This window comes from Pongo pygmaeus, chromosome 7, assembly GCF_028885625.2.
Source record: "Pongo pygmaeus isolate AG05252 chromosome 7, NHGRI_mPonPyg2-v2.0_pri, whole genome shotgun sequence".
NCBI lineage: Eukaryota > Metazoa > Chordata > Mammalia > Primates > Hominidae > Pongo > Pongo pygmaeus.
This window is the reverse complement of record NC_072380.2, coordinates 131729323-131873501: the sequence shown is the minus strand read 5'-3', so window position 1 is coordinate 131873501 and position 144179 is coordinate 131729323. Positions and strand designations below refer to the sequence as shown.

The following is a 144179-nucleotide window of genomic DNA, read 5'->3' as shown; positions in this document are numbered from 1 at the left end:
GCCCCAAATTGAAAACAACCCAGATATCTATCAGAAGGTGAACAGATAAACAAACTGTGATACTACTTAGCAAGGTAAACTACTGATACACATAACTAAATGGATATCTCTCCAAAAACTAATGCTGATCAAAACAAGCAGGACAGAAGAGTACATTCTGGGTGGTGTCATTTGTATAAAGTACTAGAGCAGGCAAAATGAATCCGAGGTGCTAGAAATCAAAACAGGGTTTTCCGTAGGTTGGAGATATTGATTGGAAAGGGGCATGAGGAAAGTTGCCGGGCAAATAAAACTACTCTATATCTTGACAAGCATGGTAGATACGCAGATTGAACACTGGCCAAAGATCATTGAACTGCATTCCTAAAATAGGTATATTTTAATGTATATTAATCTAACCTCATAACCTCAATAAGCAAATAAAAATTATAACACAAACTAAGTACACAGCATTATTCTAGTTTTATTTTAACAAGGTCACTTAATAAATAGGGCAATCACATAAATGTCAGGTCTATAAGAGTGTAATTTTTGATAACCTATTTTCTCATTTTATATTTATTTTATATCTGTACATTATATTATTTATTACATTAAATTATATTAAATTTACTTATTTATACCATGCAGTTTATATTTATATATTTTATTATATATATAATTTCTATATGATATAATATATATTTACTGTATTAATATATTACTTATACACTTGTTTTATTATATTTATATATTTATCCAAATAATGTTTTATTGGAATTGAAAAATAATTTATCATTATAAAAGCTGTTCAATAATTAAGATCATACAGTTATGAATGTCTTGAAGAAATCAAGCCTTGACCTCAGGAAGCATGGCAGAGCTCTGTAGATGTTGGTGATTTCTAGGGTTCCTCACCTTAGTTTTCTGTTTATTACACTCCATACATACTTAGCCACATTTAATAACCCTCGTCCTCCCACCACCACTACCTGGAGCTACAACTCTCACTATCTTTTTCCATGGAACTAATCCCTCTCTTGGGATTTACTCTTTCATATCTATCTGCGTCCTGGGTATCTCCAACTGAATGGCAGGTGTCTCAAACTCAAAAATTTCTTACTGGAAATAATTAATAAACCACTTCCCAAAATCTTTGTGCATTTTTTTACGACGCACAGTTGCTCACCGCTTACACCAAAGAGGTAAGGATTGGCCTCGTTTCCCCCTTTACCATCACTGTACATCTACAGGATGTGAAGTTCCAGCAGTTCAGTCTCCCAAATAGCTGTCACACGTGGCCCCAGGTGGGCCTCTTATTAGCTCAAGCCCCACCAATGTCAGTCATCTGCTGCCTTATTTCTGTGCCTCCTCCTCAACCTCTACAATATTTGAATTTGGGCCAGCTACTGATGTGTCCTTATCAAATGCAACTTAGCTTCCAAAAAAGGGTAAGGAGCAGTGAAACAGCGTGGGTACTAGAATCAGATGGGTACCATCTATGTTGAGATGACACTCTCTGCTTTGATGTGTAAGCTTGGATAGCTTATTAACTTCCACTTCCTCATCTATACAAGGAGGAAATGATAACACATCATTAAAGTGCGTTAGGAATCTTAAATTAGATGGTCAATGAAAAGTGCTCCACCTGGTACCTGGTTTATTTGAAGAGACCAAGAAATTATATTGATTCATTTTATATAAAAAGAAACTTACTATATATTATATCAATATACATATGTATCTATAATTATATTTAATACCTCAATGTCATTTTCTCTTCAAGATGGCATGCAAAGCTGTCACTGCCAGCTATCGCCATTATTTGGCTTGTGGGTTAGTCACCTTCAGAACTTGATTTCCATTTTATATCAAGAGATACTGAGTTTTCATTTCATAAAGGGTAATGGATAGATCCGCCGTGCTTTACCTTTTCCTGTGATAGAATCTTCTATTTTCCATCTGCTATTCCTAATTTTAGCTCGATTCTGTGAAATTCTTTAGCCTATCTGAAATCTTGGAATAAGAGCAACTTGCCATTTTCTGCTAAGTCATTTCTGTCCATTCTACACAATACAAAAAGCGTATCTGAAGTTAAAAGAATTACTCACTAGTGACATACACTGTAGTGTATATACTACAGAGCCACACCCAATTAAACTTCCTTGTCTTCCTGTAACAGGTGATACAACCTAATTTCTGACTGAATGGTCTGTACTAATGTGTATTTAACAACTTCTGGCCAGGAATTCCTGTTCCTCCTTCCTTTTCTGTAGTCATATGAGGAGATGTTTAAACTATAAAGGTGACATTGCTTTCCATTTATTTTATAGTACCTATAGAATTAGGCTGCTTCCAGCCTGGCATGGTGGCTCACGCCTGTAATCCCAGCACTTTGGGAGGTCAAGGCCGGAGGATCACTTGAGGTCAGGAGTTCAAGACCAGCCGGGCCAACATGGTGAAACCCTGTCTCTACTAATAATACAAAAAGTAGCTAGGCATGGTGGTGCATGCCTGTAATCCCAGCTACTCGGGAGGCTGAGGCAGGAGAATTGCTTGAACCTGGGAAGCAGAGGTTGCAGTGATGCGGTGAATGAGATTGCCCCACTGCTCTCCAGCCTGGGTGACAGACTGAAACTGTGTCTCAAAAAAAAAAAAAAAAAAAAAAAAAAGAAAGAAAAGAAAAGAATTAGGCTGTTTTCTTCTCTGTAAAATGTGGATAAAATTGTATTTACCTACTAGAGCATTGTGAAACTTAAATAAATTAATATATGTAAAGCACATAGTTCCTGACACATATTTAGGACTCAATAAATTTTTATCTATATTATTTTATTTATTGCCATTATTATTACTATTGCATTCTCAGCATTCAAACTCTATAACAATGTCGATATGGCATCAAAATGAGCACATGCACACATATATTTATATCCATATTTATACATACATAACACATATAAAATATACAGGGATTTTAATTTCTTTTGATATAGTTTTAATTTCCCATACACGTAGCTGTTTCTTATTATATTTTTAACAAATGAAGGCACTTCTACACTGCTTCACCTATTCAGTTTTATTCCATCTAACTAATACTTGTTGAGTTGACCATTATGTGTTAGACACTTTTGTGTTGTGTTGAGCATAAAGTGTCAGACAGTATTAATACTCCCTGCCCTCATGGGGCGTAGAGTCTAGTAGAGAACACAGATATTAAACTAGAGATAACAAGTTAGATTAATGTTATGCTTGGGAAAATATTTGTTACTACAGGAAAGTACAACTGTCATCTTTTATTAGTTTCTAGGCAATAATGCAGTTAATTATTTAATAATTCATTTTGATAACAGTTTCTCAGACTATATAGCCTAACCACATAAACTTTTGCACTTCTTGCCTTAGTTGTTTTAAAAATAGAACCATTTGATCATTGGACTTTTTGTGGTAATCAGATATCTAATAGCTTGGAATAACAGAATGAAGATTTTGAATCCAGTTATTCACAAAATCAGAATGTACAGAGTTAAGGAAGAGAACATAGGCACAAATTTGCCATCATTTAAAAATGCACTGGAGTTGTCAGTGCACTTGGTGAATGAATACATGAATTAATGAGCAGATTAGAAGTTTAATTCTGAATGTAAAACACTGAAATATATTAAATTTTAGATTTATCAAAGATTGACTTTATAACCTTTGCCAAGTCATATTTTATCTTTTTTATGAGGGTTTTGGTCTTTTAAAGCAGAAAATAATTAGAAGTGAAACTGTACTTCAGAGTTTACAAACTACATCAATTATTCTGAATGAAAGGAAGTAATAAATGTAAAAAATAATATTACAAAATTTTATACATTTCAGTTTTATTTGACATTTTAAGTAGCTGTAATGCCAAATATTACAGAAATAAACAAGCCTTAGATATCATAATGTATATTGCATTCTTCAAAGGAACTGTAATACTCTTCGGGGCACAGACTTTCTTATTGACCTATTTATTTTAATGACTCTATAAATATCTTTGGAAGTAATTAAGTGTTTTTGTTTATAATTGATTGAATAGCTAATGAAGAATTTTTTCCTAATACATCTATTTTTATATCCACGCATATATTCATCTATTTAGCCGGTTTTGAGTTTGTCCAAGGCTGACATCATTCTTTCAAACAGCCTTTTTTGAGTATCTTCTTTCTATGTGCAATGCTAGGCTAGATGTGGCAAAAGAGATGAAGATACACAAGGCTGGTTTCTGGCTTCAAGTGAGTCATGATTATTATCTAAAGGAAATTCTCTAAATATCGTAAATTGTGTTAGTCATATGTTTGCTCCAAGGCACTAAATTTTTATGGCTGAAACATCTTAGTCCATGTAATTTGGAAGTACTATAGAATATAATATGGGCCAACATTTTTCAAAGTAATTTTAAATCTTTACATTGAAATTCTTTTATAGTTGAAATTTCAGAATTTAAATATTAGTACTGTATTCATCTAAAATTTCTATATTGAAGTCTTTTTCTTTATTTTTATCATTCTCAGTCTCCTTGCTACATCATCAAGTATATAAATGTAGGTATAACTTTCTATTATTAAATCGTAAACAACTCTTTTTCTTCTTCATACTATATACTTTATACCTTACACTGTATATGTATATGTGTATAGCATGTATGCATATGTATTATATATAAGCACTTATGAAATAGTATATACTTCAACATCAAACATGAGGCTGCCTCTGTATGCAGGGCAAAGCGTGATACACAAAAATGACTAAGAGCTAACGAGAGAGAGAGAGAAAATTAGATTTTCTGAGGATCTAAAATAGCTGGCAAATAGCACTGCTTAGAAAGCCGACAAACTTTACCACAGGTGGCTTTAACTTTTTACTCATTGACTCCAGTTTATATGCAATGCCTCTTGGCAAATAAGGGCACCAAAATGTTGTAACCAGCCATTGAGGCATTCAAGCAATAACAGGAAGAGATAAATGACAACTCAACAGGAAGAAAGCAAAAAGAAAAAAAGGATATTAAAATTCAGACGCAAAATTCTGAAAGCGTAGATACCCGGGATCAGTGGAAAACTCCAAATGCTTTGTAAGTCCTCAGGGCTTTCTCATTTTATAATATGATACGATAATTCATATTCATAATAATCATGTCGCCAAAAATGTTTTTCTATTTGATATAGTATTTTGGAGAAGTGAGTGCAATGTAATTCAGTTTATTAAATTTTCCTCCAAAACTATTTAAGAATTTGGTCACTGAATAGGGAAATTTCCATCAATCCAGACATCTTTCTGTGAAATGCTTTATTTTCTAATAACTTTGGATGTATAAGGCAGTCACTCACTTTTCCCGGGGTCTAACCCTGTGCATTTATTTCTTTCTGGATCTTCTCTGTTTAACTTGTCTTCTCTTCATAATGAAACTTCCTTAAATGCAGTGTGGTATGAATATAGCAAAAGTATGAATATAGAGAAAGATTTTTCTTTACTATGTAGTGGGGTATCACATTAACATTGCCATACTTTGTCATCTTTAGCAATAACATTCTTAGAAATTCTTACCACAAATGTATTTTCAAAGTTACTCCACATCTAAGAATATGAGTGTATCATAAAATTGTCTCCTTTCAGTGGACAATTCCATTTACTCACTTAAGATTTTTTTGTTAATGCATCCAATTTCCCAGAAAGACTCTTTATAACATTTCCTGGCTGTTGATATCATCGGTCCTTTTGGAATCCTGAAATTTAAAAGCATATGACTTTATAAGTCTTAAAAAAAAGTTACTGTTTGTTTTTCATCTATTTTAATGATTTAGGCAATCACCAAGATTGATCGTAATTTGGTTTTCAATCTAGATTTAGAGGCTTATTGCTTATGGCTTTTAATTTTCTTTGTTTCTAATTCTTTTTTGTTTTCTTCCCTATAATTTACATTAATTTGCTCTTCTTTTGTTAACCTCAGTTTTTCTTCCCCACAGAATGCAGTCTTGGAGGAATGTCCATCAGGGTTTCCTGGCCTTCTTAAGCTAAGAGATGTCTAAAGCCCCAAAAGCTGAAGTCTAAACTAGCATAAAAGAGTCATACAAGGGCCAGGCGCAGTGGCTCATGCCTGTAATCCCAGCACTTTGGGAAGCTGAGGTGAGCGAATCACGAGGTTAGGAGTTCGAGACCAGCCTGGCCAACATGGTGAAACCCTGTCTCTAATGAAAATACAGAAAGTTAGTTGGGCTTAGTGGCAGGCACCTGTAATCCCAGCTACTCGGGAGTCTGAGGCAGGACAACCACTTGAACCCAGGAGGCGGAGGTTGCAGTGAGCTGAGATCAGACCACTGTTCTCCAGCCCAGGTGACAGAGTGAGACTCTGTCTCAAAAAAAAAAAAAAAAAAAAGTCATAAAGGAATGCAGAAGATTCTAGATTTTATACTATACATCCGAGAAAGGAATGGTAATAAAGTTATTTTTTTCTTTATGCACTAAATTACGAGCCTATCTTTCTGAGCTATTCCTACACTCTCCTACTGCAGATGGCTTCCACTGTGCATGAAGGAAGAGTGTCTACGACAGCTCCAGTTTCCATCACCTTTATTGTTCATAATCCCAGAGGAGGAAAGATACATAATCTCTTCTGTCATCCATATATTAAACCTTCCAAGAAAACGATTGGCCATGTGCTTGAGTAGCACCCTCATTCTTGAACCAATCACAGTGGTTGGTGAAAATAGTTTATCTGATGGGCCAGCCTAGAGCATGTCCCTGCCCATGAAAAAGAGAGGCAGAACAACGGGTTTGCAGCCTCATCACAGCCACGTGGAAGAACATGTGTTGAATGAGAAAAATCAATGTCCATTGTAAGGAATAGGCCAGGGCACTATCTGAGTGTAGACCTGGCTTTAAATAATAAAAACAGAAATTCTACTTTTAAAATGTGTGTACTTGTGCCAAATGCCCATTGCCTAGACATGTAAATTTGCGCTAAATGTCGTTCTTTTCTAAATGGAACGTGATAAATTGTCACCCTGAATGTAGACTAACTTTTTATAAAATGTAAGTCTTTTGATAGTGACTAACAATGACAACTAACAACATATAAACAAGGTACATGAAAATGAAGACCTCATAAGAGCAGAAACATGTTAACAGTAGTGAAATCTATTTTAAAATCCATTAGAAAAGCTTCAATAGGTACCAGTAATGAGTTTTAAAGCACCTAGGTCAGAAACATTAAACAAGCTGCTAGGTTGCCCCGCAAGATCCGTTAATCATTTATGTTGCCTGCAAAACTGGTCTGTTAAAATGGATTGAGCATGCAGTAGAGGAGGTGCTGACCTGTGAAATGTTCAGACATGAGGACCACACAGATATTAACCACCAGTGACAGCTCTGATAAGAAGCTGAAGACTGTTCATACTAGAGGAAGAAAAAAATTAGGAAAAATGACTGAGTAATCTGGCCAGATAAATGTTTCTCTACTTAACCGTTTTTTCTTTGTACCAAGCAAAAACAGCCAGGTGCTCCACACAAAACACCACTAGAAGCACTCTTCCCAGCCCTTTAAATCGGATTTGCTGGTTTCGCCAACATGCGTCATCATTTGGTAAACCACCATGACCATCGCACTGGATACTGACATCGCAGGATACCACACCTGTGGTATGCCTGCAGGCTTCAGCTATCGCTCATTGATGCATGTGCTAAGGGTCAAATGCGTATGATCTCGAACCTCTTTATGCCAGTTCACGTATGCCTATAATAAAATAATTAAATATTAATAAAGCAAAGTTATATTTATCATAAAAGTGTTGTTTCTGTGAAAGTTAAGTTGGATCCATTGTAAAATCTTGATAAATATCATTTTCAAAAAAATGCTGTGGAATTAGGTAAGTTCACCACTTACTTAAGGTGGTCACGCTAGCTGTCTTCCTTACCATCTCAGAGACTTTCCACTCCACTTTTTACCCTGTATATCTTCTGATCTTCCCCTCAACTTCACCTTTCTCCTTTTCCTGCTCTCTTCTGTTATTCAGGAGGCCGAACTATAAAAATTAACTCACCAGTAGACTCCCTTGCTATCAGGTTCTGACTTGTTTTGGCCAATGAGGAACAATGGCAGGAGACTAAAGGAAGGGATGTTTTGAATGTTTATTGCCTGACTCCCTCCCAGTGGGGTCACAATGGGCTGGCTGTACCCGTGACCAAAGTTCTTATTTTCCGTCAGGTAGCATCCTTTCTCTGGCTTCCAGTAATTGCCCTCGTCTTTTCTTTTCAGGCCTATAAGTGTTAATGGTGCTCAATTTTTACCAGGTCTAGTGCTCTAGTGCACTACATAATCTCTGTGTTTCTTTATACTTTGTCTATCCATGTTTTTGCTTCTAGCACCCTTCCGCCTCATCTTATTTTTGAGATGGCATCTTGCTCTGTCACCCAAGCTGGTATGCAGTGCCATGATCTCGGCTCACTGCAACCTCTGCCTCCCGGATTCAAGCGATTCTCCTGCCTCAGCCTCCCAAGTAGCTGGGATTATAGGCACCAGCCACCATGCCTGGCTAATTTTTGTATTTTTAGTAGAGACGAGGTTTCACCATGTTGGCCAGGCTGGCCTCGAACTCCTGACCTCAGGTGATCCACCCGCCTTGGCCTCCCAAAGTGCTGGGGTTACAGGCATCAACAACCATGCTCGGCCTAGTCCCTCTTTTAAACTTGCCATGACTTACTCATTTTGAGTCTATCAGCTGCTCCTACCTGCAACCTCACTGACTTAGCGAAGGAGTTGAACGTGTATCTGCTGTCATGAGACAGCCCTGGATGCCTGTATTGACTCTATCATTTCCTATTCTAAGTGGAGGATGTAGAGCATCTAAGGTAACTTATCAAACTCTGATTTTTTATTCATAAAAATATGGATAATAATAAATTTGACTCCACAAGCATACAATCTGTTCCTACCGCTATAGGAAGAATGAATTATTTATAGCTTTTTTTTTGCTTAGTTCAGTGTCTGGCACATACTAAGCACTTATTAAATTTTGGTGAATGAATAAATTAATTTGTGAATGAATGACAATATTTTCTTATACAGATGCACTTCCTGGCAAATGTTTCAGTCAGTGATTCGATCATTCCTCTATGGCATTTAGGAAAAATTTTCCTTAGGCAAGAACCAGATTTGCCCTACGTTGAGAACTTTCATTAATGTCTCTTCCCATTGGGTAAGCTCAAACTCTAAAATAAATCGTGTAAAATTTAAATGAGCTAAAATAAAATGGTGCATAATGAGTCATGAAGATACACATTACTTTGGCTTTAGAGCCATGTGGGCTAAAATTAAAATATATATATATTTTTACATATATAAATATATACAAATATATATACTTGAATTAACTTTGTGTGTGTGTGTGTATGTATATATATATATCTATATATATATATATATCTATATATATATATATATCTGACTTCCTAGTTAAGGTTAATACAAATATATATATTTGTGTGTGTATTTATAACACACACAAATATGTATGTGTTATATATACACATTTGTAAAATATATATACATATATAAAATACATAAAAATATTTATCAGAGATAAATATAGAAGAAATATATTTCTCTGATAAATACCAGAGAAAAATAGAGAAGAATAAGCCAAGCAGAGTTGAAAGGGAATCGAGAGAGTACAGAAATTGGAGTTAGTTTTGCTGTTAGAAGATGGCAAATAGTTAAAACTGAGATGTTACAAGACATTGAAGAAAAGGTCTAATAAAACCTCTCAGTTGAATAAAGTGATTTGGGGCAAAGATTGGATGAAGAATGTAGACTTCCCACCTACAGTTCCAGAGAGTCTCAAAGAAATAGCCACTGACTTGAGAAAGAGGGGACCGGGGATGAAAGTGGGGTGGGGCGGGAGGCACTGAGCATGCATGCAACACGCAGGGTCTGAGAAGTCTTCCTATCCAATAACTTTGTGAGTGGTTGCTGGTACACGGAGCCAAAATTTAGGATCCAAAATCTACTTTTTTTTTTTTTTTTTTTTTTTTGAGAGAGTCTCGCTCTGTCACCCAGGCTGGAGTGCAATGGAGTGATCTTGGCTCACTGCAACCTCTGCCTCCCAGGTTTAAGCGATTCTCCTGCCTCAGCCTCCCAGGTAGCTGGGATTACAGGCACCCACCACCATGCCTGGCTAATTTTTGTATTTTTAGTAGAGACGGGGTCTCACCATGTTGGCCAGGCTGGTCTCGAACTCCTGACCTCAGGTGATCCACCTGCCTCAGCTTCCCAAACTGCTGGGATTACAGGCACCAGCCACTGTGCCCAGCCTGAAGCCTGCTAATTTTTGAAGAGATTACATTGCTAAAGAAACCACAACTCTGGTCTAAAAAATCCTTTGATTTCATGAGATCTAAAACAATCCTTAGGTGCCAAACCTTTGAAGAAAAAGAGCTAGGCTTCAAAGGCTATTACAGCTCCAGAAGAAGACATGGTCTCTAACATCCACACCAGCTGTGGCCAAGGAGAATAAAGGACAAGGAGGAACTTCCATGTACACAGAACCAGGGGCAGCAGAGAACACTGGTCAAAGGCATTCCTCCCAGGCAGCACAGTAATGATGGCAAGACAGCAGTGTACAAGAGCACACATGCACTTATTCTGGCAGCCTGAACAACCTTGTGTTCTCAAATTGGCTAATGGCACTGCACTGTCAAATTGCCAGGTATAGTGTCTCACTTTAACAAAAATATCTTGCTTTAAATAATAAACACAAGCCTTTTTTCAACTCAAAAATGTCAACTTGATAAAAAATAAATAGACAATAAGATCACTATGGACATTATAACAATTTGAAATACCTCATGGAAGTGTCTTCTTGAAAAATTGTAATTTGTAGTCTCTCATTTGGGAAATTCCAGTAATTGTCAAGACACTCAAGGAAACTGAAATTTCAGTGAATATGAAAATGATCATGAGTCAATAGGATTGATTTTTAGCCAGCGATTATATCTTCATGTTCTTACCTGTGTTTGGTTTCTGTGTGATCCACTAAACACAGCCTTGTTTATTGGATTGAGATATTCAGACCAGTGTGCCTGGGAGGTTCAAAGCAAAGGAAAGCATGGCCTGTCTTTCTCTACCACCAGATTTACTTAAAGGCCAGATGGACACATTATTTTATATTAAAATAAACACACTATAATGTGGAATAGATTGAAACATTTAGATAAATTTTTAAGATGAGATATGAAACTGCAAATAAATTTATTTTTGCAGCATTGACATACTTCAGCTTCCCTGGGCTGAATCACTTGGCAAGAACAAGTTTGCATGCCTAAGTTAACTGTGAAACTGGGAGGTGAGAGAGAACAGAAGGAAAAAAGAAGTGTAGGAGGAATTTTACAATTAAACAAGATGCATATTGGTGCCTTATGATATTTATATCCAAGATCCCACTGATCTTAGGCCACTGGGTAGAAGAACAAGATTGAGGCCTAGGACTTGTAAGACTTAATGCTCCAAGTAATTGTGATGTACCATATTACCTGGGCAGGATGAAGGTAGAGTAATGGCACACCTTTGCCCATTGTGTTTTTTCATTTATTTTCCTTTCTTCCATTCAGCCATTCAGTTCAATTCAAAGTCAACATAATTCAGAATACTAGTATTCCATTCAAAGACATATCAATGTTTAGATACATGAATAGGTAGGTAGATAGATAGATGGAAAAGAGAGAAAAAGAGACACAGAGAAAAGAGAGCAATTCCATGAGTTAATGGAATCTTTACTCACCCCTTATCTTACCCCTACTCCTGCCACACAAAACCAAGACCCAGCACAAGACCAAGTGTAGCACAAGACCAAGATGGAGCAACTTGGGGACGATCACAGGAAATTTTGTCACAGCCAGCAAGGGACACTGTATTTATCCCTGGAACTGGTAAAGTGGGAGGATGAGAGTTTGGAATTGCAGGTGATCATCATTCCCATTATGGGATGAGGGACTACAGAAAAGAGCCAAACAAAGACAACAAGAACTTAGAGAAGGCAGAGTCCTTCAGGCCCTGCATCAAGATGCACTCCAATCCCACTGCAGTCCTGTGTTTCCCAGTTTCCTTTCCTGCTTCCATTAGTCTGAGTTGGGTTTCTGTCTCTTGCCACTAAAAAATTCTGGAGCTGCTGTACTATAGGAGAGCAACAAGCTTAGAAATGGTGGTGCAGAGGGAAAGGGGAAACTTGTTTCTAGAGTAACCATTACCTGTGCAAATGACCTTTTCCTTGACTGAACTGACAGTGACTGAAAATAAAATGTCGAGTCATGCCTCATGTGTAGCGATCTGATTAAAACTTAAATAAATCTACAACAACCAACTTACTGGTAGTTCTTTTTGGATAGCATAAAATATAATTGCATAAATATCCACTTTGCAAGCATGATGCCTGTGGTGCCAAAGAATGTCAGGGTATTGTTGCTGGAAATGTTTCAAAAATGGTTTTCAAAGATAAGGATTGGCAATTACAGGAGTGTCCTCAGAGACCTGAGATGCTAAGATGTGGACTGCACTCTTGAATTAACATCTGGCACTGTTTGCCTTAGCAATTTAGAGAGTTCCTAAAGTTAGAAATCCTATCTTAGACCTTTGTGTAGCTGTCAAAACCAGCCCTGCAGACTCATCAGCTCTCCTTTCACCTGTAAATAAACCTATTTACTTGCAGGTATTTTATAAAAAGTCCCTACAACCAACTCTATTGTCTTAGAGAACTTCTCCTGGCTCTACCCTCTATTTCTCATTAAAAATCGCCTGTTCAATGCTGGGTTCATGTTGCATTGCATAACATCTGGTTTCTACTATTCTCAGCTTTTTACTCTTGACACTTTGTTAGGACTGTATTCTACTTGCTGTTTTTTTGAGACAGTCTCACTCCATCACCCAGGCTACAGTGCAACGGTGCCATCTTGGCTCACTGCAATCTCCGCCTCCAGGGTTCAAGCAATGCTTGTGCCTCAGCCTCCTGAGTAGCTGGGATTACAGGCACTTGCCACCATTCCTGGCTTTTTGTGTTTTTTGTTATTTTAGTAGAGACAGGGTTTTGCCATGTTGGCCAGGCTGGTCTCAAACTCCTGACCTCAAGTAATCTGCCCACCTCAGCCTCCCAAAGTAGTGGGATTACAGGTGTGAGCCACCATGCCTGGCCTACTTGCTGTTTTTGAACCTTTTCCAGTTTATCTTACCCTGGTCTCCAGAATCCCTCCATCAGCCTTCATTTGCTGAAGAAGTGAGTTCAGTCCCTTTCTTTGTGCTATATATATTTGTTTGCTCCTCTAATTCCATGTCTATCTGGCTTCACCATGTTCAGAGCCTCAGGAGTCTGAATTTTATAGACAACAACAACTGGATGTGTTACCCACTGGTTTCCTGCTGGGATTGACCAATGGGAAGCACTTGTAGGAGAACAAAGGAACAGTAGGAGATGCAAGTGAGCTGATGACCCCTTGGCTTCCCTCCGTGACTGGCAGCATGTTGTTTTCCCACCTCCTAGGCCACAGTTCCTCTCAGGGAGCTCTTGTATGTGGCTCTCTGCAGGTTTGGTAAACGGTCCTCACATCGGCCCTACAGTCTCTGCTGTAACTGCTCTGCATGTTTATTACCCCTTGATGGTTTCCCTTAACCTTGGCTACACCTTTGTAAAAAATTCCCTTTGCCACTCTTCTCAATTACTCCATTTACTGTGCCATCTTTCCCATCCGGATGCTGACTAAAGTATCCCTGTTCCCTGATTGGTACATTGCACATTATAGGACCGGTAGACACCAAGAGACTTTGAGTTCTATTCATGGGTTCATCATTTATAAGCTGGTTATAGGGCAAATATGTATTCATTACTTATTACATCCTGGACACTTTGCCTTGGACTTCGTGCTACAATGATGAATGTGGCATAATCCCTGTCTTCAACAGAAAATACAATGAAAGAAACATATACAGCTTCACTGAGAGAGATCCCCGAGGGACTTCAGGAAGCTGAGATATGTGAACTGTATTTTATCAAATGAACGAAAAGTTAGTCAGCAGATACTATGGTCTGAATGTCTATGTCAGCTCAAAATCCATATTTTGAAATCCTAACCCCCAATGTGAAGGCATTAGAAGGTGAGGCCCTTGGGAGGTGACTAGGTTACCAGGAAGAACCAGCATGAATGGAGGCTGAGGCAGGAGAATGGCGTGAACCCGGGAGGCAGTGAGCCGAGATCGCGCCACTGAGCTCCAGCTTGGGCGACAGAGCGGTATTCTGTCTCAAAAAACAAAACAAAAAAAAACCTCAAAGAGCTCCTTTTTTCTCACACCTCCTGCCATGTGTAGACACAGTTAGAAGACAGCTCTCTTTAAAACAGCAACTGGGCCCTCACCAGACACCGAATCTTCTGGCTCCTGGGTCTTGGAATTCTCACCCTCCAGAACTGTGAGAGCTAAATTTCTGTTGTTTGTAAGCCATATAGTCTCTGCTACTTGTTATAGAAGCCTGAATGGACTATGACAGCAAGCAACAGGGAACAATACATAAAGGAGGCAACACACACAAATCAGAGAGACAAACCTGTATAGAAACTGCTAGTACATGTGTCTATTTGCAGGTATGTCCCTGGAAGGAAGTAGCAAATGGCAGGAGGTGAAAATGCAAGCAAAGGCCATATTACAAAGAATGCATATTTATTTATCAAATATCTAGGTTTCACAGCATGTCATATTGTGAATTTGTGGCTTTAATCTGCAGGACTACAAGACTAAGAGCTAGGATTGGAGGCAATACTTCCGTGACTGTATAACTGCAAAAGTTAGAAAACTGATTGGCATCATGAAGTCCTATTCTATTCTAAAAATTAGATAAAAGCAGCACATCCTATTATTTGCAAGTAACAAGGATGTGCTAAAGTAGTAGCAAGAGAGGAAAATAGCACTCATTTAAAACTGATGCAGAGTAACTTCTTTAGTCTAGAATAATATTTCTTTCTACAGCAGAGGGACATGAATGCTTTTAGAATCCCAGACAAAGGACTTGAGGTCCTCACCACTGTGGACCCCTGAGATGATGCTTCCCTCCAGCAACATTCTCAATGTCCTTTAAGAAGACTCCATGCTCTCCATCTTCCCATCACACTCCCTCTCAAGATAATATCACTCCAGCCCAGGGGACCGGAATGTGTCATCTTCCCCCTCTCTGTCAGAGCAGTTGTTTCTCAAGGTTCTTACTAGGAGCTTTATCATGTTTGACTTTAAGTGTTTTCAACCAAATCCCCATGGAACACTCTATCTCTATTAGAATCATTTTCTTTATGTGAGTGTATATTTTTCCTTGCCTTCTGAGGGATAGAAATAAGAATAGTCTTCAAAATTCTTGAAATGTCTATTTGTTTCTTTTGAAGAATGGATGAAATGTTTCTAAGTTGCAAACATATTCATAACCAATGGAGGTGTTGTGTAACAGTAATGTTTTTATAGTCTTTTTCTTCCCCACACATCCAGGAATAGACGTGTTGTACATACAGATGACAAGCTTATAAAAGTTGAGTTTTGAGAAGTCACATAGAACACATGTAGCAAAGCCATAGCAGAAACTCTGGACCTTCCAAATATGCCCATGATCATAGGGTGAAACAGAGAAGTGCAGTGATTAGGAATGCAAGCACTGGACTGGACTGCTGCATTGAATTCTCAGCAGGGTGGCCTGAGGGATGTTATTCAGTGTCTGTGCCTCAATTTCCTTATAGGTAAATTGAAGATAATTATAGTATGTGTCACAGACTAAAACACGTGAAATGCTTAGCACAATGCTCAAATTACAGCATTATATTTATAACAATAATAGTTATGACTATCTTCTGACTCACATGCCCAGCCACCATTCTTGGTCTTGCTGCTTTAACTCTCCTTTATGAGCAAGCTTCTTGAAAATCTTTTCTATGTACACTATCCCTACTTCTTTCAGCCCATTTCCTCTCCAAGCCTATTCTACTTTGTTTTTGTTTTCCATTCTGGTACTGACAAACAAACACAATAGATAGTTTGTGGGTTTTTTTGGTATTTTTTTTGAGATGGAGTCTCACTTTGTCGCCCAGGTGAGAGTGCAGTGGCACAATCTCAGCTCACTGCAACCTCTGCCTCCTGGATTCAAGCAATTCTCCTGCCTCAGCCTCCTGAGTAGGCGGGATTCCAGGCATGCGACACCACACCCGGCTACTTTTCGTATTTTTAGTAGAGACGGAGTTTCCATGTTGGCCAGGCTGGTCTTGAACTCCTGACATCAGGTGATCCTCCCGCCTCAGCCTCCCAAAGTGCTGGGATTACAGGCATGAGCCACCACACTGGTCCCCAATAGATACTTTTTAATTGCTGTTTTTACTTGAACTTTCAGAGACATTCAATACAGTTGTCTGTTTCTTTGTTTTCAAACATTTCTGATTCTATTACTACTTCTCTGACCACTCTTTATCGGTTTTCCTTAAGAGACTCTCCTTGTTCCTTCTCCCCAACCCTCAAATATTAGGATAATTTGTATCTCAGTCCTGGGATATCTGCTCTTCTCACTCAACATCTTTACCCCAAGCAACTTCACCCATTTCTGTAGTGTTAAATCCCATCTATATGTCCATCATTGCTATGGTACTCTGTGGCCAGGACTGCCCCAGGGAAGAGCTTAAAAGAACATAAATGAGAAATGTCCAGGTTTTATGACAAGAGTCTCAGATAAATTGAGATTGCAAAATTGCTGGCACAGAAGAATTTCAAATCTTGGAACCTGGTCTTTTGGACACATAGGATATGCCTTTGTTGAGTTGCAAAATTATTGCCTTATATAGCAGCATAAGTTGTTTCTGACAAGGCCTTTTAAAAAGGAGATTTTCATGTGGCTGTTGGCTGCATAAATGTCTTCTTTTGAGAAGTGTCTGTTCATATCCTTCGCTCACTTTTTGATGGGGTTGTTGTTTGTTTTTTTCTTGCAAGTTTGTTTGAGTTCTTTGTAGATTCTGGATATTAGCCCTTTGTCAGATGAGTAGATTACAAAAATTTTCTCCCATTCTGTAGGTTGCCTGTTCACTCTGATGGTAGTTTCTTTTGCTGTGCAGAAGCTCTTTAGTTTAATTAGATCCCATTTATCAATTTTGGCTTTTGTTGCCCATGCCTATGTCTTGAATGGTATTGCCTAGGTTTTCTTCTAGGGTTTTTATGGTTTTAGGTCTAACATTTAAGTCTTTAATCCATCTTGAATTAATTTTTGTATAAGGTGTAAGGAAGGGATCCAGTTTCAGCTTTCTATATATGACAAGCCAGTTTCCCCAGCACCATTTATGAAAAAATGCTCATCATTACTTGTCATCAAAGAAATGCAAATCAAAACCACAATGAGATACCATCTCACACCAGTTAGAATGGCGATCATTAAAAAGTCAGGAAACAACAGATGCTGGAGAGGATGTGGAGAAATAGGAACACTTTTACGCTGTTGGTGGGACTGTAAACTAGTTCAACCATTGTGGAAGTCAGTGTGGCGATTCCTCAAGGATCTAGAACTAGAAATACCATTTGACCCAGCATCCCATTACTGGGTATATAACCAAAGGATTATAAATCATGCTGCTATAAAGACACATGCACACTTATGTTTATTGCAGCACTATTCACAATAGCAAAGACTTGGAACCAAGCCAAATGTCCATCAATGATAGACTGGATTAAGAAAATGTGGCACATATACACCATGGAATACTATGCAGCCATAAAAAATGATGAGTTCATGTCCTTTGTAGGGGCATGGATGAAGCTGGAAACCATCATTCTCAGCAAACTATCACAAGGACAAAAAACCAAACACTGCATGTTCTCACTCATATGTGGGAATTGAACAATGAGAACACTTGGACACAGGAAGGGGAACATCACACTCCAGGGCCTGTCGTAGGGTGGGGGGATAGGGGAGGGATAGCATTAGGAGATAAACCTAATGTAAATGATGAGTTAATGGGTGCATCACACCAACATGGTACATGTATACATATGTAACAAACCTGCACATTGTGCACATGTACCCTAGAACCGAAAGTATAATAAAAAACAAATAAAATAAATAAAAATAAATAAAAATAAAAAGGAGAAGATTTGATTGTTCAGGGCTTCTCAGATGTGGTGCACCTCTCACCCCATATGAGGTTGCTGAGTATTACCACTGTCTCGAGTGAATTCTATTGAAGAATAGCAGGGAAACTTGCTCAGATGTATAATTTGGTAGGTATCACTGTTGAGTAATTAATAAAATATCTATGAGTCTTGTGTCTTTGAATTCATCTCTGATTTCTTTGATCTAGGTCTGAGACATTTTTTGCGTGTGAGCTCGATAGTAAAAATGATTGAATAGCTTATGTGAGAGGAGAGGAAACAAGGCTAACACAGCACTCTTCTCATGTCAGAGTGCACTAATGTTAAGCTTGGTACATGATGGTAAAATAATCAAAGACTTATTAGGCACATTCAGTTATTGAGGGAAAAAGGGGAATTTATCCTGAGGGATCCTAAAGGAGGCAGATTAAAGACTAACCCTTTCTTATTGCCCCAGAATGGTTGGAGGGCAGAAAGGCAGGACACTAAGAAAGAAAAAGCAGAAGCAGACAGCAGTAGCCCAGGTATTCCTGGAGTAAATCAATAAATCAAAGTGGTGGTAGTACATGGAATTGCTGATCACCAGGGCAATGGGGGCCTTGGGCAGAAAATACAATGTCCTCCACCATCTTTAAGAAAGATGTAACTGAATAAACATAATATTTCTGAGGAAAGCCCTGGAAGATCTTGGATACAGTATATGATCAAATATGTCAACAGCTTAAAGATTTGATTCCCTGAGGCTTCTAAAATTAGTGGGTGCCCCAGGTTCTTCTTCTTTCAATGAATAGAGTATGTTTCACATTATCCTTTGACACAACCAGCAGTTTCAGCTTAGGTCTTCTAGTAGGAGAATAATGTGAAGCATCTGAGACTGAAATAGACAGTATACCTGCTTTCTTCCAGGAAAAATATCTCCAGCAGCTGAGTGATATGGTTTGGCTCTTTGTCTCCACCCAAATCTCATGTTGAGCTGTAATCCTTAATGTTGCAGTGTGGGGTGACCTGGTGGGGATTGGTCATGGAGGTGGATTTCCCCCTTGCTGTTCTCATGACAGTCAGTGAGTCTCATGAGAACTGGTTGTTTATAATTGCATACCACTTCCCCTTTCACTCTCTCTTTCCCACTCCACCATGTGAAGAAGGTGCTTGCTTCCCCTTCACCCTTCTGCCATGATTGTAAGTTTTCTGAGGCCTCCCCAACCATCTTTTCTGTATAGCTGTGGAACTGCTGTACAGGAAGATTAAGCATCTTTTCTTCACAAATTACTCAGTCTCACATAGTTTTTTTTTTCTTTCAGTGTCAGAATGGACTAATACAGAGAATTGGTACCAGATAAGGGGAGCATTGCTATAAAGATCTCTGAAAATGTAGAAGCAACTTCGGAATTGAGTAATGGGCAGAGGCTGGAACAGTTTGGAGGGATCAGAAGAAGATAGCAAAATGAGGGAAAGTTTGGAACTTCCTAGAGACTTGTTGAATGGTTGTGATCAAAATGCTGATAGTGATATGGACAATGAAGTCTCAGCTGAGGAGGTCTTAGATGCAGATGAGGAACTTATTGGGAACTGGAGCAAAGGTCACTTTTGCTGTGCTTTAGCAAAGAGACTGGTGGCATTCTGCCTCTGCTCTAGAGATCTGTGAAACTTTGAACTTTAGGGAGATAATTTAGCGTATCTGGTGAAAGAATGTATCTTGGCTAAAATGGGCCAAGGTATAGCTCAGGCCACTGCTTCAGAGGGTGCAGGCCCCAAGCCTTGGCAGCTTCCACATGGTTTTGGGCCTGTAGGTGTGCAGAAGGTGAGAGTTGAGTTTTGGGGGCCTATTCCTAGATTTCAGAGGATTTATAGAAATGCCTGGATGTCCAGGCAGAAATCTGCACAGGGGTGGAGCCCTTGTGGAGAACTTCTACTAAGGCACTGCAGAGGGGAAAAGTGGGGTTGGAGCCCCAACACAGAGTCCTCACTAGGGCACTGCCTAGTGGAGCTCTGAGAAGAGGGCCACCATCCTCCAGAACACAGAATGGTAGATTCACTGATAGCTTGTACTATGTACCTGGAAAAGCCACAGGAACTTAACACCAGCCTGTGAAAGTAGCTGCAAGGCCTGTACCCTGCAGAAACACAGAGGTGGAGTCTTGGGAGCTCACTCCTTGCATCAGCATGACCTGAATGTGAGACATGGAGTCGAAGGAGATTATTTTGGAGCTTTAAGATTTAATGACTGCCCTGCTGGGTTTTGGACTCACATGGGGCCTGTAACCCCTTTGTTTTGGTCAATTTCTCCTTTTTGGAATGGTAGCATTTACCCAATGCTTATACCTGCATTGTATCTTGGCAGTAACTAACCTGATTTTGATTTTACAGGCTCATAGGCAGAAGGGAGTTGCATTGTTTCAGATAAGACTTTGGACTTGGACTTTTGAGTTAATGCTGGAATTAGTTAAGATTCTGGCAGATTGTTGGGAAGGCATGATTGGTTTTGAAATGTGAGAAGAACATGAGATTTGGGAGGGGCCAGGGGCAGAATGATATGGCTTGGCTCTGTGTCCCCACCCAAATCTCATGTTGAACTGTAATCCCTAATGTTGGGGAAGGGACCTAGTGGGAGGTGATTGGATGATGGGGACAGATTTCCTTGCTGCTGTTCCCATGATAGTGAGGGAGTTCTCAGGAGATCTGATTGTTTAAAAGTATATGTCACTTCCCCTTTTTCTTACTCTCTCCTGCTGCACCATGTGAAGACGGTGCTTGCTTCCCCTTTGCTCTCCTGCTATGATTGTTAAGTTTCCTGAAGCTTCCCCAACCATGCTTCCTATAAAGCCTATAAAACTGTGAGTCAATTTAACCTCTTTGCTTCATAAATTATCCAGTCTCAGGTAGTTCTTTATAGCAGTGTAAGAGTGAGCTGATACACTGGGACACCAGTTAAAACAGCACTTTGTCCAGTTTTGGTGAATTGAGGTAGGATTTATTGAGCTTCATGGGAAGGAGATTCAGTAGATTAAAGGTTCCCTCCAAGATCCACTAGAATAAGGGCACATAAACCTAAATGAGAATGAGTTAACTTTTAGTGATCTAAGCACAAAACAGATGAATTTGCCTTTTATGCTTGATTATTGGATGCCAAAGGAAAAAGCCATGTTAAGAGTAAAGAAACTGTGAATCTATAATCCCAACGGGTATGTGGTAATTACACTTCTGCAAAATGTGAGGATATTCTTTAACAACTATGGCTCATAATTCTTAGGAATTAAGGTACCAGACAGATTGTTATTGCAGGTATGTTTCAGAATCCCAGCATGCAAATTTAGAAGTGATTGCAAGCAATTTAAACATAAATATTTTCAGTGAAACAAATTTTGCATACCAGAGCCCAGATATTAAGTATATTCCTGTCCATTTGTAACTGAGAATTTGTGGTAGTAAAAAAGGCACATCCTTTTCCTCATATATGATTTCACCTTGCAAATATCTAGATAATTCATAGGGGCATGAAAAGGTGAGGCCAGAATATTAGTACACATTGAGCTATTGAATTTTCTGAAATATAAGGATAGAGGAAACTTATAACAAAACATTTTTGAAGAGAAGCAGTTGTATAATGCCCCATCCCACCCCTGATGAGATAGATGATCTAAGGAAACAAGTGGTAAAGTATTTTCTCTTCTGCACTTTCAAATATGAAGACACAACCCTATTTATTTACTCCTTGATGTCCTTTACTTACTCTTCTTATAAAATCTCTCTATGCTGAAGGATTTAGGGTTAGGAAACCCAGAAGGAATATTTTTCAGCCTTTTTCAGAAACTGTCCCTTTTTGATATTTCATTCTAGTGTCTCAAATGCATTTTTAAAATATATCAACTTATTTCCTTTTTTATGTCAAATATAGAGATCAAAACTGGCAATAGCTACTTGTGTTTTTAAATTTTGTTCTTTTAGTCTTAAGGTCCTTTAGGTATTTTTCCCCAAAGTTTAGAGAAAAAACAATGTACTTCTTCTGTGAAAAAGAAAGTATAGTGTCTGAAAGTTCCATACAATAATCCTTCATCAATCACACAGTTTACATCCCTGAAAAGGGACTGACCAAAGTCAGCAAAATCAAAGATCATACAAAACAGAGAATTTAGGGAAAAGTATTTTTAAACATAAACATTTCCAGAAAGTATCCACTTCTAAAACACATCTATTTCTCCTGGTAAGCTTTCTCTAGAATCACCTTCTCTGAGTTTATTCAGGAAATAGCCATGTGAAGTTGTCATCTACTAGGGAAGGGTCAATCAAAATTTTATAGTTATGTAGACAACACTTCTTAGTAAAAATATTCACCTAGACCTTGTTGGATTTAAATGGAATGTGTTTTGAAGTTATATCTCCCCTTAATTCATTTGATCAAGACTTCAAAAGTGCTTCTGTACCTTCCTGGATTTTTTACACATCATAACAGGGGTTATGAGTACCATTTCTAAGCCTAGCATTCCATCAACACATCAATAGGTGGATTGAATTGTAGACAGTTAGCATCTCCAACACCTCTCCCAAAGGGCTGTCAACTAGATTTACACAAAGAGGAAGGATTAACATTGATAAATTAATCAGTTTAGTGGTTCTAAAGTAAAAAAATGTTTTGCATTTCTCTGATGGCCAGTGATGATGAGCATTTTTCATGTGTCTTTTGGCTGCATAAATGTCTTCTTTTGAGAAGTGTCTCTTCATATCCTTTGCCCACTTTTTGATGGGGTTGTTTGTTTTTTTCTTGTAAATTTGTTTGAGTTCATTGTAGATTCTGGATATTAGCCCTTTTTCAGATGAGTAGCTTAAAGTATAATAATAATAATAATAATAATAATAATAATAATAATAATAATAAAAAGAAAATCCCCCCACCAAAAAAAATGTATGTCAAAGTGCTATATAGCTTTAAAATTGTATAAACACCCATTAGTCTGCATTAGCTCCCAGCTGCAGTCATCAACATGGTGATTAATTTGGAATTGCTGTGCTCACATTTTAATGCATTATAAAATGGCTGACTCACTTCTCCCTTTCTCCCTACCCCTCCTTATTTCATTATGAAAGTGATAATCTATGCCAAATCTGAGTTTCACTGAATGTCAAGTGTAGATCACTAGGGAAAACTAAGGCAAAAGAACATTTGCCACTTGCCAACGCTCATTCATGCACAACCACAAGGATGCATTCTATCTTGTGAGGAAATGGTGTGGGTATTTACAATGACATGGGAACACCTTGTTCACATCATAATGAGTAAGCCAAAATGGGCATGTTAATGTATTTGAACAGATGTGTCAATGTTATTCTTCAAGAAAGGGCAATGCAGTTCTACAATTTTTTTTTGCCTAATTTCTTTCAGCATATTTTTGAGAGCTATGATGCTGCAACATAACATACGTATAAAAATAGGATAGATTTATATAATCCTGACAATTGAATCTTGAGCCTCAATGCCATGATATTCAGTGAATCTGAAGGCTAAAGATCTGATCTGTCTTCTTCTCTGTTGTGTCTCTACCACTTATCAGGGTGCTGCCTAAAGCATATCAGATACTCCATAAACATTTTTTGATGAATTAATGAGTTAACAAACTCTACTATTCATCTAAGCTATAGCCTTTCTAATTGTTCACCGTGTAGGCGTCATGCATTTGAGCTCCGATTTTGACTTCATTCTCCCACTGGCACTGGGGCCCTGCTCTGAACCTTCTCAAGGGTGCCTTACCATCCATCTCCCTTTTAAAGACTTCCTCCTCTGGAGTTGAACCCTGTCTACCATGCACCACCTCCTAATAGACTAGTTATGTTTGAGATGTTGCAGTTGGCTTTGAATACAATTCATTCTCCACATTTGTCTCTTTTGTGTTTCACCAACAAAATTTAAACGTATTGAGCACGGATCATATGATCTAGGTCTTGAGGTTTGTGTAGTCCTATTTATTCACCTTTGTGTCTACAGTAAGGATAGTTATTCCCTTTCCTATTTGTCTTTTCTTTACGACTCTGCTCTTGGTGTCCAGCTTGTGTCAGCACCAGACTTCCCAGAGTTATAAACAGCAGAAGAAAAGGAAGGGACAATGGGTGGAAATCAGAGAAAGGTATATTTTAGGTCACTATAAGAAAAAACTTTTAAATAGGCTTACCAGATTACCAAAAATGTTCAAATATGAACTGCATGACTATGTATTAGGGAAACAGCAAAATAAAGTCTTATGTTCATAAAAAGGTCCATATGTACAATATCTGTGGCCAGTGGCTCCTTCAATCCCACGTGAAAAGACATGTCAGATGTCCCCTCAACACATGAATTTTAAAGGATTTGGCTATATTATGAAGGCCTTACAACCTCAAGGAGACACAAGTTAATGATTTCATTTTTTTTTTTTTGGTCCATCCATGCAACAGAACTTTATTTGTCAATAGACAGGGATGAAGCTACAATGGACATTACAACATGGATGAACCTCCGAAGCATTACATTATGTTAAAGAAGCCAACCATAAAAGGCCGCAGAGTATATGATTTCACTAAGAGGGAATGTGCAGAAAAAGGCACATCTGTAGAGTCAGAAAGCAGATTGGTGGTTGCCCATTTTCAAGTAGAAAACAGTTAATTTCATGTGATCACCATAGGTTCAGATAAATTGCATCCTATAAAAAGGCATAGATAGTTTTAGAATCAATCATATCCAGTGATGGACTTCAGGTCTAATTCTAACAAGCAGTACAATTTTTGGCAAATTTATTCACCTTTCCACACACAAAAATTTTATCTATAAATAAGTATAAAAAATTTATCGTGCTGTACACACACACACTTAGTATATACATGTATATGTTGTATGTATAGTATATATATGATAGACATATATTCACATAGGTAATTTTTCATATATGTTAAAATGTTTTCTTTTCAACATGAATTTGGCAGTAGATGTAGTTGGTAGTAATGGCTAAGTTTTTTTTGCATTCATATAACTTATTTTGCTGGTACTCCGTTAAATACCTCCTTACATTGTATCTTTTATTCATCACATTATGTGGGGAAGAACTATGTAGATTAGAAAAACAAAGTTTAGAGCACTTAAGATATTCTCCTAATATGACTAGTAAGAAGCACAGTTTGTGTGACCTTCAGGCAGTTGCGATATCAGATCTAGATTTTTAATTTCTAAGTGACGCTGTCAAACCAGTACTACCCTGGAAGGAATCATACTGTCATTTTCCTATCATTGATAATACCTGAGAAAATTTAGTCTCAATATGTTGATGCTGTGAGTGATGTTGTTTAGTTTACTTTTACCATTCCACAAGTATCTTGTTGCCTCAAAGGATACAATCCAAAGACCTGGAAATTGTTTGATTAAGGACAATTAGAGCAGCTCATATTTGGGTAACACAGATCTAAGCAGGATGAAATGCATTGTTTAAAATGCCAGCAGTGTTTGTGAGTGAGTTGTCCAAAGTGCAATCAGCGTTTGCTATATCTTTCTATAACAAGGGTGTACAACTTTCTACTGTGTTTGAGCAGTGACTCACTTCTCTAGTAAATTCTTTTATGAGGAAAATAATTACGTGCTTATTTTTACTTGGGGCAAATCTTGATTTTTTTTTTATTATACTTTAAGTTCTGAGACACATGTGGAGAATGTATAGGTTTGTTACTTAGGTATACATGTGCCATGGTGGTTTGCTGAACCCATCAACCTGTCATCTACATTAGGTGTTTCTCCTAATGTTATCCCTCCCCTAGCCCCCCACCCACCTGAGAGGCCCAGTGTGTGATGTTCCCCTCCCTGTGTCCATGTGTTCTCATTGTTGAACTCCCACTTATGAGTGAGATCATGCAGTGTTTGGTTTTCTGTTCCTGTGTTAGTTTGCTGAGAATGATGGTTTCCAGCTTCATCCAAGTCTCTGCAAAAGACAAGAACTCATCCTTTTTTATAGCTGCATAGTATTCCAAGATGTATATGTGGCACATTTTCTTTATCCAGTCTATCATTGATGGGCATTTGGGTTGGTTCCAAGTCTTTGCTATTGTGAAAAGTGCTGCAATAAACATACATTTTCATGTGTCTTTATAGTAGAATGATTTATAATCCTTTGGGTATATACCCAGTAATGGGATTGCTGGGTCAAATGGTATTTCTGGTTCTAGATCCTTGAGGAATCGCCACACTGTCTTCCACAATGGTTGAACTAATTTACACTCCCACTGACAGTGTAAAAGCATTCCTATTTCTCCATATCCTCTCCAGCATCTGTTGTTTCCTGACTTTTTAATGACTGCCAATGTAACTGGCGTGAGATGTTATCTCATTGTGGTTTGATTTGCATTTCTCTAATGACCAGTGATGATGAGCTTTTTTTCATATGTCTGTTGACCACATAAATGTCTTCTTTTAGGAAGTGTCTATTCATATCACCCACTTATTGATGGGGTTTTTCTCTTGTAAATTTAAGTTCCTTGTACATTCTGGATATTAGCCCTTTGTCAGATTGCAAAAAATTTCTCCCATCCTGTAGGTTGCCTGTTCACTCTAATCATAGTTCCTTTTGCTGTGCAGAAGCTCTTTAGTTTAATTAGACCCCATTGGTTAATTCTGGCTTTTGTTACCATTACTTTTGGTGTTTTAGTCATGAAGTCTTTGCCCATGCCTATGTCTTGAATGGTATTGCCTAGGTTTTCTTCTAGGGTTTTTATGGTTTTAGGTCTTACATGTAAGTCTTTAATCCATCTTGAGTTAATTTTTGTATAAGGTGTAAAAAAGGGGTCCAATTTCATTTTTCTGCATACGGCTAACCAGTTTTCCCAACAAATTTTTAAAATAGGAAATCCTTTCCCCATTGCTCATTTCTGTCAGGTTTGTCAAAGATCAGATGGTTGTAGTTGTGTAGCATTATTTCTGAGGCCTCTGTTCTGTTCCATTAGTCTATATATCTGTTTTGGTACCAATACCATGCTGTTTTGGTTACTGAAGACTTGTAGTATAGTTTGAATTCAGGTAACGTGATGCCTCCAGCTTTGTCCTTTTTGCTTAGGATTGTCTTGGCTATACGGGCTATTTTTTGGTTCCATATGAAATTTAAAGTAGTTTTTTTCTAATTCTGTGAAGAAAGTCAGTGGTAGCTTGATGGGAATAGCATTGAATCTATAAATTACTTTGGGCAGTATGGCCATTTTCACGATATAGATTCTTCCTATACATGAGCATGGAATGTTTTTCCATTTGTTTGTGTCCTCTCTGATTTCCTTGAACCATGGTTTGCAGTTCTTGAAGAGGTCCTTCACATCCCTTGTAAGTTGGATTCTTAGGTATTTTATTCTCTTTGTGGCAGTTGTGAATGGAAGTTCACTCATGATTTGGCTCTCTGTCTATTATTGGTGTATTGGAATGCTTGTGATTTTTGCACATTGATTTTGTATCCTGAGACTGCTGAAGTTGTTTATCAGCTTAAGGAGATTTTGGGCTGAGACCATGGGGTTTTCTAAATATACAATTATGTCATCTGCAAACAGAGACAATTTGAGGTCCTCTCTTCCTATTTGAATGCCCTTTATTTCTTTCTTTTGCTTGATTGCTCTGGCCGGAACTTCCAATACTATGTTGAATAGGAGTGGTGAGAGAGGGCATCCTTGTCTTGTGCCCATTTTCAAAGGGAATGGTTCTAGCTTTTGCCTATTCAGTATGATATTGGCTGTGAGTTTGTCATAAATAGTTTTATTATTTTGAGAAATGTTCTATCACTAAATAATTTATTGAGAGTTTTTAGCATAAAGGGGTGTTGAATTTTATCAAAGGCCTTTTCTGCATCTATTGAGATAATCATGTGGTTTTTGTCATTGGTTCTGTTTATGTGATGGATTATGTTTATTGGTTTGCGTATTTTGAACTAGCCTTGCATCCCAGGGATGACACTGACTTGATCATGGTGGATAAGCTTTCTGATATGCTGCTGGATTCGGTTTGCCAATATTGTATTGAGGATATTCACATCAATGTTCATTAAGGATATTGGCCTGAAATTTTTGTTGTTGTTGTTTCTCTGCCAGGTTTTGGTATCAGGATGATGCTGGCCTCATAAAATGAGTTAGGAAGGAGTCCCTCTTTTTATATTGTTTGGAATAGTTTCTGAAGGAATGGCATCAGCTCCTTTTTGTACCTCTGGTAGAATTCGGCTATGAATCTGTCTAGTCTTGGGCTTTTTTTGGTTGGTAGGCTATTAGTTACTGCCTCAATTTCAGAACTTGTTATCAGATATAATAGACATTTACAGAACTCTCCACCCCAAATCAACACAATATACATTCTTCTCAGCACCACATTGCACTTACTCTAAAATTGACCACATAATTGGAAGTAAAACACTCCTCAACAAATGCAAACTAATGGAAATCAGAACAAACAGTCTCTCAGACCACAGCGCAATCAAGTTAGAACTCAGGGTTAACAAACTCACTCAAAACCACACAACTACACGGAAACTGAACAAACTGCTCCTGAATGACTGACTACTGGATGAATAACAAAATTAAGGCAGAAATAAATAAGTTCTTTGAAACCAATGAGAACAAAGACAAAACGTACCAGAATCTCTGGGACACAGCTAAAGCAGTGTTTAGAGGCAAAATTATAGCACTAAATGCCAACAGGAGAAAGCAGGAAAGATCTAATATCAACACCCTAACATCAAAATTAAAAGAACTAGAGAAGCAAGAGCAAGCAAATTCAAAAGCTAGCAGAAGACAAGAAATAACTATGATCAGAGCAGAACTGAAGGAGATAGAGACATGAAAAACCCATCAAAAAGTCCAGGAATCGAGGAGCTGGTATTTTGAAAAGATTAACAAAATTGATTTTTATATATCTGTTTTGATTGCCCTATATCTCTAGTTATCTGCAGAATTGTGCTGTGGCTGCCGTAAGTCACCTCCTCAACACTAATGCCTAGGTGACATTTGTGAATTGAAAAACAAAACAGTGAATGCTAAATTTGTAAGGCAAGTTGCTGTATCCAGCATCTCTGTTAATTAATCCTTATTTTTAACTTTGGAATGTAGTACAGATAAGTTGTTTGAGCCCCTGCTATCACAAGGCCATTGTGGATGAACTTCCATTCAATACATGAGCAATGCACAGAAATTGGAGAAGACACTGCATTGGCAGTTTCAATCAGCAGGCTAATGTCATTTCTTTTATATGTGAGCTGATTTTGGCAAATTGCTTAGCTTCCTTGGGCCTCAGTATTATCATTGGGAAGTGGCAGTAAAAATGACTGTTTTTCGTCCTTCACAGAGTTTATCAGAATCAAATGAAAAATGATACGTGAAGGCATTTTTTAAAGCACAACATGCTTCACAAATTTGAGTTTTTATAGTAATTTTAATTAAGTGTGTGGTATCTTCAAAATTTCTTTCAGGCAAGGTTGCAGGATATACCTTATTTGTTGAAGTTCTGTTATCTTCTCTTGGAAGCATCACAGAAAATATGAGTCATTGAGAGAAATATTATTATAACATTCACAGTAAGTAATAAATACTCATACTTTGGGGGCTTAGAACAAATCAGAACATGGATCCTTAACATGAAGCTGCCTGTAGGCAACATTTGCTGCATGTCTTTCCTTCCTCTCTTCTTACATATGAGCTTTATTTTCCTACAGGTGTTTCTAGGTTTACATTCCTCATGATCTGGGATGGCTTTCTATCCAAGGATACTGGCTTTTGATGTCCTGGCTTTGTAATTTTTATTAAGCTTTTCTGCCTTTAAAATATCATGTGCTATCATCTCAAAAGAGTTTAACTAGTAACCTGATAAATGTCAAACATATAACAAATTCCTATTATTAAGCTGAATTGAACAAGGTATTAACGGGATATCTTGACTTTGATGTCATCATATCCTAATGACATTCTATTTGGTTAGAACCTTCTGAACCTTCCTCCAGACATAAGAATGAAATGATCACAATTTTAGCTAGAAGACTTTTGACCTCAAATCTTTAATTTTAATTAATTTTTAACCCATTTAAAATTTGGGTTAAAAATTAATTAGTTGCCAACATATTAAAATATGAGCTTATGTTACAAAGTCCCAGCTTTCTGACTTCTCTTGAAATATCAGCATATGTAGCAAGATTGGGTCCTCCCTAGCACCAGCAGCAGCCACTGAGGAGCAGCTGGCTCCTTTGGAAGGGCAAGCTGTGCTCAGTGCACTAGGGTCCCCACCTGTTCCACTTCATTTAGATGTGTCATCTGCCTGGCCCCTGTAGGATCTGAGTTTATGGCCCTTGCTGAACCCACAGAAATAACCTAATTAAGTCCTATCTCATAACCGGTTAGTCGCGGGTGAAATCATGAACAGATGGTTTAAGGTGAACATATGTTGTTGATCTGTTTCTCTTATTTCATTAACCATTTTGCCAGCATTTGAAACAGTCTAATCATATGTCAGAAACCATAACTGGAGTAGAAGTCTATAGGGTGATAATCTAGAGTATCTTTGAACTGTTTATTTTTAAATTCCAAGTGAAAGCTGCTTTGAGGTTTGATCTACAGTTCAAGGTAGAATTTTACCAGCTCAGTAAATGTGAGTTCTAAGCATGTTCCAAATTCTGTACCTCACACATTTCTGTGATGTCAGAGTATTAGAAGGGACATCTCCAGTAGGATTTCTATGACATATATTTATGAAGAGTAAAAGGCCTCCCATGAAATGTCACCATTAGTGATATGTTAGAGGCAAGGAGGAGGGAGCCTGGAGATGATGTTGGTAGTAGCACTTTGAAGCTTCCAGAATTTTCTTAAGGCTTCACAAACTCCTTCCCCCTTTCCCTATGCCTTAGGTGAATAAAATTGATGCAGGTAAACCTAAGATAAATAAAAATGAAGTTAAGTTAATAGCAGTGGGCAATTTAGCAAGAGAACTATAACCAATATTGTTTGTGAACAATTCCCCATTTTTTTGCTTTTGATTTCACCATTTTTCTTAAATCAAAGTGTGACTATATAGGGGCCTGAGATTAAGGTGTGAGCCTACAGAAAGGGGTTCAAAGCACCTATTTGGTATATGTTAGTGAAATCAATAGATCAGAAGCACAAAAAGAGTATCATTCCACATGGTCTGAAACAAGACACAAAGCTAGAAGTCCCCCATATAAAGGTTTGGGGTTAAAGCATTTCTATGTCTGTGCCAACAAGGAGAACTTCCAAGTATAGCCATGGCCATAGGGTGTGACTGGTAAAAGATCTGGGCATCTTGGATTCAAAGATCTTATCATTGCTCACAGAAAGCCCTTGTACATGTCTGGCTTTGGGCCAGGGCAGGTTAGCCTAATCATCAACAACCTTCCTAATCATCACCAGTAAACTGGGCAATTATCCACTGGGATAGACACAGAGTGCTCTAGGGAGAGATGGTAGAGCAAATACCAAGAGAACAACTCATCTGACATATAGACAACCAACTATCTTGTGCACAATTAGTAATTAAAATTCTCTCTCAAGACCCGTGTAACCTGGCGAGTTATTGGGCCAATAACATATCATGTGTGAAAATATGAAAATCATCACAAAAGAGCATGATGATGGAGGCTCCATACCTCAGTTTAGCATTTCCTAGCTATGTTGACTCAGATTAAATGTAGTACAATTAGGAAAAAGGGATGGATAACAATAACTGTAATGATGGTCACAAGAAAATAGCAAATACGTAGGATTAGGGAAGTTACTTTTTCTTCTTGATGAACTCACAGACAAAGTACATGGTAAGATGGCACTCTGTGTCATTCCATCTGCCAGAGCTCAGCATCTCCACACAGTCCTCATGACCATAGGGGTCGCTGGGTTCCCCCTCATTCCAGTTGCTATAGTTCTGCAGTGGAGTGTTGTCTGTGAACACGTACTGTCCCTCCCTTTCAAGGTCATTCACGCCAATGAACACCCGAAAGAAGCCACTCTTGGCAACATAGTCAGCGATGAGTGTGTTGGCAGCTTCATCCTTGGGCATGGCTAGCATTCCACCCCGAATCCTGCAGTGGGTTAGGGATTCCCTGTAGTTCTTCTCTTCCTGCACGATGTAGTAGAATTTCTCTTCAGTTTCCCTAATCCCTGCTATCACTGCAGGGAGAGAAAAAGGAGTATCATTATGTATCTCAAAAAGATAAAAGGCAACAAAATCATATGATATTGTCAGATTTACATTTATTTACTCAATATTCAAGAATTATTTTTCAAAGCCCTATTATGAGGTAGTCACAGATTTAATTACCCCCACCTCTAGTTATCAAATAGATAACACATATCTACCATTTGTTCTCCCTTCCTTTTCTCCTCAACTTCTCACACACCTGGCCAGCACAAAATTGACAAAGACATGTTACATGAACTTTCAGCCAGCCCATCTCATACTATATTTCCCAACATAGTTTATGCTTTAGCTATACTTGTGGCCACACGAGCAGGCCCTTTTCTCTTGTACTTCCAACACTTTCATGCCTAGAAAGTCTTTTCTACTTGGTAAACTTCTACTCATCCTTTAGATCTCAGTGGAAATGTTTTCCCCTGTAAGAAGTCTTTCCAATGCCCTTGGATAGACATGGCAGTTGCTCTTCCCTGAGTTTCCATTGCCCCTTTCACTTCCTCCTTCTAGCACTCAACACATTTTAGTCTCATCGTTTGCCTGTATTTCTCTCCTACTTACCTGTGAATGTCTTAAGGACAATGACCATGTCTGTGACACTCTTTAGCTTCAGTGCCTGGAATACTTATGGGAATGGTAAATGCTTATTGAAATGATGTAGGAATAATACAGATGTTTGTCCACATTGGACCAAATTCCTGGGCTGTGAACATGTACATGAATTGGGATTGTCCATATTTCATTCCAGGTACAAGAGGAAGACTGAGCTACTGAGTTAGCTTCAGGACAGAACTGGAGACTGAGAATCACCCTTCACTCATAATATGGCATGTATGTTTTGGGTGTCAGGGGCCCCTACATAGGCATTTTAGGATCCATAACTTTAATTCACAAAGAAATCTATGACCACTAAAATGTTCAGAACTATTGCTCTATGTTCTCCCTGTATGATCTGGCTTATTCATGACAGTCTAAGTCATATCAGAGACAGAATCTTCAGTACAGATTACAACCAAAATTATAATTAGTGTGGTTAGTTAATATCAAGTATTTCATTTGCCTCTAGTGTTACAAGATGAGGATGAACACGAGACAGCATCTATGTGATTGCAACAATGTACAACAAATATAGCTGAGTTACAATAAATGAAAGTATAAGAAAAAGAAACCAATTTTAACTGTAATTATAATAGTTACCTTATTAATACTGTCTCAGAAGAAAATACATAAGCCCTTTCCACTTCAAGGGCTTTTCTGATAACTAGCATTAAAAAATGGACAAGGGATAAGAAAAATGACCAGTATTGGAAGTTGCAAAACAGATAAACACATGATGTTTGTATTGTGGATAGAGGAGTCAGAGAAGCTTATAATACATTCCTGCTCTACTGCTCATTAGGTCTGTATCTATGGGCAAGGTACTTCCTCTAAGCTTTAGTTCAATCATAGTAACTACATACTACATAAACAATTATGAAAACTCAGTGAGATAATGCTAGTAGTTGTGCACTATTCCATGCACTCAAGAAAGCAGTTATTGTTATTATTACCTCTATTTTCTGAGATGCTAGTTCTGTGTGACTCTTACTGTCTCTTTTTATTCTTACAGCATAGGTTGCCACACTCTGCTCTTTTCTCCATTCCCCTCACCTAAGAAAGTCTTTCTCTTCCCATAAGCAATGCACATACATATAAATATATGTAGCGGACTTGAGGTGTCCTGGGGGAGTCTTAGTGGATAATTAGCAATTTGGGAGACCCTTAAACTGGTGACACTACCTCAATAGCCCTTTGTCCAACCCAAGATATTTCCATCTAAGAGTATTGGAATTGTAGTGTTGATAGAGATCTATCAATAGATACGTAACACAAAAGAGAATATGTTCACCATTCTTGACAAACTTCATAGATGTCTTGAGCCGAGCAATACTAATATCCAGTTGTCCAACAAATTTCCGGTATCTTCCACAATCACAGACAGTACCTTTTAAATGACAAAAACTGTGAATTCATGTTGAAGTACCTGCAGACCAGTGGAAAGGAACATTTGCTCTCTTTCCAATATTCACTATCTTTTTCTAGTCTGGTTCTATATATCTGTGAATGGCTATACTTTAAACCTTTTATTTAAAATAAGGTTTCCAATTTACATTATTTATAGAATTTCAGAAAATATCTTTGTAAATGTTTTGAATGAACTATAATACAATTCTAAACTAGATTATTAAAAAGAAGAATATATATGACAACCACTGCATACACATTTTGGACCATTTGGCATTTTTTTTGTTGAACACAGAATGCGTCTGCCCAATCTCAGAATAAAATTTTTACAGCTTTCTTGAAACATATTTCCTGCCAATGTTCTCTTATGTTACTGCATTATTCAATAGATGACACAGTTTTTCTAAGACAGAAGAAACTTTTCATGATTAAATCAAATGTTAATTCTAATTATCCATTTAAAATACAGCTTGCATGTTTCAAGGACAAAGTTTGAATCATATAAATAGATTCAACTGAAGTTTGTAAAAGCCAGTTGCCCAGTTTGTGGATTAACTATGATTTTAATGTGTCTTTCATTCTTCTTTGCTCACCTGACTTTTCAACAACCTGCAAATATTGCTGTGACAGAGAGGGAATTACAAGGAAACCGATGTAAAATTCAAATGATTCTCTTTTTCTATTTAATGGCTGTTATACATAAACATTTCAATTTTTTTCCTTTGGTAGCTTGAAAATTAAAAATAATTTTATTAGCCAAAGGGAAAAAATCTATGGCCTTATGTATCCATATTCATATGAAATATGAAGAATGTCAAACAGTTCTTAGAATTGTCTTCACCATACCCCTGTGGATAGAAACAATTGAAATTACCAAAGAACAATCTACTTTCTTTCCCTGTGTAAAGCAATGGGAATAAAGCTCCAGGACAATAACCCTAGATAATCTCCCTGGCCATGGAAAACATGTACTGTAACCAGGGGCCTGTCTGCATCTGGTCAGGCTGCTGCTGCACTCTGATGGCCAGTATTTGGTTGAGATGCTAGTGAAAGGCAAGGCATGGCATGCTGAGGCAGGGCCTACTGCCAGATTTTTCTCTTGGCCCAGAAGAATTAGGCTGCTTCCTGATGGGCTGGGCTTTCTTCTCATAGTAAGCATGGCAGGGATGAAACGTGTCATCATCCCCGTCCCCAGGGCTTGGAAAGTCACCAGCAGGGAAACAGGAAAGTCCCCTTCTTCCCTTTCTTCTAGCCTGAGGAAAAGAAGGTTAAGCATACTAAAAGGACTCTTGCTTTTCATTTGAAATATTTTTATTTTTGAGACGAATAAATTTGGAATGGATGCTAGAAATCAAAGAGAACATTGAACATATCATACCTGCTTTGCCTTTTTCTCCAGGTATTCCAAGCAAACCTTTTTCCCCTTTGTCACCTGAATAAAAACAATAGCAACCAAAATAAAATAAAATTAGAATAAAAGAAGAAAGGAAAAAAGGAAGGAAGGAAGGAAGAAGGAAGGAAGGGAGGGAGGGAGGAAGGAAAGAAGGAAGGAAAGAAGGAAGGAAAGAAGGGAGGGAAGGAGGGAAGGAGGGAGGAAGGAATGAATTTACATCTAGAGTCAAAGCAGTTTTAAATTTTATTTGCAGTATCTACAACTAATATCTCTAATATCTCCTGGTTTTTATAAATAATGTGATTTTCAATTGGCTACACAGGTGCAACTAATTAAATGAGACATAATTTATTTAGATTGAATATAGAATTCCAGCAGGGTTTGTAAGAAGCATTTGAATTTGTGTAACCTATCCTATTAACATTTTTTTAAAATAACATGGCCTTCTGAACAAGGCTAATACAATTCTTAGCATGTTTTCAACTTTAAAAATACCATTGTTACGTGAATCTTGATCAATTTGTTAGCACACTGCAATGTTTTTGTACTTATTATGCCCCAAGTTATTCCAAGTGGCTTTGCCCTTGGATTTCCAAGACAAAACAAAAAAAAAACACATGTATTGTGCTTTTTCAACTTAATTAGACAAATATTTACTATTTACTTACTCTATGAAAACCAAAAGGCTGGGTGCTTTGAAAGGATACACATAAACATAAGATTCAACCTATGACTTGAAGGAGTTTACAATTTTTAGAAGTGAAGTGATGTATGCAAATACTAATAATACAAAGTCATGTCAAATATATTATACTGAAATAGCAACCTTGATACTTTCCCTCTCTGTACTCCTTTATATGTAACCATTTTCTCACTCACAGTTATCCACAAAATAATTCTCAGAGAAGCAGGATTTTTAAAGTGGAGAGAAAGAATAAAACACGTTAATTTTTTTTCAACTTCAAAATAAGCTCTTGAAGCCCACATCAGACACAATAATTGAAAGCAAAAGCTTTTGATTTTCAGAAAGAAATGTTTGGCTGAGGTTCTTGAGAATCAAAAGGGAAGACCCTGACAGAAGTAAAATAGAGTTTATGTTTCAATAGTGATCTGGAAAAAAAGAAAAAGAACTCACGAGGGATGAATGCAGGATGAAGGTCACCTAGGCTAGGTGTATGGGCCTTACCCTCACAGGAATGTGGTGTGGTCAGAGAATTGGTTATATGTCCCAAGGGGACAATGCAAAAGGGAATGGAATTGGTATTAAGGTTCTGCCAAGCCTCACTGTTCACCAGCAACAGAGAAAAAGTGGAAGCCACTCTAAAACCTGTAGGGTGCCCCATGTTGCGTGTGCTGAGGACACCCATTGGTTTTTCTCATCATTGCCTGATGTGTACTTTTCTTTAAAAGTTCCTTACATAGTTACTTTTGATCATTCAGAAGAAGGCATGCCTGCTGGGGCCCCAAGGATTTGTTGAGCCTTTCTAAACTGAGCCATGTGGACACTTTTCTTTAGAGTTGATGCCAGTCATTCATGTGCTCCCCAAACAGAAGGTGGGGGTCCTTGAAGGCCAGAATACAGTTTACATGTGCAGGAGGAAGGCTTGGAACTTTTACTTGGATGAAATGAGACAATGGTGAAATCTATACCAATGGAACATGATACATGTTGTGAGAGAGACATTGAACAGAGAGATAACATAGTCTGAGAGGAAGGCAGAAGAGATAGTGCTTCAAGTGGAAGGTTAAAGGAAAGTTTAGCATTTGAGCTTCACTATGAAAAGCTTCAGCAACTGAATGAAAGTGGGCACAAGGTCAGGTTCAAGGTACAGCAGAGGATATAGTTGGGATAAAGGCATGAACATATGTTGAGCACCCTGCTCAGTAACATCAATCTGCTCACACCTTAGTTATATCCTGCAAATTCCTTATTTCGCTTACATGTAAGTTGGAAAAAATAAGAATAGATTTTGAGATATTCATGGAAGAAAGGGAATATACATTTTACTAAGTACCAATCAATCACCAAGTACTATTCTGGATACCTTACACATATTATCACATTAAATTTCATGAACTAAGTGTTATAATTATCTTTATCCTACAACTTGAAGAAATTGGGGATCAGAGAGGCAAAATAACTTGCTCAGGGACATCTAGCCATTAAATGGCAGTGCTGATATTCCAGCCTAACCATTTCTAACCCCCCTTTCATGGTGCTTCCCAATGAGTTAACCAATGGTTTAATGAAAAAAGCAAGGTGTTTGAAAAATGTTATCAAAATTTGCAAAGAATAGCAGTCCTCATCACCATCAAAAACATTATGCACTTAAAAGATTGCATGATTATGGGTTTAATGTTTCGATTTTTTAAAATATTATATTTTCTTTGCATGTGAATCCCTTTTAATTCAACATAGATGGAACGTTGATTCCAGTTATGCTATGATCCTAGTTCTGGGCTAAACTTTATAATGGACATAAAAGGAGCACAAATCAAGTGCCTTGGGAAAACGATGAGCTTTTAAGGAAAGCAAAACACACATAAGAGAACAAAGAGATGAGACACTATCATGCACTAACAGAGCGAAGCAAATGAAAAGCCCGGTAGAAATTCAGAAAAAGAAAAGATGGTGCGGATCAGAGTGGAGAAGGCTTCACTGAAACAGTAGCCCTTAGCTAGAACTTAATAATATAGAAAACAGTTTCTTGAATTGCTATGTGGTCTTTTTCTCTGAGAAGACGTAAACTCTGTGACTACTTTTCAGTATTTTGACATGAATTCTTTTCATTTCATGACAAATGGGAACACCAAAGTAGTGTGGTGCAATGAAGGATCACGAAAGCTCCCCAAAACCAGGGTTAGAATCCTGGCTTTGCCACTTACCGGCTACACATGGACAGGTTACTTAATTTCTCTAAGCCTCCTTTTCTTTATTTTTTTATTTTATTTTATTTTTTATTTATTTATTTATTATTATTATACTTTAGGTTTTATGGTATATGTGCGCGTAGAAATAATTAGTACCTAAAATTATGAGATCATTAAGGAGAATAAATTAGGTATAATAATATTTTCTTATAATGGGATTAGCACTGGGCTTGACTCACAGAGAATGCTCAACCAATATTAACTTCTGTTTCCTGAATCTGAGTTATGGTAAAGGAATGCATGCCAAGTACTTAGCCAGCATATGGAAGATTTGAGCTTACAATGTCTATTTCCCCAAAACAAATTATGATTTAAAGTCATCCACAAAAACTGATTTTGCCCGATGAGTGGGAACACATCTGTAATAACTGTCTGAAAGTTGAAGAATTAGAGGTCACATTCAAACAAACAAACAAAAATCATAATGCTTTCAGCGTAAATGGATTATTGACCTTAAATAAAAACATTTATTTTGCTATGAGATGGAATTTACCTATACTAAATCACTATTATTTCTTATTCCTAAAATGAAATATTGACATCCAGGAAGCTACCCTAACCATGCAAGTGACAACATTAAGGTCAGCCTAGAAAGTTGAGCTTAATCTGAGTCAGTAAAATATTTAGAAAGACAATCATCAAAATGAGGATAATAAATTTCAAAGTATAGATTAAAAATGAAATTAATCCAAGTGAGACGGATCATTGCATCTCCATTTAAAAAGATTCCAGGACATGCTCATAAATTTGATGGCATATCTCTGGAGGAGAAGAAAATCTTAGTAGCTAATGGTGGAAATAGATATTAAGGAAAAGTGGTACTTATAGGAATATGGATTAGTAAAGAGAAACAAGTTTTAAGAAATAATATGTTTTATTATGCAGTTTTTCATGTTTAATGCAACAAACATCTAGAAAGTGTCTATAATATATAATAGGCATTAAGATAAAATGGTTAAATACTAGGGTCCCAACAGAGCTTATTTTATTTAAACAAACCAACCCAGTGAACCTTTCATTCATTTGTTCTCCCAAGAAGTTCAGGTCTATGAGGGGAAACAGATAAGCTAATCAGATATGACAGTGAGTACAGTGATACAGGTATGTATTAGGGGCCTTAAAGGAGGAATTAGCATGAAGGAAATAAGGTTAGCTAACCCTATCATTTCCAGACTGGTACTTTTTCGATATCTCTGGAAGTTCATCCACTTTGGGGCTCAGCTAATCATACTAAAAACTCTTGAGCCTTTCTTGTCTTCATCATCTACTACACTCCCAAGTTACATAGTCTTATTTTATTCAAGGGTTAAGACTGTGCTTAAGATCATTAGCTTTAACTCTTCTAGATGGAATCCCATCAAGACTTACACATCTAAATCTAGGGAAGTGCAAAATCTAGAATGCCCATTAAAAAATGAAGTTCACTGCTCTCAAAAATATAGCCTAAGAAACAATAACTTTAATCTGGGGAGTTATTGTTTACTAGGTACAGAGCTTCAGTTCTGGAAGTTGAAAAGAGTTCTGGAGATGGATGGAGGTGATATTTGCACAGCAATGTGAAAGTACTTGGTGCCATTGAACTGTACACTTAAAAATAGTTAAGACGGCTAAGGTTATGTTGTGTATGTTTCACTGCAATTAAAAAATGTTACTTATCTAAAAAAAAAAGAAGTTCTTCAATTCTGGACTTATTCATGGCAGCGACTTACCCTCTCCCTCCACTTCTGCTATCTCTGCAGAGCAATACGAGCAATACGTGAGATCTTAATCACATTTAGCATAGCTGCATCTCAGAAATTTTGAAGTCCAACATCCCACTTTCCTGCTATACCTTTCTGTCTTTAACCAGTGGTTTAATGAAGTTGATACAGATAGGGACAGATCCGTGATGCATTTTATCTGAAGCTTATACAGTTTGAAGGGACTTCCTTAAAAAAAGATACAAGATTAAAAATGGAAAAGTGGTTGTAAAAATGAATATCTATCATAAGAAATAAAAACAAATCACTAAATTTTAAAAGTAGACCAATGGCACATTACCAAATTCACTAAACATTATAATATTTTAATCAATGAATGAATTATTGTGCCTTGAAAGTGCTTTTTTTTCATAATAATTAGCTATGTATGTTTGGCTGCATTCACATTGCTGCTTTATCTGTCCACAAATTTCTGATATCATTTTTAAGAGATGATAGAGGGATAATGTAGTCAGATAATAATCTTTCCCTTAGCATAGTTAACAAAAAATTATTTTATTAAACTTTGCTTACTGAAAAAAAAAAACACAAAGAAAAGTTTGCCAACACAAAGATTCAGCTTGATGACTTTTTACAGAATAAAATACCTGTGTAACCAACACCTAGATCCTCAAGAAGCCACTTTTGTGTCATCTACAGATTATTACAGCCCTCCTTTCTAAAGATCACCATACTGACTTAGAACTGTGTTACAAGTTTTCAAGCTATACATTTTTCGTGTTGTTGAAATTTCTATAAATAGAACCATTTGGCATATAGTTTTTTTCTCTACAGAATATTTTCTTCAATACTATGTCCATATATTCATTCATTTTTTTGCATATTGAGATAGTATATTTATTTCCATGGTATAGTGAAGCAAAGTATGAGAGTTTCAGTTGTTCTGAATCCTTACCAACACTAGATATTGACAGTCATTTTTATTTTAGCCATTTTGGTTAGTATGCAGTACTATCATAGTTTAGTCAAATATGTTCTTTTGTTAAGTGACTATTCTTTTGACCTTTTTTATTCCTTTGAGTTATCAGTTATTTTTCTTACTGATTTGTATAATCTCTTTATATGTTTTATATGTAAGCCCTTTATTGAATACAAAGGTAGCACATAGCCAATTCTGTGGTTTCCTTTTTTGTTCTCTGAGAAGTATCTTTTAATGAATAGAAGTTCTTTATTTTATTTTATTTTATTTTTGAGATGGAGTCTCACTCTGTCACCCAAGCTGGAGGGCAGTGGTGTGATCTTTGCTCACTGCAATCTCCGCCTCCCTGGTTCAAGTGATTCTCCCACCTCAGGCTCCCAAGTAGCTGGGATTACAGGCATGTGCCACCACACCCAGCTAATTTTTGCATTTTTAGTAGAGATGGTGTTTCGCCATGCTGGCTAGGCTGGTCTCGAATTCCCGATCTCAGGTGACCTGCCTGCCTTGGCCTCCCAAAGTGCTGGGAGTATAGGCGTGAGCTACTGTACCTGGCCAGAAGTTCTTTATTTTGATAGACTTCAATTTGTTAGTTTTTCTTACATGGTTAGTCTTTGTCATATCCTGTTTAAAAACGTGTTGGCTACCCTAGGATAAAAAATATAGACTTCTATATTAACTTCCAGAGGCATTATTGCTTTACCTTTCAAATTTAGGTCTCTCAGATTTGGGTTTACCACCAAATTTAGGCCTATAAACCATTGATTTTAGGTACAGTGTTAAGTATGGGATCGAAATTATTATTTTTATACATGAATAGTCAATAACTCAGTACTATATATTGATTAGCTTGTGAATTCTATTACAAAATAGTGTCAACTTTGCATAAATCAAGTTTGGTAGTCTGTTTCTGGACTCTTCCCATGAATTCATTTGTCTATCTCTTCATGAAATTATACTATTCTGATGGTTTAGTTTCCTAATAAATGTATAAACTCACACTCAGTAATTTAAGTCTTCTATCTTTGTTTTTATTTTTCATTTTTTCAAAATTGTCTTGGGTATTCTTGGTCATTTTCATTTACACATACATTTTGAATTGGCTTATCAATTTCTAAAAGAACACTTCTGGGATTTTTTTGTTTGTTTTGTTTTGTTTTTTGTTTTGAGATAGAATCTCACTCTGTCACCCAGGTTGGAGTGCAGTGCTGGGATCTCGGCTCACTGCAATCTCCATCTCCCAGGCTCAACCGATTCTCCCACCTCAGCCTTCCAAGTAGCTGGGATTACAGGCATGCACCGCCAGGCCAGGCTAATTTTTGTATGTTTAGTAGAGACAGGGTTTCACCATGTTGGCTAGGCTGGTCTCGAACTCCAGACCTCAGGTGATCCATTTGCCTCGGCCCCCTGAAGTGCTAGGATTAAAAGCATGAGCCACTGTGCCTGGCCCACTTTGGGGATTTTGACTGAGGTAGCATTGAGTCGATGGATCAATCTGGGAGAGAACTGGCATATTAACGAGATTGAGTCTCTCAACCCAGTAACATAGTTTTACCATCATTACCTTAGATATTCTTTAATTTCTTGTCATTATGTGTAGTTTATTGTGGAGGGCTTGTAACTTTTGTTGGATTTATTTTTACATATTTACTTATTTTGACACTATCATAAATGGTCTCTTTAAATTGTTTCTATGCAGAAACAAAATTGATTTTTGTACGTCAAGCCATCTAAAAAACTTATAATACAAATAGATTATCTATAGATTCTTTTGTACTTTCTAAGTATGCAATCATGTTCTCCACAAATAATAACGCTCATATTCCTTTATTTTCAATTATTATGATTTTTATTTTTCTTCCATTTTTGCTGTGGTTAGAACCTCATGCATAATGTTGATTAGAATTGCTGATAGAGGGCTGTGCTAATTTCATTCCCAGTCTCAGGAGATAAGTGTTCAGTATTTTATTATGGAGTATCATTTTTAAGTAGATTTTTGTTGTTGGTATTCCTTTTCAAATTATATTTCCTTCTATTTCTAATTTGCTAACAGTTTTTTAAAACATGAATAGGTATAGGTTTAATTAAGTGTTTTCTGGAGTAGTATTTCTGGAGTTCTAACTGGGAATATGGGGGCATTTCCTGGGCCATTCCTCTTTGACAGGCCTTGAATATCAATCCAGTTTCCACAACCTTCTGTTCAAGCCTCTTAGGCACTTAGGGCTGCCCCACTTATGAACTGGTAGATGACTTGGGAGGAAGGTAGTACAGAATGCATCACTTGCCTTAGTATGATTCCCTTCTCCTCCAGATCATGGCCCCTGAAGTTCTGTTCATTTTGGTTGCACTGTCATACCTTCAAATATGTATAAATATTTTTTTGGACCCAGCTAGTCATACTTAGCAGAAGGATTAATGTAAGGCAGGCAAATCCCTCATGGCCTGTAGCAGAAGTCTGAATTTTGTCTTTATTAGTAGTAGTGTCAGATATTTCTTTCACCATTACAACTTGTTATTGGTATTATAGGTAAATTAATAATATTGTCAATTTTGAGACTATACCTCTATAAAGTAGTTTTCATATATAAGCTGTTGGATTTGGAAACTTTTTTTTCCACAGACTAGCTCCGGCCCTGTATATTTCAAACATTGCTTCTTTTCCACATCCCACACATTTCGTGGGCTGGATGCCCTGGGACACATTGATATGATGATCTGACCTCTGACTCAGCACTTTTGCATCCTGGCTTTGGATAGAGCTGCATAGTAAGTGGTAGGAGTATTCTTGGAAGCTATTTCTACATTGGAATTGCTAGCAATAAGTATACATGGAAGTCACGTCAAACTACATAAAGATATCTCATTAACTCCAAACTAAATGTTTCTCCCCCAAGCTCCTCTTAGCTAGCTCCCAAGATTCTTGTATCCACTCCAAAACTGCCTAGTAGAAGAAAGATGATGAGGGAAACTGGAGCAGAAGGAGAGAGAAATCTTAACCTGTGCATTTTCAATGGGGAAATATCACTTAAGGATGCACAAGTTAGTTTTTAGGAGGTGGAATTGTACTCTTTTAAAAATATATAAAGCACAAACATACACAGAATACCTAAACAAATATATCATCCATGGGTGGTATTAAAAATTCATGGGGAAGGGCAATTAGAAAAGAAATATGTCTTAAAAGCCTTGTTAGGGGAGTAGTAACTTTAAAAAATGTTAAGAAGCACTATTTTAATCATTTGAGGTGAATCTGTCTTACTTTACAAATTTTATCCTGGTATATGGCCATGTGAACCCACTGCTGTGGCTTTTATCAGCATCTTGGGAAGGACTGAAACACACGAGGACTCTTCATGGTAAAACCATCACAGACACACACTGCGGCGGGACTTCTGAACCATGGGAAGCTCACATTGCCCTTCCCCAGCTATAAGGATTTCAACCACAAGGAAATACACAATATAATCCACCAGATCTGAAACACGCATAGCAATTTCTCTTCAGTGGCACTGCCCTTGATCCCTGCCTCCGAATGCAGGTTGAAGGGAATTTCTCAAATGAGTGAGTTGGAAAGTGGAGAAAGAGGGAGTACTGAGCCATAGGATGAGAAGAGAGAGGCCACAGCCTAAGCTCAGACCACAGTCTGTCAATCTGCCTGCAAGGACATACTGCTGGACAAGTGAGCCACATGCGTAATTATGCAGCTGCTCAAGCATTTACAAAAAGATGGAGGGTACATCAAGGCTACAGAAATTATATTACCTGTGGGATTGAGCTTCCCCTAATCTTTTTTGTACAAGCATCTCTTGCATCTCTCTCTAGTGCCTTTTGCCTATTTCCAAAATGTCACTATTCTTCAAGACCTAGGTCTGTTCTTTCGCATATCAGTCTTGCCTTACTCTCCAACATGAGTCCTGGAGTAGTCATGTTATTCAGTATTATAATTCTTTTTTTTTTCTTTGAGATGGAGTCTCACTCTCTCTCCCAAGCTGGAGTGCAGTGACACGATCTTGGCTCAATGCAAACTCTGCCTCCCAGGTTCAAGCGATTCTTGTACCTTAGCCTCCCGAGTAGCTGGGATTACAGGCGTGCACCACCACACCCAGTTAATTTTTGTATTTTTAGTAGAGATGGGGTTTAGCCATCTTGGCCAGGCTGGTCTCAAACTCCTGACCTCAGCTGATCCACCCATCTCAGCCTCCTAAAGTGTTGGGATTACAGGTGTGAGCCACTGCGTCCGGCCTCTAATTCTTTTTAAGAAAGGCCTATCTTCCTGAATAGTCTATGAATCTCTTGCAATAAAATTTCATGTTCATTCAGTTTTATATCTCTAAACTAAGTAAAACAATGCTTGCTTAAATTACTGAATATCAGGAGCAATTAGAACCTGCTACCATTGTGGGGCTTTGTGAGAGGAGGAGGAATGTTTAGACAATACAGAGGAGACTATCTCTGTTTTCTAATATTCAGGCTTTAATGAGGTACAAGATCAGGGCCAGGTGTGATGGCTCATGCCTGTAATCCCATCATTTTGGGAGGCCGAAGCGGGTGGATCACCTGAGGTCAGGAGATTGAGGCCATCTTGGCTAGCACAGTGAAACCCCTGTCTCTACTAAAAATATAAAAAATCAGCTGGGTGTGGTGGTGGGCATCTATAGTCCCAGCTACTCGGGAGGCTGAGGCAGGAGAATTGCTTGAACCCACGAGGCAGAGGTTGCAGTAAGCCGAGATCCCACCACTGCACTCCAGCCTGGGTGACAGAGCAAGACTCCATCTCAAAAAAAAAAAAATATATAAGGACAAGACTGAAAACAAATGGGTATCCACATATATGCTCCAAGTTTCTATCCTGTTAATAAATCATAGGCACAGAATTTTTGGTTAATCTGCTCAGATTAAAAAAGAAAATTTTACTGTCCTCTGCTTATTTTGTATTTTATTAATAATCATGTACCATTTTGATCATAGCAAGGATTTGTAGCCAACAAGTAGATCCCAGGAGAAAATTCAACATAAAGACTATCAGACCTTGATGCTTGATTCTGTTTCTGACATCTTGTTTCATTTTGTTCTAGGTATTTCTTTTCTTTTTTTTTTTTTTTTTTTTTTTGAGCTGTGAGATACATTGCTTATATATGGAAGAAAGAGACAAACTATGAAGACAGACAGAATTATTAATTTAAAAGAAGGAAAAGGAGATATTTTCATGATACAAAACCTTAAAACGATTAAGGGTATCCTCAATTTGCTTTATTTATTTATTTATTTTAGAGACAGGGTCTTACTCTGTCACCCAGGCTGGAGTGCAGTGGTGTGATCATGGTTCACTGCAGACTCAAACTTATGGGCTCAAACGATCCTCCTACCTCAGCCTCCTATGTAGCTGGGACTGTAGGTATGTACCACCATGCCCGGCTAATTAAAATTTTTTTTTTTTTGGTAGAGATTGGGTCTTGCTGTGTTGTGCAGGCTGGTTTTGAATTCTTGGCTTCAAGGTATCCTCCCACCTTGGTCTCCGAGTGTTGGGATTACTGGTGTGAGCCATCATATCTGGCCTCAATTTGCTTTGAATTGCTACTGGAGAATAGTAAGATGCAACTTACCCTTCTTGCCAATGGGCCCAGTCTTGCCAATATCGCCCTGATCTCCCATATCACCCAGTTCTCCTTTAATTCCTGAAAAGCAAACATGTTATCTTTGTATCATAAGGTTTTATCTTCCTTTGAAATGTGGCTAATGTGATATTCACTTGAAAGAAATACCAACAAGTATATTCTTCTACCAGTGATATCTAATATATATCCTGTGCTATATTGTGTAGTTTAACAGACTTATAATGTATGTATTAAAATTAAAATGTGAGTGAGTATGAATATATACCACGGACATGATGATATTAAAATACTTGCTGATGTAGTATTTCTAGAATGACTGTGGCAGAGGATGTTTAAAAGAAAGGTTAGAGAATGGCCAGGTGAAAGTATTCTTGACTCGATTCTGGTTTTGTTCTTCTTCAGCTCCATTTTGTCTTCTTTCTGGAATTCTATTTCTTTTCTCTTTTAAAACAAGATTTAACAATCGTGCCACTTAAAAACAGGGCGGGGAATGTGCAGTCATAAAACCTAATGATCAAAGAAATATCAGACATGGTCCTGCTGAGTTTTCATTCAAAAAACTATGGTTAGGAATCACTGAGCTCTTCCAATGTTATTTCTTTTTATAAAAGTCTAAAAAATATTTGCCAATTAAAAATCTTTATTTTGTAAGAATAATCTTGTAATTGACATAAACATGTATAGATAGAAGTCAGCATTTCCCAAATTGAGGTCTCACAGGTCGGTGAGTCTCTCTTCTTTTTAAATTAGTCAAGATTTTAAAATAAGTGGTCTAGGGCAGCCCTCTTGTAGCAGTTGGCAAGAAATATTTCAAGTGTTCAGAAAGTGCACACATACACATCACAACCTAGAAGTTATATTTTGGTGAGGCCAACACCCAGCTTTGTGAGTGAAGACACTTCCTAATCACATCTGTGTTACTCTCTTCATCTTTGATCCCACTCCTCCCGTACCCCACCATTTCTCCAGTGTGTTATTCTTTTGTATATAACAAAGGAGGGAATTAAAGAAATAAAGAGATCTTGGGGAAAGGTGAATAGATCAATGCATCAGGTAGCTCTTTTTGTTTCTTTTTATCTTCCTCCTTAAGCTCTATGCCAGCTAAAAAAAAAAAATGCTGCTTAGCAGTGGCTTTAGAAGGGAGACACAGCTATGAACACAGCACTATAACACATCGTGTCTTAAATATTCTCAGACACTGCTTTTTCCTGGGGCTCCCAGTGTCCCACACCAGCCAGCCCTAAAGAATGCAACTTGAGAAACATATGAGAGTCTTATTGACAGGTAATCTCAGAGGGGCACTCAGATGGCGAGTTAATTCATGTGTGAAATATATTTCAGGCATTGTTGGGGCAGAGGGCATTATGAAAGCTGCTAATTTCCAGGGCAAGGGCCAGGAGAGAGAGAAGAGCAATTATGATATTAAAATGTCAGTTTCACATAATTTTAGTTACCTTTTGGCCCCATGCGTCCCACTTTGCCATGCTTTCCCTCTTCTCCTGGATCTCCTTTTTCACCATCATCTCCTTTTGAAACAGAAAATGAGGTAGAGTGAAGCATCTCAAACAGTAACATGAGCACATTCTCCCAGGGTAAGGTGGACATGGTTATAATCCTTCCCTCAGCTCAGCTCTTGCCTCACAATCCAGCTGTGAGTATGGACGTATGTTCACATGCACTTGACAATCAGGTGAAAGGAAGAAACTTCCAGTATATTTTATTTTTTACTTTTCTCCACATCCAACTCTATGTTTGAAGAAACATTCTTGTTGCTGAATTGAGATGTTTGGCCTGACAAATCTTTATTCTTGCTGTAGAATCTAGCAAATTCTTGATGGACAATAAACATAAAATTTACACACACACACACACACAAACACACACACACACACAGAGGCACACATAACTTATTACTCTCTGACTGCATGCTTGAGAACCCCAAAATTGTAGGCATGACCTAGGAAGGTAAGAATAGGAGACTAGGAATGGAGAAGCCACAGCGCAGTTTTCCATGAGCGGCAACTGTCTTAATCATAGGCAACTGTAGCTCCAGCACCTTGAAGAATTAAAGATTGAATGAATGGTTTAATGAACAGTGCCCAGACTGAGAATCAGGAGTCTTGGATTTTAATGCCATGTTAGTCACTGATGGTTTGAACAAATCTTCAACAGGCCGGTGATTGAGTTTATTGGCTTTGGACTAGGACAGATTTGACTGAAGTCTCAGCTCCACCACTCACTATCTGGAGAAATTTGAGTACAGAACTTCCCTCTCTGAGTCTCACTTTTCTCTCCAGCAAATTGATCTAATAACACCTACTGGAGCGGGCTTTTAGGAAGTTCAAATGAGACAATAGACATAGAACACCTGGGATACGATCAGTGCTTAGCAATGATGGCAGCTGTTTTTCTTTCCTTTATGCTTCCTTTCCTAAATGTGGGGATAGTATCTGCTCTCCACACCTCACTCAGTTGTTTTAGGATCAACAAGGTGAGCATGTGAATGTGCTTTGAAAACAAAGAACACAACACACGTGATATTATGACCAGATATCTGCATTATCACCATGGCAATCTCAGGGCATGAAAGAGCCCCGTCCATCAGCAGATGAAAGGAGGAGAAACAAAACCTTCTGAAGACAAAAATGAAGTTCTTGGGATTAGACAATTTGAGTGAGAGTAACTTGTGATGTTCATTGATTTATCCAGGAAAAAACACGACCAGAGATTTTCTGTCTTTTTATTTTTTTCTGAGTGCAGAATGTTGAAATTTTAAGTGAAAGCAAGGACAATGTATGGAAGAGTTGGATTTCCAGGTTGTGAGATTGATCAAACATTGAAATGCTTCACAAGGGAAGCTACAGATGCCTCCTAGGATGGCTTTCAGAAAAGAATGCACAGGTGATATCTGTGGTCAGACCAGAGGGGAGAATTGGGTGAACTAGATGACATTTTTTTCTTCTTCTTTCTTTCTTTTCTTTTTTCTTTCTCTCTCTCTTTCCCTCCCTCCCTCCTTGCCTTCCTTTCCTTCCCACTATCCTTCCTTCCCACTATTCCTTCCTTCTCTCCCTTTTTCTCTCTTTCTGACAGTGTCTTTCTCTGTCACCCAGGCTGGAGTGCAGTGGTGTGAACACAGCTTATTGCAGCCTCAACATCCTGGACTCAAGTGATCCTCCTGTAGATGACATTTTTCTAGCTACAGTTAACAGTGAATGTCTGTTGAGAAATTATAAAGTCAGCCAAGCAAAAGCTAAGGACTTGACATGTAGTAATTATAGCAATTCTAGGAGATGGAAACTGGTATTGCTCTATATTATGAATGAAAAAAAAATGAGACTATGTGGTTAAATTGCTTGCCTATTGTCACAGAGCTTTTTAGTAGCCAAATGAGGATTCAACAACATGTACATTTCTATCCCTCTAGATTCCTCTTGGTATACAGTTGTCCCTTTTGGTCTAGGTTCTGTGACTCTTAGCAGATGGTGGATTTTACAGAATTTGGCACCGTGCCAAATTTTTCAGGGCGAAAAGGAGAGTCGCAGAAAGAAATATACTTTTTCTTTGCTTTTAGGCAAGAAAGATAGTGGGAGAAAAGAAAAAAAAACAGCTTATTACTTAATGACTTTATTCACAGGAAGTGTATCCTTGGGATAGGGTAGCATAAATGAGACACCACTTTGCCATTCACTGAGGGACTTTGGGAGTCTTTCAACTTATCTGAGCTTTTTTTCATGCATTCATAGAAAAGACAAAAATTACACTTTTTTTTCTAGAGGGTGTTTAGCAAAGGTAAAGCTAGAAAAGTATTTTCCTTCAGGGAGTCCTTTCTAACACTCCCAGACTGGGCTAAATTCTCCCTCTAATTACCTTTGTTGCTTAAAAATAACACTTTATACCAAATGTGTTGGTGTATTTCCACTTATCTCTTACATTTCCCTGTGACCCAAAGCATGGTGGGATCATAAGTGATTTTTTCTAGCATCTCCAGAATTTAGCACAGTGCCTGGCTCTGGTGTTTAATAAATGTAGCGGAACTGAACACACTTTGTGTTAACCATAAGACATTCTACAAATATAATAACAGTGTTTATCTAATACTTTGTGCCAAAAATGTTCTTAGCACTTGACATACAATCTATCATTTGATCCCCACAGCAAGCTTTGAGATGGATACTATCCTTCGCTCCATTTTACAGAAGAGGAAATGGGGTCACAGAGAGGTTAAGTAACATCCAAGGTCACATAACTCATAAGCGGTAAAGCCAGGATTCAAACCTGGGGCATTTGTCCTCCTAGCCCATGTTCTGAACAAGCTGGATGATTTAGAACAAATTCCTGCCTTAGCATTTCTGGGTCTTGGATATCTCTTCTGTACAATGGGACTAATGATGTGCGTCCTGCTCATGAAAAGGCAAGATAAAAACAAGCATATATGTGAAGCCCTTTGAGAATCAAAATGCCACACAGATGTGAATTATTGGTGCCATTATTCTTTCTCCTATGGGAAAGCTCTATAAGCTTTCCCATTCGTTTTCAAGCAAATGTCTAACCAGAGGCAGCAGGGTGAGTGACTTAGTCATCTACTGCTCCCTGGTGGCTCTTGATGGAGATCTGGGAGGGTGAAATAGGATTATTTATTATTCTTCGACCCATGTGACTGCAACCCAGCCTGGTGGCCAAGCAGGCTGCTGGCACAGATGAAGTAAACAACTTCAGCCCTAGCCTTCAGCATGGGTCCTGGGTTTGTTTGATCTTTGGTACTTACTTTAATGAGAACTGAAGGGAGATGTAAAAGCAAGCTTTGGATAGGGCCCCCCACCACCTGGCTCGCAGTTGTTTGTTTTTATATTTATTGGATGAGTAGGACAATTTACACTATTTTACTTCATTTAGAAATAGCCACTTGTATTTGAAAATTAAGTGAAAAGCTATAAACTGAAATAAGCTAATTTCAATTTTACAAAAATTATTTGCTTTGCTCACACCCTCTCCCCAAGCCACCAGCGGAATTCCAACAGAGCACACATTTGACCACATTTTCTTAGATAGGACTTTTCCCCCTGCCCAATTAGCAAAATGTCTTTTAAAATTGAATTCTAGTTGGAACCCAGGCCAGTACCCTTTACTCAAAGGAAATACTTATTAAAAAGTAGTGAATTGTTTTGGAGATGCTAAAATTAATTAATTAAAATCCTTTTCCCGTTGTCAAAACAATCTTATAGACTGTGGAGTTGTTGTTAGTAACGTTTCTCCTGATCAGCCTTAGAATTGAATGGGATAGGCTGGGCACGGAGGATCACGCCTGTAATCTCAGTACTTCACGAGGCCGAGGCAGGTGGATTGTTTGAAGTCAGGAGTTCAAGACCAGCCTGACCAACATGGTGAAACCCTGTCTCTACTAAGAATACAAAAATTAGCTGGGCCTGGTGGCAGGTGCCTGTAATCCTAGTTACTCGGGAGGCTGAGGCAGGAGATCGCTTGAACCCAGGAGGCGGAGGTTGCAGTTTGTGCCACTGCACCCCAGCCCAGTGACAGAGCAAGACTGCATCTCAACAGCAACAACAACAAAAAAAAAAAAAAAAAAGAAGAAGAAGAAAGAAAAAATAAGGAATTGAATGGGATAGCTGGTATGTTGTGATTTCTTAACAAGGCAAGAACTCCTGCCTAAAATATATCCTTCCCACTCCTACTTACATCTTCTTCCCATCTATGCCAATTGCATCCTCATTCTTGGAAATTTCAGTAGTCATTAATTATGCCCCATACCTCTTACATACATGATATGTACCAGTAGAGTCATAAAACAAACCACTCCCTAGTACTTTTACTTCCCCAATCTCAACCTCATCACTTCACTGAAATCTTCAGGCCTCATTGGGACCTGCTATTGTTTGCCTTCTCCCCATTCATCCATTTTATCATTCCCTTGGTGCCTTCACCTACCCAACCTGCTTACTCCTGGCTACCCTGAATTCTTCCAAGTCAGCCACTTCTGCACAGCTTTCCCTAAGGCAAAGAGAGCGCACTGCTTTGGTTAAGAGTACTCTGGAACAAACCATTTCATTTCTTCAAATCTCAGTTTTCTCATCCAAAAATGGAGAGAATAATCCCAACCTCTTAGGATTGCTGTGGATTACTGGCGACAGTGGATGAAAAGTGTTCAACACCATGCCTGGCTCATTTGGTAAACTCATCAGCGTATGCCTTAATGAAAAGAGAAGTAGATAAGTGATTATTTCTTAGTATTCACTACCTCAATCTCTATTTTATAATCATTACTTACTCTTTTACTTGGCTGTGTTTTTTTTTTTACCCTTTATTGTAAAACTTTTCACATAATTAAAGATAAAAACCCATTACTGAGAGTTACCAATTAGCACATTGTCATTGCTTCATGTATTTATTTTTGCTATATTTTCTAAAAAAGTAAATTATAGACATGAACATATCTCCCTTAAGTACTTCAGTAAGTGTTTTTAAAGGGTAAGAACAAACTCCTATATAAACATATTATCATTATATCAATCTTGCTTTTTAAAGGGCTGTAGGCATTTGAAAAACTCACCTTGATAGACTTCTGTGATCTTGTTCATCTCAAGCCCACACTGCTGTGCTATATATAATCTCATACAAGGAAGAAATGAGTACTTAGAAAAGAAGTAGACATTCAGAGGAGTAAGCCTAAGTCCTTTGAAAACAAATCATGACAAATAATTCCATTTTCTCTTCTGAAAGAACTAATAGATCAAGAAACTGCCTTGGACAGAGTGGTTGGAAGAAGAAAAATTTCCACTGGTGATTCACAGAAGGGAGTCATTCCTGGAAAGGTGGGATGACGTATTGATGAAGCCCAGGGGAGGGTCCTGACCTTGCATATTCAGGGGTCAAATCTTAATCACATTGCTTATCAGCTCTGTGAACTTAGCTATGATATTTAAACTCTCAGTGCTCCCATTTTCTTATCTATAATTGGAAATAACTAGAGTGCTTACCTGTTCTAGAGTCTCCCATCCTGGGGGTTGCTCCCTCACTCTGAAACCCATGCTACTTCGATTCACTTTAATAGCTTTGTGTTGGAAATTTAGAGGAAGTTTTCTTTGTATTTCTTTTAATAAAAACATAAAAAGCAAGCAAGCATGGATTTTGAATGAAGACTAATTTGTAGGCATCATATGTTTGCAACCATCATTGTCATGAAGCAGGTTATCTGTGGAAAAGGGAGGCCCAGACCCTGGCAACACTGCTCAAGAACAAATAAACAACAGTGTGCTTCTCAGGAATAGAAAAAAAATATCTACATGATAGTGGGGCAGGGGTCTCCTAAGAGATTTTTCTGAGATTCTATCTAATATGGTTTGACTGTGTTCCTACCCAAATCTCATCTTGAATTGTAGCTCCCACAATTCCCATGTGTCATGGGAGGGACCCAGAGAAAGACAACTGAATCATGGGGGCAGGTCTTTTCCATGCTGTTTTTGTGATAGTGAATAAGTCTCGTGAGATCTGATGGTTTTATAAAGAACAGCTCCTCTGCACGTGCTCTATTCTTGCCTGCTGCCATGTAAGACATCCCTTGCTCTTCCACCATGATTGTGAGGCCTTCCCAGCCATGTGGAACTGTGAGTCAATTAAACCTCTTTCCTTCATAAATTACCCAGTCTTGAGTATGCCTTTATTAGCAAGGTTAGAACAGGCTAATATGGTATCCTAACATTATCTTAAGTGGAATGTGCAGGAAATGAGATTTTTTCACATAAAACAATTAGCACTTTTCCTAACACATTTAAAGCATTCAAGAATTTTGTTTATTATGGGCTTAAAGTAAGGATATGGTTTAAAAAGAACCAACTGCATCTTAGTCCATAGAAAACTACTTGTCTTTAAGGGGAAAAGCTGTCTCAGGAAGAGTCTTAGAAAGATAGCAACTGTTTACAAAGATGTGATTTGCCAAGGAACTCCACCTTCAGGAATCACATGTGTATTGGCAGACAGGACACTCATTCAAGTTCTCTCTGAAAGCTCAGAACAATGGACAAAATATGAATTTTATAGTCAGGCTCAACTCCTGAATTTACTATATAACAGCTATTTAATCTTATACTAAATAACTTATACTTACATTTTAATGTAATAGATAACTGAATTTAATAAATTATTTAATTTTAATAATTTTATTAAGTAATTTGTCATATTATTTGATAAATTATTTAAACTTACATTAAATCTTATACTAAATAATTAACCTTCCTGCTTTAGTTTCCTATCTGGGAAAATGGGGATGATGACCCTTTTCTCATGGAGTTACCTAAAGATTAAGTAAGATTATGGATGGTAAAATTCATCAAAGAGCCCCTTGCATGGAATGTGTTCTCACTGATGCATATATTGCAAGCATAGTGAGCATTTTTTGCTTTCGTTTTCTTGGTATCCACTCCCTGGGCTTCAGGTAACAGCTCCACAGTTTTCTGTAGGAAATCACACTTACTCATTCTCAATCCATATGGTTTAGACCATATCCATAGTAATTCATTCAGCAATTCACATGTGACCCAATAAGAGCCCGCAAGTCTCATTTTGAGGATTTTATTTAGAACTTTCAAAAATGGAGACTTGCTCTTTCTGCAGGAGTCTCAGGGAGGATAGACTATCATTGAAGAATCTGAATCTATTTTGACACCATTAAGAGAGAACCCACATTACAGTCATTACAGGGGAAAGCAGAATGGTGTGAAGACTCATCCCAGAACACGTGACTTGAGCAGCTGGACCTAACTCAGCTTGAATCCCTTCCTGTTACGTGGGTCTATGAATTCCCCTGCTTTTCTCTTTGTGTTTGGTTGACCAGTGTAAGTTTGGTTTGTGTTGACCTCTTTCACTTGCAAACACAAGTTTCTTTACTAATACAAACACTAGATAATGATTAGGAGAGGGGTTCCTTCCCAGGAAGAGGTCAAAGCCTCAGGAGAAGATGGACAAAGAAGCAGATAATTACTGTGAGAAATGCTGACAGTTGCTGCTGTGGGAGCACAAAGGAGGAAACACCTAACCCTACCTGCCCACACTTCAAACTCTCCACTATTCTTTGTCAGAAAGAAGTAAATAGGATCCTTTAGACTGAGCTCCACCAGAATAAACTTACACTGTAAGGTAAATACAAAGAAAATAAGCTAAAATACAAATTTGTCCTTATATGAGGGCAGGCTGGTGCTAAAATGTCTTAGCCAATGAAATATTATGTGGATTTTTGTCTTCTGTTGAACTCCTTGTACCTCATTAGTTCAGCTCACGTGTTACCTCCTCTCCCAAGGAGTCTTCTCAGTACAGATTTTCCTGCCTCCATCTCAGTCTTCAATGGTCAGAATTAAACTAATTCCCTGGAGGGAAATCCCCTCTCACTTTATAGCATCCTATTGCATTGTGTCATAGGTGATAAGACAGGTCAGGGATGATAGACTGTATTCCTAGCACTTGGCACAGAGTCTGAGAAGCAGTAAATAGGTGATTGCTCAATAATTGTTTTCAAAATAAAAGGAGTAACATCCTTAAAGACAAGGTAGATAAATGTGAGCTTAATGACAATACAGTCAAATGAGTTTGTAATTGATTGAAATGTCTTTCTCAATAATGGCTGATTAATGGATTGACTCCAGCCTGCTGGGAGGTCTGTGCTGATGGCCAATAATCTCATAAGGCAGCCCAGGCGGCAAATACACACACCACTGCCTCTACTGCTTCTGTCCACTCCATATTCTTCTTTCTTCTTCTAATTTGTCTCTCAATATTACAGTCACGCTCTAATTTCCAAGGCTCAGTACCTGAATCAGCTTCCTCACTCTCATCTTGATTCTTATCATATGTTCACCCTCTCTTTCTTTCTCCTCCCATCCCTGCTGCTGTTATTTTATGTCTTCCCATCTTTATGCTGTAACCCTATTCCTTACAGGTGATTCCTAAAGATTTTCATTGATGTATTTCAAGTGCCTAGAATAGTGTCTGTTCAATAAATTGTTCTTGAAATATTGGTTTCCTTGAATCTGAACTTCACTTTTCCCAACTATCTTGCAAATTAATCTTTATTAAATCATATTTCCATCATACTACTACCCAATTCAAAATGTTTCAACATTTCTTCTGTGTTTATAGGCCACTTCAAACTAATTAGGCTAGTATGTGAACCTTCATAGGCTGGCATCAATGGAACTTTCGCATATTATTTTCTGACATTCTGATAAATGGCTAATTTATATACACTCATTACAACCCAGGAGTTTCTCTGCTGCATAACCTTCTATTCCTGTCCAACCTGTTTATTCATTGTTCATCAAAATGTCTTTCAGTTCCTGCCTCCATCGAAAAACATTTTTTTCATTTTCAATTAATCTGTTTAGAGAAGAATCTAAAAGTCGTAAAAGGAAAGATAGATATATATAGCATATGATAAATTCAAAGAGATATAAATACACAAAGTTTATAAATGAATGATAAACAAGGGAGAAAATCAAACACTAAGGCATAAAAAATTAGTAATATTTTTAATATGCAAAGAGCTTTTGAAAATTGATTTGCAAAAAGGACAATAAAATAAAAATATCTAAAAATATAAGCAATAAATAATAGATGAAAATGTCCAGACTATTAGAGAAATATATGTATGTATAAGTCTATATGATATTTCATCATCAGATTCACATCCAAAGATGCAGTAAATGCAGACAGCTGAATGTTATCATTCACTGTTCTTGGCTATGTAAATTGCTACAACATTTCTGGAAAATAATTGTCAATAATGATTAAAATAAAGAACATGCATACCCTAATTTGCCTTAGGCAACCTATTTTATAGGAGTAACAGTACTAACAAATGGATAAACAAGAATGTTTGTGGTGGCAAAAACAAAAACTGTAAACAAACTAAAAATGTATCATCATGGGACTGATTAAAAATAAAAGGATAACAGTAACATTACAATGATTAAAATTATAGTCAAAATACAATATTATACTGATACTAAAAATAAGGACTTAGCAAAAGCTCTTGGATATAGAGTGAGCTCCACGTTACATATAGAAAGTCTCTTAGGGAGTATTATGTCTATGTATGTATGACATCATTTAGAGAAGGAAGGAATAAATATAATTAGAGAAAAGTATCAATACCAAGCTATTAATGATGTCTATAGGGGAGAAGAGGGTTCAGAGAGGGAAGGGTGATAGTAAAAAGAGATACCGTTAGCTTTTTCTTTACATCTTCATTTTATACATCCTTACATATGTTACATGTTACAATAAGCACAAAACCCTCTTGTAACATAAAAGATAAATAATAAATGATGTAAATGGAACTATGGCTCTTTATCTCTTTATAAATCCTACCCACAAGTCCTGTCTCAAGTTAAATTCTAATTTCTCTGAATTTATTGATGAAGTTATTTCCTTGATAATTCACCATATGGTTCCTTGTTACTACTTTCTAATTGTTGCCTTGGAGTATTATTTAAATAATGCAATATTATTTAACTGTTTGTATTAATGTCAAATATTTAATTAAAGTGTAAGTTCCTTGTGATAAAAACAGATATTCTACACTTTGCTCTTGACTGTTGTCCAAAAACTCACAATTTTCTTACTTGTTTGTTCATTGGCCAATTTTTACTGCATTTCTACTAGCTACCAAGCTGTGTTGCATCCTAGGGATACAGGACTACCTTGGACAAGATATGATCTATGCCCAACAGTTTGGTGGGGTGGGAGGGGACACTGAATGCAGTCTTTCAAATGAGTAGGTTACAACTGGCATCCAACAAAGCAAGGCTTTGGAAAGATCAATGACACAGGAGTCAGGAGACTTGGCTTTTAACTCATCCTGTGTTGCTTTCTCCCCAAATGACAAGATAAAATATCAAAGAAGAAAACAAAATGAATAGTTTTCAATATTAACATGCTAAACAAATGCAAGGAAACACAATATTTAAGGAAATTAATTTATCTAATAAAAATATCAATGTCAATAAGGATAATCACTAAAATTTATGGGGTGCTTACTAGAGTCCAAGCCAGGTCATTGATGGGTGTGATTATTATCTCAACTCACCCCTTAACTGTGCCCCATCAATTCCAGGGACCCATGAACTTCATTTCCCCTTCAGCTAGTTCCTGTGCAACCTAGCAAAGAAAACAACTGAGGATTTCAAGTATCCTACAGTCGCTCCTATCTGAATTACAAAGTATCTTTTTTTGTTTTTTTCAAGCTTATTTGGCTTAAACAGAATGATCACTTGGAGCCTGCAATTATTTTGCAGTCACTGCATGTCTGAGCAAGTGGGTGCGTGTGGGAGGGTGGGAACTAACACTGTACTTAATGAAAAATGCAACATTAAGTTTTGTTAGGCAGGTTTCCTTCTGCCTTCATATATCATTCATTATTAAAATGCATTCTCAGCCAGGCCCATAGAAACAAAAACAAAGAGAAATCCCATCAATTCAGGACTAAGTGGCATGCTTCTGCAATGCAATGCAGTTGTTAAGAGCATAGGATCTGGGATCAAAGCGCTTAGTTCAAGTCCAGGCTCCATCACTGACAGGGTATGGGACTTTAGCAACCCATTTAAACTCTTTAAGCCTCAGTTTGCTCATCAGTAAGTCAGAATAATGAAGTGCCTCCCTCACAGGGTTGCTGTGAGGAGTAAATGTGGTCATGCACATGAAGAGCTTAGAAGGGTGCTTAGAAGGTAGTGAGAGCTCCAGAATATTTTACATTATTACATCATGCCAGTAGCATCCAAGGGGCCATGAGGAATTTCTAGTCACTAGAAATGAAAGATGTACAAGGAAGAGGACAAGGGGGAAGGAAGCCTTTGTGAGACCTTACCCTGTCTTGCAGATTTGCAACATCCTGGTTGGTGTGTGTGTGTGTGTGTGTGTGTGTGTGTGTGTGTGTGTGTGTGTGTGTACGTTTTCCCAGAGCAGATTTATGCTTTTGGCATCTAAACATTTAATACACCCTGTATATGTAACATACAATATTCTCTCTAAAATTCATTTCAGTACAAAGTGAGTTAGAAACAAATTTAAGGAAAAAGTGTAGTATTGTTATTTAATGTAGTTATTAGGTTGGTGTTAAAGTAATTGCAGTTTTTTCCATTACCTTTGATAACTGTATTATTATGTATACCAACATCTCAGTCTATGAGCATCTCAAGTATCTGTGAGAATTGTAGTATCCTCTTTGATAATCATCAATCACTAAATGAGACAAAATATAAAAACTGTAAGTCAAGATGATGGGCTATGTGATCAGTTTTTCTAGAAAAATAATGCCTAAGAAATATTTATGATATCTATTTCCAACTGCCTGCTGGAATTTTCCATTGATGATCACATGTAACTCAAACACAATTAAGAACTCATAATATCCCAATTTTACTTCTGAGGTACCTCTCTATTGCATCCCATTCTCTCTATTCCAACAGCCCTAATTCAACTCTTGTCTTTCATTCATGTCCCACTAAGACTTTCTCATATCCTTCAGTCTATCTTCAACCCTGCTAAGAGATTTCTCTGCCTAAGGCAAATCTAATGTTGTTCTACTCAAATACTTCCATTGGCTCCTCTGGTTTAAACTATCATTTGGTTGACTGGATCACATACAAACAATCTCACAACTTCTGCAAAATAACTATGAAATATATGTGGAAAAGAAACCCCACTGTTCAATTAAAATTAGGTTAGCAGATGACATGGTTTGATGTGTGTCCTCTCCAAACCTCATGCTGAAATGTAATCCCCCTTGTTGGAGGTGGAGCCTGGTAGGATGTGTTTGGGTCATGTAGGAGGATCTCTCATGCATTACTTGGTGCTCTCCTTGTGGTAATAAGTGAGTTCTTGCTCTCAGTTTACACAGGATCTGGTTATTTGAAAAAGTGTGACACTATCCTCCTTTCTTTTGCTCTTCTGCCATGATTGTACGTTTCCTGAGGCCCTCACCAAAAGCAGATGGTGGCACCACACTTTTTGTACAGTCTGCAGAAGCATGAACAAAATAAACCTCTTCTTTATAAACTACCCAGTTTAAGGTATTCCTTTATATTATGGCAACATAAAATGGATTAATGCAGCAGACAAGTATAATAAGTTTTTATTTATGTTGAAGCCATTGGAGCTAAAATAAAAAAAGAGTAATTCTGTGTTCTACCTTACTAAAATGTCAATCCTATCCACTTAAAAGGGGGCAGGATAACACTTAGTTAGTTCCTCCTCCATTGAACATCCTTTGCTCTAAGACTCAGAGTCTTTACTAACCAGAAAACTGAGCCAATAACTTTGTTGCACTGGTGGTGTTTTTTTGATGCTATAGAATACCATGCTCTACCCTCTCACTGCCCAGTCATTTTTCTACATTTCTAAAATTAAGACAAGAAAGGATATAGAAGAGGCAATGATGTGATGCATTTTAGGAGATTATCTTCCCATTAATAAAGCCCTGTGGGCAGATTCTGGGACACCTTGGCAGTTGAGAATGCTGGACATTTTAGTTTTGCATACACTCATCTGTTCAGAGTTAAAATATTACAGAATCAGAAAGAGGGAGCAGAAAAAAATTTCACATTGGTGTGGCTAGGCCACATTAGAATAATACCAACATGGTATTGTCTCCTAAATAATGGAGAGGCAAAAAAAAAATATCATTCTCTACCCAGGCTAATCAAAATTTTGAGCTCATTTTAATTTGAAAAGTAAAACGTCATCTTAAGTGTGCTCCAGTTTAGGAAAGCAGGTCATATCCCTTGCCTTTGTATATTCTATGTGAGCTTTATTTCAGAGTATCTGGTCTGTGTCTGTGGTCTAGCACTGGCTTTGCCCCAGAATCATTGGTGACATTGTCCAGCTTTGCCATTCAAGTGAAGCATGGTGCTAGGGTGACACTGATAAATCGTTTCCAGAGACTTTCCTTTATGGTGTATCAAAGTCCCCCCAACCCACGCACATTTCTTTGGGAGCTTTCACTTTTGTCTAGAGTATATTTTCACACTTGCTGCCACACTGCATCCCTCAACTTCCCATTGGACATATGGGCCTCCTTCTTTTGGTTGTCCTGTCATTTGGTCACCCAGTATGTGGTCTGATGAGACAAAGATGACTTTTTCACAGCTTTTGGCTCTGACTGGCAAAATCTTTTTCTAAATCCTGGTTCATTTCAGGCCAGGCAGAACAACACTATCAAAACTATTTTTGACTACACTCATGCTACAATGTCTTGCACTTACACTTATCCCTGAGTAGCATCAAATAAATGACCTTCAAAATCTATAAGATTTTGAATGCAGGTAACAATAAGAATTATCTGTTTAAAGAATTTTGTATTGGCTGGGCATGGTGGCTCACACCTGTAATCCCAGCACTTGGGGAGGCCAAGGTGGGTGGATCACCTGAGGTCAGGAGTTCAAGACCAGCCTGGCCAACATGGTGAAACCCCATCTTTACTCAAAATACAAAAAATTAGCTGGACGTGGTGGCAGGCGCCTATAATCCCAGCTACTCAGGAGGCTGAGGCAGGAGAATTGCTTGTACCTGGGAGGCAGAGGTTGCAGTGAGCAGAGATCGTGCCATTGCTCTCCAGCCTGAGCAACAGGAGCAAAACTCCATCGCAAAAAAAAAAAAAAAAAAAAAAGAATTTTGTGTCCTCAGCACATCTATCCTGTCTTATTAAGGTATGGCTGACTGGCCAGGAGCGGTGACTTACGCCTGTAATCCCAGCACTTTGGGAGGCTGAGGCGGGCAGATCACGAGGTCAGGAGATGGAGACCGTCCTGGCTAACATGGTGAAACCCTGTCTCTACTAAAAATACAAAAAAAAAAAAAATTAGCCAGGCATGGTGGCGGGCGCCTGTGGTCCCAGCTACTCGGGAGGCTGAGGCAGGAGAATGGCGTGAACCCGGGAAGCAGAGCTTGCAGTGAGCCGAGATTGCGCCACGGCACTCCAGCCTGGGCGACAGAGCGAGACTCCATCTCAAAAAAAAAAAAAAAAAAAAGATATGGCTGATTATTCCTGAGATGAGATGACATCATCTCATTTAACAGAGCTCAGCTTCTCTCATCAGTTGGGTTGATTAGGGTCCTCTCTTCATAGTTAGGGAAGTAGAATGGGCACAGGGTTTCTCCTCAGATAACTTTCTCACAGCTGTGTGGTTAAATCACATGCAAGAGCAGTATGCTTTAGTTTTCTTCTCCTTAAAATAAGGGTAATGATCCTTATCGGTGTCAGTTGAGCTAAAATAGAATCATGGATGAACCTTTGTAAATTCTAAAGAATGACTTCTGTTCATATAATTTGTTTAACAGATACAAGTGTCTTTCCGTGATCACAAGAGACCTAAACTGATGCTTCCAAGAACTGTTGAATCAAGAACAATCACAGTAAATAATTTGAAAAGAAACCCCACATTATTTAGTTGCTACTTTACTTGAATCTCTGAGTGTCAGATTTTTACTGTGTATAAGTACAATTCTTTTCTAAAAGAGCAGAGAAAGCTATAGAATTTAAAGAATTGTATAAAATTATAGGATATTGCAAATCCAATACGTAATGCAAAAAAACAGACAAACTGGTTATGGGTTGAAATATCATGAAGAAATGTGAAGAGTCTAAGCACTCCATGCTAACAGAGTTACCAAGTTTCTACAAGTAGAATTTTATAACTATAAACAAGAGGAATAAGAGAGAAAGAGAGAATTTTTGCCTGGCCTATATATCATCAATGACCCAAGGCCAGTAGAATAGCCTGCCTATATGGCATAGACAGTAGCTAAAGGAAAAGTTTCTTAAAGGAAGAAGGAAGAACAATAAACAGGAAACACAATCTCATTCTCCCTTGGGTTTTGCTCTCCCACGGTTTGCTCTTACAGAGTCCCTGAGACTACTTCAAGTGCTAAGAGCTTTACGTGGCTTAACTCATTTTTCCTCATCACAACCCTATGAAGAAGTCACACTATTATCATCCTCATGTTACTGATGAGAAATCCGAGGTTCAGTTTTCTGTGTTTTCACTCATGCAATCCCCATGACAACCCTAGGCATATTTACCACTGTTATTTCCATTTTACTAATAAGGAACGCCAGGCTCAGTTGGAGAACTAGAGACAGGAAGAAATATCAGTGAAGGGAAGAGGTGGTCTCAGTTTGTGAGCTCTTGACAAATAAGAGTTGACTTTGGAGTAAGACTGAAAACAGGCGGAAAATTGCGATAAGTAGGAGAAAGGAGCAGTCTTTTCCTGGTACATTTCTATTTGGGGAGCCGACTTTACAATCTACAAGCCTTTCTTTAGGAATGGGGGAGAGAGCTTATGATAACAAACAGTAGTGGAGACTAGTGAAAGAAAAGATAGGTAAGCTATATACTAAACATGTCTCAATTTTCAAAATAAGCATTTGACGTGGGCAATATGATCTCCATTGTATTTTTAAATTTTTTTAATTTTTAATTTTTGTGGGTGCACGGTAGGTGTATACATTTATGGGGTGCATGAGATAGTTTGGTACAGGCATGCAATGTGTAACAATGACATCATGGAAAATTGGGTATACTCAAGCATTTATCCTTTGTGTTACAATATAATTATACTCTTTTAGTTATTTACAAATGTACAATTAAATTATTACTGGCTATAGTTCCCCTGTTGTCCTATCAAATATTAAGTCTTATTCATTCTTTCTATTATTTTTGTACCCATTAATTGTCCCTAGGTCCCCCCACTCCCCTTCCTAGCCTCTGTTAATCATCTTTCTATTCTCTATCTCCATGAGTTCAGTGTTTTGGCCATTTTATGGATGAAGACATTTAAGCTTAAGATCGTATAGCTAGGTAAGTGGCAGAGCTCAGATTCAAAACTATATATATACGTGTATATATGTATGTTTTATATATATATACATATATAAAAATCTATGATATATACATATAAAAGCCCATGATCTTCACATACATGCAAATGCATGTTACTATGATCTCTAGTAGTGATTAATATATATCCAAATTATTATATAAGAGAGTTGGAGAGACACATGGCTTATTAAATTCATATTAAAATGAAACAAATTATTTTTGATCATTATCATTTAGTACTACTTCCTGATTCATCTTTACCTACACTTTTATTGACTGAAATTTTATTCTTCGCTTCATGACCTAAACTTGAAATGCCTTCTTAGTATCTACCTAAAGGAAAAGAGAGATGAAAAATTGTTCTAAGTATCGATACACTGAAATATAAACGTTAAAAAAAAACACTGAAAATATTGATCTGTCCTTATGCATAAAATACATATTAAAACACATAATGAAAGAATCTAGTGAATTAATACAATTAATAAAAAGTTTTGGGAAAACGCCTAGTTGTTTACCCTTCTAATAGTTACCAGAAAAGAATCAGCAACTTAACTTGCGTCAAGGTGACTGAGCTAGAATAGTTCTGTGTCATGTTTATACATTGATCTCATGGAACTCCTTTTCTAATGTTAATTTATAAAACCAACTAATCATTTTATGCTTAGTGAGAATGATATAAGGTGAGGAAAATGATGTAACATGGTGGAATGGAACAATGCCTGCTCCAAAAATCTGGAATCTGATTTCTAGTTCTAGCCCTGCTACCTATTAGCAGCTGTGTGACCTAGAACAAGTTATTTTACCTCTCTGGGCCTCAGTTTTCACAAAAGTAAAAATAACTGGAGTTAAACCAAATTATCTCTGAGGGTGACCTTACATGTAGTAAGACTTCCAGTTTGAGTATGAAAAAGATCTGGACCTTCCTGGGCATATCTGTCTATCCAGTTGGGGAAGTCATAAAATGTCCTATTTGTGTTGGGGGCTGAGAAGTATCTTGGGAAATAATTCAAGTTGTGTCAATTGCTGGGATCCAGAGCCATGTCCAGTAAAATAGTGGATGGCCAAATAGAAATCTATTTTTCAGTGGCTAAGAGGTCTTCTGAGAAAGGAATTATCCCCCCAGAGGATAGGGGTGAGTGCTGTAAGGGTTTATTCATGGCATAGCCTCTCTCATCAGAGAGGAGCAGCAACCGGGCAGAGCTTGTATTGTCTGACACTCAGGTGTGTGCTCTGGAGTTCCACGGGGACCAAGGGGGGTTTAAGTAAAGAGACTGAAGTAGCCATTTCCTCTGGCCCCATAAAACACTGAGGTGCCATCAACACTGTGCAGGGGCCTCTCTGGCTTGCTAGTGGGTTTAGCAGGTTGATTAGAACATAGGGCCCAACTAGAACTTAACTGGGTTTTAATTTCCTCTTCTGGGTCTGTGGCCTTGAGCTAGTGACTTAATAATTCTTACCTCAATTTCTTCATCTGTTCAATGGGAATGATAAAGTCTTTTTTTCTCAAAAGTCCATTGAGATAATAAAGTATTTTTTGCTCAAAGTTCACTGAGATAATAAAATCTTTTTGCTCAAAGTCCATTGAAATAATTAAATTTAAACATGGTTGTACAGCACTCACACAGTGCTGGATGAATGGCAGCTACTCAGTGTGTGCTCAGCTATTCAATGTGTGCTAGCAGTCTTGCTCCTGCCACCCCATTGGATGTGGTGATTAGAGTCATGCTGAAAGGGAAAGAGCTTTGCTCTGCCTTGTGGTTTGATCACAGGCCACATGTGTGGAGGAGTCATGATGGTTACCCATGGGAATCACAGTGTCCTCAGAAGAGTCAGAGAGGCTTCCTTAGTGAAGGATGCAGCAGTGTGTTAGTGGCTAGGCAGAGACAGAGGCACCTGGGAAGCAGAGGCACTGTTGTAATTAGGGGAAAAGCAGTGGCCCCTGGCAGGGAGGTTCTTAGGTTGTTGGAGAAGTGGCACAATGGCCATGGTCCCCAGGAGCAGTCCTTTTTTGGGAGCATGTGCAACAGTTTTCAGCAACTTCAGGACATACTTAGAGGATATTTTGAAAGAGTTGTGTTAATAGATCAATACCTCAAATTAAAATGTTGGGGGTCTTTCATGGAAAATTTGGGTAGATTCATTTAATCAAAAATATGTATTGAGCACCCACTATGTGTCGGGAGCTCTTCTAGGTTTAGAAAACCATGCTCAGCAAGAAGGACTGGTATCCTTGTCCATTCGGGAAGCTTGCACTCCAGGACTGACTACACATGCATCAATACACAAGAGATTTTCACTTAGTAATAAGCCTGTGAAAATAAAACACCATGGGAACTATGACAAAGAGTACAGGGGTAGGTAGGCAGGGCCTTGCTGCACAGATGGCATTTGAGCTAAGATCTCCATGAGGAGAAGGAACTATCCTTGGGAAGATCTGAGTAAGGGTGGGCCAGGCAGAGGAGCCATCAAGAGCCAAGGTCCCGAGTCAGGAAGGAGAGCCAAGACCAGCATGCCCATTGAAGAGGAGAAATGAAAAAAGCAGTTTGAAATGATGTGGGAGAAGCCGAGAGAAGCCAGTTGGAAACAAGACCTTGTAGGTCACACACACAAAAATGTCATTGAAAAGGCCCTACTAAAAAACTAGCAAACATCAAAATAAGCAATAGGGTAAAATAACATTATTTCCAAACAAATTAATGAAGTAATGAAGTTGATTATCAAAGAGGAGATATGCCATCATTTTCAGCATATTTTAGTATCCAAGACAATGCCGGGCTGTGAGATTTCGTGATGCCATGTTCTTTGACTTTGCCCCGTACATTTTTTTAATCACCAAAATGTGACTGGGGGACTGCATTTTCAAACCTGATATATAACTAGTATAAACTAGTGGATGTCATGAAATGACACTGGACTTGGAGCCAGAAGGCCCAGGGTAAGTTCAAGTTGCAAGATTCCACCTGCTGAAAGAACTCGGGCACTCCCCTTGGCCCCGCTGGAATTGTTTCCTTAGGTCTAAGTTTAAAGAAATTGCTACCACATAGGGAAATTGTGGAAATTAAACAAGACAATGATTTTAAAGGTCCTTGAAAATTGTAAAGCATCATCCACATTTATTGGTTAAAGTCATTTTTTTAACATTTTTTGTTTAAAAGTTGTCTCTCTTTTGCTTTGTGTCCATTTATTTTTCTTTTTAATTTTTTATGGATACACAATAGTTGTACATATTTTATCACTGTTATTTTCAAGGGAAACCACTAGAGGTCAGAATTTCACATAAGTTGTTTAAAGAAACCACCAAGATGGGGGAGGAGGGAGAAAAAAGAGAGAAAGGGAGAGAGGGAGAGAGGGAGAGAGGGGGAGAGAGAGAGAGAGGGGGAGAGAGAGAGAGAGAGGGAGGGAGGGAGAGAGAGGGAGGGAGTGGGGAGAGAGATTGAGAGAGAGAGAGAGAGAGAACATTTCATTTTCCTATTAGGTAACATAAGTGATAAGTTTAAGGTGTAGAAAGAAAAATAATGATGGCTTGCAACAGAGCCATTTTGATAACTTATTCTCAAAATTGTTACTTAACAGACTTAGATAGGGAGAGAAGGAAAAGATAAAATAGAATTTGTTAAAATTTCCATTGACGATGTCTGTACAGCTTAAAGTTCACATTGGTTATCATAATTCTTAAAAGAGGTCTGTGATGAAGGCTCATTTTGCAAATGAAGACATTGAAGTGTAACAGATGTAACAACATGCTGAAGATAATCAGATTGACTCCAGTGCCTTTCTTTCCACTAAGCCATGTCTGGGAAATAAGACTTTAAAAATAATATCTGTATATTGGTCAATATATTCTATGATTGGTTAGCATTACTGGGTTTTCACAAGTGGCATTCTGCAATTCTAAATAATTTATTTAGTTTTCATTCTCCCAGATGAATTTAGGGAAAATTCATTTCACTCTCTGTTTCCCAGAGTATCTAGAAACTTCTGAGCACTGTGCTGCAGTGCTAGTAAATACAGTAATGAGATGATTAGCCACGGAGAAAAGTATTAAGACTAGCTTGATCTTAGGGGGAAAATATTGAAAAAACAGTAATAATGCAGACCTTTAAAACATTTACTTAACCATCATACTATTCTTTTTAATTTTGTAGAGGTAAATATACATATCTGCCTTATTTTGGAGTGGGGAGGGGTTGTCACAGTATTCATGAAGGAACAAGGTAGAGTAGATGGCAGTTTACATAAATCTATCTATCTATCTATCTATATCTATCTATCTATCTATCTATCTATCTATCTATCTATCTATATATATATATTTGAGATGGGGGTCTCACTCTGTTGTCCAGGCTGGAGGGAAGTGGCATGATCATGGCCCATGCAGGCTCAACTGTCTGGACTTAAGCAATCCTCCTGCCTCAGACGTCCAAGTAACTGGGACTACGGGTGTGCACCACCACACCTGTCTAATTTTTAAAAAATTATTTTAATTTTTTGTAGAGATGGGGTCTCTTTATGTCACCCAGGCAGGTCTCAAACTCTTGGGCTCAAGTGATCCCACCTGCCTTGGCCTCCCGAAGTGTTGGGATTACAGGTAACACACCTGGCCCACTGTTCATATCTTAAGAGAAGGTATCATTTCTTGGTTTCTGGTGTACTCATATCATCTAGCATGGTGCCTAGAGCACAGCAAAGGCAGTGATGAATATACTCATGTTGCTTTAGGTGCATTTAGGTGTGTAGGAGATTTTCAAAGAAAAAGCATAAATTGGTGCCGACCTCAAGAGTTTGTAATAGAATACAAAGCTTGGTATGTAGAAGCGAGAGGTAGGACAGGTTACTTATCTTAGCTTCCAACCCTTAGCATCTAACATGATGCCTGGAACTTAGTAGGTATTCAGTACATTCCAGGATCATGGATTTCTTTACTAAGAACAAAATTTATTAAATTTTATTAAGAATTTATTTTATTAAGAATAAAATTTTATTAAAAATAAAATTTGGAGTCCATGTGATAGTTTCCAGGCTCTGGATGAAGAAGAGGAAATCACACCAGAGAACATAACAGACTTAGTTCTAGAACCCACGGTTCTCGAGCACCGCTTCCCAAGTCCCTCTCTCCAGGATCACTCACTTCATTTTGCACACTCTGGCTTGTAATTATCTCATAATGTCTGCACATGCTCAGGAGGAAAGTTAATGAGATTTCCATTGTTTGAAATTTTAACAGGGTTTCTAATGGGGAAATGGGAAGGGAGAAGTTTTCTATTAGGTAAAAAATAGTGCTATTCTCAAATGGATTCTCCCGTTTGCATGGACAAGGAAAACTTCAATTTTTGATGCCTCCCATGACACCCCAGGAATAATCTAAAATTTCCTATACTCTAAGGAAAGTTCAGTAAAGGTTTTAAGTAAATACTTTATTTCTAATCAAAACTTTCTTTCTGAACATTTGCCCTCGCATTATTCATTTATTCACCCAAGAAATTATTTGGAAGCTCTAAGGTCTCATTGTTCCTCACAGCATTTATCTTATCAAAGGTTAAAACTTGGATTGCAATCTTAGAGGAAAATTAATTCAGTGATTAAGAAAAATGCACTTTAAGCAATACACATTTAAATAACTGACAAGCATGGGGCAACGTATTTCTGAATTTTTTTTTTTTTAGAAAAACACTTTTTTCTACTTAAAATTTTAAGCAGCTGCAATTCTTCTACCCTATAGCCTGGAGAAACAGCATGAATTACTAATAAGGGAGCACCAATCTGCAGTGCAGTGACCACTTTCAGAACAAAAGGGTAAAAGCTAAAACCAGAAAAATATATTTTTTTTAATCTACTAGTTGCTTAAAGCATATTTGGACCTTGGCTGTACTTGAGAACATTTTGCAATATTCTACCATTCTTGAGTAGAAGGCACTTGGCCCCAGAGACTACACTTTCAAATAAAGAAATGTTCATTTATGTACTACCTTCAATACTTGACAAAATGTTTCCATCCTCTACGTTGGAACTCAGGATCCCATTAACTTATGAAATATATATTTAAGATTTAAGTTTTATTTTACTGACCTTTTGCTTAAATAGCTTTACCAGCATCAGTATTAGAAAGGAGGAGAATACAAACAGCGCAATAATAGAGATGCTTTTAAGGAAGGAAAGGACTTCTGAAGACTCATGCCTGGATTGTGCATCTGCCCCAGAGCAGAATGGAACAGGGAATTTCCCCCTGCCCTGGGTAAGTTCCCTCAGATCTCTGTCCTGGGTTTCCCCTTCCCAACATCCTCTTACCTAACATCAAGGGAGAGCTTTAAATAAGTAACAGACCAGATCTGGAAAATCCTGATTTTCCAAAATAGAAGGAAAGTGGGAGGAAACTAGGGAGGAGAGAAGAGAAAGTCATGGAAATCTAGGAAGGGGTTCAGAGATGAGGGAAGATATCATATTTATTATAAATGAAAATTGTGGTTTTCTTTCCTCACCTTTGGGTCCTGGTGAAATTGTGTGCGTGGCACAGACTTCTGCGGTAGGACGGCTATTGATATCCAGACCCAGACTCTGAATTTGCAAAAGAAATAGTACCAGGAGGATAAATTGGTTTCTTCGAAGCAAGGATGCAAAGCCATTCATTGCTGTGGTTCCTTAGAAAAGGGTCTCCCAGAAATGCCAAATAAACAGCTTTATTTTAAATAAAACCTCCTGCTTTGGGGAAGAAGGGGAAGTATTTGGAACACACATTCCAAAAAGGGCTACAGAGACAGGAAGGAAGCATACCCTAGATTGTTTATTTTCTCAGTGTTCCAAATGGACCATACATTGTCCAGACTGTTTATTTTCAAGTGACAACAGTTTATTGAAAATTATCTCTGAACTCCAGTGTGCATGTCAGTAGAAACATCCCCAAGAGCAAAGAAGATAGAGATGCCTTCTGCTGAGTATTTGAGCTGACAATTTAATAGGCTATATTGCATTTAAACGCTGAGTTTCAGAAAGGTTGTGAACCAGAGAGGTCTTCAGTTAGCAACATGTTATGCAAACACCGTGCATGGCTTTGAGCTTTTCATAAGGTGATATTTATTACCTGCTTGTGCCTGTTGAACACTAATGCTTCCAATGCCCTCCATGACCTTCTTACTCTTGCTACCAAGATTATTCTCTTGTGATTAAATTCAAAGGGAAAGAACAACCAGCTTTTCCGTGAAGCAACTTGGTGATAAGTATTAGGAATATTAAAATGTTTATTACCTTTGGCCTAGTTTATAGCTTTTAGCCTTTCTGGTACACTATCTCAAGGAAATATTCTGAAATGTGGGCAAAGCTTCATTTGAAGGGATGTGGCAGAAAGGCGAAAGGCCTTCAATTGCCTAACAACATGTTAACAGTGGGCAAATTATGGTAAAATGTATGAGAGGGTATGACATGACAATTTTATTAAAACGGTGTTTTCAGCAAGTCTTTTATAAAATAAGGGGGGAAAGCTTGTGGTATTATGTTTCAGAAAAAGCTCAACAGATTTAGATGTAGAGTATGTAGATCAGATACAGATATAGATACAGAGATCAGGATCTCTATCTATTCCACAAACCTATAACCTGTACAAATAGTATGGGCATAGTAAGATATTGGAAGATTGGAAACAGAATCACATATATTGGAGAGGCCCCTTACCTTCTCCATTCTTGAACAGCATCTCAACTAAGAGTTAGGTGAAAGGGATTTTGGACCTGCTTTCCTTGAAATTGGAAAAGAAGGACCTTACAGATCCTGATACAGACTGACTGCTGAAAAAATATCCCTAAGAGATGTCATTACAAGTAACCATCAATCCAAGAAATACAGGTGCATTAGTGTTCTAGGGCTGCCATAACAAAGCACCACAAACTGAGTGGCTTACACCAGTGGCCAGGTGGCCAAAACCAGTGCCAACCCTTTTAGCACCAGGGACCAGTTTGGTGGAAGACAATTTTTCTATGGGGAAGATGGGGAAATACTTTCAGGATGATTCAAGCACATTACTTTTTCTTTCTTTTTTTTTTTTTTTTTTTTTTTGAGATGGAGTCTCGCTGTTGCCCAGGCTGGAGTACAGTCGCATGATCTCGGCTCACTGCAACCTCTGCCTCCCAGGTTCAAGCGATTCTTGTGCCTCAGCCTCCTGAGTAGCTGAGATTACAGGTGTGCACCACTGCACCTGGCTAATTTTTTGTATTTTTAGTACAGTTGGGGTTTCACCAGGTTGGCCAGGCTGGTCTCCAACTCTTGACCTCAAATGATCCACCCACCTTGGCCTCCATAAGTGCTGGGATTGCAGGTGTGAGCCACCATGCCTGGCCTCAAGCACATTACATTTATTGCACACTTTATTTTTATAATTTACATTGAATTATATAATGAAATAATTATACAACTCACTATAATGTAGAATCAGTGGGAGACCTGAGCTTGTTTTACTACAACTAGACGCTCCCATCTGGGGATGATGGAAGACATCATCAGGTATGTGGCATCATCAGGTAAGTGATGCCACTTACCTGAAGACATCATCAGGTAAGTGGCAGATCATCAGGTATTAGATTCTCCTAAATATCAGGCAACCTAATCCCCACATGCGCAATTCACAATAGAGTTTGTGCTCCTATGAGAATCTAATGCCGCTGCTGATCTGACAGGAAGTGGGAACTAAGGCAGTAATGTGCTGATGTGGGGGCAGCTGTAAATAGAGATGAAACTTCGCAGGCTCACCCACCGCACACCTCCTGCTGTACAGCCATGTTCCTAACAGGCCACAAACCGATACCAGTTTGTGGCCTGGGGATTGGGGACCCCGGGCTTAAACAGCAAAAATTTGCTTTGCGGTATTGGGGATCAGAACTTCAACACATGAATTTTGAGGTGGGAGGAACACAACTGAATACATCACAACAGGCTTGTAGTATAACTGACTGATTTTTTCATAAGCAGTACAGGGAAGGAAACTAGCACTGATTGAATAGTCATTATATACAGGCTGAGAGCTAGTCTCAACTTGAGTTTATCTCATTTAGTTTCAAAATAGTCCTGTGGATTAGATAGTAGTCCTTTCATTTTGCAAACAAAGTAGCTGAGGCTCAAAAAAATTAAGCAGTTTGAGCAAGGTCATCCATTGAAAAAGTGACCGAAAAAAAAAAATCAAATACAAATTATTTCCCCAAATCCTGCTTTTTTTTTTTTTTTTTTTTTTTTTGCTTTTAAAATACTATTTGGTTTCCAAAAGATGAACATTCTCAAGCATTGAGGATGCATTAATTTTTCACAAGCACTTAAAATGTCCAAAGTGGATGCATTTGTCAGGTTAACAGTGATAGAAAAATAGTGAGAATAGAATGATGTTAAAAAGCTAAAATTTTACATGTGTCATAGACAGATATGTGACAGAGCAAATCACGTAATGTCAATTGCCACTAGGCATATAAAATGAGTTTGGACTTCATATTTAACATTCTTTCTATTCTAAGAAAATCGATACTCTTTAAATTGTTTAGACTACCCTAAGTCTATTTCACTATTTGTTTATTTTCAAACATTTCCTGGCATACAATGAGAATAGAATCATTGCATTTATATATAGAAATTAACTGGTAACCATTTCAAACAAATAATAGTCCTTAAAAAATTTTCTTGGCATATTCTGCCCCCTTCCTTTTTTTACTCAATAAAGCATATAAATACATTCCTATATAATGTGTACAATACTACATCAAAATTTAAATTGCTACAGAGAATTCACATATTTTATATAAAACATTACTTAATTTTAAAATGGGAAGGATGATTGAATACATAAAGTGGTTAAATTATGTTAAGTATATTGTCTTTAGTGTGCAAAAAAATAGTGCTTCCCAGAAAGATTTCTACTGACATTTAAAAGGGTTCAATCTTGTTTATTCAGAAAATGAAGTCACTGAGAACAACAAGCCAACACTGTTTTTGCCTTAAAACGTGGTTTTAAAATAGACAACAAGCCAATCAAGTTTACAGATGGCATAACAGTGGAAGAGGTTAATGGTAAATCTAAAAAGAAAAGAATTAGTGGCTAGTTTATAAAACTGTCTTCATAGTTCTCCTTTTTTCTGACTGCTTTTATCTTTCATTTCCCAAGATATTGGAATTCCAGGCTTAGCTTTGTGTTTGTCCAAACATGACATGTCATTAAAGTAAATAACAAGTGATATTTGCCTCGTTATTCCTCTACTCTTTTTTTTCTTTTTTCTTTTTGTGAATTGAATTATGGCCTTAAAATATATATATATATATCCACATCTAACCCAGGAACCTGTGAATATGACCTTATGTGACAAAACGGTCTTTGCAAACATAATTAAGCTAAGAGTCTCAAGATGAGATCATCCTAGATTATCTGGGTGGACCCTAAATCCCGTGACAAGGGTCCTTAGAAGAGACACCCAAAGGAGGGAGACAGAGACGAAAGGAGAAGGCCAGGTGAAGACCGAGGCAGAAATGAGAGTTACGCAACAACAAACTAAAGAATGGGCTTGCAGCCACCATAAACTGTCAAAGGCAAGGAGAGCTTCTCCCCTACAGCCTGCAGAGTAGAGTTCTCTACTACCTACACCTTGATTTTGTACTTGTGGCCTTGAGAAGTATGAGATAATAAAGGTCTGTTGTATTAAGGCACCAAGTTTGGGGTAACTTGTTATGGCAGCCCTAAGAAACTAACACACCATTCTTGTGCTCTTCATCCACAGTAACTGGAAGAAATGACACATCAAAATGTTTGCTCAGTGCCTGACAGAGACCCAGCAACATCTGTTCTTGTGCATTTTAATGATCATGCCTCCAGTTTCATGATATTTTCCTGGAAGGAAAATAAATTCCAGGATACGAAAAAAGCATATCCTAAGGCAGAAGTATTTTACTAGTTAAAACAGCATAGCAATACAATGACAACCTCATCTCCAGAAGGGATTTCTTGACAAACTGATATAACTCAACTTTGGACTTGGTTTCAGCTTTGTCCATTCAAATAAGTAATTAGTGGATTAAAGTCCTCTCTTGTGAGTTAATTTAACTTTATACAGTTTGTAAAAAAATGAAAATTAGTAGAATGACTTTTAAAATAACGCATTTAGAAAGTAACATGCAAACACATAATAATTTCTTTTTTACATTTCAAATTTCATATTTTAAAACCACATTTAAAAAATCAAGGCTAGGCGCAGTGGCTCACATCTGTAATCCCAGCACTTTGGGAGGCCGAGGTGGGTGGATTGCTTGAGGTTAAGAGTTCAAGACCAGCCTGGCCAACATGGTGAAACCCCGTCTCTACTAAAAACACAAAAATTAGCCAGGCATAGTGACGCATGCCTGTAGTGCCAGCTACTCGGGAGGTTGAGGCAGGAGAATCACTTGAACCCAGGAGGCGGAGGTCGCAGTGAGCCAAGATCATGCCACTACACTGCAGCCTGAGCAACAGAGTGAGACTCCGTCTAAAAAGAAAAAAAAAAAATCAAATATTCAACCTGGGAAAGCTGATTTTTTTTAAAAAAGTCAAATGGTTTTAACAGGCTTATGAGACAAAACCAGAAGCCTCCCACTTCTCCACTCTTGAGTCTTACTCCTATAAGAATGCTATTTTAATTATTTTAGTGCTTCTTAATTTATCTCTTTTGTATTTTTAAGTAACACGCTGATACTCTGGTATTTTTTTTTTTTTCAGTTTAGATACTCATTGACTTCTAAATATGGAAGATGGAGATGTCTCTCTCATTCCTAGGTCTACATCTTCCACACACATTTTCCTTCTTTTAATCCTAGTAACTTAATATTATAATTTTAATCCAAAAATGTTTATAATATAATGGGCCTGTAACAATTATTCATAGCAGGGGCACATAGTACATTATGATTACATTGTGTTTCATGTACTAATTTTGTTTCTCCCTAGGTTTAATAATTGTGGTGTTTTTTTTTTTTGCATAGCTTTCTATGTACCAAACCCATCATAACTACCAATTATTTGAGATTTGTCAGTTTTGTAGAAATGTAAAGACTTCTATTAGTTTCCTTTACTTTTCTTAGAAATTTCTTTGGGAACCCTCAAACTTATCACACCATTAAGATTGGAAGGCTTGTCAGCAAGCTGTTATCCTGAGACTTAACTTCATTATTGTCTAGGAATTGGTATTATTATTATACAACTCCTTTTGTGATATCTGCATCTTTTTTTTTTCTTGGTTTCATCCTTCATTTTAATATAGTATGTCTTCTAGTAGTTTCCTGAAAGAGAGTGGACTGCAGATAAATTTTTGAGACATTGCAAATCTAAAAATATAGTAATTGTACCTTCAAATTATGTGATATTTTGGCTGGGTATGGGATTCCAGTATGAAAATAATTTTTACTCTGAGGTGTAAAGATATTATTCTATTTTCTTTAAGCTTTTAGTGTTGCTGCTGAGAAATCTGATGTTGTTCACATTTTCTACACTTTCTGTAGAATATGTTTTCTCTCTCTTTAGAAGCTTTTAAGAGTTTTTTTTTTTTTTAAATACCAGCTATTCTGAAATTTCAATGATATGGCCTTAATGTGGACCTTTTGGCATTTACTGTATTGGCTAACTGTAGGTCCTTTAAGTCTGGAAATAATTGGCCATCAGTATTATAAATTTTCTTGTGTTGGCTCCTGATAATTTCCATACCTCCACCTCTCTGTTCCCATCTCTGTCTCTCAAGACCATTTCTCAATGGGATATTGGATCTTTTGGATGAGTCTTCTAATTTCTGATGTATTTCTCCACTCATGTCTTTCAACTCTTTTGTTGAATGTGTGTTTTATATTGAACCATTATAAATTATTTAGAAATACACACATCCTTTATAGTTATAAAAATTCATTTAATTCAATGAATGTTTATTGAGCACCTACTATATCTCAGTCTTTCTAATTTTTCTTCCTTTATAGCTTTTGTCTTGCTTTTATTAGCTCTCTAAATCTATCCATTATAGTTTTTTAAGAATCTCTTTTGTTTCTTGGATTGTCACTATTTAGTCTAAATTCCTTGTGCTTCTGTTTATTTGATTTAATTTATATATTTCTTGTTATTGACTTTAATAAAATGTCTGGATATCTTACACTGATCCATTCATAGTTAGGAGGCACTAACTTGATATTTGGAAGCTCTGCATATGCAAGTGGAGTTAGTTGACTAATGACAATATCTACTGTATTATACGGCAAAGAGGTAATGACTTGCCTAATTTGTGGGAGCCTCTCATTCTCATTACCTGCATCTCTGCTTTTTAAACTGTAAGATTTATTTAGCATACTCCAATCCCTTGTTTAAGGGGATGTGTATATTACCAGTAGCATTCTGATTAAGAAAGGGATTTCAGTATCTCACTGTTCTTACTTTCTTTTAATCTTCTGTAGGTCACTATCACCTCAGCTATGGCTGATATCCCTAGATGTCCACGGGTTAAAATCTCAGTCTTGTACTCAGATATACCAGGTATAGTCCTCTAGCAACACATAATAGGTTTGGAAATCAATAGCCATAAATGCTCATTTGAAAGACTTTCCCAATATTCCTTTTCAGCCTCATTTTGCCACCATTCAAAACACATAGTATATGGTATCTTCTGAATTTCTGGTGTATTATCAACTTACATCTTTCTGTTGTTTCCAATGATAGGTAGTTTTCACATTTCTCTGCTCTGTTAAGACAGTGACCATTTGTCTAATACTTTTGCTAGCTTCCAAAACACGGTTGCTCCTCTTATTTTCTTATAGTCATTGTGGGTTTTTAAAAATTTTATTACTGCTATTTTGGTGACATTGTGGAGGGAGCAGAGAATAAACATGTAGATTTAATCTGCCATATGGACCCAAGTGTTCCAAAAATTACTTCAAAAATAATTTCAAGCAACTTCTGTGGGTAGGTGTGCTGAGATGAGGCTCAACGGCATATTCTTCCCCTTAAAAATTAGTCATGAAAAGGAAGTTTCAGCCATAGCTATGTGAAGAAGTCAGAACACCCTTTCTACAAACATCTATGAAACTAGATAAAGTTATCAAAATAATCATTTCAGGGCTTTTTTCTTTTGATTTGTTCAAAATTATGGGGTACATTTGCAATTTTGATACATGAATGGATTGAGCAGTGGTCATGTCAGGACTTTCACAGTATCCATCACCCAAATAACATACACTGTACCCACTAACTAAGCATTTGTTCTTGAAAAGATACCCCAGCTTTGTGCAACAACAGTAAAATTATGAGGCCTTCACGTATGGAGAAAACTCCACCTCTCTCCTCATGGCAGTTGGTGGGAATTGCAGTTTTATCAGCACAGGGACAGCAAGAAAATCCACCAACTTTGCTTCCACAGAGATAGGCTCAATATGGAGGGAGATATGCAAACAAAGTACTGATTAATGTAATCAACTAGTAAGCCCAGAAATACATTCTCACGTTAATGGTTCATTGATTTTTAACAAAGGTACCAAGACAACTAAGTGTTCGGGGGTCTTTTCAACAAATGATGCTAGAAAAATTAGGTAGCTACAACATGCAAAGAAATGAAATTGGAACCTATCTCACAGTATACACAAAAATTTACTGAAATGTATCAAAGGCTTACATATAAAAGATAAAACTATAAAACTTCTTGAAAAAAACATAAGAGAAGACCTCTGCAACCTTGGGTTATGTAGAAGTTTCTTAGATAGTACACCAAAAGAACAATTCATAAAAGATTGATGAATTATACTACACCAAAATTTAAAGCATTTGCGCTTCAAAAAATGCCATTAAGAAAGTAAACAGAAAAGTCACAGACTGGAAAAAACATTTACAATTCATATATCCAATAAAGAATTTGTGCTTGGCTAAATGATAACACAATCAAATTAAAAATGGGCAAAATTTTTAAATGGACATTCAGCAAAGAAGGCAAATAGCTAATGCATACACAAAGGTGCTTACAATTTTTATTCATTAAATTTCAATGAGATATCACTATATACAGGTAAGACTGGCCATAATAATAATAATAAATGTGACAATACTGTTTGCTGAAATGTGGTAAATTGAAGCCTTCATTCATTTTTGGTGTGGATGTAAAATGTACAGTCATTTTTGAAAACAGTTTGTGAGCTTCTTAAAAAGTTAAATATAAACTTAAAGCATAATCCAGCAATTAAATTCCCAGATATCTACTTGGGAGAAATCAAGACATGTGTCCACACAAACACTTCTTCATAAATTGTTCATAACAGCCTCATTCATAATTGCCAGAAATTGGAAAAAATACAAACATCCACAAGCAGCGAGTAAACAGAATGTTGTGTATCTATACAATGGAATGCTATTCAATGATAAAAGTGACAAACTACTGATACATGCAACATAGATGGCACTGCATCTCCAAATTATGGTAAATAAAAAAAGAAAAATCAGACACAAATGGATACATAATATGTGACTCCTTTTATATGAAATTTCTAGAAAAGGAGAACCCTCTACACATAGAAAGCAGATGTGTGGTTGCCTGGGGCTGAGAGTGGGAGCAGAGATTTTTTGAAAATGGACACAATGGGACTCTTGAAGTGATGGCTGTATTATAAATCTACAGTAAAGTGATGACTGCACAACTATATAAGCATACCAAAAATCCAACTCTTCACTTACAATTAATTTTATGACATATAATTTATACCTCCATAAAAGTGTAAAAAAAACCCTCAAACCTACCATGAAAACTGCATTCCAAGAGTCTCGGAATAGTTATAATTCTTGAGTAGTGTTTTTAAGACTGGAAATAGTCAAGTAGACAAATTGTATTTTGACTCTATTTTGGAAAGAAGTCCTTGTAGATTCAGGAAGTTAGTAATCTTAAGATTGTTTCTAGCTCTATATGCCCTGATTTAATGTCTTGGCAGTTGAGGCTTTTGCAGTCAAAGTAATTGATAGAAAACAACCAGATAAAAGAAAAACATTGATATAGATACAACTAAAGTTTTCATTTAAATATACCTAATTATAAAGTTAATTACAAAAATTAATTGCATTAAAGAGCTCAAGTACCCTACACCTTTTTTACTTATTAAGAAATCAATAACCTTTTCTGGTCCTAATGGAGCTGGAGGCAAGTTCTTAATTTTCATTATTGTTGTTCTGTGATTAATTATACACCACAACGTCTTGAATAATATTGGATGAATTAGAATGAATAATTGTACAGGCATATAATGATGGGAGTTTGAGCTTGAATGATAGATATGTGTAATGAAAATGCACTTATTCATCTACTCATTCAACAACTATATAGTACTATTTATCAGCTATTGTGATAAAACAGGGAATTACAACAGTGAATAAGACACAATTTTTCCTTAAGAAATTTATCTTCATCTAGTTGAGAGGACAGAGAAGTACAATAGTAGTTGTCATTAGTGTGGAAAATATTCTGATGGAGATAAACACTGGCATGTAATTGTTATAGGGACCCAGAGGAGAGGCACATGATCTAGGCTTGTTGGATCAGGAAAGGTTTCTTTCAGGATGTGTTTCCTAAGCAGGTGTATTAGTCTGTTTTCACACTGCTATAAATAAATACCTAAGACTGGGTAATTTATAAAGGAAAGAGGTTTAATTGACTTACAGTTCCACATGGCTTGGGAGGCCTCAGGAAACTCACAGTCATGGTGGAAGGTGAAGGAGAAGCAAGTACCTTCTTCACAAGGAGGCATGAGAAAGAAGAGCAAGTGAAGGAAGAACTGTCAAACACCTATAAAACCATCAGATCTTGTGAAAACTCACTCACTATCATGAGAACAGCATGGAGGAAACCGCCCTCATGATCCAGTCACCTCCCTCCCTCAACACGTGGCGATTACAATTTGAGATGAGATTTGGGTGCGAATACAGAGCCAAACCATATCAGCAGGATTTTAGAAAACTTGTCAGTTATCCAAGTAAAGTGGGAGAGGAATAAAAGAAGAATATTCCATACAGACAGAATAGCACATTTAAGTCTTAGTTGAGAGAATGATGTGTTTGAGGAACTGAAAGTATAATTGATTGAGCATAGAAGTTGGAACTTGATGGGGTAAATAAGGCTTAACCTAGAATTAAGGACTAGATCCTGAAGGCCATTATACATGCTGCTGAGGAGTTTGGAATTATCATAAGGGCAATCGTGGCCCGTGAAGATTTTTTTTAAAAAGAATGCCAATATTAGAAATAAAATGGAGGATATGAGAAACGTGACAGAGGTACAACTTCACTGGCTTCATGTAATAGAAACCCAGTAACAGTGGCTTACTGACTTTATGAAATGAGGTGTTTTGTTTTGTTTTGTTTGTGTGTCTGTTTTTTCAGATAGTAAGAAATATGGACACAGAAAATCTTGACATAGTAGCACCGTGCTACTGCCGGCAACCATGACTTCTCCCTTCTGGCTTCACTATTTTTTGCATGGAGCTTTTCTCCTTGTACTCACAAAAAGGCTGCTACAATTCAGACACTGCATCTACATTCTAGGCATGAAGGGAAAGGTTGTGGATCAAGAGCTGATGAAACAAGACAGTTAAGTTAATCAATTTTTAAGGAGTTTTTCCCAGAAAACTTTTGGGGTAAAATCCACTTTCATCTTGTTGTCCAGAATTATGTCCTATGCCAGCAGCAAGGGAAACTAAGGGATTATACATTTTTAATTAGGTAAATCAAGGCTATGGAAGCAAGAATAGATATTGAGTAGGCAACCTGTAGTGCTTGACTTTTTAAGGGTACCCTGGACATTATCAGCAACAATGTGGTTACAGAGAAGCAAATCAATTTGAGGTATTAACACAAGTGGAAGTGACGAGATCTATTGATTCTTTGGAAATTGAGGGTAAAGAAGAGGAAGAAATCAGGGTGATTCCCAGGTTCCTGCCTTAAACAATGGGATGTGGTGTCATTTACTGAAACAAAGAATGCAAATTGTGAGGAGAAGTAGACGAATTGAATTTTGGATACGTGGAGTTGGTGTCTGGTGGCTCAAAAAAAATTCCAGCCAAAGATGCAGATTAGAAAGTCATCTACATATCAGTCGTAATTAAAGTCATTGGAGTGAATGAGAGCTCAAAAAATAGAAACTGAGAAGAAAAAAACAGTCAAGGTATTTTAAAGACAGAATTAATAGGATTTGGTAAATTGTCAACTCTGAAGAAGAAGCATGTTCAGATTTTATAACTGGAAGATTCTTTGATGTTTTGGCAGTGCAAAAAGGAAATTGATACTTAATAGCACTTTTTTCTCTTTTTGACAAGGCATTTTTATTCTTTGTAGTCAGCTCTAACACATGATCAATTTTAAATTGCTTTATGCTCTCTAAGACAAATAGCTGATTAAATTGAATATGTGTAATAGAAACTGTTAAACATTAGTTGTGACTTGACATTTTTGAGGCATGGAGCCAGCTTTCAATGCCATCACAAATTTTGCTCCTGGGATGAGTATTTACTTATTCTGTATCTTAGCTCACCATTTGGCAAATGTGGAGGCTGTGACCCATGCTAACCTTGTGGGGACAGGTCACATAAAGGTTTACAGTACATGGGCTCCTGAGAAATAGGAAAATAAAGATTGAGTTACTAAAGAGCATACTTTTCTCTCTCGTTGCTATACACAGAGGTCAGAGATGAGTGTTCTTCAGGGTCGTTGCCACTTCCTGTTCTTCCTTTACCCCTTGCTTCTGAGAAGCCTCAATCAGTAGGGTTTCCACACACTGAACAGTGAGAGGTTGACCTATTGTATTTGTTTGATACTCAACACAGAGAAGTTAAGAAAGGCTATCAGGCATTTGCTGAACTGATAAAACAGATACAATCCATTCCTGGGAAAATGTTTTCTGCTTTATGGAGATAAATATTTATTTCAACTCTACTGAAAAGCATGTGCCTAATAAATAATGTTTCTTTTTTAATGGTCTGTTTATGTTTTAGATACTTCACATCACAGATGTGGGTGGCTTACATCATATAAAATTCTCAAAATGTATTTTCATAAATTACTTTCGAAAAGATCTGTACTTAATCATCAAGAAAATAGCCTTCATTTTCTATGTTCCTATAAATGACTAAAATTTCTACTTCATAACATTCATAGATATTGAAGTCTTTTACACATATAATTACTTTTTATGTGAAAGGATTCAAAAGCTTATAAGGAAGGGCATGTCACAATTTATACAACATTGAGGAACACTTTTGTTTAAAAACAATAATTTTGTTGCAAACATTTTTAAAAACATGTTAATTCCAGAGGCATCATTCCAGAATACATCACAGGAGATGGAAGCAAGAATCTGGGGCAGGACCCAGTAAGAATGATGTGAGTGATTTCAGTTGCCATAAGGATATATAACTAGGTTTACGTTTTAGGATTATACCGCTGAGCTCAACTCAAAATTGGTTTTGTGTTCCATTCTTCTAACCAATCCCAGCCCCATGGCATCTCTGCTAAGTGACTCCTTATCTCTTACATGCTTCCTAAATGAATATCATCATCACTTATCTTTTAAAATACAAACGTCTTTATATGACCTGTTTGCAATCTGATTATTGCAATCTGAAGAATTCCCCTGGCAAATAATGACATTTACAAGTTGCATTCCTAAAATACAGTAGTCTCCTCTTATCTGCAGTTTCACTTTCAATGGTTTCAGTTCAACCATAGTCTGAAAATATTAAATGGAAAATTCCAGAAATAAGCAATTCATAGGTTTTTAAATTGGGTGCCATCTGAGTAGCATGATGAAATCTCATACCATCCTACTCTATTCTGCCTGGGACATGAATCCCTCCTTTGTCCAGCCTATCCACTCTGACTAGCTACCTGGTCATTTGTCACTTAGTAGTCATCTTGGAGATGAGAGAGACTGTTGTAATATTGCAGAGCTTGTGTCCAAGTAACCCTTATTGTACTAAATAATGGCTCCAAAGTACAAGAATAGTGATGCTGACATGTTGTTTTAATTGTTCCATTTTATTATTAGTTGCTGTTAACCTCTTACCGTGCCTAATTTATAAATTAAATTTTATCATAGCTAAGTATGTGTAGAAAAAAACATAGTATATATAGGGTTCAATACTATCCACGGTTTCAAGTATCCAATTGGAATGTATCCCCCATGGATAAAGAAGGGACTACTGTAAATTATTTGAAGTCAATAGACTAAATCAAGAACTGAAGGAAAGAATGAAGGTCATTTTGTAAGTTTAACTGTGTGCAAGCTATCATATTAGAGATCTTTAGAAATAAGGCCCCCACCCCTTTTTTTTTTAATTACCTACAATTCTGAGAGGCACTGTTACCATCTGGAGACACAAATGGAGAATGGACTTTAGAAGAGTTTAGTAACTGACTTCATGTTTCAGAGGAAAGTAGTGAAGTGAGGATTTAAACCCTGATTGTTCACTGCACAGCACCTGCTTAAGAACTATTGCTCACTAACTCAAACGCAATCCTTCATACAGTGTATGTAGGAAATGTGGAATCCAGGTGCCAGACACCTTAGGGTACTCAAGTGTTCCTGCTTTGAAGAGTAATAATGCTCTTTCATCCTTAAATGAAACAGCCTTGAGCTTCTGCCTTGCAAACTTTGCTAGCGTATTGCCCTTACTAAGATTGCTGAGAATTCCTGAAGACTCATTTCCTATTCACTGCTGCTCATTTCTTTTTAGCATCTTGACCCTTCTTCCTGCAGCTCATTTCACCTCTCCACCCTGCTGTCACCCACAGATGGAACATAGTCCCCTCTTTTACGGCTTCCCTGAATCATCCCAATATAAGGCAGTTTTATGCAGCATTTTTCTACTGAAGTGTTGAGGATAACAGAGTTATTATTTTAGAGCACATCAAATCAAACCACTTAAAACTGAGTAGGAGGCATTCCTGTTCATCAGAATTCCCTAGCCAGTATCACACTAGGAATTTCCTCTTTGCCATCTTTGCTCAGGACTTTCCTTCTCCACGTTTTTCTCTGGAATTTTATGCCTTCCCCTCTCTTCTTGGTTCCTAGATCCCCTCCCTCTCCAGCTCTCTTCGGCTGCCAAAGAAACTCCAAAATCTTTTTGTTGTTTTATTTTCATTTTGCAGAGATTTTAGTTCTCTTGCTTGTTTGCCTTCAACTAAATTTGTTAATAAGTTCTAAAATAAAATACTTTTTCCTTAAGACAAATATTGCCACCAGCAATGTGTCTTTCAGTTAGAATGTAATAATTCTTATTTTTCTCTCCCCTGAAGATAGAATGGCACAGAAACAACATCACCAACTAGCCTTGGGAGAGGGCGGGCTTGCTTGACTGTTAATAATTTATTCCACAGACATTATTTTTATCTGAGGATCTCATTCTTCTGTGAGTCAATGGAGACATGGGGAACTTTAAGAGGACATAATGAATTTGTATAACTAATAAATGCCACAACTGGAAATTGAATTCAGATCTTAGAAATTAAGGCCAGTAATGATAGCTATGGTAGCTTTAAAAATTCAATGAGATAATGCCTTGGGTAATGGTAGGAGTTGTCATTTTAAGTTCTAAAATACTTAACTGGCTGAGAGGACCTGTAATAACTCTTCCCCAGCAACACTGTCCTGGTGGTATTAATGTGATCTTTGTGAGAGGTCAGTATATGCAAAGACTTGGTGCTGCTACCATTTTTCATAATTTGGCTAGTGCTTGACCTCCTATAAAAAATGCATGTGTTTTGCAAACTCAAGCTAAAATTATGGAATGTTGCTAGAACCCTATTGGCTAAAATGCTTTACAATCACCAAGACAAATGAATTTTGCTTAAGAATGAGAAACTTCAACATTTTTAATAATCTTATAAATGGGAATATTGACAGAAATTTTGCCATCCTGGTGTATTTCCTATCACCAGGTGCTCAGGGGCTAATAAAGTTACCCCAGAAAGGTCATTCCTTTTACTGTCTTGGCTATCTCTTTTGACATTTGGTATGCCATAATAAAACTGTTAGCATTCTCATTTTTTTAAATATGAAAAAAGTGAGACAGAGTGTTTAAGTGATTTGCCTCATATCGCACAGCAATTGAGGTGCAGAGCTAGAATTCAAGCCCCAAAGCTTGAATCTAAGCTGAGTCTGAGCATCTCTCTCTACCCTCTGTTACTAGATTCAGAATCTTACCTTTATCATTTGCCACATTCCTTCAACGTGTTAAAAACTGTGTACGTTATACATTTAAGAAACTGAGAATTTCAATAATGTCATCACCCTCCAAAATGAATCACAATCTCTATTAATATGGTATGAACTTTCCATTGTTTTTATTTTCTTTCCTCATGCTGTGGTTAAGTTTCACAATCTTTTATCTACTGCATATTCATTGATTCATTCATGCGTTAATGAGCATTCTGTGAACAGTGATTCAGCCCCATCTGTGTGCCAGGCGCTCTTGCTTGTGATCAAGTGTCAGACTTACACTTTGGTCCCCCAAGCAGGATATTTTTGTTGCTGTTTAAACACTGATAACATTTTCAATAGATAAGTTATCTCCATCTTCTTCACAAAAACCTTCACTTTAAAAATACAGTAACTGAGGCTCAGGAAGGTTAAAAGATTTGCCCTCAGCCAGATTGTTGGGAATCATAGGGACTTGAATTTAGATTTTCTAATTTGCTATATTGGTGATTTTATCACTAAAAAAGGAAGCAAGTTGTAATCCAAATATCACATAAAACAGTAATCTAGGAAAAGCAATAAGTGGGTACATTATTTATAATTCATGCTTTTATTTATTCAATTTTGAAAATTGATTACGTTCTTAAATTTTATTTTATTACACAACTTTCATGTCCATTTTTTTTAAATCTCGCACCTCTAACTTGGAAACTAGTTTTAGTCAATAGTTCTATAAGACATCCCTGTTTCACTTAAATACTTAGCTTTAAAAGAGGATAGAAGTGGTGAGAGAGGGCATCCCTGTCTTGTGCCACTTTTCAAAGGGAATGCTTCCAGTTTTTGCCCATTCAGTATGATATTGGCTGTGGGTTTGTCATAAATAGCTCTTATTATTTTGAGATATGACCCATCAATATCTAATTTATTGAGAGTTTTTAGCATGAAGGGTTGTTGAATTTTGTCAAAGGCCTTTTCTGCATCTATTGAGATAATCATGTGGTTTTTGACTTTTGTTCTGTTTATATGCTGGATTACATTTATTGATTTGCGTATATTGAACCAGCCTTGCATCCCAGGGATGAAGCCCACTTGATCATGGTGGATAAGCTTTTTGATGTGCTGCTGGATTCTGTTTGCCAGTATTTTATTGAGGATTTTTGCATCAATGTTCATCAAGGATATTGGTCTAAAATTCTCTTTTTTTGTTGTGTCTCTGCCAGGATTTGGTAACATAGTGTTGGAAGTTCTGGCCAGGGCAATTAGGCAAGAGAAGGAAATCAAGGGTATTCAATCAGGAAAAGAGGAAGTCAAATTGTCCCTGTTTGCAGATGACATGATAGTATATCTAGAAAACCCCATTGTCTCAGCCCAAAATCTCCTTAAGCTGATAAGCAACTTCAGCAAAGTCTCAGGATACAAAATCAATGTACAAAAATCACAAGCATTCTTATACATCAATAACAGACAAACAGAGAGCCAAATCATGAGTGAACTCCCATTCACAATTGCTTCAAAGAGAATAAAATACCTAGGAATCCAACTTACAAGGGATGTGAAGGACCTCTTCAAGGAGAACTACAAACCACTGCTCAAGGAAATGAAAGAGGATACAAACAAATGGAAGAACATTCCATGCTCATGGGTAGGAAGAATCAATATCATGAAAAATGATGAGTTCACGTCCTTTGTAGGGACATGGATGAAATTGGAAATCATCATTCTCAGTAAACTATCGCAAGAACGAAAAACCAAACACCACATATTCTCACTCATAGGTGGGAATTGAACAATGAGAACACATGGACACAGGAAGGGGAACATCACACTTCGGGGACTGTTGTGGGGTGGGGGGAGGGGGGAGTGATAGCATTGGGAGATATACCTAATGCTAGATGACGAGTTGGTGGGTGCAGTGCACCAGCATGGCACATGTATACATATGTAACTTACCTGCACATTGCGCACATGTACCATAAAACCTAAAGTATAATAATAATAATAATAATAATAAAAGAAAAAGAAAAAAAAAAAATCTAAAAAAAAAAAAAAAAAGAAAATGGCCATCCTTCCCAAGGTAATTTACAGATTCAATGCCATCCCCATCAAGTTACCAATGACTTTCTTCACAGAATTGGAAAAAACTACTTTAAAGTTCATATGGAACCAAAAAAGAGCCCGCATCACCAAGTCAATCCTAAGCCAAAAGAACAAAGCTGGAGGCATCATGCTACCTGACTTCAAACTATACTACAAGGCTACAGTAACCAAAACAGCATGGTACTGGTACCAAAACAGAGATATAGATCAATGGAACAGAACAGAGCCGTCAGAAATAATGCCACATATCTACAACTATCTGATCTTTGACAAACCTGAGAAAAACAAGAAATGGGGAAAGGATTCCCTATTTAATAAATGGTGCTGGGAAAACTGGCTAGCCATATGTAGAAAGCTGAAACTGGATCCCTTCCTTACACCGTATACAAAAATCAATTCAAGATGGATTAAAGACTTAAATGTTAGACCTAAAACCATAAAAACCCTAGAAGAAAACCTAGGCAATACCATTCAGGACATAGGCATGGGCAAGGACTTCATGTCTAAAACACCAAAAGCAATGGCAACAAAAGCCAAAATTGACAAATGGGATCTAATTAAACTAAAGAGCTTCTGCACAGCAAAGGAAACTACCATCAGAGTGAACAGGCAACCTACAAAATGGGAGAAAATTTTCGCAATCTACTCATCTGACAAAGGGCTAATATCCAGAATCTACAATGAACTCCAACAAATTTACAAGAAAAAAACAAACAACCCCATCAAAAAGTGGGCGAAGGACATGAACAGACACTTCTCAAAAGAAGACACTTATGCAGCCAAAAAACACATGAAAAAATGCTCACCATCACTGGCCATCAGAGAAATGCAAATCAAAACCACAATGAGATACCATCTCACACCAGTTAGAATGGCAATCATTAAATAAAAAGTCAGGAAACAACAGGTGCTGGAGAGGATGTGGAGAAATAGGAACACTTTTACACTGTTGGTGGGACTGTAAACTAGTTCAACCTTTGTGGAAGTCAGTGTGGCGATTCCTCAGGGATCTAGAACTAGAAATTCCATTTGACCCAGCCATCCCATTACTGGGTATATACCCAAAGGACTATAAATCATGCTGCTATAAAGACTCATGCACACGTATGTTTATTGCCGCATTATTCACAATAGCAAAGACTTGGAACCAACCCAAATGTCCAACAATGATAGACTGGATTAAGAAAATGTGGCACATATACACCATGGAATACTAAGCAGCCATAAAAAATGATGAGTTCATGTCCTTTGTAGGGACATGGATGAAATTGGAAATCATCATTCTCAGTAAACTATCGCAAGAACAAAAAACCAAACACCGCATATTCTCACTCATAGGTGGGAATTGAACAATGAGAACACATGGACCTAGGAAGGGGAACATCACACTTCGGGGACTGTTGTGGGGTGGGGGGAGGGGGGAGGGATAGCATTGGGAGATATACCTAATGCTAGATGACGAGTTGGTGGGTGCAGCGCACCAGCATGGCACATGTATACATATGTAACTCACCTGCACGTTGCGCACATGTACCATAGAGCCTAAAGTATAATAATAATAATAATAATAATAAAAGAAAAAAAAGAATAAAAAAAAAAGAGGATAGAAGTAAGGATTAATTCATTTAAAAAAATCAGTCACTTTTCTCTTCTGCTCTAGTTCATCCTTAGCTGGAGTATTAATAGTTTAGCTTTCCTGTTGGTGGTAAGACTTCGCAGAATTTTTTAGATGTATGAAAAATCAATTGGCTTAATTAAATAGGGAGCAGTGTAGGAGTTATGGACAGATCACAGCTACTTAACTTACACAGGCAATGAGCACATGAACTTGGCCTCCTCAGGCCCGTTCTATAAACATGTCAGTAATTTTAGGACAGAATCACTGACATATCCTTCCACAGTGGCAGAGTTCCTTCGCATCAGTAACCAAGATGTGGACTGATTTATCTGCCTTTTTATCTCCAAAAATATACATTTTTTCCACATGAGTTGTACTTAGAATGATATATTCATTCAATTTTGTGTTGTCTTAAAAGGTAAAAGCTTTACTAAAGTAGAATAAATTACCACGCCATAAAATATAGAACTTTTTTCCCAAGAAAAAATATCCATCCAGATATTTAATCAGACTATAAGTGTGTATATGCTGTTTCTCATAGTCTTTATCTGGTGATTTATAAGATTCTCTTGAAATAGAAAATCTCTTTACTGACCCACTTCTGAAGAAATCATATCACTTTAAGGCTGCCATAAGTTGATTTCAATAGGTAGCTGTGGGTTTAAACTTAAACCAAAATTGTGTAGGCCAAATGAACCTTAATTTTTTTTTTCCTTGACATTCAGGAACCTGTTAAAGTGAAAAGTCAGTTATTTTCTGTTTGGTTACTGTGGATATTCTTAAAAGTTATAAATTACAAGAGCTTTTCAATTAAGTGCTTTATCTTTGATAATCTCATACAAAATAAAGTAAGTGAAACTTATGAAGTGCTAGGGAACATTCATTTTGCAAGTACTTTACATGTATGAACTAAATTCTCACATAAAGCCAAGTAGGTAGGGACTATTATTACCAGGAAAGAGTTGCTTCGAAGTTAAGTGACTTGTCCAAGGTTTCATGGCTAATGATGGTGTCCTGGAACATGAGCATAGGCAATCAACTTCAGTCTGAACTTCAGCCTCAAAGCCATATTAACTCTCCTCTTAATGGCTTGTTCAGCCATAGCAATACTGTATTTCCCCCCAAAATAGGGAAAATTGAATTTTTAGATAATTGAATTCCCGCATCATTAATGGTGACAGACAGTAGTGATAGAAGTTATAGTATGATTTATAGTATGATTCATTTGCAGGTGAAATCAGGTAAGATGACTTAATGTTCCTCTTTCAGAACCAATAATGTAGCCTCGTATAATAAATGTTAAAAGAAAATATCGGCCGGGCGCGGTGGCTCACGCCTGTAATCCCAGCATTTTGGGAGGCCAAGGCAAGCGGATCACGAGGTCAGGAGATTGAGACTATCCTGGCTAACACAGTGAAACCTTGTCTCTACTAAAAGTACAAAAAATTAGCTGGGCGTGGTGGCGGGCACCTGTAGTCCTAGCTACTCAGGAGGCTGAGGCAGGAGAATGGCGTGAACCGGCAGGCGGAGCTTGCAGTGAGCCCAGATTGCGCCACTGCACTCCAGCCTGGGCGACTGAGCGAGACTCTGTCTCAAAAAAAAAAAAAAAAAAAAAGAAAGAAAAGAAAATACCTATGCTTTATCAGGAATTTAGGTGAACCCACTGTATGTTATGAATGTACCTAATCCCTAGTGATAATACAGTGAATAAGACTTAATGTTTGAGCTTGAGAATTTCTCTTTGTTAAAAACCAGTGTAAAGGCAGCTAGAGAGAAAGATCAAGTCATGTACAGAGGGAACCCCGTTAGGCTAGCAGCAGACCTCTCAGTAGAAGCCTTACAAGTCAGAAGAGATTGGGGGCCTATTTTTAGCATGCTTAAATAAAAGAAATTCCAACCAAGAATTTCATATCCTGGAAAACTAAGCTTCATAAGTGAAGGAGAAATAAAATCCTTCTCAGACAAACAAATGCTGAGGGAATGTATTTCAACAAGACCAGTCTTATAAGAGGTCCTAAGGGAGTGCTAAACATGGAACCAAAAGAACGGTACCTGCTACCACAAAAACACACTTAAACCCATAGCCCACAGGTACTATAAAGCAATCACATAATCAAGTCTGCATAACAACCAGCTGACAACATGGCAGGATTGAGATCTCACATATCAATATTAATCCTGAATGTAAATGGGCTAAATGCCCCTTTAAAAGATATAGAGCGGCGAGCTGGATAAAAAGACAAGCCCCAACCATCTGCTGTCTTCAAGAGACCCATCTTACATGTAACAACACCCACAGGCTCCAAGTCGGGGGATGGATTAAGATCTACCATAAAAACAGAAAACAGAAAAGAGCAGGAGTCACTATTCTTATAACAGATAAAACAGATTTTAAACCAATGAAAATTAAGAAGGACAAAAAAAGGATATTACATAATAATAAAAGATAAAATCCAAAAAGAAAGCTTAACCATCCTAAATATGTACATCCAACATTGGAGCACCCAGATTCATAATACAAGTTCTTCACCTATAAAAAGACTTAGGCAACCACACAATAACAGTGGGAGGCGTCAATGTCCCACTGACAATGTTAGATTATCAAGTCATAAAACTGACAAATTCTGGATTTAAACTTGACACTTGACCAACTGGAATGAATAGACATCTACAGAACACTCTGTAAAAAAGAATAAAATTATGTCCTGTGCAGCAACATGGATGGAGCTGTAGGTTATAATTCTAAGCAAGTTAACGTAGGAACAGAAAACCAAATCCACATGTTGTCATTTATAAGTGGGAGCTAAACATTGATCAGCCACAGACATAAACATGGGAATAAGAGACACTGCAGACTGCTAGAGGGGGGAAGGAGGAAGTGGGGCATGGATTGAAAAATTACCTATTGGGTACTAGGCTCAATACCTGAATGCAATATATCCAGGTAACAAACCTGCACATGTACTTTCTGTATCTAAAATAAAAGCTGGAAAAAGATAATTTAAAAAAACCCCAATTTTTCAAATACTCTTATGCTATTCTTCTGCTTTAGTAAATAAGTATGTTAAATAATAATTTTTTTCTTTGATGATTGAGTACCCAAGGATTGGGGGTTATCATGTAGGCTGATGGTTCTTATTCTACAGTAGCATACATATATATAGAGAGAGAAAGATTAAATTTTTTCAAACTCTAGAATTTATCTTGAAAATCAGATTTGTCTAACAACTTTGAGATAAGCCTGTTTTTCTCATAATTCTCTCAGGTTTTTTTTAATAAGAGAGGGCAATTCAGACTTTCCATTTATTTGCTTTATTACTGAGAGCTATGTTTTTACTAATTGGTTTTTACTATAATTAGCATGACACCCTTGACATTAAACACTCAGAGCCATTTGTTTTTATCCTATTAGTTTTTAGTTTGTCTTTACAGCAAAATGTAGAAAACTGGAAAGTATTAGAACAGAAAACGAACCAGTACTTTTAGGGTTCATTCTTAAAAGAATAAATACACTCTAGTTTTGCACATAAACATTTTTTTTCAGAGAGGAAACTCTTTATAATTCCAACTAATAGGGGAAGTGTTTGGGAAACTTGCATGTACATATTAAATATAGGTTAGTTCTAAAAGGAGACAAACATGAATAGATTACTACTATGAGCCTGAAAGTGAAAAGTCTAAATTGTATTTTCATCTTCAGTCTTTGTGCCTTTCTACTTCCTGACCCATATAATACAATCAAAGCTTCCTTGTCAGAGCACCAAATGCAATAAAAACCCTCCTAACTTGGTCTGGAAGACTAATGGCTAGATTGACGCAGCATATGTTGTAACATACTATTGGTTACTGAGTACACATAGAGGCTTGAGACAGCTGGCCATGGCCACACTTTTGGCTTGGAGTCGCGCCCTGAACTTCCACAGTTGAAATGAGTCCATGATTTTCTGGCTGCTTGATCCATTACCCATGTGGCAAGAGAGTTAAAGTGGTAAACCAGTTTCACCAAAGCTCAGATGTACTCAAATTGTTTACCTTCTACAGATACAAATACACTTTCATTTGAGGGTGGCTGCTCCTTTATCATAATGATGTATTATTTCTTTTGAGATGGCACCCTTTAACATCTGTTGGTTTATATTCCAAAGAATACATTTTTGAATAGAGTTCAAGGGAGAAGTGCTGAATTACTTAAGAGAGTTGTCAGCATTTAGGGATTTTGCAAGGGTATGTTTTTCCTAAGGCCTCATCACATTCTTAGCTGAGTTCTTGAAAATTCATGCTGGTTACTTCACATTAAATCTAAAGGTGAAATAGAAAATTCTGTTGTTCAATGTATATTAGGACCACTGACTAGCCTATGAGACCGTAGGAAGATAGTTTATGGGTCATGATCATGTTTAGATAAAATTTGATTCCTAAATAGGCAACACCACGCTGGAATCCATTTTTTGTTTGTTTGTGTGCAAGCAGATACACAAAGTAAACATCACATAAAAATCAAGAAAGACTAAAATAAAGATTATAATCATTTGGAATTCCAGGGCTTATTTTTTTCACATTTGGAAGAATTCTGATGGCTCCAGCTTCAACTCAGAGATTAAATGTGTGGAGTAAAACACTTGAACTTTCTATAGTTTCTTTAAGAGGCACTGCTAAAAGGATGGGTTAGCTACTATAAAATATGGGTAAAGCATCTGTTGAAATAAGATGCAGCTAATATTTATCTGGATGATAAATTCATGTCAAGAATTTCAATTTACTGTACATTTATGGACTTATGATACCTACCATTAATCATAGTCTTATTGCAAGAGTCCATTATAATCTGTATAGAGCCACCAATGAAGCAAAAGCAAGGATAAAATAAAAAGAGGTTGCTAGGATGAAGGTTGCAGATTCTAAACAAAGATGAGTGACACATGTTGAGTAGGATAAATCTACAAATAGCCTAGAGCCAGACATCAGACATTATTTGAAATGACAAACTTCACATTAACTAAAAGAGAAAAAAAAAGATCACAAATGGAGACAGACAGTGGTGCTAAAAGTTATACAACTGCATGATTCATTTCCAGAAGAAATCAATGTTGAGATGACTTTTTTCCTTCTTCAGAACCAATAATGAGCCTCCTATAATTAGGTAAACTTTCTCTGTCCTATCAAAACAAACTGTTAAGCCACAGCGAGGCCACTGACACATCTACCCCTCAACCAAAGCTATAGTATTTTAATCTAAGTACAATGCAAAGATGCATGAGTCAATCTACCGTAAATTTTCAGCAAATAGTATGTGTCATTGGAAATAACTTCTGCTTTTCCAAAGACCGTAGATTTATTCTGTAGGAGTTTTAGAAACAAGCAACAATAATTTTAGCTAAAGCAATTCCCCGCGTTCACTAAACCATAACTGTCTGAAACTAGTTATTTCTAGAATTACACAGAACCAAAATAGCAAACATGTAAACAGAGAGCTATGGGTTAGAATTCATCAAATGAGGGAGAAACAAAGTTTTGAATTTTAAGGTATAAAATATCACATCTGCTTACTATTTATAGAAGCCTAATTTTAATGCACAATTCAAACACTAATTAAAAACATTCTCTATAAGTAGAAAATCAACTAGCTATGTGTGCAGAAAGAATAATACAATCAACCTTCCCTAGATATCAGTTTTCTCTCCATATAAGCGGTCAAAAAGTAATTGACCTTTGGACTTATTAAAATTCAGCAATCAACACTAGGAAAATGAAGCTAGGCCTATTCATGTCATCAAGTAAAGTTACACCATATCTAATCCCATTGTTTCAGCTTTCTCTGTTGTCAGTATGAGTTGCTGGGCTGTGGTCTGAACCAGCTGGGGAGAAAACCACATTCAGCCAATTGTTCATGCCACGTTTTTCTATTTTACCCATTCCACACCTATATGCAGGGTCTTGGTTTGCCACTGAACTGATAAAATAGAACATGAGACATATAAGTGACGTTTGTCTGAGCCAGGACACTGGAATGAAGAGATGGACCCTCTTTGTTCCCACCTTATTTTGTTACATTGTATTAATGCCAGAGGTAAATCCCAGGAGGAGATAGTTCTTTATGTTACTTATTTCTCATCCCTTCTGAAATTTCTGAGGAAATACTTGTATCATCAAGAATTTGGGAGTAATTAGTGGATTAATAGGTAATACATATTCCAAGGGAAGGAAAAAATTGTGGAAATTTATTAGTAAGACTATGGGAGTCTAAAATTAGAACTGGAAAGAAAGAGATAGTCTAATTCATTCCCTTTATTTTATAGATGACAGAAACGATAGAGCCCAGAGAAATATACCAACTCACCTTAAGACACACTTTGCTAAGAACTGCACTTGCATCTCAACTCTCAGTTGTGGTTTCTTTCTTTTTTTTTTTTTTTTTTGGAGACAGTCTCGCTCTGTCACCCAAGCTGGTGCGATCTCGGCTCACTGCAACCTCTGCCTCCTGGGTTCAAGTGATTCTCCTGCCTCATTTCCCCGAGTAGCTAGGATTACAGACGTGAGCCACTGCGCCTGGCTAATTTTCATATTTTTAGTGCAGATGAGGTTTCATCATGTTGGCCAGGCTGGTTTCAAACTCCTGGCCTGAAACGATCCACCCCCTCCCTTGGCCTCCCAAAGTGCTGGGATTACAGGCATGAGCCACCATGCCCGCCCAACTATGTTTTTTTCAATTACAGCATCACTTTACTACTCTTACATATATTTTCATTTTGTTTGTTAAAAATGAGCAAAAATAAAAACAGAGCCACAATTCTTATTGAATACACCTTGCAAAACTACACTTGTGTCTTGAGTCTTTTGGGCCAGGGCTAGCTCATCTTTGGTCCGTTCCACATGGTCTTACTCATTTTCAAGTACATAGTGTTACCCGCCCACTTTTCAAAATCCCAACTCTTGCAACAGAGTTTGTATATTTTCTTATGGGAAGCCAAGTTTTAGAATACATTTTCTGATTCTTTGCAAGTAAAATGTGGATCTTGGCATTCAACATGAAACGTGTGTTTTAATTAGGGTGACCATATATAATCCTCCAAACCAGCACATTTCTGAAAGTAAATGAGGATGCTACTGATTATTACAAAAGCACAACGGGTGTAAACCTGAAATACTCCTGACAAACCAGGACATGTGGTCTCTCTAGCTTCAGTTCTTCCGACAACCTAAGAGTAAATATGTTCCCTGTACATTCAGGCATTCCCGTCTGTCTGTTTTGTAGGTTTTATTTATTTATTTTTTATAGTTTTGTTTTGTTTTGTTTTACCCTGGTCTAAAAGGCACTATGATATAGTAGAGAGGTAAAAAGAAAAAGAAAGAAAAAAATCTGGTGGTCCAGATTTTTCTAACTGTAAGGCCTTCAGCAAGTCATTGTCCTCTCCTGGACTCAGTATTTGCATCCATTAATGGAGAGTGTTGGACTAAAACAACATTAAGCTGTCTTCCATCATGGCCTTGGAATTCCGTGCTGTCCGTACACATAAATCTGCATGTATTCATATGCATATATAAAACATACATGCCAACCATAAGAAAAAAATAAAATTTTAATAAGTATGAAATGAGAAAATAACCACATTTTACGTCGGGAATGTACTGTTGGTGATGTTAACTTTAAAAAGAAAGCAAAATTGTTTATGTATATTGAAAGTCACGCCAGAGACATAATATTATAGCAACTTGGTAGTTCAGTGACAGACAGGAAATGATTTTTCATGTGTGTTTTTCAAGAAACTCTACAGTTTTGGATACTGGTGGTTTGGTGTTTAACAGGGTCTGTCATGTGGCCAAGTCACAATAGACGCTGTCTGGTTGCTCTTGGTTACGGGGACTTTTCCTATTTGACTCAGCTTCAATTTTTAGGCAAATTCTCTGGCTTCCTGCTATTGTTTCTTAGTGTCTACAAATCCTTGCAAAGTTTTATGTGTCTTCTGAAAGGAAAGACTGGGCAATAAAAGAGAGTTACATAGCCCATGTAACTTTAGAGGTGTGAATTATTGAAAACATAAAAGGAGGTAGATAAGAAACAGAAACAGAATTCATCATAAATCCTAGATCCTTTTCTAGTTTAATAAATCTTCCCTTTTAAATTATAAATGATATGCCTTATCTGCTTTCTGCACGTGTCGCAGGCACAATTTGGGGTGGTGTTTTGTCTTTCCACATTGCTTATTGGAACTCTTAACATTTCCAAAGTTCCTCAAGTCATCTGGCTGAGCCTGGGAGACAAACACAAACAGAGATGGTTTTTTTCTCCTTCTGTGGTGAGTCCTGTAAATTTCAGAAGCAGGATTGCTTCTTCATTTGATTCCTGTGACACATTCTCACCCAAGCTGCAATAAAAGGAACAGGTAATAAACAGAGCTAATTGAGTTATGCGCTTGCTAATGTTCTAGGATTTTTATATACATAATCTCAACTCATCCTCAAAGCAATCTTTAGAAGATAGGTATAATTAGTTCCATTACATAGATGTAGAGACTGAGGTTTTGAAACATGAATCACTCAGCCAAGTTTGCACAGCTAGTAAGTGGCAGAGTCAGAATTCAAACCCAAATGTATCTGAAATCTAACTCCTACTGGCACATCCATTTACTGTGTTTGATCCTCATTCTCTCTGAGAGCAGCAAAAAGGGGATGTGTGCTGGGCTCATTTCACAGATGAGGAATTAATGTGGAGAGAGGATCACCCAGTGTTACAAAGACAGGAAGTGGTAGCACAAGCATTTGAACCCCTTGTCTTTGGTCTGCTACCTTAGTGCAAAATCTAAAAACACAGCTATTTACAAAATAAATAAATAAATAAATAAATAAATAAATAAATAAATAAGTTAAATAAAAGCTTAGAGAAACAAAAATTGAAAGCATAATACATGATAAAGTCCAACTGCTGCATTAATCACAAATGCCAGAGACACATATAACAATTGCTTCGGCTGGGTGCAGTGGCTCGTGGTTGTAATCCCAGCACTTTGGGAGGCCGAAACGGGAATATTACCTGAGGTCAGGAGTTCGAGACCAGCTTGGCCAACATGGTGAAACCCCGTCTCTACTAAAAATACAAAAATTAGCTGGGCATGGTAGTGCATTCCTGTAATCCCAGCTTCTCGGGGGGCTGAAACAGGGGAATTGCTTGAACCTGAGAGAAAGAGGTTGTAGTGAGGAGAGATTGTGCCACTGCACTCCAGCCTGGAAGACAGGGAAAGACTCCGTCTCAAAAAACCCAAAAAAACCAAAAAACAATTGCTTCCCCCTACCTTCTGCCTATTTCATATCCCAATCTATATCTGGCCAGTCTGAATTTGTGACAATCCCAATAAATTAAAATGGATAATAGGAACCAAACCTCTATGGCTCTGTTTTATCATTCGCCACTCTAGATTGACATGCCTGTTTTTCTGATTAAATTCTGGTGTTCCTTAATTACAGGAACTATTTCTTCTAAGTCTTTCCATAAAACGCTCACTAAAGGTTTGTTGAATCAAAGCAGAGGGTATTTTTACTAAGTCGTGTAACAATAATATTTATTTAGTCTTTAATCTCTAAGATATGTCAGGTATCCTCTAAGTACTTTAGGCATATTAAATAATTTAATCCTAACAACAATATTATGGCATAAGTATTTACCCCAATTTCATAAACACACAAAATGAGGTGCAAAAAATTCAATAGTATATTGGGGTCATATTTTAATAAGGGCCAAGTCTAGAATTTGAACCCAGGAAGGACAGTTTATAAAATGAATATTTCAAACTTACCAGTGCTTAGCAATTCTGTTCAGTAGTACTTTTTGTCTATATCTACTTCATAGAAATATTTTAAATGCATTCCAATATCATTTTGCTACTAAATCAATATGCTAGAGGAAATATTGTTGTTTGTTTTTAAAAAGAACTTCAGTTAAGGTTTTTCTTCCAGAATTAAATGGTACTATTAAGGATCATGACAGGAAAAAAAAAAAATACTGCTTCAACAGATTCTCTGCTGAGCATCTAACCACAAGAGCCAGCATTAGGCAGTACATGCAGCACTAGCTTTGGAGGAAGGCGAAGCTAGGTTTGAGACTGAGCTCCACCACGTTTTAGGTCAAATTCCCCAGAAGTAGACCCTTAGATAAGGATTTGTGTGCTCCTTTGGCATAGTGCCAACGTAAAAGTGAAGTTTCACCCAAGTTATGTCCAGGCACACAAACTAAAATCCCCTGTGATTGGGACTCACTCTGCATTAATTATTCTCCATGTGCCTTGTTCTTTTTTTCCTGAGGGATTGTCCTCTTTAGATCTCATCATAGTCTCACTTGCCCTATGGCTTCTAGTTTGACAAATAGAAGAAAAGCACCAGATGGAGATGGGGTAGGGAGAGAAGGCAAGGTTTTCCCACTACACTAACCCTGTGGGGCTACAGTTTTGAAGTGGCTCCTTCCCCTGTCAATGGCCACAGCTCTGATCCTTTCCTTCTGTTGATAGCTGGTGGTGCTTTACCGTCTCTTGTTGGTTCCTTTAATCCTGCCCACATCTGTCTGTAAATGGTCCTTTCATTAAACTTTATTTTCTCAAAGCCTTGATTGTATGTCTTCCTGTAAAGGACCCAACTAATACATCCCATATCTATATGGATAGTTTCATTATGGATTTCAACAGAGAGGAGAGCACAGCATATCTATTTTACTATAGCCTTCCCATTTACCTTTTCCTCCTCTCCCTACATGCCACAAATCTAGGAGGGGTGGGCTGTCCACTTATATTTATAATATATGTATCTCTTGTGTCATATCCTAATTTCATTTCTTATGGTTTAGAATAAAGTTCAATTTTCAATCTTCCACTTTAATGTGCCAGTGAGATACTAAAGAATTGAGAAAATCCTTTTCTCTCTCAAGAATGTCTCCTCTTAAGACCATAGCCTTGATAGGTCATGAAAAACAAAAATAAGACAATAACTAATTTAAGACTCAAATTAAAGTCGTATGTCATTGTTGTGGTTGGTAACTGCCTTTTTTTGCTCTGCACGTTATTCCTCATGACTTCAAGTTACAGAGAAACATAATTTCCCTGAGAGAAAGGAGAATACATCTGTTTAAGAATTTAATATTATCTGTACTAATTGGGCTAGAGATAGAAGATTCTTTACGGGGTCCACTAACCTAACCTCTTATTTTACAGATACAGATGTGAGTAAAAGGGTAACATTCTTGGGGTAAGCAGAATAATAACCCCCAAAGATGCCCATGCCCTAATCTCCAGAACTTGTGACTATGTTAGGTTACACACCCAAGGGAAATTAAGAATTCAGATGGAACTAAAGTAGCAACTTGAATCTACTTCCCTTAAAAAAGGAGATTATCCCGGATTGTCTACAAGACCCAATATTATCACGAGAGTCCTTAAAAGTAGAAGAGAGTCAGAATAAAGAGTGAGAAAGATGACACCATGAGAAGGACTTGGTCAGACGTTGCTGACTTTGAAGATGAAGAAACGGATATGCAAGGCTTCTAGAAACCGGACAAGGCAAGGGAATGGAATGTCCCCCAGAACCTTCAGAACAGAGACTTACTGACACCATGATTTTAGCCTAGTGATACCCAGCTTTGGATTTTTTATCTCCTAAATTGTAATTGTTGCCATTATATGGTAATTTGTTACAGTAGCAAAAAGAAACTAATACCATTCCACGCCAAACGTCCTTATGTCTTCAGAGTTTCAATCCATAATTATCTATTGAGCATCTTCTATGAGCCATGCACTATGTCCGACACTGGCATAGTGTTGTCAACAAGAAATCAGACAGATGTAGTTCCTCCCCTCTTAGGTCTTACAGTCTGGTGGAGGAAGACAGAGTTAAATAAGCATTAACTTTAAAGTAGGGGAAGTGCATTAAGCTATGGGTCACCTAGCAGGCTGAGTGAACAGGACGGACTGGGAACGGTTTCTGGAGGAGCAGCTATTTCATATTGAAAACTACAGGGTGAGTAGTAGTGAATCAACCCTGGGTTTGTGGGTGGGATTGGGAATTGAAGCATGAGGGACTAAAGCAGAAGAAAGAGCATGTTCCAGAATAAAAAGGAAAGCTCTAGAGCACCCCCAAATGAAGGTTCTGCATGGCTGGAATGAAGGCTTAAGAGAGAACATGGTGAGAGATGGGGCTGTTGAATGTGAGCAGGGGGATTCATGCTACAGACTGTGAGCCCTGATCTTGTAGAAACAGAATTTGATGGTACCATTTAATGCTAATAGTAAGACAGTTACTAGTATACGTATTTAGTCATTCATATTGTAATTCTATGTATAATAGTAATTAGGTGGTCATGGAAATTGGCAAAAAATTTCAAAAAAAGGCTAATGTGACTGGAGCCCAGTGGGAGAAGGGAAGAGAGAGGCATTAGAGGGGCCTGTAAGACTAGGCAGAGTCTGATGAAGGTGGGAAACTGCTCCACAATCCAGGGGTGTTGAGTAAACCCTGAAAACAGGTTCACTTGTGAATGAAATACTGGCAATTGTTCCAAAAGAGGGAACTTCACAAATGAATGACAGTGATAGATTCACAGGTGTTAGTTACATTACCATTTAGATACTACATCTGTTGGTTTAAATACATTTCTAAAACAAGATCAAATGCCAACTTATATAGAAGAATGGGGAACAGAGTAAATGCATATCAACTTTTGTGTTTTGTTCAGTTGCTTTTTTAGTGTGTTTGAGAGAAACACCATGTGGTACTAAGATTAAATTTCCACATCCCAAGGATAAGAAAGTTTAAAAGAAGACTGTTTGTTCCCACTATGGTCTTCCCTTTTTCCAAAATTACAATAAATTCCTTAAACCATCCATTTAAATTCACTGTCCCATCTTTCAACTTTAACCAGCATGCAATTTTTGATATTCTTAAGGGAATGTGATAAAGGAAGGAAAGTAAATATTTTATCAAGTGTCAGTGAATTTACTGTGTATATAATCCCATTACATTCTCCCAGTAGTCTCAAGAAGTTGAATAATGCTCAAGGTTATCATGCTAGAAATGGCAAAGCTGTGATTTGAGCCCAGGTTGGTCTCGTATCAAAGCCCAAGTTTATTCTATCTTACTATGTTGATTTTCATGCTCTGTGTTCAGCAACAGAAAATAGTGAGAATCAACATTCTTGCTGCATCTCCAAAGCGTAGGGATGTATCAGGCACAGTCGAGAGAAGAGAAGAAGAATGTTGAACTCCTGAATAAATTCAGCCTCTATTTATTGAGCCTCTATTGTGTGTCAAACTCTGTGTTTGTGAATGGCATGATGCAAGAGATAGGGTCCAAGCCCTTTAGGCAGTTAGACAACAAAAGCTTATATTTAATATAATCATTCAAGAAAAAAGTACAATTAGATGTAATTATTGCTTTTATAGAATGAGTGTCAACCAGATCTAAAGCAAACTTTAATGAATAATAGCCTAGATTTACATGAACAAAAGAAGAGAAGGCACCACAAAGTAAGTGCATAGGATGCATAGGTGCTAGAGATCATCAACTTAGCGTTCAGAAAACTTGGAGGAGAGCAGAAATGGAAACCTCCCATAGACTAGAAGGTCATTTAAATATCTGGAATTTCTCTCATCACTCATGTTCTTTATGTGGGTAAAACTCACATACCTGAGACTCAGCATATAGGAGAACCCATTAGAAAAGCAGAGCTAAGTATGGCTTCAGCTCTAGGGCTGGGATCTCATGAAGACACAAGAGTCCAGTCATTCTCCAGAAGGAAATTTCCCATGTTTTGTTTTATACTATCAGTGCTGAATAACTTGTTAATGATGAAGACATTGGCATAGAAAGCAATAAAAAATATCAAGTTTAGAAATAAACTTTTTTTCTGGCATATATTTATTTATTCTTACATGTATTTAGCAACTATGAATGAAGTTCATGTGTGTCAGGCACTGTTCTGTGTTCCGTAAAAGTGTGATGAATAAGTTAGACATGGTCCTTCATATCAGACAGCTTACAAAATAGAATAATTAGAAAATGGACAAAATATTATTGTATCAAAAGAAAGTATAGATTCTGATCTTAGAGATGTATAAGATTGTATGGGTCCTTCTCTGGTTTGGGATGGGTCATTCTTGAAATCAGAATGATAGACATAATCTCTGTGTTGGGATCCTTCGGATTTTTTGCTGCTTCAGCTCTGCTCTTCACACTTTCTAACCAACCTCTTTGCCTTGGGAAGCTGACCAATATGAAACCCATCAAAAGGCATGTGCTCTGGCTTCTGCTTGGTTTTAGCCAATGGGAAGCCCCAACAACATTGATGTCTGAGCCCTGTACCTACAGCTACTGCTGCTCTCCAGGTGACCTTCTCACATGGCTCCTTTTGAGGTTCAGTATTTGCTCCCTCCTGTCTCCATTATAGCTTGAGGTGGTAACAGTTCAGTTATTATTTTCTAGCTCCAGGTTATTCCTCTATTTCATGGGTTTCCTCTGTGTCTACCTGCATCTTTTTAAATAGTCCCTTTGTAAATGACTCTTCCTTAAATGGTCTTAATTTGAGTCTATCTTCTGTTTCCTGTTTGGACCCTGACTAAAATAACACCTTTGTTGTATCCCAAGTTTCTATCCTTAATTTATTTATTCTGCTAATATTGATAAATACCATACCCTCAACCAGCTGTAAAGGAAGGTACACAGATAGATGTAATATAATATTACTACATGCCTAATAACATAAACATTCTCACATACTCTTAGAACTTATATCTGTCAAAATGTTCAATATACTTACTATTTGATTCGGCAATTGCTTAAAAATAATTTACACTGTTTGTTACAATATATATTGAGACAGAGAAATCACTGGTTAAATATATTATGGCACATCTAAACAACTGAATGGCATGCAGATGCCAGAAAGATCTGTGCATAATCATTGAAAAGTCTCCAAGATATACTAAGTGAAAAATCAAAGTACTCAACAGTACGTTGTGTACCTGTTTGTGTAAAAGAAATATACATATAATTAAGTCTGTACATAAAATTTGTTTTTTTTTAATTTCTTCTTGGATAAACAGGAAAAGAAATTTTGAAATGGATATTCTTGGGGAGAGATGTTAGAGAAAGAAGATAGTTCTCATTCTTTTAACACTCTGTGTCTGTTTTGTTTTTTAAAACCGTGTGCTTGAATTAATTTTATTAAATATAAAAACATAAACAAATAGAGATGTAATCTTAAACCCCTATTTTGCTTAGCCTAATAGAGGAGGTCTGATTTCCAAAATAGTGGTCATTCAGAGGAAGTAAAAAAACTCCCTAAAACAAATATAAGAAACAACACTAGTGCCTTAAACAGCATAACTTGGGAAACTTGAAATGGGAACATCTTATTCCACTTATTTCACATGAAAATCTATCGAAACTGACTTCAAAAGCCGAACCACACATCCTTGATAGCTACCAGGGTCCTGTTAACATAACCGCTGCTTGTTTCTTATTATTTAAAAAGTACAATTATAACTGGAAGTCCCAAAACCATGTAATTGTCAACTAACTTTTGGAAAATGCAAATGGTTTACCCAGAGTTTAAAGGAAGGCCACTCCTACCTTCTCTGAACTCTGTGGTGGTCTTTGGATGCAAGATGACCCAGTTGGGGCAATCCTCAAAGATGAACCAAAGAAGAAAATTGTCTGTTCAGGAAAGGCTTTTCTGTGGACATCAAAGTTCTCTGAGAAGGGATCTGCATAACACTATTTCTTCTTCCCAGAATTTATTGGCGTCCTTCCAAGGTTTTTCACTGGAAATTAGCCTCTTCATGTATCCAGATAGGACTGATATCTAAGCTCAACAGGGTCAGCTATTTTTGTGCAAAGTATATTAATATGCTGTTCATGCCTCAGGCATTATTTTATTAGGCCAGCACAGTTTCATATCTCTTCTTCCTATGTCGGCTTTTCACAAATAATCACAACCAATCATAGATAGCAAATATTCCTGAAAGTACATAAAAGAATGGCTGATGCACATATAAAGCCATCCTGAGCTCAGATTTCCTCCAGAAGAATTCAAATCCTAAGCTTTATAATATCTGAGAGAAACTTTTAGTGCACAAACATATTGCATTAATTATTTTCCATTCTGTTTGCAAATTGATGCAGCATGTGTTGCTATTGTTACATACGTGTGCTGTAAAGAGGCTAAACATTCAAGGTAGAAGAAAGTGTTGTATAGATGGTCTTGCCCAATGAACAGGGAATATTACCCTATTAGTATTGCCGCTAACTCAGAATACTAGTCTTTGCTATTTTTGGACATATGATTAGTTGCCGTTTACTAAACTTCAGGCAGGCACTAGACTAAATACTTTACCTATATTATTGCATTTAAACTTTGTAACAACCCTATGAAATAAAGATTTTGATTCCCATTTACAGATGAAAAATGGAGGTTCAGGAATATTATCTGGAATCACACAGCTAGTAAGTGTCAGAGTCAGTATTCTGACTTCAACATTTATGTCTTTTCTTCTAAATCCCAAGAGTAAGACTAACATCATAGTTTTGTTTGTTTTTTGAGATGGAGTCTCACTCTGTCAGCCAGGCTGGAGTGCAGTGGCGCGATCTTGGCTCACTGCAACCTCTGCCTCCTGGGTTCAAGCAATTCTCTGCCTCAGCCTCTCGAATAGCTGGATTATAGGTGTCCGCCACCACACTTGGGTAATTTTTGTATTTTTAGTAGAAATGAGGTTTCACTATCTTGGCCAGTCTGATCTTGAACTCCTGACCTTGTGATCCACCCGCCTTGGCCTCCCAAAGTACTGTGATTACAGGCGTGAGCCACCACACCTGGCCTTTTTTTTTTTTTTTTTTTAAATACTTTAAGTTCTGCGTTACATGTGCAGAATGTGCAGGTTTGTTACGTAGGTATACATGTGCCATGGTGGTTGGCTGCACCCACCAACCCATCATCTACATTAGGTATTTCTCCAAATGCTATCCCTCCCCACCACCCACCCTCCAACAGGCCCCAGTGTGTGATGTTCCCCTCCCTGTGTCCATGTGTTCTCATTGTTCAACTCCCACTTATCAGTGAGAACATGTGGTGTTTGTTTTTCTGTTCCTGTGTTAGTTTGCTGAGAATAATGGTTTCCAGCTTCATCCATTTCCCTGCAAAGGACATGAACTCATCCTTTTTTATGGCTGGATAGTATACCATTGTGTACATGTGCCACATTTTCTTCATCTAGTCTATTTATTGATGGGCATTTGGGTTGGTTCCAAGTCTTTGCTATTGTGGACAGTGCTGCAATAAACATACATGTGCATGTGTCTTTACAGTATAGTGATTTATAATCCTTTGGGTATGTACCCAATAATAGGATTGCTGGGTCTGATGGTATTTCTGGTTCTAGATCCTTGAGGAAACACCACACTGTCTTCCACAATGTTCAGACTAATTTACACTCCCACCAACAGTATAAAAGCATTCCTATTTCTCCAGAACTTCTCCAGCATCTGTTATTTCCTGACTTTTTAAATGATCACCATTCTAACTGGCATGAAATGGTATCTCATTGTGGTTTTACTTTTGTATTTTTCTAATGACCAGTGATGATGAGGTTTTTTTCATGTTTGTTGGCTGCATAAATGTCTTCTTTCGAGAAGTGTCTGTTAATAACCTTGGCCCACTTTTTGATGGGGTTGTTTTTTCTTGTAAATTTGTTTAAGATTCTTGTAGATTCTAGATATTAGCCCTTTGTCAGATGGATAGATTGCAAAATTTTTCTCCCGTTGTATAGGTTGCCTTTTCACTCTGATGATAGTTTCCTTTCCTGTGCAGAAGCTCTTCAGTTTAATAAGATCCCATTTATCAATTTTGTCTGTTGTTGCCATTGCTTTTGGTGTTATAGTCATGAGGTCTTTGCCCATACCTATGTCCTTAATGGTATTGCCTAGCTTTTCTTCTAGGGCTTTTATGACCAAAGCAGTCACTTAAAAAAAATTATCTGAAGAAAGTGAATTACTAAAAAGCCCTAGTAACTTGCCTGTGGCTGAAATGAGCCAGCAGTTACAACCCCAATGTAAAAGACCAAAGTTAGAAAGTGCTGTTACATTCAGCCCCATGCCCTCCACCCCCCATTTGCAGCTTGAAAATACCCTAAGTGGGTTTTCTTTTCCAAATCTTTACTTAGAAAGGCTTTCATTCTATCATATTTGCACAGCCTAACTACAGCATAAAAAAGAGATGGAAAAATTCGAGAGAGCACATCACAAAAAGCCCATTTCTGAATTATTTTAAAATGCAGACAATGGCCAGGAAGGCCTCTGCTTTTGTTTTGGTTTGGCTTTATTTTGAGATGGAGTCTCGCTCTGTCGCCCAGGCTCAGGTGCAGTGGCACAATCTTGGCTCACTGCAAGCTCCGCCTCCCAGGTTCATGCCATTCTCCTGCCTCAGCCTCCCAGGTAGCTGGGACTACAGGTGCCCGCCACCACGCCTGGTTGATTTTTTTGTGTTTTTAGTAGAGATGGGGTTTCACTGTGTTTTCCAGGATGGTCTCGATCTCCTGACCTCGTGATCCGACCTCCTGGGCCTCCCAACGTCCTGGGATTACAGGCATGAGCCACCGCGCCGGGCAGAAGACCTTTGTTTATGAGAGAACAAGATTTTCCTTCTCCACAGAAATGGTCCTCATTCCCCCTCTTATAAACGGATGGGCAATAATCTAAACAACTCCTTAGGCTGAGTACAAAACCATGGCCTGTAGAATTTCCAGTGAGCCTTTAACGAATATATGAATTGAACCAATTTCAATTGGTTCAATTCAGTCACCCTTTGCACTCAGAGTCACTACCAGAATGAACACTTCATAATGCACAAAAACCGTAGAATAGCAAAGTTTGAAGGGGCTACATAGGTCTTTAATTTCAACTTATCCAATTACTTCTGCATTAGCAACCCACCCCTCAACTTATATTTTACAGATAAGGGTGATGTGACTATTGAGTCGCCAATAAATAAGTTCGGACTGTAAAGGACTGTAAACCAGATTCATGGATTTCCAATACTCTGCTCTTTGCACAAAATAAGACGACCTCAAATTGAGTCCTGACTAACCTCTTGACAGTGAGTAATCAAACTCTGAAAGCCTCAATTTTCCCATCTGTAAAATGGGGAGAATAATGGTATTTACCTCACAGGCTTTTTTGTGAAGCTTAAATGAAATTATGCCTGTGAAGAGCTTAGTGCAATACTTGCTACACAAAAAGTGCCAAACTAATTTTAGTTACTATTTTTATTAATGCACTATTTTCCAAATTAAGGTCTCATTCTTTAAGATATGACATTAAGTTACATTTATTTCTACAAATTTTCATTGCAAGTTGAATTAAGGTCAAGTAAAAATAGAAATCTATAAATAATTATTCCTTCCATTTATCCTCCTTTGAACTAATTATTAAATATAACACAATCAAAAAAGAATTATGGATAACCAGGATAGAGGTTTGCACTAAGATATAGGGGAATGGGAAAGTATTCTGGAAATGGTCTTGTCTTTCACTCTACTTACTATGCTCTTTCAGCTGCATGTTCCTTGCCAATCATCAGCACCACAATTCGCTAACTGATTTACTTAAGTCAGAAACACAATTCTCTTTTCATGACACTATCTTATTTGGTAATTAACTTCTACTTGTTCTTCAAGACTCAGTCCAGGTTCTACCACCTGCCAGGTGGCTTCCTCTGTGTCCAACACCACCCTATTCTCATTTCCCTTATCTCATTACCTTGAATTCTACATACTTCTATGATCATATGTTATTGTAAATATTTTACTTGTCTCTTTCCTCCTGTAATTGTCATTTTCTTGGCCAGAGGGTTGATGTGTTCTTATTGGTACCTCCATGTCTACACAATACCTGAGAGATAGGGTGTACTCGACAGATTTAACAAATGCAAACCTCCCTGACTCTTGTGACTGAGAATCATTCACTGCCACATGATATTTCATTTGGTCTATGTACTTCAGAGATGGAACTTTGTAGAAAGCTCCATGTGCCCTTAGAGGAAGGATAGGTTTTTATAACCATAAAACAGCATTTGTACAACCACAATTCCAGAGACGTTTAATCTGGTTTGGAATATGATATAACACTGGCATCACTCTGCATCTTTTCTTTCAAAGAATATGTTGGACCTTTAGATATGGTTTCCATCTGAGACAATTAGAGTCCAACACAGTGTGATACTGTTAGATAATGGTCTATCCCTCCATCAGAGTCATCAGTGGGATTTTGAAATCTTCATATAAAATACAGGATGGATAATTATAAGTATTTTTACACATAATATCTCAGAATTTTAAGGGGCAGGGTAGTAATTGTCTTTAATATAAGACATGCCTTCCCATGATCATCGTTCTATGGAAAGTTATTAATGGATGGAACCACATTTTCTTAAAAACTTTCAAAACAATATGTATCAAGTGTTATTCTAAGCTCATTGCATGCATTGATTCATTTAATCCTCCCAACAATGTCAGTGAAGTGACTGCTGTTATGACCTCCATCTTAGTGACGAAAACTGAGGCATGTGAAGGATAGGCAACCTGTTTATATTCACATGATGAGTCAGTACTAGAATCAGGATTCAAACTTCAGAGCAAGCCACTGCAAAGTACTAACACACTTTTAGTAGAGACGGGGTTTCACCATATTGGCCAGGCTGGTCTTGAACTCCTGACCTCAAGTGATCTGCCCACCTCAGCCTCCCGCAGTGCTGGGATTACAGGCATGAATCACCATGGCCAGCCACACCAACACACTTTTGTACTGTGGACTAAAGTATATTTTTAATTTAAAAACATTTGTTATATTACAAATATTGAAATATTAGTGATATACTATTAAAGATTGAAAACTATCTATGGCTTAAAAATACATTCTTATTGGAGTAAAAACATAATGCCCCAATCTACATACCTGATATTCCTATAAAAGTCTTTTACAATTGATGACCACAATTAAGATATTTCCATAGTACCCAACCACGTGGCTTCACTCTTTTAACAACCTAGACTTTGCACTGTAACAAAGAGGGAGATATGTGGCTCCAGGCAACCAATAATCTGCAGGGGACTTCGGCTCTACAGGGACAGGCCAAAGGAGGATGAGTAGGGACATTTTCCTACTCCATCCCTATTCCTGCAAACTACATATTTTGTTAAGGAAGCAACTTCAGAATTTCTTGAAACATAATAACGGTAGGCTTACTGGTCAACCCATGCTGCTAACTATTGTTTTATATAGGCTTGTTTAGAGCTAAAGGGACCACAAAGATTTCCCATCAATTAACAAGGGCATGGAAAACGCTTAAAGTAGTAGAAACACAATTTGTCTTATACTTATTCATTATTCTTGACTTCAAGTCACTTTATGTAGAGCTATTTGTGTTCTTCAATGAGATTAAAAGTTCCTTGAAACTAGGGAACAGGTCCCTATTTCTTTTCCATTGCCCTCAGATGGTTATAACCCAAAAGCACATGAATTAGACCCAATAAGAGTGACTTTATTAGGTGAGATACCCACCTTTGTGAGGCAAAACTGCTCCATCTAAACGTGAGTGTGATGGACAAAATGACTCCAATAGGTTTCTTTACACTTATTGTTGTGTGTGTGTGTGTGTGTGTACGTGTATGTCTGTAGTAATCACATAGTCCTTATTATCATAATACCCATGGTTCTGACTCCTATTATCTCCTATTATCGTATAACATAATACTCGTGCCTTGAAAGACAAAGAAATAGTGAATGGAGATCCAGATTCAGAGACTGAAGACTTGATTGTCCAGATTGCTGATCGTCTCCCAGATGATTGTGCTGGCTTCAGCTTTTGCCTTTTTATAATCTAATATCCACATAGAAGTCAGAGTGGTCTTTGCAAAATGAAAATCTGATGTTACTCCCGCACAAATTAAGTTCCTCCATCTTCAACTCTCACATTACCCTTGCATAAAGTCTAAAGGCTTAATACAGATTAGAAATCCCTTTGGGAACTCTGTGCTCTGAACCACTGTGGCTTGACTCCCTGCAGCTAGTGAGGTGCCCCTGTTACATGTTGCACATTCCCTGTGAGAGGACTTACCCCATTGACTGTCATTGCTCAGTGCTTTAACAGTCATCCCCCTAATGACTGTAGATTTTGTGAGAGCAGGAGCCACCTTTCCCTTTGTTCATCTTTGAATTACTTGCATCTAGCACCATTAACATGTAGTAGATGCTCAACACATAATTGTTGAATAAAGTAATGAATAAATGGATGAATAAATATGATTAATTACTAGTTACTACTGTTAACTAGCCATAGTGATTTTTATTCTTGTCAGCAAGGGAAAATAATGTTTACCTACCTAAGATGACATGACCACCTATTAATTAACCTTTGAAACAGCCTTCACTTAGATTATGGAGCATTTTCATTTTAGAAAAGATATAATAACCCTTTACAGGATATGGTTTGGCTGTGTCCCCACCCAAATCTCAACTTGAATTGTATCTCCCAGAATTCCCACATGTTGTGGGAGGGACTCAGGGGGAGGTGATTGAATGATGTTGGCTGGTCTTTCCCGTGCTATTGTCCTGATAGTGAATAAGTCTCAGGGATCTCATGGGTTTATCAGGGGTTTCCGCTTTGGCTTCTTCCTCATTTTCTCTTGCTGCTACCACGTAAGAAGTACCTTTCACTTCCCGCCATGATTCTGAGGCCTCCCCAGCCATATGGAATTGTTAAGTCCAATTCGACCTCTTTTTATTCCCAGTCTTGGGTATGTCTTTATAAACAGCATGTAAACGAACTAATACATTACATTTATGTGTCTTTTACACTTGACATTTCACTTTTTCCAAAAGTCTGTCCTTTATACTCTTGTGCAATTTCAATATAATATATGATATGTATCAAATCTTTCCTTAGCCATTTATCTAGCAGTTATCCATTTAATATGCCAGACACACTTCTAAGATGCCAAGAAACAAAGATGTATAAGACAAGGCTCCTTCTCCTGAGGACTTTGTACTAAATGGGGGAGACAAGAAGATGAATACAATAACACTTATATCTGCTAAGAACTGAGTACATGCTTTGCAAATTTTGAATGCATTCCCTCATTTAATCCTGACATAGATCCTTCAAGGTAAGCTGAGAAAATTAAGGGTGCAATTAGGCAATAAGGCTACTACACTAATATGAACTGAGTTATGATTTAAACCCAGAACTTTCTAATTCCAGCGTTCAATGAACCACATTATAATACAAGTTGTTAAGTGTTTTAGCCAAAATTTGAATAGAAGAGGCAAGGTAGCATCAAGGAGAGAGGGAGTAATTCTTTCATAGCCAAAGAAACGAACATCTGAAGGTGTTAGTGCACTCAAAGACATAAGTCAGAGGAAGGTTCATAGAAAAGATATTTTAACTGTGCAGAGAAGTTAAACTCACAAAACAATTGGTCAAGGTCCCAGAGCAATGCAAAAGCATGAGAAGATGAGTTCAAAATAATTAGCTGTTGCTGGAGAATTAGCTACATACAAGGAAGTGGCAAAGGACAAAATTGTTGTCCCTCTGAAAAACAAATGTGTACTTTGTCTTATTGGCTGTGGAATTTTAAGGACGAAACTGATGACTGGATTTGAATTTGCATAAAAGATTACTAGCTATTTACAAAGGATTATTTGGAAGGAAGAAAGAAAAATAAATAAAGATATAATCCAGATGACAGCATACAAGGATCTGAACTAGGGGAATATCATTGAGACTAGAGAGGGGTCATGAATATGAAATATATTTAAAAGAAAAACTTAATAAAATGTATGAATCAAATGTGGGCATCAGTCTAAGAGAAGTCCAAGGTTATATCTTGGAAATCTGTTGAATTTATCTCCATGCACCATCTTATTTTCCCAGGTGTCTTGAGTGACTAAGGAATAACACAACTGATTGGGCACTTACTATATGATAGATATTGTTTTAAGCAATCACAACAAACCATGTGATATATATACTATTATTATTCCTGTTTTATAGCAGTGGAAAGTGAAGCACAGGAAGATTAAATAATTTTTCCAAGGATATCAAGCATCCATCCCAAGATGTGACACTCAACCCAGACTCCCTTTAGGACCACAACATATTTCCCTAATATCTGGCAGTGCTCCTGCCTTCAGCCCACAGCAATCAGCCTCATTAGGAGAAGTCACATTGCCCAAAGTCATGTTGCCTTTCCCAGGGGCAGCCTACAGCCAAAGATTGATAGATGCAAGTTTGCAAAGGTATGGCTTTCTCTCTCCAGCTTCAGGCAACTCTGAAACCTTATCCCAGCTTCAGACATCCTCATAAGATTGGCTTTGTTGGATGTTCCCACAGCCAACTTCTCTTTTTGCCCAAACCTGCTTTCTTCCCTAACCCCCACAGGTGTTGATCTCAACAGCACTATTTAGTAAACATCCTACAAACTGATTCCCATTTTCAGAGGCTGTTCTCTGAGAATCCCATCCTTAAGAGCCACCAAATGGCAGAACTAGCATTTGAATCCAGATGTACTGATTGTATAGAGCTAAAGCCATGGTTGTTTCTGTTTTTGTTTTGAGATAGGGTCTTGCTCTGCAGCCTCAACCTCCTGAACTCAAGCAATTCTCCTGTCTGAGCCTCCCAAGTAGCTGGGATTGTAGGCATGTACCACCATAACTGGGTAGATAATTTTTATTTTTATTTTATTTTTTAGTGGAGATGACGTCTTGCTATGTTGCCCAGGCTGGTCTCAAACTCCTGGCCTCAAGCAATCCTCTGGTCTTGGTCTCCCAAAGTGCTAGGATTATAGGCATGAGCCACCATGACTGGCTTTGTCAAGGTTTTAAACACTTTTCTATGTAGCTTCCCAAAATCAAAGAACTTAGGGCAATGCCCAGTACTGCAAAAATTATTCATAAATGGACAAATTATGACTCCTACTTTTTGTGTTAATTCATGGTGCAGGACAGCCATTCAATAAAAATGTACTTAAAATGAAAAGAACTGAGAAAATGTTGAACCAGTTACTGTGAAAGTCAAGAGAGGAGAAAGTTTCAAGAAACAGAAACTAGTCAATCACATCAAGTATTGAGGAAAGATTAAATAGAAGAAAACTAAAAAGAGTTCAATGGCTTTGGTGATAGGAAAACATGAGCAATCCAAGTGAGTTGTTGATGTGACATGATGCAGGCATAAACTAAATTGCTGTGTTACAGAGAGAATCTAGAGATAAGGTGTGATTGTAAATTATGCCATCAATAATCCTGGCTTTCAAGAAAGCCCAAATGGAGTCTTGATGTTTTCTAACATTGCCTATTTGTCAAAGTAAAATTGGGGCTATACCTGCTGCATGGACACAGAGAACTTAGAGCAATATGGTTGCAATAAGTCCTTAGTAAACATCTAAACCCATTTACAGCATATCTTCTCCTTTCTCAAGAACTGGAGGTTCCCAAAAGGGAATTCTCAAATCCCACACTGTGATGTGGTCAAGCCTCGCGCTTAGTCACTTTGTGCCTGGTGTCCGCACTGAAAATTTTTTGAAGGCCAAGGTTTTTCTTAAAGCTTGCCCTGCCATTACACTATGAAGAACACCAGGAACTGTTTCAGGTAAGAAGTTCCTGACCTAAGGCCACAGGGGTGGGTGGCCCAGGGGAATTAACCACAGAGAGTGTTTCCCACGAACCCACAGAGCACAGAATCCATTTCTGAAATACTGGTGCTCCTCTGTGCTTGTTTATTCTTAGCAGAGTGCAGTACCAGGCATTATGTAATAGAGGCAATAGCAGCTAAGGCTTTAAAAAATAATCTCTGCGGTAAGTCTAAAAGCAAATGTTGAAGACTGGAACATTTCAGATTTTCCACTCAGTGGATTGAATTGCCAGATTCTTCAGTATCACTTTCTTTCCATTTAATTTTAGAAAGCAAAGATCAAATGAATGACCTTGCAGTCAATTTCAACATTCTGGAAGGAATAGACTGTAGATTTGAGAGGGAGGCCAAGCTCTGAAAAATGGTACTGTGTAGACACAAATATGCGTTACTGGAATTATATGAATGTCTCACAGAAAGTGGGATCTTTTTGTTAGTTATGATAATCCATGTAAATTCCCAGCTCATTGTAACTGGGTGGAGGGAATTACAGGTCTATTATCTTGCCCGGATCTCTTCTGGTTTAAAAAAGAGTCATATGAGAACTCTAAATCAATAAATCCTAAATCCCCTTTCAATTGCCTTTGAACCACTTATAGCCGATGTAACTTTTATTCTGCAAAACTTGGAAGCAGGTAAGTTACATATGTATACATGTGCCATGCTGGTGCGCTGCACCCACCAACTCGTCATCTAGCATTAGGTATATCTCCCAATGCTATCCCTCCCCCCTCCCCCCACCCCACAACAGTCCCCGAAGTGTGATGTTCCCCTTCCTGTGTCCATGTGTTCTCATTGTTCAATTCCCACCTATGAGTGAGAATATGTGGTGTTTGGTTTTTTGTTCTTGCGATAGTTTACTGAGAATGATGATTTCCAATTTCATCCTGCACGTTGTGCACATGTACCATAGAGCCTAAAGTATAATAATGATGATAATAATAATAATAATAAATAGAAAAAAAATAAATAAAATAAAATATTTCGATGGAGAAAAAAAAAAACTTGGAAGCAAGGAATATCATATTATTCTCTTTCTGTAAATCAGATGACTTCTCCTGAGGCTTTCATGTTTCTGGCAAAAGTGGAAAAAAATGAATGCAGTCTTTAATATGGCACCTCCTCTTGGGTATTTCAGAAGAAGAGTAGACGTTTCATGGCAACTGAACATTCAATGAAGGGTCCTCTGCCCACTGGCCTCAAAGGCAGGTGGCTACACACTGCCATAGATGTGTGATGTGTGTGTGTGCATGTGTGCATATATGTGCATACACGTGTGCATGTATGTGCATACACGTATGCATATGTATGTGTGTATGTGTGTTGGTGGGGGGTGATTCTACCGTGAGGACTGGGTCTTGAAAATCAGTGTTCGGCTTCCCAAGATGCTCCATGAACCCATTCTCATCTGAGGTCATATACATAACTTATGTCTTATAAAGGGACTCACTATAAGAAAACTACTGAAATCTCATCAGTTCCTATCACTAGAGAATCTCCAAAAATAATTTTAAAGTACATTTTTTCATATTTTATTCCACTTCCACTTTTCCCAATCCTTAAAGCCTTTCTTCAAAAAAGGCAAGAGCAAAGGCCTCAAAGAATGTTCTATAAATGGTACCCATCAACTTTGTCTTTCTTCAAGGTACCCATCTAGGTACTCATCAACTTTGTCTTTCACCAAAAGCATACTGCCACCTCCTACCCAACCAGAGGAGTGGAAACACAAGTTTAAGGCACTTTTTTTGAATGAAAAACTGAAAAACTGAGAACACTGCAAATTTAATATCTAAACTGAACCCTATACTCTTTACCTCCCAGACCTTATTACATTGGCATGTAAACATGTGTCTGCCAAATGGAACTATCTAGAAGGAATATACATGCATATGAGGTTTTGATTTGCAGTGCCTGTCTCTGGACAAAAGCGGCTGGTATACAGGACTGCCATGCGTTCTTCTAAAACCAAAACAGCTGCTTTTGCACCATTAAAAACCTGCTTTTGCCCGTTAAAAAAATCTATTCCTCTGATTTCAAATGATGGCATACAATTGTAACTTTCATAGAATGCATTGTCAGCAAATAAGTTGATTGAAAAATAAATAGAGAATGAATGTTGCTTTTAGCTGAAACATTTAATGATGGAGATTAAACTATACACTATAACAGAAACAACACTATTGTTCTGTTTTACTAACTGTTATTCACTCTTTCAACATAGCTAAAATTTAAAATCAGAATATTTTTTAAATTTCAAGGAAAGCACCAAGAAAGAACTAAGATGAACAGTTACTGTGGTTAATGTTTAGAAACTAGAGGTTAAAATAAGTCTTTGGAACAAAGTTTCAGTTCTGTTGATTTCCTTTCTCTTTCAATAGCTTGTACCCCTCTGCCTTTTTTTCCATATTAAAAGTACTCTATGCCAGGCTCTGTGCTTCTCTCTAAGGTTTCTCTTGAAACTGTCACTCTCAAAAATATCTGTATAAAGGATACATTTATTATTCTACAAATGAGATACATACGTGAAACAAATAACATAAATCCTTTCATTCTTGGACTATATATTGGGGGAATGAGTAAAGGATGAACAATAAATAGTAAATATAATAAATAAGTAAATTTTGTGGAATATGAAACAGTGATACAAGCTACAGAAAAGAATAGACAAGCATAAGTAAAATCAGAAAGCAAGGAGTGACGGACAATGTGCAATGTTAAATACGGTGGCTGGCGTAAGCTTGATTGAGAAGATAATATTTAAGCAAAGGCTTGAAGCAAGAGAGATATAAACCATGTGTATATCTGGGATAGACCAGGAATTACCACAGTTGCTTCCAGTGGAGTAAGTAAGCAGTGCAAAGACTCTCTGACAGGAGATGCTTGTTGAGTAAGAGGAGCCCAGACTGAGCCAGGAGCCCAGACTGAGCCACGGAGCCCAGACTGAGCCACGGAAAGACCAATAGGAAATGATGTCAGAGAGGTTGGAAAACTGGGGTATGGAGGGCCTTGGGCAGATTTTCAAGATCTTGGCATTTACTTTGAGTGAGATGGCAGCTACTGGAGGGTTTTTAACAGAAGAAGAACCTGATCTGGCTTACATTTTAAAAGGATTACTGTGACTACTGAGCTGGAGAGGTAGCCAGTGGGGGGGACTGGGTATTATGCAAGAAGAGTAGAGGTTAGGAGGTTCCTGCAACCATCCAGGTGAGAGGTGAGTGTCCTTCATATAACAGTGGTAGAAGAGGAGGTGGGAAAAAGTCACTGGTCACTTTCTAGATCTATTTTGAAAAAAACAGGTCAAAATAATTTCCTGGGAGATTGGATGTGGGGTGTGAAAAAAATAAGTAGCCTTTCCTAACATCATTATAAGACACAAATGATTAGCTCTTCTTTTTTATCTTCCCTACTTTGGGCAGTTTCTCCTGCTTAGTATCGAGGTCATTTTTATGTAATGCTAACATACATTTCTCCTACCTTTTAAAAAATCTTTGGTGCTTCATTCATCACAGATTTATCAAGAAATAAACAAAGGATTAAGAGGCACAAATACTTGACTATGGGAGTGGCCTGTCTCCTTAAGAGAGGGTGCTCAGCCTCTTTGTTTTCTATTTTGCCCTCCTTAAATGAGCTGGCCTGTGTTTAAACTATCACAGAACACATAGAATCCAGACTCTTTTCACAATTTATGTAGCTGATTTAATATACTTTTGATAGTTCTATAACAGTCCTGACAGTTACAGCTTTCACTTTTTTTTCTAAAATATCAAGAGACTGTATTTTGATGTTGCTGGCAGAGAGGCTAGAAGAATCTTGGCATTTGAGTAAGAGGATTGCTAGAGGAAAGGCTACTAACTATAACATGGTCTTGACAATTTTTTCCCTAAAGCCAGCTTTATGGGTAATAATTATATTGTCTAACAAGTGTAGAGATGGCTTTTCTGTTGACCTGTTTCATATACATTCACTTATATGTAATCATTACAGAAAATCTGTGAATGATGTTGGCTGCATTGTACAGAGGAGCATATTGTCACAAGGAGCTTCCCTAATATCCCCCATGTCATACCACTGATAAATGACAGAGCCAAGCTCAAAATTGGTTTCAGATTTTGACTCTAGTCATCTTTTTACTACGAGGGCCAGGCTTGTTTCTTCTTGTTGGAGTTGATGGATCTAGAAAGAGACATTGAACCATAGATGAACATTCCTCTATTTAACAGTGATGCCAAGGATGGCTCTTCCCAAGAGCAAAAAGTGGTGTTGCTCAGTAAGTTCATAGGACTCTAAGGCCTTAACCCAAGATGCACACTCATGCAGGATGAAACACTATCTATTCCATTCCTCTCCCCAGGAAAGCCTTTGGCCTCTACCAGCTCCAGCAGTAGTAATTCCTACCAGCTCCTACTGCACTGATTGTAGAGGATATGCATTCTCTGCTCCTAAACTGCATGAGAGAGTCCCTGTCTTGGGCATAATTGTTGCTGTAGTTCATCTGCAGGGAGTCAAGTTCTATGATGAATGAGAGGACCTGTTTATGAAGTCTGCAGTGCTACACAGCCCTTTAAGAAATGTTAAGTCATGTTAGCATAAATCTGGAAATAATTTGATACATGCCTTTTCACATGCTAGAAGAATAAAAAATCACCATCTGCCTTTCCACAAAATAACATAAATGGAGCTAACACTATAGATTTAAATTGAGGCTGCTTCTAAAATTACAGAAATAGAAGACACAAAATTTGCTCTCTTAGAATTTTATTAGTTTTTCAGTTAACATTGAATGTTTGCTCCTTAAAATGTTGCTTACTGGATCACAAATGAAGTGTGTCAGTGAATAATAGCTGACATCAATTTCTATATTCCATATATCATCTATAATGTCGAAATGACTGATAATGAGCAAGTCCAACATGTTTAACCACCCTTCAACTAAAGTAGCATCATTAGAATATTGTACAGCATGAAATTAATGTGTATTTTTAACGATTCTAACGTAACTAAAATCCATTTATAGATAAATTTAAATATAGCATAATAAAAGGGGTTATTTTCTTAAGAAGAACTAGGCACTTTGTAAATAATTACATTTAATTTAGCACAATTTTAGGAACTGATTCAACACTGACAAGCTTTTAGCCTTTAGGACATTTCAAGAGACTTATAATAAAAAAGTAAGTGGAACCTTCACTATCACACTGATATTTGTGTCCATGATAATAGCAGGTAACCATAGAAATTATTTGCTCAGTTAGCTACTTCCTATCTTATCCTTATTGAATACATCTTCAGTGTACTAAGTTCATCCATAACTGGCGGGACACTACTAAGCTTGACTCTTAATCAGAACCTTAAAATTTAATCCCAGTACTCAGCAACCTTATGTACTAAGTGTCTGTGTACATCTACTATGTAACCATAGTTACGAAACAAACCTGGAAACCGTTTCTTTAGTTTTTGGAAAAGGCAAAAACTTCCAAAATGTTTATTTGAATGGGGAATATTTTATTGATGTATTCTAAGCACCTAAAACAGTACCTGGTAAAGAGTTGGGTTCACAATAAATATTTATTTAATGGTGGTTAAATGAATAGGTGTTCTATTTTTCTCACCACCATTTCAATCATTTCAGCAAATGTGAGTGCCTTCCCTATGCTAAGCAATATACTAGGCCCTAGGGAACGTACAATGAGGCAGAAGCAGCAGAAACCCAGTTCGCAACCTTGAATGTCTAGGGACTTGGTAGGCCAGGATAAAATGAGGGGAAAGAGGAAGGCCAGGCTATGAATAAGCCCTGTGTGATCATAGATGAGAAAGCTACTGCCTGCTCAGGGAAATCAGACAGAACTTCAAAGAGGAAAGGATGCATGATCTGGACCTTGTGTGAGGGAAATACTGAGAAATGAATGAAATGTCCCAGAATCAAATGTAAACTTGTATAATTTTTTCTTCAAAAGTAAATTCTTAAAGTCTCCCATTATTATTGTGTGGGAGTCTAAGTCTCTTTGTAGGTCACTCAGGACTTGCTTTATGAATCTGGATGCTCCTGTATTGGGTGCATATATATTTAGGATAGTTAGCTCTTCTTGTTGAATTGATCCCTTTACCATGATGTAATGGCCTTCTTTGTCTCTTTTGATCTTTGTTGGTTTAAAGTCTGTTTTATCAGAGACCAGGATTGCAACCTCTGCCTTTTTTTGTTTTCCGTTTTCTTGGTAGATCTTCCTCCATCCTTTCATTTTGAGCCTATGTGTGTCTCTGCACGTGAGATGGGTTTCCTGAATACAGCACACTGATGGGTCTTGACTCTTTATCCAATTTGCCAGTCTGTGTCTTTTAACCAGGAAGAAGTTGAATCTCTGAATAGACCAATAACAGGCTCTGAAATTATTGTGGCAATAATCAATAGCTTACCAACCAAAAAGAGTCCAGGACCAGATGGATTCACAGCCGAATTCTACTGGAGGTACAAGGAGGAACTAGTACCATTCCTTCTGAAAGTATTCCAATCAATAGAAAAAGAGGGAATCCTCCCTAACTCATTGTATGAGGCCAGCATCATCCTGATACCAAAGCCGGGCAGGGACACAACCAAAAAAGAGAATTTTAGACCAATATCCTTGATGAACATTGATGCAAAAATCCTCAATAAAATACTGGCAAACCAAATCCAGCAGCACATCAAAAAGCTTATCCACAACGATCAAGTGGGCTTCATCCCTGGGATGCAAGGCTGGTTCAATATATGCAAATCAATAAATGTAATCCAGCATATAAACAGAAACAAAGACAAAAACCACATGATTATCTCAATAGATGCAGAAAAGGCCTTTGACAAAATTCAACAATGCTTCATGCTAAAAACTCTCAATAAATTAGGTATTGATGGGACGTATCTCAAAATAATAAGAGCTATCTATGACAAACCCACAGCCAATATCATACTGAATGGGCAAAAACTGGAAGCATTCCCTTTGAAAACTGGCACAAGACAGGGATGCCCTCTCTCACCACTCCTATTCAACATAGTGTTGGAAGTTCTGGCCAGGGCAATTAGGCAGGAGAAGGAAATAAAGGGTATTCAATTAGGAAAAGAGGAAATCAAATTGTTCCTGTTTGCAGATGACATGATTGTATATCTAGGAAACCCCATTGTCTCAGTCCAAAATCTCCTTAAGCTGATAAGCAACTTCAGCAAAGTCTCAGGATACAAAATCAATGTACAAAAATCACAAGCACTCTTATACACCAATAACAGACAAACAGAGAGCCAAATCATGAGTGAACTCCCATTCACAATTGCTTCAAAGAGAATAAAATACTTAGGAATCCAACTTACAAGGGACGTGAAGGACCTCTTCAAGGAGAACTATAAACCAATGCTCAATGAAATAAAAGAGGATACAAACAAATGGAAGAATATTCCATGCTCATGGGTAGGAAGAATCAATATCATGAAAATGGCCATGCTGCCCAAGGTAATTTATAGATTCAATGCCATCCCCATCAAGCTACCAATGACTTTCTTCACAGAATTGGAAAAAACCACTTTAAAGTTTATATGGAACCAAAAAAGAGCCCGCATTGCCAAGTCAATCCTAAGCCAAAAGAACAAAGCTGGAGGCATCACGCTACCTGACTTCAAACTATACTACAAGGCTACAGTAACCAAAACAGCATGGTACTGGTACCAAAACAGAGATATAGATCAATGGAACAGAACAGAGCCCTCAGAATTAAAGCCGCATATCTACAACTATCTGATCTTTGACAAACCTGAGAAAAACAAGAAATGGGGAAAGGATTCCCTATTTAATAAATGGTGCTGGGAAAACTGGCCAACCATATGTAGAAAGCTGAAACTGGATCTCTTCCTTACACCTTGTACAAAAATTAATTCAAGATGGATTAAAGACTTAAACATTAGACCTAAAACCATAAAAACCCTAGAAGAAAACCTAGGCATTACCATTCAGGACATAGGCATGGGCAAGGACTTCATGTCTAAAACACCAAAAGCAATGGCAACAAAAGCCAAAATTGACAAATGGGATCTAATTGAACTAAAGAGCTTCTGCACAGCAAAAGAAACTACCAACAGAGTGAACAGGCAACCTACAAAATGGGAGAAAATTTTTGCAACCTACTCATCTGACAAAGGGCTAATATCCAGAATCTACAATGAACTCCAACAAATTTACAAGAAAAAAACAAACAACCCCATCAAAAAGTGGGCAAAGGACATGAACAGACACTTCTCAAAAGAAGACATTTATGCAGCCAAAAGACACATGAAAAAATGTTCATCATCACTGGCCATCAGAGAAATGCAAATCAAAACCACAATGAGATACCATCTCATACCAGTCAGAATGGCAATCATTAAAAAGTCAGGAAACAACAGGTGCTGGAGAGGATGTGGAGAAATAGGAACACTTTTATACTGTTGGTGGGACTGTAAACTAGTTCAACCATTATGGAAGTCAGTGTGGCGATTCCTCAGGGATCTAGAACTAGAAATACCATTTGACCTAGCCATCCCATTACTGGGTATACACCCAAAGGATTATAAATCATGCTGCTATAAAGACACATGCACACGTATGTTTATTTCGGCACTATTCACAATAGCAAAGACTTAGAACCAACCCAAATGTCCAACAATGACAGACTGGATTAAGAAAATGTGGCACATATATACCATGGAATACTATGCAGCCATAAAAAATGGTGAGTTCATGTCCTTTGTAGGGACATGGATGAAATTGGAAATCATCATTCTCAGTAAACTATCGCAAGGACAAAAAACCAAACACCACATGTTCTCACTCATAGATGGGAATTGAACAATGAGAACACATGGACACAGGAAGGGGAACATCACACTCTGGGGACTGTTGTGGGGTGGGGGGAGGGGGGAGGGATAGCATTAAGAGACATACCTAATGCTAAATGGCGAGTTAATGGGTGTAGCACACCAGCATGGCACATGTATACATATGTAACAAACCTGCACATTGTGCACATGTACCCTAAAACTTAAATAATAATAATTTAAAAAAAAAGAGATGAAAAAAAGGTAAATTCTTGTCATTTTCATGAAGCCAGATGACATCACATTGAAATTTTAACTAGGCTATTTAGCTTTATTAATTGTTTATTGGGATAGGCCTTCAAGTGAACAATATTTATTAAGTGCTAGATGCTGTGCTTGATACTGGTTGTACATCATCATATGAGATGGCAATTCCTGCCCTAGTGGATTCACACTGTCGTGAGAAGGGCATGCATTAAAAATGCAATTGCAGGGGGTAGGGGGGAGGGATAGCATTGGGAGATATACCTAATGCTAGATGACGAGTTAGTGGGTGCAGCACACCAGCATGGCACATGTATACATATGTAACTTACCTGCACATTGCGCACATGTACCATAAAACCTAAAGTATAATAATAATAATAATTTAAAAAAATAAAAAATAAAAAAATAAATAAATAAAAATAAAATAAATAAATAAATAAAATTTAGATGTGTGCAAAAAAAAAAATGCAATTGCAGTGGAATCTGATTAGAGTAAGGAGTGGGGGAGGTTCAGTGGTGTGTCATGGATGCATAGAGCAGAGGCCTCTTACCTGGTCTGTGGGCTAGGAAGACCTCACACAGGAAAAGACTGAGGTTGAAACTTGGCAGATGACTGTGGACAATCAGGGAAAAATGGAAGTGGGGTGGTGCGGGCACGATGTGGAAACAAGGAAAGGACATTCCAGGAAGAAGGAAGACCATGAGTGAAACCACCCACTCCCATAGGATCCAAAGACAGATTTCTTGAGCATCTTCAAAATGATTGGCTTCAAGAGCACATGGAAAACAGGTTTTCCTTCACTATCCTTCCCTTCCCTTCCTCCTGGTTCCCTTCAATACGGACTGCACTGACAGACAACAGAGAACATAGGCTTCCAGTTTTCCGGTATTCTCCTCCCACTGACCCTGAAGTTGCAAGCCACAGGTTTCTTGGAACTGTGAATATTGTTTCAACTCAAGCTAAAACTGGAGATGTGTTTTGAGTCACAGTGTGCAAGCATATTTATACCATCTGTTTATGACACTTACAGGTGGACACTATGATTCATTACACATACAACATGCTAAACATAGAAGCTTAGAAAATCCTGAGCTCTGGGTGTTGTTGGATGCGGGCAACTGTGCAGAAAGGGAAGATAGTAGGCATCTTTTCTTAGAACTTTATAGCTTTTTCAAACAAAATCCTTATCTTGACAAAAAGGCTTTGAGCATATGAAAATGGGAATGGAAGAAAGAGGGTAACAAAAGATTGTATACCACTGTGACCAGTTATGGAAGATTTCCCTGGGTACTGGGGGGATGTGTATGTCCATGTATGCACACATTAAATAATCAGAAAAGATTTACTACCTGTGGAGTCAGAATCACATCATCTCCATGCTAAAGGGAAGAATTTGGTTCTGAGAAAATTACTTCTTTATTTCCAGTAATGTTTCTACATGATTTGGACTTTACAGTTTGTATTATACTTTTCATAGACAGGTAATTCCATAGATTAAAAAATCATATTAGGATCATCTGATTACACATCAACCTAAAAATCAAGTCACAAGACATATCCATTTTTTGTTTTCAGAAACTATTCCCCTATACATAAGTTAGGATTTCCGTTGGCAAAAGCCAAAGCAGGCATCAGTTTATTTTGTATAGTTTAGCCAAATGTGCAAACTTTTAACAGCCCTGTAAATAGCAATAACTCTTAAAGTAGTTTCAATAAGCAAGCATCTCAAAGCCAAGCTGTCTGATGGGAACCTTTCCCCTTGGGGTAGTAGAGACATCCAAAAGAGTACAGGAAGAAGGAACTCACTGCTGTATTCAATTAGTTGAGAAACCATCAAAGTAAATAAGGCAATACCTTTAAGAACACACAGAAAAAGGAGTCAGTGAAGTAGAACAGATTAGAAGAAAAAGGAGAAGTCTGTTTTAGCTACCAAGTGACCCTAGGGGCGAAGAATAATTTCTTCTTCAGGACACTTTTAGTAAAGGTCTCCCAGTAAGATGGCTCAGTGCAAACAATTTCTTTTCATGTCTGTAGGGAACTAACGAAGTTTGCGAGAAATACAGGCAGAGTTTAATTCCAAACAAAGTACAGCAGGTCAGCTACTTGGAGCAACTTTAGAAATCTTTTGTCCCCTCCTAGAATAATAATGTTTTTGAAAATTCCCAATGGCTATGGGGTAAGTCATTTACGTTTTAGAAATAAGATACAGCCCAGAGGAAAACTCATGAATTCGATGCCAAGTTTTGCCCTCCCTCAAGGTGGCTTTCACAGAATTCTCAGACTTCTTAAACAGCTAATAACACTTATCTCATGAAGTTATTTTTAGCTATACATTGTTTAATAATTATTTATTTAGTCCTACTATGGGCCAGGATTTGTGTCATGCTGAACAGTTAGGTTACCCAGATACATGAGGTTTGTGACTTCAAGATTAAGAGTAAGAAAAACACCAATAGATATTTATACAATTAATTATTTAAAATCATAGCGGTATGCATAGTGATGTAGGAGCTCCGAAGGGATAACTCTGTCTGGAAGAAGTGATATATGACAGCAATTTCCAAAACACAGCTCTCAATAAGAGGTTAGTCAATACGCTGTGTTCCTCAATCACATGTACTTGTGGAAGACATGGCTAGTCAACCCTTGCACTCATTCCCACAGAGCTGGTTTCAGCCTCAGAATCCTTCTCAACACAATGCTTCAAGCACCATCAATAAGTAAGAGCTTGTATGGAACCTACTTACTATCTGGCTCTCTAAAAATGCAAGGAGTTCTCATTACTATAGTCTTGAAAACAATTACCTGCTTAAATTGCTGATCACCAAAGGGTATCAGTTTCTTGGTAGGTATTGTCTTATAATTAGCAATTGCTAAACTCACTCTCCAAACTCAGCAGTAGAGTGTAGTGGTTAAACTCACAGTTTCTGGAACCACATGCCCTGGATTCAGATATCGATTCTACTAATCCCTAGAAATATATCTTCAGATACGTCTCTTAGTCATTCTATGCTTCAGTTTCCTCATTTGTAAAAAGTCCCAGTTTCCCATATGAAAAAAAGCTCATCATCAATGGCCATTAGAGAAATGCAAATCAAAACCACAATGAGATAGCATTTCATGCTAGTTAGAATGGCCATTATTAAAAAATCAGGAAACAGCCAGGTGCGGTGGCTCACCCCTGTAATCCCAGCACTTTGGGAGCCCGAGGCAGGTGGATCACAAGATTAAGAGATCAGACCATCCTGGCCAACATGGTGAAATTCCATCTCTACAAAAAATACAAGAATTAGCTGGGCGTGGTGGTGGGTACCTGTAGTCCCAGATACTCAGAAGGCTGAGGCAGGAGAATTGCTTCAACCCAGGAGGCGGCGGTTGCAGTGAGCTGAGATTGCGCCACTGCACTCTAGCCTGGTGACAGAGCAAGACTCTGTCTCAAACAAACAAACAAACAAACGAACGAACAAACAAAACAACGAACCAAACAAAAAATCAGGAAACAACAGATGCTGGCAAGGCTGTGGAGAAATAGAAATGCTTTTACACTGTTGGTGGGAGTGTATTAGTTCAACCATTGTGGAAGACAGTCTGGTAATTCCTCAAGGATCTAGTACCGGAAACACCATTGACCCAGCAATCCCATTACTGGGTATATACTCAAAGGATTATAAATCATTGTACTATAAAGACACATGCACACATATGTTTATTGCAGCCCTATTTACAAGAGCAAAGACTTGGAACCAACCCAAATGCCTATCAGTGATAGACTGGATAAAGAAAATGTGGCACATATATACCACGGAATACTATGCAGCCATAAAAAGGATGAGTTCATGTCTTTGCAGGGACATGGATGAAGCTGGAAGCCATCATTCTAGCCAACTAACACAGGAACAGAAAACCAAACACTGCATGTTCTCACTCATAAGTGGAAGGTGAACAATGAGAACACATGGACACAGGGAGGGGAATATCACACACTGGGGCCTGTCAGGGGGTTGGGGGCAAGGGAAGGGAGAGCATTAGGACAAATACCTAATGCATGTGGGGCTTAAAACTTAGATGACAGGTTGATAGGTGCACATGTATATCTATGTAACAATCCTGCATGTTCTGCACATGTATCCCAGAACTTAAAGTAAAAAATAAAAATAAAAAGCCCAGTTTCCTCATTTGTAAAAGGTAGAATGATAGCATACCTATTATCATAAGTTGGTTGTGAGGATTCAATCACTACTTGGTACACAATATATATTCTAGGGTTAGTTGCTATTACTACCTTTATTAGAACCAGCATAAACAGCATAAAAAGCAAAGCTTGGCCATTTTCTAGTACAGCATGTAAGGAACTTGGAAGTCACCACTTTGTCCTAACAAGAAGTTATAACCTAAGCAAACTGAAGAAAACCACTCTTTTCTTAGGTACAGGACAAACCACTGCCCCTGAAATTGGAAAGACAGACATAGGAATACAGAAACTTACAACTTACTGAAGCAGAAACTTTCACAGGAACCAGCACAGTAGAAAATGCTAAATTCCAACATATTGTTGGAGTCTCAGTGTGAACAAGTTTGAAGGTCAAAAACTCCAACAGGACCCAGTCATTGCAGGGTTGCAATATATTTTGTGTTTTACATCATAGTGTATATGGAAGAAAATCCCCTCATGTTTCTACCACAGGGAGGGGAAAAGAAACTATTTTGAAATACACCAGAGAATTCTGTTCTTCCTAACAAGATCTGCCTTCAGCAGAAACTATTCAACCAGAGCCTAATCTGTGGAGGTTTTATCAGAGCCTAAGTGATCTGGCAGAAGAGAATCACCAAACTCCAGCCCACACCAGCCATCCTGTCCTACCTGATGGGCAGACAGTGGGAGGGACTTGAGAAACATATATGAAATTCACAGTCCAGAGACACAGGCTCATCAAAAGACTGAGACCTACTCAGAAGCCTACACAATGCTTCACCTCCCCCCACCATATCACCACATTACTAAAGGCCTACTAAGAGCAATTTCTTTTACCCAATACATCATGCCCTGCAATCAAGAAAAAATTAGAAGGCATACTAAAAGACAAAAACATACTTTGAAGAAACAGTTAAAGCATCTAAACCAGACTTAGATATGTCAGGGATATTGAAGTTATCAGATTGGAATTCTTTAAAAAAAACTATGATTAATATGCTAGGGGCCCTAATGGTTAAACTAAACAACATACAGGAAGAGTTGTGCAATGTAAGTGGAGAGATGGAAATTCTAAGAAAGAATTAAAAATAAGTGCAACATGAGATCTTGTAACATAAATGAAGAATGCCTTCGGTGGGCTTATTAATGGACTGGTCACAGTAGAGGAAAAAAAATCTGCGTTTCAGGCTATCTCAATAGATATTTCCAAAATGGAAAAGCAAAGAGAATAAAGGCAAAAAAGAAGCAAACAAAAACAGAGCAAAATATACAAGAATTGTGAGACAACTACAAAAGGTGTAACACATCTGTAATGGATATACCCAAAGGATAAGAAAGAGAGAAAAGAACAGAGAAAATATTTGATAATTTTCCCCAAATTATTATCAGACACGAAACTACAGATTCAGGAAGCTCAGAGAAACCAAGGAGGATAAATGTCAAGCAAACAAACAAAAACTACATCTAGGATGTTGTATTCAAACTTCAGACAATAAAAGATGAAGAGAAATTTTGAATGAAGCCAGAAAAACAAAAAGAAAACTGGCTTACCTACAGAGGATAAGAATTATATCCAGCTTCTCCACAGAAATCATGCAAACAAGGAAAGAGTGAAGTGTTTAGTGTTGAGGGGAAAGACCTATCGATCTAGAATGCTGTACCCTGCAAAATTATTCTGCAAAAGTGAAGGAGAAATAAAGACTTTCTCAAACGAACAAAAAAATTGAAGGAATTTGATGCCAGTAGAACTACCTTGCAAGAAATGTTAAAAGAAATTCTTTAAAGAAAAGGTAAATGAAGTAGGTCAGAAACTTAATTCTACATAAAGGAATAGCATCAGAAAAAGAATAAGTGAGGATAAAACATAAACTTTAATTTTTCTTATTCTTAATTGATCTTATGGATAACAGTCATTCAGAATATAATAGCAGCAATGTATTTGAATGTGTGTGTATATGTGTGTGTGTGAGTGTGTTTGTGTGTGAGTGATATAAATGAGAGCAATAATACAAAAAAGGAAGGGAGAAATTAGAATTATTTTATGATAAGGTATTTGCACTACCTGTGAAACAATACATTATTGCTTTAAAATCGGCTTGGATTAGTTGTAAGTGTACATTGCAAACTTTAGGCATAAAGATACATAAAGATTAAAAGTAAATAGATGGAGAAAGATATATCATGCTAATACTAATCAAATTAAAGCAGGAGTAGCTACATGAATTCCAGACAAACAAGACTTTAAAGCAGGGAGAGTAATCAGGAAAAAGGAGGGGCATTACCTAATGAAGAACTGATCAGTTTTTAAAGACATAACAATACTTAATATGTATATGCCTAACAACACTGCCACAAAATACTTGATGCTATAAAACATCAAGAAGAAATTGATTAATCCACTATTATGGTTGAAGATTTCAATACCACTTTATCAGAAATGAACAGATAAAGGAAGCAGAAAATCAGTAAGGATATAGTATAAGGACATTGAGTTGAACTCAACCACACTGTCAATCAACTGAATATAATTGAAATCGAGAGACTATTTCATCCAAAAAGAGCAGGATACACGTTCTTCTCAAGCTCACTTGGAACATTCACCAAGATAAACTTCATTCTGTGCCATAAAATACCCTTTACCACATTTAAAGAGCAGAAATCATACGATGTCTGCTTTCAGACCACAGTGGAACGAAACTAGAAATCAATAGTAGAAAGATAACTGAAAAAAATCCAAAATATATGGAGACTAAACAACGTACTTCTAAATAACATATGGGTCAAAGAAGAAATACCTATATAGATTTAAAAATATTTTAAATTAAATGAAAATAAAAATACAACTTGTCAAAATTCAATTCATGGAATGCCACAAAAGCAGTGCTTAGAAGGAAAATAATAGTATTGAATGCACATAATAGAAAAGAAGAAAGATCTAAACTCAATCATCTAAGCTTCCACCTTAGAAAACTAGAAAAAAAAGAGCAGCAAAAGAAATCTAGAGTTAACAGAAGAAACATTAGATCAGAAATTAACAAAATTGAAAACAATGTATTAATAGGGAAATCATCACAACCAAAAGTTGAGATTTTGAATAGATCAATACAATCAATAAGCCTCTAGCTAGCCTAACTATGAAGAATGAGAAAGGACACAAATTACTAATATCAGAAATGAAAAAGGAACATCACTACAGATCCAATGGATATTAAAAGGAAAGAAAAAATACTATAAAAATTTGTTCCTACATATTTGATAACCTAGATAAAATGAATGAATACCTTGAAGAACACAATCTGCTAAAACTCACACAAGAAGAAATAAACAATCTGAATAGGCCTATATCTATTATATAAATTGAATTAATAATTAATAACCTTCCAAGACATAAAACACTAGGGCCAGAAGGTTTCACTATTGAATTCTATCAAATATATCAGGAAGAAATAATACCAAAATTCTCTAAAAACTCTTACAGAAAATTAAAGCGGAGGGAACATTTTCTAACTCATTGTATAAGGCTAGCATTACCCTAACACTAAGACCAGATGAAGACATTACAAGAAAAAAAAACTACAGACCAGTGTCTCTCATGAACATATATGCAGAAATCTCCAACAAAATATTAACAAGCTGGATCCAACAATGTATAAAAAGAATCATACACCATAACTGTGTGGAGTTTATCCCAGGTATGCAAGGCTGTTTCAACATTCAAAAATTAGTTAATGTAATCCATCACATTAACAGGATAAAGAATAAAAATTATGTGATTATATCAGTATATGCAGGGAATGTATCTGACAAAATCCAACACCCATTAATGATTAAAAAACACTTTCAGTAAACTAAGAATAGAACTGAATTACTTCAACTGATAGAAAATATCTATTTAAAAAGCCTACTGCTAACTTCATGCTTACTGGTGAGAAACTCTAAGCTTTCCTGCTAAAATCAAGAATAAGACAAGGATATCCTCTCTCACTACCTCTTTTCAATATCATACTGAAAAGAAGGCCTAGATAATGCAACAAGACAAGAACAGGAAAAAATAAAAGACATGTTGTAGAGAAGAAAGAAATAAAACTGCCTTTGTTTGCAGATGTCCTGATCATTAATGTAGAAACTCTGAAAAGTATGCCAAATATAACACTTCAGAAACTAATGAATAATTGTAACTAGGTTGCAAGGATACAAGGTAAATGCACAAAAGTCAATCACTTTTCTATATGCCAGCAAGAAACAAGTGAAATTTCAAATTAAAAATGCAATATAATATTAGCGCCCAAAAGCACGAAATACTTAGATATAAGTCTAACAAAATATGTGCAACATTTGTTTTAAGAAAACCACGAAACTCTTGTGAAAGAAATTAATGTACTAAATAATATTCCATGTTCATGGATTGGAAAACTCAGTAGTGTCAAGTCTCTTCTTTCTAACTTGATCTATGGATTTGATCCAATCTCAATCAAATCCCAGCAAGTTATTTTGTGATATCAATAAATCTAAAGTTTATATGGAGAGGCAAATGACCAAGTATAGTTAACACAATATTGAAGGAAAACAGAATTGGAGGACTGGCATTACCTGACCCAAGGACTTATTCTAAAGCTACACTACTCAAAACAGTGTAGTGTTGGCAAAAGAATAGACAAATAGATCGATGGATCAGAACAGAGAGCCCAAAACTAGACCCATATAAGTATGGCCAACTGATCTATGACAAATTTTCAAAAGCAATACAATGGAGACAATATTCTTTTCAACAAAGTGCTGGAACAACTGGACATTCATATGCCAATAAACAAATCTAGACACAGACTTTACAACCTTCACAAAAATTAACTCAAAATGATTCACAGACCCAATTGTAAAATGTAGACTATAAAACTTCAAGAGAAGAAAATCTAGATGACTTCAGGTTTGGTGATGATCTTTTTGCTACAACACCAAAGCCAAAATCCATGAAAGAGAAAATTGATAAGCTGAACTTCATTAAAATGAAGAGCTCCTGCTCTACAAAAGACACTATCAAGAGAATTGGAAGACAATCACACACTGAGAGAAAGACATAAGACATATCTTATAAGGACTGTTATCCGAAATGTACAAAGAACGTTTAAAATTCGACAATAAGAAAGCTAACAACCCAATTAAAAAGTGGGCCACAGACATTAACAGACACCTCACTAAAGATGCACAGATGGCAAATTACCATATGAAACAGTGTTCCACTTCATATATCATCAAATAAATGGAAATTAAACCAACAATAAGTTACCTTTACAAACCCATTTGAATGGATGAAATCCAGAACATTGACATCAAATGCTGGCAAGAATGTGGAGCAACAGGAACTTGCACCCCTTGCCTGTGAGAATGCAAAATAGTATAACTACTTTGGAAACAGTTTGTCAGTGTCATACAAATATAAGCATACTCTTACCATAAAATCTAGTAATTGTGTTTCTTGATATTTAACTAATGGAGTTTGTATATCTATACAAAAACTTGCACACAGATGTTTATAGCACCTTTCTTCATGATTGCCAAAACTGAAAAGCAACCAAGATGTTATTCAGTAGGTAAATGGATAAGTAAATTGCAGTATGTCCAAACAATGAACTATTATTTTGTGCCAAAAAATTAGCTATCAAGCCATTAAAAGACATGGAGGAACTGAAATGCATATTACTGAAAAAAGCTCATCAGAAAAGGCTACATACTGTAGTATCCCAACTATTTGACACACTGGAATGGGCAAAACGCTGAAGATAGTAAAAAGATCAGTGGCTGCCAGGGGTTAGGAGGGAGGGAGGGCTAAATACGTAGAACACAGATGATTTTTAAGTCAGGGGAACTATTCTGCATGATACTGTGATTGTGGATAGATGTCATCATACGTTATTCTAAACCCACAGAATGTACAATGCTCAGTGTGAACCATGGTATAAACTATGGACTTTGGGTAATAGTGATGTGTCAATGTCCATAAATTGTAGCAAATGCACCACTCTTTTTGATAGTGGGAGAGACTGTGCATGGGGTGTGGGGGCAGAAGTTCGACAGGAAATTTCTATACTTTCCACTTTATTTTGCTGTGAACCAAAAATTTCTCTAAAACATAAAGTCTATTTTTTAAAAAAAAAGAGCTAAGCTTTCAATTGCTGGTAAGTTGTTACACTCCTTTATAACGATTAGGAGCCAAAGTATAATCTTCTTGAAGTGAGTTCAATCCTTAATCTATAGATGAGCAGATCAAAGGTGATTTACCCCGTCTCCCAAAGGAATAAAGCAGGAATTAAAAAATCAGTCTGCCATTTATGCTCTGCCCAACAAATCTGTCACTTCTATACATTTGTCTTAGTTCATTTTCTGTTGCTGTAACAGATTACCCGAGACTGGATGATTTATGAAGAAATTTATTTCTTACAGCTCTGGAGGCTGGGAAGTCCAAAAAGCATTGCACTGGCATCTGCTTGGCTTCTGGTGAGGGCCTTGTGCTGTGTCATTACGTGGCAGAGAAGCAGAAAAGGAAGCAAGCACCTAAGAAAGAGACCAAGCAGAAGAGCTTTGTCTTATAACAACTAGCTCTCATGGGGAGGTGAAAGAGAGAAAGAGAGAACTTAGTCTGGAGAGAAAGGCATTAGTACCTCTTAACAACCAAATCACCTCTCACAGGCACCACTTCCAAAGCTGCCACATTGAGGATCAAGGTTCAACATAAGTGTTGGTGGAAACATACCACATTCCAACCATAGCAAAGCTCTATTCTAACTTCTCACAAAATTCATCCCTAAGTGGAGGTGATATACATAGGAGGGTCTGGACCAGTGGTCTCTTCCTCCTTTCCTCACCTGTGTTGGGTTTTATAGAAGTGAATCTAAAAGGTGAACTTTATGGATGAATGGTAGCTGAAGCATGTATCGGTACCTATGAAAGGCACTGCCTGCCTAACAGAGAAAACTGGAACAATGTATGTGCTTGTGTTTAAGAATTCTAAGTTGGTATTAAATGAATTTGCTAATAATAATGCTCAGGAAAAAAAGAAAGGAAGAAAGAAGGAATTGCTATTGAGTGCCTGTTATGTGCCAGGCACTATGCTAGATAACGTTTTCATTCACACATTTTCACTTAATTGTAACAACAATTCAAGAAGGGGTTGTTACCCCTATTTTATATGGGAGGAACAGAGGCTCAAAAGGTTTACTTTTAATGGTAAAAACCATAATTACTTTTGCACCAACCAACCTAGTAACTTTCTCAAGATTATAGACATGCAAGGCCAGGATGAGTTATCTAGCTTTGTCAGTCTTAGTCATCACACACACTTGCCTTAATGTATTCCATGAGGGACCCACCAGGGTCATGAGCAACTCTGGGAGCCCAGGGTCTGGGAAATCATCCCACTGTCATTCTCCAGGAGCATCTCCCTGAAAAGATGCGAACTTTTGAGTTATCGGGGATGCAAACCCTAAGCACAAGCCAAATCCCGATGGCAAACAAAAATTAAAAGTGAAAATAAACCCTCATGATGATGATTCTGTCAACTTAGACCTTCTCTGGCTCTATAGTGTCACATTTACTAAATTGCTTATTTTCATGGGAATCACAAATGAATACTACCCCAGATCATTATGGTAACTGGGAATCTAAGGAGAGGAATGGTATTCTGGGACTTTCCAGCATTCACCATCATCTAAGTTCCCAGATTAGCTCCTTTCCCATTCCTTTCCACTTACTGCTTACAATTAATTAAAGCCACACATAAAAATGTCTTTACAGAAAGTTCTCAGTTTGAAAAAATTATGGCGTTGCACAATTCACTTAGAATTCAGTTGTGTGGGTCTTGAACTGGAATTTTCCAGTGGATCTATATTTCCAAGTTAGCTCCCCAAACTCTCTGACCTATAATGTAGCTGAAACTTACTTAATGTCATAACAGTAAAATGGTAAAATGTAAATAATCAAATAATAATTTTTTTGTACTTAGTAAAATTATAATAAATATAGTAATAATTGCAACCGTGTGTCAGGCTCAGGGTTAATGTAGATTATCTCATTATATCTCATGAAAACCCATGAAGATATTTAAATCCCATTTTTATAAATGAGAAAACCTCCCTGATTCCCTGAGCCAGATTAAGTAATCAGTCTAAAGGCTCATAATTAGTGAATTGTCAGGATTTGAACTGATTTCTGGTACATATTGGATATGCTGATTACTCAGCCTTTTTAAAAATTTTGATGTAATAAACTACTGGTATGGGAAACAGGAGATTCAATTTCACTCTAAGTTCTATTACTAACATACTTTGGGTAAGTCCTTTGACTTCCCTGCACTTAATTACTTCACCAGTAAGTTGAAAATTTGGACAATTGGTCTTAAATTTCAGGCCAACTGGGCTCCCAAGTTATAAATCATTCATCACTTCCAAAAGCAGCTCATTTCCATTGTCCCATGATTAAACTTTTTAGAAAGCCACTTTTACTTAGTCAACCAAAATGGGTAAATCCCAATAATTTCTAAACGTTTTCCTCCTAGAACCTTACAGAAGAACCTTCCCTATCCGTCTATCCAATCAGTAACTTTGTCATGTAGTGCCAGCGCTGGGAAATCGAAAGAGATTACAGTAAAATTGATGGAAATGAGACAACTACAGTTAAATATTTATTGATTTAATATAGGTTCTATCCAAAGTCCAGTAGAACACAGAGGAATTCCCTATCTGTTTCTGGGATTTATTAGTTATGGTATGCCAGGCTATATCAAAGTAGAAATAAAGCCTGATATCTCAGTGACTTAACACAAAGTTTTTCAGTCTAACGTGGTTTGGCGATATTCCTAGAGAACTGTTTTCCAAGTCATGAACCAGTAAACAGCTGTTTCCAGCTTATAGTTTTGCCATCTTTGAGTCCTTCACTTCCAGCTTGCATAGGTATAACTAGAGGAAGAATAGAAAATTCTGTATATAGTTTTAAGACTAGGGTTTTATACATTGTTTATATCACCACTGCCTACATTTGCCTGGCTAGAACTCAGTCATATTGACCTAGTTACATAAAATTATGATTAGAAAATGTTCTCTTGCAATATTTCCAGAAATCATGGATTTTTTGTTAACAAATTACATTATATTTCCTATAAGAACTCAGGAGAATTTACCCAGTGGAGATGCAAATTAGTTGAAAAACGAACAGGAGTTATACAGGTGATACATCTGATGGAGATTAAAAAAATGGGTAAAGATGATGATAGGCAATATCCATGCAGTAGGAATATCCAGGGAATATCTGGATGGAGGCATTTGGGACAGATGAAAATCCTGGGCAAAGATCCAGACAGGGCCCAGGATCCAGAAAGAACATGGCATTTACAGAGACCAATATTAATTACACCAACAGCTATTGGGACCATACCACGTGTCAGCCCCTTTGTTAAGTGCTGTAAGTATTTTGGTAATGGTATTTAAAATGGATTCTTAGTGAGTGTTTCCCACAAAACAGTTTCAGGAACAAATTTGCAGTGAGGGTAGTTTATTTAGAAAGTGATTTCAGAAAGCAGAAGAGATGAACAGGGGAAAATGAAACAGGAAAGGAAGGTAAGACAAAACAAGGTTGCATTATTAATTTGACCCCTGACACAGGCAACTGTTGTTTGAGCCTAAGAGCTTGTGGAAGTTTATGATATGTGTCTCATAAGTGGAGCAAGAAAGCTTGAAGTTTCCAATACTTCCTATTCTCACACTACTCAGGTCCACTTACACCATTAGTCTGATCCATCACAACATTCCCTTCTGAGCATCTGGACCCTGTGAGCATAAAGAAGCCAGAAATATAAATACCCAGTAAGAGACATCTGAGTCAGAGACAGAGGGTAGAAAATGAACTCCACAAAGATTTAGGGCACTGTCACATTAATGAATATTTTAGTGTTCACATAGGATATTGATGATAGCTTTAAAAGCACTGCTGCACACCACAGACCCAGTGAGGGATATTCCTAAATGAGAATGGTGGGGAAAATCCTCCTAGTGGACAGAGCTGTTATATGAATAGGAATCCTTGTGATTAAGAGATCCCCATGCCAATAAAATGCTTGAGCTACCCAACTACCTTACATAACTCAGCTTTTCTTCTACCTGCACCTCGTCACAATCCACCCCATGTGATAGTCTTTATATGTTACTGCATGCCAAAGGTTATCACCACCGACTTTCCACAAGTGATAAAAGTTTTAGCCCTTTCTGATCTATGAGTAATCTAGCTTTAAAATCCCATCACAGGGGTCTGTCTTATATGAACACTCTTTAGAAACTAGTTTTTCACATTTCTTTGAAAATTGGGCCTTAGTCAAGGATTACATAAAGGTAATTTATTTGGGAAGTAATCACATGGATCAGTGAAGGTTCATAAAACATCTCTGAACTATTGGTCCAGGATTCTATCTCCCACACATCAAGGTGGTTCCATACATATGAACATCCTACCATTTTAGGCTGCCACTTGTGATAGCGAGAGGCTTCCACTTGTGCACCATGCTTTGATGACAGAGAAGCCCTGGGGAAAGAAAAACTGTGTAGCTTGAGGACAAACTGAGGCATTTTCAGAATGTACCTGAGTGAAGCTTGTTGAATTCAATACAGAACTGGTTATAGCAATGTGACTGTGATTAAAATAAGAGGTTTATTCCTGCTCTCAATGGGTTAGAGTTAGGTTGAGTATATGTCACGATTTGCTCAGTAAATCCTAGGGTTATTATTTCTATTCCCAATTTCTCTTTCAAAAGGTTGAGAAGATTTGACACAGCACAGAGGTGGTGATATTGTGTAATGTGGAAAAGAATTGAGTAAAATTAAGCTTGACACTTAAAAGACCTGAACCCAAGGATCTTTTTTATGTGATGAAAAAATATTTTAGATTTTATCCTTTAGCAGATGTCATTGACGGATTTTGAGCATGGAAATAACATGATCATACCTGCATGTTAGAATAATAAAAGTTTGTAGGCAGCAAAAGGTGCCAGAACTAGTAGTATAAAGACCAATAAATAAGACCATTTTTAGTAAAGAGGTGAAAGATGATGATAGGAAACATTCAGGCAGTAGGAATATACGGAGAATAATCTCTTGAAAGCTATTTTGGAGGAAGAGTCAATGGCCTGGGTTTGAGTTTGAAAACAAAAGTATAAGAAATAGAGGAATCTAGGATTACTCCCAGGTGAGCAATTGGGTGACCTAATACAAGTTAGAAACATAGATTAGAAAAATGTTGCCTGGTGTGGGTGAAGCATGAGATATACAACGCTCACATGGCTATGTAGAGTTTGAAGATGGGTTGGATATCTGGATGTATATACATATATATAATATATATCTCCAAATATATGCTTGAATATATCAAGCAAGAATTGAGAATATCAATGCGGAATTCAAGGGAGAGACCTGGGCTGGGTAGCATGAGAATTAATAACATATAGCCATTATGAGGAGAGAAAAATAAACAATGGCCTCAGAAAGATTGTTCCTGAATCATGGGCTTCTCTCAAGGGCAGCTCTTAGCCGCTTAGGAAAAAAGGAGAAGATTGAAAGTGAAGTAACACAAGTCTATGACACTAGAAATAATGGCGTGTGATTCCCAGGATCATTGTTACTAGGTTATTTTTTCCCCTTGACCTGATAGTTGGAATAGCTAAAATAGATGGTTGGGATCCACACTCAACTAGTAATAACTAATTTGGAGGAAACTATTTCCCCAGGGGTCAAAGCAGGTCTCCACATTTAGATTTTTCTGTAAATAACAGTAGCTACCAATTTTGATTGCTTACTATGAAAAGCATTGGTTGAGCCTAGAGCTTCTCCAAAAGTATGCTACTTGTTCTGGATGGGTTATAGTTAGGTTAAGCATATGTCCTGGTTTTCCAAGTAAGTCCTAGGGTTATTATTTCTATTCCCAATTTCTCTTTAAAAGTTGTCTGCATAATCAACCGTATGGTCCTTCTAGGTATAAATGCACTGGGATATTGATCCCTTCAAGAGGCTAGGCAATTTAGTATAGTTGGGGGCCCCAAACTAGTTTCCTCTGACCTTATCAAGTTGCTTCGATGTGCAAAGCAAATATTAGACTTTTCCATGTGTAGTAAGATGTAAAAATCATAGAGAATCTGGGAAATCTGCTGGTATAATTATTCCAATTTTAGAGATAAGGTTATGGGTTAAGTGGTGCAACCAAAATCAAACAGGAAGTGGGATCAGATCTCTCTTACTATGAAGCTTGTAATCCTTTAATAATTCCACTCTGCTTTCCAAGCATCCTTCTAGAAGGGGCCCATCCCATTAATTCATCCACTGAGCCCCATGCCAATCAAATGCTTGAGCTACCCAACTTTACATAACTCAACTTTTCTTCTACCTGCACCTTAGTGATGTCCACCACAGCCTTCTTCTGTTTATGCTGAAATCATTTTGTGATGATGACATCAGAAAGTGTTCACTTTTCAAGACTACATCAAAAATAGATGTCCATCTTCTTACCTTTTCTAAACAATCATGCCATTTGGGGGCCAAACCAACTACTTCAGCAGAACCTAAAAACCGGCAAACTAGAACTTGGCATAAAGTATACTTCATTTTGCAGATGATTTCCGTCCACATATTTTCTGACATTGCATCTTCAAATCAGATTCAAATACAGCTTTCTTATTGAGTACATTCTTAAATTTCTCTGACATAAAAGATGTATGAAAAGTAGTTGAAAAACATAGTCAAATAAAGACTTATACATGTTTGTTATAACTGTCACATTTTTAAAAGTTGGCAATGCAAAGAGTTTCTCCTAAATATTTACCCATACCTTTCTGTTCCTAAATATTTACACATGCATTTCAAAACTAGTTATGATATTCAGCCAGAATATTTCTCTTTCCAAAGTGCAAATTCAATTGGAACTAAGCCAATGGAGAAAAAACTTAAATATGATTATGTAAAAAATTCTCCTACCCTAATTTGTCTAAGGTTACTCAGTTACCAAGAGGCAGAGTAGGAAATAAAGTCAGGTTTAGATTATTTCAAAAACCCAAGATTTGAAATGATGCTCCCAGCTGCCTTCAGTGATATATGCTATGCAGGTAATACCTTTTGGTCACCTATTTTAGCAAAGCTTTTCCCAAGAGCTATGCAAACCTGTTTTCTAGCTAGCCTGAGTAAACCCTACTCATCCTTCTAATTAGATTCTCTTGTAAAACAATTTAATTGACCATATATGAACTTGTAGTGGCTAGAAGGCATTTAGTCATTGGAATAGAACACCCAAGTATTGTAAATGAAATGCCATCATTCAGAAAATTTGGCCTAGATTATCCTACTTATTCTAGTCCATTAAGAAATTGGTTGTAATATGTTTTAACAGTTGGGTCCTGGCCCCGAATCCAGAGTTGTTCAATTTCTTTTGAGGGCAAATATTATTTAACACTTTAATGGAAGAATAATTCATTCATTCATAGAATTTAAAATTTTTAAAGTTTCTTCTAGTAAAATGAAACCTAGCTTTTAATAATCCAAACGTGTTTTTGTATATTTCATTAGGGAATGTTTAAATTAAGTGCTATTAGTGTGATAAAAACATTTCAAGAAACTATACTACCACATTTACAGTGTTTTATTAATACTACTACTATTTTCTAAATATTTTTCTATTACACTTTTGAAGTGTATTTTAAATGAAAGTTATCCATAGAAATAACAATATATAACTCATAAAGTATACGAATGTATACACTAAAAATTATATACACACATATACAATTATGGCAAATAGGTAATTGAGTATTGATGTTTATGAAGTAGGACTGTAAACTAACTAGACAGATTGTTTTCCAGGCAATGCATAAATATAAGCCCAATTTCATGATGAGCCTTTGTTTGTAAGACAAAGAAATAGAGCTAAGCTCATATTTATGAATGGGGGGCTAAATTCTAACATGAAAGTAATTGACAAATTGAATATGGTTTTGATTTTTGATTGCCAAAGCTCAGCTAGTCAGGCTGTGGTATCATATATTGTAAATCATAAACTTTAAGACTATAGAGGAATTACAGATTATTCTTTCGGAATTTATATTTTTAAAGCTGAAAGTGGTTCTCTCTGATTCATACTTGAAATTTGTAAACAAATACCTACAATATATTGCTAACTTTTACTTTTAGAATTACTGGGGGTTTTTTTGTTTTCTTTATTTTTTATTTTTTATTTTTTTACTGTTTTGGCTGGTGTCTGGTAAAAGTGGAATCGAGAACCAGATTTGATATCAGAGAAATTCAATGAATCCATAAGCCTTGGAAGTCCTACTAATCAAGTAGCACTGTCCAATTACCAAGTTTTATTAAGCATGCATTTTTATAAGCCTATTATAGTTGCCACGTCACTGCTGCCGCAAAGTTGCATCATGGTGCTTGGCCCATTACTTTGCATCACTACTGGCTCCCCTCCCCATGTGACAGTTACGGC

The 144179-nt window shown here is 37.3% G+C and overlaps 1 protein-coding gene and 1 long non-coding RNA gene across 4 annotated transcripts; one reads left to right on the top strand and one right to left on the bottom strand.

Annotated features, from left to right (window-relative positions):
- Window positions 1-24208: 24208 nt before the first annotated feature.
- COLEC10 (collectin subfamily member 10) lies at window positions 24209-135039 on the bottom strand. 3 transcript variants are annotated; one of them, XM_054497443.2, is made up of 6 exons: window positions 134956-135039; window positions 48371-48442; window positions 46905-46976; window positions 35680-35733; window positions 34186-34281; window positions 24209-32275 (listed from the first exon to the last, which is right to left on the bottom strand). In XM_054497443.2, exons 2-6 carry the CDS (start codon window positions 48381-48383, stop codon window positions 31884-31886), a joined length of 627 nt encoding a protein of 208 aa, XP_054353418.1. In that variant the 5' UTR covers window positions 48384-48442; window positions 134956-135039; the 3' UTR covers window positions 24209-31883. The 3 variants fall into 3 exon arrangements, with proteins under 3 accessions (XP_054353418.1, XP_054353417.1, XP_054353416.1); XM_054497442.2 differs by lacking the exon at window positions 134956-135039 and adding an exon at window positions 106295-106393; XM_054497441.2 differs by lacking the exon at window positions 134956-135039 and adding an exon at window positions 71275-71457 and having other exon boundaries at window positions 24210-32275.
- On the top strand, window positions 69925-75833 carry LOC129041969 (uncharacterized). Its single transcript, XR_008504032.2, has 2 exons — window positions 69925-71030; window positions 75535-75833. It is a non-coding gene; the product is annotated as an uncharacterized LOC129041969 (long non-coding RNA).
- Window positions 135040-144179: the final 9140 nt, after the last annotated feature.

Excerpts from the sequence above, each read along its gene's own strand:
- COLEC10 (XM_054497441.2), bottom strand. The coding sequence starts at position 71,422 with ATGAATGGCTTTGCATCCTTGCTTCGAAGAAACCAATTTATCCTCCTG. Across the intron at positions 46,977-48,370 it reads GGGACGCATGGGGCCAAAAG|GAATTAAAGGAGAACTGGGT; the intron begins GTAACTAAAATT and ends TTTGCTTTTCAG. Across the intron at positions 34,282-35,679 it reads TGGAGAAAAAGGCAAAGCAG|GTACTGTCTGTGATTGTGGA; the intron begins GTATGATATGTT and ends GTCATTTAAAAG.